Genomic DNA, 104326 nt, shown 5'->3' on the forward strand with positions numbered 1-104326 from the left:
CCTCAACCAGCCCCACAAAAGGGAAGGCACGCACCTCTGCCACATCACACAGAAACACAAAACTGATCTAAAAAAACTGGGCACATTTCAGCTGTTTGTATCTGATCTCTCTATTTCAATTCGTCAATATTCGTACATTATACCTAAAACCAAAAAAATATTTTGGAACCAAAGAATAATGTGTGGAGTTTGTGTGTTCTGTGTTTGCAAGTTCTGCCTGATGCTTGCATAGGTTCCCTTCAGGTACTCCACATTCTTCACAATTTGTAAAAGCACGAATGTTAGGTTCATTTCCACGAATCTAAATGTATCCAAGGTGTGAATGGTAAGAAACAGATTGATAATAACAGGGACATCAGGATAAAAGTAATCAAAAGTAGTTAGTTTCAATTTAGCCTCAATTCAAAAATTACTCTACCGCTTGCAGGGTGCTGTTTTTGAAGCAGCAAAATTTTCTCACATTTATCTTCAAACAGTGTTTTTAAAAACTGGTGTGAATTTTCAAGAGACATTTTTCTGTACATTTAGAACAATCTTTGTCGAATTGAAGTCAAAAATATAATCTAAATCTAAAGCTTAAACAGCGTCAGCCACAGCTCGTGACCATAGGTGAGGGTAGGAACATAGATCGACCGGTAAATTGAGAGCGTCACCTTTCAGCTTAGCTCCTTCTTTACCACAACGGACCGATACAAAGTCCGCATCACTGCAGACGCTGCACGGATCTGCCTGTAGAGTGTTTTAGGGTGTAGAGCTAGTAGATTTTCCATGAGTTTTCAAAGTCAATAAGGCTCCACTGAAAGGTAAGAAAATTGGCATTAATCCAGCAACCATTAAGAGGCAGAAAATGTGGTAGCAACATGGACCTTTACCTCTGCCAATGTTGTGAATGTGTGCAAATACCAAAAAAAAAAAAAAAACATTTCCACACGAGTCAGGTCAAGGAAAGAATCCATTAGGGTGTGGATCTGAACAAACATTCTGAACCAGGATTTGTTTCACTCTATTGTGAATTGTTTGTCATTGGTAGGGGTTTGGCTGTAGGTTGACCTCGTCTATGTAAGATGAGTATCCATTTGTGACTGCAGAAGCACTTGTAAAGAAGATAAAACGCACAGACGGAGCGAGATGAGGGGCTTGCCAAAGAGTGGGACGGACTCAACCTGAGGTGGGCGGGGGTACTTTTTGTTCTGTATGATCCCTCGCTCTCTTTCCATCTCCCTCTCACTCTCTTGCTCTCTCTGTCTCGCTCTCTGTTTTTGATACACACACACACATACACAAACACACCTACACGCACACAAACACACCCACCGTCTGCCTGTTAAAGCACATCTGAGCAGTGCAACAATAAAACAGCTGTGTTTGTGTTGGCCTGTTGATTATTTCATTGTAAATCATACACACATGCACAGACACACACAAACACACACACACACACAAACACAAATGCACACGCACGCGCACACACACACACAGTGTCAACTGAGATGGCATCATGCGTTGTGGGTACTCTGGTATGGAGTAGGGGCATTTAAAGAAGGTCACTTGTATTGAAGACTTCACAATGGATTTGAATGGATTTGCCAACAATCACTCACAAACACTAAACACCCAAAACAGAAAAAGAATTAAAAAAAAGTGAAAGTCCAACAAACAAGTGACGCAAACTGGACCGCTGGTTTGTCGAACATACTGCAATCAGCCAGCACTGCAGGTTTATTTGCTTCAATCCTCAAAGACGACACCCAGGTGCATCAGTTGTTGTTTCTAACAGCTGTTTTCACTCCCAAAACACTCAGCAGCACCCCCTACCCCATCCTTTCTCTTCATTGCTACCTCAAGCCATCCTGCTGGTCTTCCTTCCATCATCCACGCATCCTTCCTCCCGCTATTATTGCATAAGTTACCCCACATCCTTTCTGCGTTCCTTCAGTACAGTATTCCCTTCCTATATTGTGGTTCACCTATTACAGTCCTACTGATATCTCATATTTTATTTTCATAAATATACACTACGATACTGTCAAAAGTATTTGCTCACCTGCCTTGACTCACATCTGAATTGAAGTGACATCCCATTCTGCAACTATTTGACGCTGGTCCACCCTTTCAGTCATACCAGCTTTATCGCTTCTGGGAAGGCTTTCCACAAGGTTTACGAGTGTTTATTAGAGTTACGAACAAGTTCGTGGTGAATCGAATTGACTCACGAGTCCGCCTGAAAATCAGAATTTTAGCATACAAATCATCCATCCATCCAGCCTATCCCAGCTGTCATCGGGCAGGAGGCGGGGTACACCCTGAACTGGTTGCCAGCCAATCGCAGGGCACATACAAACAAACAACCATTCGCACTCACAGTCACGCCTGTGGGCAATTTAGAGTCTCCAATTAATGCATGTTTTTGGGATGTGGGAGGAAACCGGAGTGCCCGGAGAAAACCCACGCAGGCACAGGGAGAACATGCAAACACCACACAGGCAGGGCCGGGGATTGAACCCAGGTCCTCAGAACTGTGAGGCTGACGCTCTAACCATTCGGCCACCGTGCCGCCCATACAAATCAAAACGGATTAAATAACATACTACTTAATTTATTCTGACAACAAACTTCCTTTGTTTACAGCTGACGCCATTTTGATTTACTGTGCATACGCATATGTGCACTTAAACAATACCTTCTGCAATTGATAACATGGATCACAGAGCCGGCGGCACGGTGGCCGACTGGTTAGAGCGTCAGCCTCACAGTTCTGAGGACCCGGGTTCAATCCCTGGCCCCGCCTGTGTGGAGTTTGCATGTTCTCCCCGTGCCTGCGTGGGTTTTCTCCGGGCACTCCGGTTTCCTCCCACATCCCAAAAACATGCATTAATTGGAGACTCTAAAATTGCCCGTAGGTGTGACTGTGAGTGCGAATGGTTGTTTGTTTCTATGTGCCCTGCGATTGGCTGGCAACCAGTTCAGGGTGTACCCCGCCTCCTGCCCGATGACAGCTGGGATAGGCTCCAGCATGCACGCGACCCTAGTGAGGAGAAGCGGCTCAGAAAATGGATGGATGGATGGATCACAGAGCCGTCTCCCCAAGATAATCATCTCCACACATCCGATGGCCATGCCCGAGGAGCCACATGGATGTTCATGGCAGACTATGACTGCGGAGGTTGAATTGGATAAAGTTCTGCAAGATTCATTCAACACATTGATTGATGAGAGATAGCCAGCTACAGATAACTAGCAGCTAACTAAATAGCTAGTAGAAGCAGATGTTCCAAGACAGCCAGCATGGATTCACGCATTTTAAGGCACCGATACCGAAGCAAAACAGTATCTCAAGGCACCACTGTAGATCTACCTTGTAGAGGCAATGGATTGTGACAAAAAACATACGTTGAAAGCATACTGGCCTGATTACACAACAGCAACGTGTCTCCAAAGATCCAAAAGGCAGCAAAGGAGATGAAGAAGGAAACTTTAAATGCCTGTTGGAAAAGTAGAAGGCAGTCAAGCAGACTAAATTACTAGAAGGCTTCAATGACATGACTCACTTTGATGTTAATGACCTTATCAAAGCAAAAACATGTTTAAATTAGTTTCAATGTGATTGGAGTGTTCAGACTTCAATTATAAAACTACTGTTTTTCTTTTGTATCCCACTTTTATTAAATAGTGTGCATACAGTTTTTATTTCATATGTTCAGTATTTTTTATATAATTTAACCGTGCAAATTTTTTTGTTAGGTTAAATATGTTGGCAATGTGTTTAAAAAGTGTCTTAATAAGTTTAAATGTGTTTAAAGCATGTAGGAGGTGTATTTTAAGGCTCCAAACCATTTTATTTTTACAAACACCAATTGTCTAAACATTATTTAAAACGTAACTCTCCCATGCAAAGCGAAAGCCATACACAGTATCAACAACACCCAGAAACGCTGCCAGCTTCACTGGGCCAAACTTCATCTGAGATGGACTTACGCAAAGTGGAAAAGTGTGCTGTGGTCTGACGAGTCCACATTTCAAATATTTTTTGGAAATCATGGACGTTCCAAAGAGGAAAAAGGCTATGCAGATTGTTATCAGCGCATCAAGGTCAAAAGCCAGTATCTGGGATGGTATGGTGGGTGTTAGTGCCCATAGCATGAGTAACTTTGAAGGTACCATTAATGCTGAAAGATACATACAGGTTTTGGAATATATGCTGCCCTCCAAACAACATCTTTTTCAGGGACGTCCCTGCTTATTTATATATATATTATATGCAATACAATGCCAAGCCACGTTCTACATGTGTTACAACAGCGAGGCTTAGTAGTGAAAGAGTGTGACTACTCGACGAGCCTGCCAGCAGTCCAGACCTGTCTCCCATTGAAAATGTGTGGTGTATTATGAAGCCCAACAGCAACATACAACAGCATAGACCCCGGACTGTTGAGGAATTAAAGTTGTACATTAACCAAGAATGGGAAAGAATTTCACTACAAAGCTTCAACAAATCATTTCTCAAAGGCTCATTGAGTGTTGTTAAAAGGAACTTAACCCTAACACAGTGGTAAACATGCCTCTGTCCCAGCTATTTTAAAATGTGTTGCAGGCATGAAATTCAAAATGAGTGAATATTTGAAAAAAAAAAAAAACACACACACACACAAAGTTTATCAGTTTGGACATTAAATAGTTTGTTTTCTAGTGTATTCAATTCAATATAGGTTGAAAAATATTTGTAAATAATTTTATTCTGTTTTTATTTACATGTTACACAATGTCCAAACTTGAAAATAGCGTTTATAATTATATGGTCTCTATGTAGCAGATTTTCACCTATTGTAAGTGGGCCTGGAGTTTAACTCCCACGATAAAGTGGGGATCATTGCACTAACAATTTTACTCCCTACTCCGACAACCTTGCCCCATCTTTCCTTCCCTCTCCGCAGCCTTCCTCCATCAATCCTCGTCTTCAGCCATGCATCTTTCTTTTATCGTCACGGCATCTCCTCCCATCCCTTCCTTCAATCCTCTTTGCATCCCACTTCCTTCTTTCCTTCAACATCCCTCCTTCCTGCCCTTTCGCCCCCTGCATCTTTCGCCATCCACCCCCCTCCTCCCTGCATCCTTCCTCTGCACAACCATCCTCCCTCTCTCTTCTCATTCAATCAGCAGTCTGCTCGCTAATCAAACACCATCTGCCCTTCCATCCCCAACCTGTCGGGAACAGCTGCCAGCCACTCTCTTAACAACACTTTTAACAACCCTATCGAATCTTCCACCGCCCGCAGCCGGGCGGATGTTGCAGATGAGGGCCACCCCCTCTCGGATGGGGGGTGAGCAGCGTGGTTCTATAAGAAAACATGTTTAGAGGTAAACTAAAAAGATGAACTCCAACGAAATCTCATTGGAGCAAACAACTATTATGAACTATAGGCAAAGAAATTACCCTACTTCAATCAAGGGGGGGAAAAGAGAAAGCAGAAGGTACAAACAAAGCGATAAAACAATGGTGCTCCATAAACGAGAGGATGCCTAAATAGTAATCGAGGGAAGAATCAGCCGCCTGCTCAAAAACAGGATTTGAAGCTAATGGTGGGAAGTAAAAGCTCCCAGCACACGCACGCATGCACGGACACACACAAACACACACACAATCATTTCTTACACACTCATAATTGTCCATCAATGGCCATTGTCAAATTGCAGACGTCGTCATGCACAAACACACAAATACTCACACAATTTCATAACATGCCAAGACATTTTCAATTGTTATATTCAGAGGTATTTTCCAGCCAATCATGACAGCATATAGCGCCAGATGTTCACCAGCGCACGCACAAGTGCACGCACACACACACGCACACGCACGCAAAGCCGCACAGGTTGATTTGTTTGCTTCCCTTTGCTTTACATTCTCACAAAACTGGGTTCATCTTGATATCAAAGACAGAACGTTGTGTGAAAAAAAACTGCGCCGAACACATACAATTCATAGAATTCGATTGAAGTATCCCAGGCGACTGGGGACATGTGTTACATCTCCTCCCAAAAAATTACACATTGAATCAATTAAAAAAAGAAAACATTTTTAGACGTAAAAATCAAAGCTTAATATGAGTCAAAGAATGAAATGCCGATGGTGACGATCAGGTACCTTGGAATGGTAAAATTTGTCCAACTGCGGGAGGATTTAAAAATCAATATTACCTCATGCAGTGCAGATAGAGAGGGCTTGCACTCTCTTAATGCACATTTAAACGTGTGTGCGCACACACACTAACACACACGGCTTGAACACACTGAGGGAGCATGTCAGCCACGTGCCACATGTCCAATTAGGGCGTACAGTCCATCAATAAGAGCCTTTCAGGGATACCAGGGGTTCCATCAGCTTGTGCAAATACACACAAACGCACACACACAAACCCACGCACACATCAGTGCACACGGTAACCACACAAGGCAGTACCATTTTAATCTAACCCCTCCTGACATCTTTCTGCTTTGTCCGTCATTCTGTCTCTTTCCCTCCGAGCAAGTTAGTTGAGTGATGATTAGAGCGGACATTGATTATTCAATCAATAAATAACGCTGTCTCTGCTGATTTTCAGGTTTCAATTTTGTCGGTGCAGTACAGTGAGAGTTATAGCCATCATGAAACCCGTACAGTTGCCTATGCAAAACAAGAAATTGTGAAGCTGAGCGAAGATGGGAAAATTAATCAGAGCCACTCCGCAAACATTGGACACTGCTAATACAACCATTTGGATTGACCTGAAGAAGAAAAACACTGGTGTAATAAGTAACATACAGTATGTAGGTAGATCAGGAAGACAACAGCAGTTGATGACAGAAACATTGTGTGAGAGCTGTAAAGAAGATTCCTAAAACAATTGTTAGTGACAACAGCTAACATCCTCCATAGGACATAAGTGAAGGTGATGGACATTACCAGAAGTACAGATGCTATACTTGAAGATGCGAACCACTTATTGGCAGGAAGAGTAGGAAGGCCAAGTAATGATTCGAAAATTTCAAAGACAATGCCTCACACATTCTGGAACATAGTTTTTTGGACTAATGCGGAAAAAATAATACCTGTTACAAAAGACATGGTTTTGAAAACCCCAAACATACAAGCTAATTATGTGAAAACCAGTGGATAAAATGTCATGGCTTAGGCTGAATGATTGCTTCTTCTCATTAATGTTCACGGTAGATCGGAACAGTAGAATGGTAGAACATAACATACTGCTGAATAGGTTGGAAATGTGGGTAGGACTAAACGGAACAGTCCTTAAATGGTTCAGGTCCAACCTGGAAGAAAGGAGTTATTTTGTAACCCTTTGTGTGTTCAATCTCATCGAATGGCAATGACCTATGGGGTCCCTCAAGGGTCAGTTCTTGGACCCCTCCTGTTCAGCATGCATATGCTACCCTTGGGTCAAATTCTTCAGAACTTTAATTTCGACTCTCATAGCTATGCAGATGACATACAGTTATATCTAGTAATGTCTCCAGATGACTACAGTTCAATTGAGATATTGTGTCACTGTCTAAAACAGATAACTGGATGTGCCAAAATTTTCTTCAATTAAACCACAACTTATATAACAATAGATTTTAAAGCTCTGATACTGGTCTATAAATCAGTAAATGGTTTAGGTCCTGAATACAGAAATGCTAATGGAATATAAACCCAGTAGGGCTCTGAGATTTACAGACTCCTGATACTCCGGTTTCCTCCCACACACCCCAAAGAAAACATGCATGCTAGGTTAATTGAAGACTCTAAATTGCCCATACGTGTGAATGTGAGTGTGAATGGTTGTTTGTTTATATGTGCCCTACGATTGGCTGGCGACCTGTTCAGGGTGTACCCAGCCTCTCGCCCGAAGATAGCTGGGATAGGCTCCAGCACGCCCGTGACCCTAGTGAGGATAAGCGGTAAAGAAAATGGATGGATGCATGTATGGATGATGTATGGACTTATTTGCATACAACCAATTAAAAAGTAAAATTCCATTATTACGTCCCCTTTTAAGAAAGATGTCACCAAACTGATTTGGAGAGCTTTCATCATGCAGCAAGATAATGATGCAAAAATCACTGCAAAAAAAAAAAAAAATGAGTTCAACAGGGGATGCATTTTACCTCCTCAATAAAACTGAAGGGGAAAACTCCCCAAAACAGACATTAACTGCAAAAGGCTGTGGTGAAAGCCAAGACAAGAAAAATGAAAGAAAGGTTCGGTGATGTGAGTTGGTCACTGGCTTGATGCAGTTACTATAAGTAAAGGATATGCAACAAAATAGGAAGTCTTATTCACTTTAATCTAATGTAAGAGTCTCTTTTCCAATACCTTTGGAACGCAGAATGATGATGACAATGTCTGACATTTGATAATCTCTGAACAACAAAACTATTGACATTACAACTGGAGATTTTTTTTTTCAAGGGCCACACTAAAAATGTAAATCGATCCATCCATCCATTTTCTGCACCGCTTATCCTCACTAGGGTCGCGGGCATGCTGCAGCCTATCCCAGCTATCTTCCTTCGGGCAAGAGGCGGGGTACACCCTGAACTGGTCTCCAGCCAATCGCAGGGCACATATAAATAAACAACCATACGCACTCACATTCACACCGACGGGCAATTTAGAGTATTCAATTAACCTACCGTGCATGTTTTAGGATGTGGGAGGAAACCGGAGTACCCAGAGAAAACCCACATCGGCACGGGGAGAACATGCAAACTCTACACGAGTGAGGCCGGGATTTGCACCCCGGTCCTCAGAACTGTGAGGCAGATGTGTTTACCAATAACTACCGTGCCACGAAATGAAAATGTACTGTGTAAATGTTTGTGTCTGTTCAATCTAAGAAGCACACGGACACGGTTAAGTAAGCGTGTTGGGTCATCAACCAGTAATGTTAAGAGTTAAAAGGCAATGCCTGATACAATACCATCCTGGTTTTGAGAGAAAGCCAGTTACTTCTTGGCTCAGACGGAAGCATGGGTATTCGAATGATTCATGAACAGGTTTTTTACTCCTCTAAAAATACATTTGTATGTAATTTTCATAAAAATACAACTTCATTCTCATAGTATTTGTTTTTCTTTTCAGTGTGGCCCGAAAGTCAAATACTTAGTCAATTAAATAAATACACTGTAGAATTATTATATTGTCGATTAATTCATTAAAACATGAACTACATTCTGAAATTGTATTGAACCTATTTCTTAACCAATTTACTTTTTTTAATTTACTGATTTGCTTTTTTCTTTGTCTTTTTGCAGCTCTGCAGTTTCCAAATAGTTTTGCTGAGCATTACCTGGTGTTTCAGTGTCATGCCCATCAGAAATTAGCGCCAGTAGCCATGGATGAGTGAGCACAATTCTTGGTTTTTGTTAAGCCATCATTTAGCACTGTTACTGGCTTTATATTGGTAAGTTTAGTACATGTTGTTGTGGTTCCCATTACTGCTGGCTAGATAAACCAGAGCCGATATTGATGAGCTTTTGTGAGCAATGGATTTGGATATTCTGTGCCTGGCATCATTGGTCTCCCATCTGTTGGTTATTGGTGTTAGTTTAAAAAGGAGCTGTTAGTGAATATGTAGACTGCTATGTTAGCTGACTGCTAATTGCTAGCTAGCTAGCTGCAAACATGCTGACACAGTATATCGTTGCCACTGTAATCAAAAGGTAGACTGTTAGATGTGCTTGGTGTTTAACATTTTACATTACATTAGTGGTTGATTTGATTTTACAAGGGACAGTTTAACCTAAGTGTAAAAATCCTTCGCCACAGCTCCGCCTAAGCGGGCCAACTGCCCTGTGTCAACCATCAAGACCAAGGTCCTGTGAATTACAATCTCTCAGGACCTGAAGTGGGAGACCAACATCAACTCCATCCTCAAAAAGGCCCAGCAGAGGATGTACTTCCTGCAGCTCCTCCCACAGGAGCTGTTGAGGCAGTTCTACACAGCAGTCATCGAATCAGTCCTGTTTTCATCCATTGCACTCTGGTTTGGTGCTCCCACAAAAAAGGACAAACTCAAACTGTAACGGACAATCAGGACTGCCAGAAAATTCGTCGGTACCCTCCCTACCCACCCTTGAGAACTTGCACGCTGCCGGAACCCAGACAAGAACATGCAAAATCCTCTTGGACCCTTCACATCCTGGTCACCACCTCTTCCAGCTCCTTTCCTCAGGTAGCCGCTATTGATCAACGCAAACTAAAACCAGCAGATAAAAACAACTTCTTCCCTCTTGCCATTAACCCCTCAAGCATCCATCCATTTTCAACACCGCTTATCTGGTTAGGGTCGTGGGGCACCGGATCCTATCTCACCTGACTTCCGGGCGAAAGGCGGACTACACCCAGTCTCAGGGCACATATAGACACGGACAACCATTCACACTCACATTCACACCATCACTGAGTGGGAACTGAACCCATGCTGCACCCTGAACTGGTCGCCAGTCAGTCGCAGGACACGCATAGACACGGACAACCATTCGCACTCACATTCACACCGTCACTGAGTGGGAACTAAACCAACGCTGTCCGCACCAAAGTCAGGCGAGTGTTACCACTACACCATCAGTGACACCCCTCAAACATTTGACTTACAAATCCATTGTAACATGCTGTGACTTTTGCACATCTCTGCTGAGAAAACTACTACATTATTCATGCACTCTGGTAGTCTCGTCACTCTGCACTATTTACATATCTGTTGTTGACCAATACTGACCATGCGTGTGCTTGACAACGATCTGCACAATTTGATTTTTCAAATAGATTGTATTTTACTTTTTTTATTTTTATTTTTATTTTTTTATTTATTTTTTTTATTTTTATTTACACAGTCAATAGAATTATTTAAGATTGTTTTCAACATTTTGTTTAATGGCCATATAACAAATTGTATCACATTTTAATCAATTAGTTCACGTCATTATTTATTTCATTTGCCCCCAAAACACTGCATAATTATTACTTTGTCTTATTCTTTTGATCCTGTCAATTTAAAAAATAAAAATAATTCTGTTGAATGACATATTACTGGAAATAACACTTTTATCGGCGGCACGGTAAAAGACTGGTTAGAGAATCTGCCTCACAGTTCTGAGGACCGGGGTTCAATCCCGCGGCCCCGGATCTGTGAAATTTGCATGTTCTCCCTGTGCCTGTGTGGGTTTTCTCCGAGCACTCCGGTTTCCTCCCACATTCAAAAAACATGCATGGTAGGTTAAATGAAGACTCTAAATTGCCCGGTGTGAATGTGAGTGCGAATGGTTGTTTGTTTGTGTGTGCCCTGCGATTGGCTGGCAACCAGTTCAGGGTGTACCCCGCCTCCTGCCCGATGATGGCTGAGATAGGCTCCAGCACTCCCGTGACCCTTGTGAAGATCAGCGGCTCAGAAAATGGATGGATGGATAACACTTTTCTCTAGGAATGTGCATCCTCTAGTGACAGGAAGTTGACAAGCACAGCAGCTGCGTGCCTTGGAAAAATCTTTTAAATCTCTAGGTGTTCCCACTGTTGAGAGCCCCGAGCAAGCATAAGAATTTAATTCATCAAGAAACAGATAGCCTTGTCACAAAGACACGTGCTATAAATAAGTGTGTGACACACTGACAGCGGTGTCAGCTCACTCAGAGGCTAATAACGCACACCTACTTGTTGATCTGAATGTAAATAAAGTTACACGCACAGCACACACATCTCTGCAGTTTCCTTTAAACATGCATAGTCAAGGTTCACTGGCAAGTCAGCTGGAGGAATGGAACATGGAAAAGACACCCACACACATACCTGTCAACTGTCAGGAGTCAGGTCCAAACCATGGGGTTGAAGGGGAAAAGCAAGAAGTTTTATTGGGGTTAAAAGAAGGGTAAGCGCTCCTGTTGGAAAGTACTGCTGCTCTAAATCAATTCAGGATTTACAGTCGCACTTGAGTAGCATCACAATGTGGTGCTGTACAGTGTAATGGAAGTATGGCTGGACTTCCTCTAGTAATACCCAGATTTCACAAACCCTCTTCCTGACACACACTTGCAGAGTTCCTTGGTGATATCAGATTCAGCAGGACACCCAGACAACAACAAATTAAGTTGGTCTGGACAAGCTGCACTTCAGAAACCTAGAAACAAACAAACAAGATTGCAACGAGAGCTCTTCTTATCTGAATGGCCTGAGTAAAGTTGTTAGGGGCAAAGCAAGCTGATATTTAGTGATTGGATGCAGACACACACACACACACACACACACACTGTCTCTCGGTCTCTCCCTTTTTCATTATAACGCAGCTTCTTCATGCCGACTAAATCTTCTTGTTATACTGTTTGTGCTTGAGCTCATATTTTCGTTCTCTTCTTCTTTCATTCAAAATGACAATATGGACAACATAATCCATCATGGATTTAAAAATTCCCCCATCCGCTCCATGGACCCCCAGCAGTGAAACAACCCAAATAATTTAGGACTTACAGTAAGTGTGATGTTGATGGAGAAAACACATTTATTCTAATGGAAAAGGAAAGCAAATGTGATGACATGACAAGATGACAGAGCCACGTAAACCACATCTTGCTCAAGAGGAAGAATGTTGTAGTATTTGCAAATTGATCTCCCACAACTACCCCAACCCCCGTCCATCCACCCCACACACCCGTGTTTTTTCTTAGTAGTGTTAAAATATGAAAACAAAAATCTTTACAGTGGAACATTTTAATTGCTGTGGTCGCACATGGATCGTGTGGACGAGCAAGGCCAAATCTTCATCTCAGGCAGAATGGGAAGCAGTTGAGGAGTTAGAGATGAAAATTAAATGGGGTCTATGAAGAGGGCTGGGTCACACATTCCCAGAGGTGGGTAGAGTAGCCATATATTGTACTCAAGTAAGAGTACTGTTACTTTTGAATAATATGACTCAAGTAAAAGTAAATAGTAGTCATCCAAATATTGACTTGAGTAAGAGTAAGAAAGTACTCAATGAAAAAAAAAATACCCAAGTAAAGATTAACTTCTGAGTAACTTCTGATTTATTTTTTATTTTTTTAATCAGAGCATGAACATCAAATAAAATACAATGATAATAATATATGGGAGTTGACACACATCCATCCATCCATCCATTTTCTGAGCCGCTTCTCCTCACTAGGGTCGCGGGCGTGCTGGAGCCTATCCCAGCTGTCATCGGGCAGGAGGCGGGGTACACCCTGAACTGGTTGCCAGCCAATCACAGGGCACATAGGAACAAACAACCATTCACAGTCATGCCTACGGGCAATTTAGAGTGTCCAATTCATGCATGTTTTTGGGATGTGGGAGGAAACCGGAGTGCCCGGAGAAAACCCACGCAGGCACGGGGAGAACATGCAAACTCCACACAGGCGGGGCCGGGGATTGAACCCAGGTCCTCAGAACTGTGAGGCTGACGCTCTAACCAGTCGGCCACCGTGCCGCGAGTTGACACACACCTGCCCCCATTTCAATGTGTAACTCACCAAAAACCAACGACATGCATTGGGCACTACAGAAACATTATTTGCTTTATTCACTTGAATGATTTCACGAAGAAGTTGTTTGCTGACCAGACTTAGTGATTGTGTGTGCGTGTGGGACACCATAGGGATAGGGTTAATGTTGCCATATCCACCGCCAAAATAACAATAGAAAATCTGCAACTTACTGCAAGGTGTTTTCTCAAGTTAGAAGTGGTCTGAAATATCCAAGTTTGGGCAGTCACAATTTAAGAGCTGCATGATAAAGCTGTTGTTTTTCAGAGTCTGGAAAGTAAACACACTTGCGCGGCTCTTTTTTTTTCTTCACAAAATGAGTCATTTTGGTTGGCTCGCGGAGGTACGTGCGCGGTCATGCCTTGTGTCTTTTATTTTGATTGTGTCGTTTGATTGGTGGACTTGAGTCTAGCGTCACTGTGGTAACGTTGGATTGGCGCAACGGGCGCCCTATCCAGAAGTCGAAGATGGAGTCTAAAAATAAACGCGTACACAGGCAAGACTGGATAAATGAATGTCGATCATTGTAACGGAGTAAAGGTATTGATACTTCTTCACATAAATACTCAAGTAAAAGTAAAAAGTACAGTGCATTTAAAGTACTCTGACAAGTACAGTTTATCGAAAATGTTACTTGAGTGAATGTAACGGAGTAAATGTAGCGCGTTACTGCCCACTTCTGCACATTCCAAATGAGCTGGGGTGAGAGGTTTTTTTGTATAAGTGATTTTCTCTCTCTATCCCATCCCACAACTATCAAATTAAGATACAACAGACCAAACCAGGCTAGATACAGGTACATCATGGTTGCCAAACTATGTTGAACGTCAACATGTCAGATACAGTATGTTGACCTTTATTTTGGGTCAGGAGCATGGACTTCACATACACACATCTGCGGGATTGCAAAAATAATACAATCACTATTCACTTTACACCCAGATTAAGATTAAGAAAAATGTAATATAAAAACAATCCTCTTTCATATCCACTTTTTATCTAATATTTTACATCAGAAAAGGTGCCCTTGAGGTTTGAGTAGTCTTTCTCAAATTATGTCAAGCAATTCAATGAATTACTTCTATCTATATGATTTCAAAAATACAACAATAAACCACTTTCAGATACAGTATGTATAAGAAGAAATTGTTTACTATAGATATGCTCCTTTTTTTTTTTTTTTTTTTTTTTTTAAATCTTAATTCAAAGAACTATATGCATGCACCACGGTGAGATGTGTTTTACCTGCCGGCCTAACAGTCAAATAGGATCTTGGCTTGGGCCTCTCTGTGTTGAGTTTGCATATTCACCATGGGTGCTTGCGGGTGTTTGTTTTTCTATCTATGCCCTCATGTGATTGACTGGCGACCAGTCCAGGAAGCAGCACGCGTCTTGCACAAACTGAGATGGGATCGGCTCCTGCTTACCCGATCAGTGGCAGAAAATGGATGGCTAGATCTTAACAGTATTGTGGTCACGAAAATGACCCCCTCTCTCGCCTGGCACTGATATTATTGAAAAACTTTCTTTAAAAAGACAACACCACCCTCTTGAGGTAAAAAGGAAAAATGCAAGTGTTAAGAGCAGTTGAAAGATTTGATGACTGTATACTGCACTTACACCCAAATTGGTTCCTGACACCAAAGTTCCCATGGCCCATTGTTGTTATTGCATTCTCACAGCAGCCGAGGTCAGTATAAAGAACGCTACAATTAAGGAATTAATAAAACAATATGATTTTTGAGAATAAAGTTATCCTGTTATGTAGCGCGAAGGAAGTACAACTTGTACAAATAACTATAAACTTCCACATCGCCGACCATTCAATGCCATTATCACATAATTATTTTTTAAACAAGACTTAGTAATGTTTAGTAAGTAATGTCCCGCAAAAGGTAACATTACAGTACACATGTTATCGTTTATACAGCCGTCAAAAAAAATAAGAGACGAAATACAAGATTAACAATTAAACAGAAGAAAAATAAGAGGACTTCAAAGTTAAGGATGGACTTTGGGGCCACTGATATTTGCTGTGCTTGTGTCACAAGCATATAGACCTTTGCAGAAATTGACAAACACTTTAGTTTCATTGCATCTCAAAGATTTGTTGGCATGTCATTTGTTGACATAAACAGATAATTTTGCAGTGCTGTCTTAATTTTTTTTCCAGAGCTACATTATTATAGAAATTGAAAACTCACATGCCCCGCAGCACAAACGTGGCTCTCTCCCTCCATCTTTCCTTTGACGTTCCTTACACTTTACATAGAAACACTCCACAATAAATACCATAGCGTAGTGTGATATGAACTGGCATATTTCTGACTGGAAATACTGTTATTTTGTGGTATACACAATTATTGATATTAATGTTTGTGAGCTCTTCTGTTTTTGCGTGTACCAAGTCGCTAAATCTAATCACCGACATGAACATGATCATTTATTTAAATAGCAAACTCTGGTTTCAATTCACAAGATTACAACTAGTGGTGTCACGATACCAAAAGTCTAACTTCGATATTATACCCGCATAAAGTACCTCGATACCGGTAGGGAAACGATACAGAGGAAAAAATCTAAAACATCATTAAAAGCAGTGGAATAAAAACTGACAAAACAACTTCAACTACTTTCATATTTTTATTAATTCAAAACATTATGATAAACTTGAAAAATTATGTATTAATGGAATGAGCCTATTCTCAACATTAGTCATTTTTCAATTTGGATCAATGCCTGCATTATCATATATTTTATCTGATGAATATGTGTGTTTGTATGTAAATAAAATTGTACATCTACATACAATATATGTATGATATATACAGTAATGAAATAAATATTAGACCACCTGTGTTTCTTCAATTTCTTGTTCATTATACCTGGTACCACTAAAGGCATTAAATATAATTTTAATTATCAAGAAAACTATGGAAAATGGCTAGAGCTAGATATCAGCTCTTATATTAACTATAAGCTATTTTCGTTGTCATCATTATGTTTGTCCAAACAAAGGTACATTTAGTTGCAACTGGCATTAAAAATGAACAAGAAACTAAAGAAATTAGAGGTCTAATATTTATTCCATGACTATACAGTCATCAATTATTTCTATTTCTATATGTATACGTACTTTACTCATACTTAACACTGTGTATTTCAGGCTTTCAAGCTTTTTATTCAAGCTTGTAGTGTGCTGTATTCTTGTATTTGTCATGGTCTGTGTTTTGGTTTGGGTTGTGTTTAGTTTTGTTCCATGTTTTCCTGTGTTCCATGTTTGTCGTGTGCTCATTAGGTTGTTGTGTCCACCTGTTCTCGTCTACTTTGTGTCGACCAATCAGCTCTCTCCAGCCACTCGTGTCTTGTCCAGGTGTTCTTCGTTGTCTCGTCAATTTGTTTGTATTTAGTTCCGTGGTTTCTTTCAGTTGTTGTCGGTTCATTGTCGTTGTCACATGTCTTTGCCACATCATAGTCGTCAGTTGTCTTTATCTGTCACGTACGTGGTTAGGGCGAAGGCGAGTAACGCAAGGCAAGAACATGGTGGACCCAATTGCAGGGAAGCAGGGGGGACAAGACACGAGTGGCTGGAGAGAGCTGATTGGTCGACACAAAGTAGACGAGAACAGGTGGACACAACAACCTAATGTGCACACGACAAACATGGAACACAGGAAAACATGGAACAAAACTAAACACAACCCAAACCAAAACACAGACCATGACAGTATTTGACTACATTTGATTTCGTGCACCCATTTAGTGCAGTGCTGTTTTTCATTGCGTACAGAGCCCCGACACTCAAAAACTGGACCCTTTGGGGCCACTTGGATATTAAGTCATTTTCCTGCCCCTAAAAGGTTTACAAGTTCTTATATTAACAGGTTAAACTGTAAAGATACCACAAACTATGACACCAAAACACCACCACTTAGCAGGGCAAAAACACAAATGTGGTGAAGACTCCGTAACTTCCATTAACAACTCCGACTAAATTGAGCTCCTTCCATGTTTCATACTAAGATCTTATTTGTTCAGTCTAGACTTCAACATACTCTTAACACGAATTATTACTGTACAGGGTTGTGTGGCTTCAGTGTAGTGCCACGTTGTGCCACGACATGCCAGGCAGCACAAAGGTCTACCGAGAGAAGAAGAGGCAGGGAAATCCCCCACGGAGCGCCACTTTTTGCTTTCTCTGCATTCGCCACTCCAACAGCCTTTCCTGTAATTGATTGGCGACCAGTCCAGGGTGTTTCCGCCTCTCGCCCAAAATCCGCTGGGATAGGCACAATGAAGTTACCGGTACGATGAGCACAATCGGAAGAGAAAATGAATGGATCGACAGTTCCTAAAGCCTTCACCAGGTGTAACCAGAGACCAGATTCTTTTCTGACTGCCCTACAAAGTGGCCTATTGAATCTGACAACGTGACACTTTTTGTGACACAATGCAAAGTGCCACCATGTAATCTACTACTATGTAATAATATAATATTTTTACAATTAGTGAACAATACGTTGCACTTTCCAAATTGTGCATCTTCTGTAGATCCTGGCAGTACAACTAGAAAGAGGATTAAAAATATGAGCCACCAGGGGCCCTCGGTGATCAATGTTGCTGCCAGCGAAGAGCTCAGTCTGTGAATCACAATCAGCTGCTGTGAGCCTTAGCCCATGCAAAAACTACTGTATGTTCTGTGTTTTGTCACGCAATTCCGGAAGCTATGTTTAGCAGTGTCTGTTTGGATTTGCAGTGAAGCTGTTTTAAAAGCATCCAGCTGCTGGCTGAAGGATGCATGGCTGTTGATTCCTCCAGGAATGCAAACTAAATATTGAGAAATTGCATAAAATACTAACCCGCATCACAGTCAACTTGGATCAATTCATCTTTTTCTTATGGAAAAGAGAAAAAGCAAGTTGGAGAAAATAGGCTTTTGGAAGTCACAGTTGAGCAGCTTAGATGAGGTTCCAGTATGATGGAGCTCTGCTTATGTAATCGCTGCACAATGCTTCCTAAAGTGACACACACAAGTGAGATGACATGCTGAAGTTAAAATAGGGCCAGGGATCTCTGGGAGCATTGAGTACAAGTTTTTGGGGGGGCTCTGCATTGTAGTTAACAGATAGAGATTGTTACTTCTGTTGCACTTTGTGCTCGGCAAAGGAGTCAGTGGATGAGGTTGTCCATCCATCCATTTTCTTTACCGCTTATTCTTGCTCGGGTCACGGGCCATGGAGCCTATCTTCGGGCAGCAGGCGGGGTACACCGTGAACCGGTCACCAGCAAATCGTAGGGTACATAGAAACAAATAACCATTCACACTCACATTAACACCAACAGACAATTAACCAACCATGCATGTTTTGGGGATGTGGGAGGAAACCGGAGTGCCCGGAGAAAATCCATGCAGGCACAGGGAGAGCATGCAAACTCCACACAGGTGAGGCCGGGATTTAAATTACGGTCCCCAGTACTGTTAGGCAGATGTGCTAACCAGTTGGCTACCGTGCCGACCAGATGAGGTTGTTTTTAACCATATTTCTACATACAGTATGTAGGCCTACAGTACAGTGAAATTCAGAATCTCTATTGTTTTAAAGACCTTCCTCACAGACTCTTTTAAAAGTAAAGAATAAAATGTCAAATGTTTGTCTGTTTGTCTATATGTGCCCTGCGATTGGCTGGCAACTAGTCCAGGGTGAACGCTCTCTCACCCAAAGACAGCTCGATAGGCTCCAGCACACCTGCCTAATAAAGATAAGCCGTATAGAAAATAGATGGATGGATGGAGAATCAAATAGTCAAAAATGTGCATTTGTTAGTTGTAATAATGCTTCTTGATTGGACTGCATGTCTCAGGTGGTAGAGTGGTTGTCTCCTAGCCCAAAGTAGTGAGTGCACTCCTGTGCCCATTTGACCATGGAGAAGTGTCCTCTAGCAAAATAATGAACCCCCAGTTTCTCCTGATTCTGCGTCATCGGTAGGTGAATGAGGAGAAGGTGCTTTGAATATCTTGAAGGGAGAAAAGCACTACAAGAGTGGAAGCCCATCTTGTCAATAAAATGTGTACTGTTGGCAAGCCTGTTTATTTCCATTTTAAATGATGCCCCAACACAACTGAGTAGGTGGGTGCACTGCGCCCTTTTAAAATTGAACATGTCAAATCTTCACTGCCTATGCCAATCAGCATATTCCTCTGTGTATTCTGACTCAACCGATGCAAAAGAAGTGAGGATCACCAGTTAGTTTACACCACAAATGCAGTGTTCCACATTTTCATTTTTCACTGTATTTCACATTAAGGCATTGATGGAGTCGTCCACTTACATTGACATTCAGTGACATTTTAGTTATATGGTCATTACAGAATTGCTTCAAGAAAAAGTCGAATTTGGTGGCCTCAGACTTTTGCGCTGGACTGGGTACTTGTTGCAAGCCAGATTAAAAAATACTCAACTAAAATCCACAAAACCTTCCAGAGGAATTCCAAAATGTACATAATTCACCAGCAACCTTTTTGAAAACTACAAGCAACTAAAGACGGTGGTCACTGCTGCTGGACTTTGTGGAGGTCTGCACTCAATTGTGCTTACACCGCATCATAATATGCCAACGTTTTCTTAATGCAGAACAAAAGCTAAAAGTTTATGAGTACAGCTAAATTTATGTAAAACTTAACAATCATTGTCAACTATTTCAACAGTAAAATGCAGTTATTTCAATTCTAAAAGTCACAAATGCATAACCTCATCGAATGGTAGGTTTCAATATAACCACAAACACTGCATACACTCACATTCTTATCCCTGTTTCCTGTAGATACTGTACATATATATCATTGTTGCCCCTTTGGATCAGAGAGAAGATGGTGCTCACTTGCCACCCCAACAACATCCCATTGGCCGTGGCTCATTGCAGAAACCAAACACATTAGAAATAATATAGCTAGATAGATAGCGAGAAAGCTAGAAAGCTAGCTAGATAGATACTTCATACAAACATTGGGGGAAATTAGATAATCAGTCAATCAGCATATGCTGAATGAGGTTTGGGTCTTTTGGGCCTTTTGTGATCAGGACTTGAGACAACTGTCCCCACAGCACGGGGATAATTCCCGCTGTGCTGGCTTTCAGATTGATTACACTTTGCTCTGTGATAATCTTTTAAACAATTCCTTCCCAGCAGGGTGTGCAAACACAAACCCAGATTAATGGATCATTAGAAATGTGCAATTTATTTATCCTTCAAGAGGCTTAATGCTCCCTTCGTGTTTGTCATGCACAGACAGTGAGAGGACAAGGAATGCGACAAGAAAAGATGTATTGAACTCAGCGTTGCATAACACGATTAGACAGCAGGAATCTGGAAAAAGAGGGTCTATTGTTTGCAGACGTGAGGTACAGGGAGAGAACTAGTCAGAACCATGTGACGTGAATCATCAGAATGCACAGGAGACTCAAAATGCAGGAGGACATGTGTGGCACCTTAATTTATTTTAGATACGATTTACTTTATTTTGTCAAGAGCTGCAACTGCTGCCACACCGCATTTACTTAAAAAAAATACAAAATATGTCACCATTTTTAGCCTTTGTTTATGGTCGTTGCCATTTGGACTTCCTGCGCATAGTTTCTGCGCATGTACGCAGTTGTAGCTATTGCCCTGAGCTTCCACCAAGATCTCCACGGAAGGAGGTATCCAATAGCCTAGCTCGTGGGGCTGCACGGATATTTGGCAACGCCACAACTGAAGCCGAAAAGGAGCCATCGCAGAAGAGGACGGCGACCGAGGCAGAATGAATGGGAGAAATTTTGATACAACACAGCATGGCAGATAGCCAGCCGGCTAGGTAGCCCTGGTTAGGTAACGGGCCGGCTAGCCGGTTAGCTTGAAAGCAGGCAGCAGGTCCAAGATCTGAGGTTTTATGGCACCGACAGCCGTAAAACCAACCCAGGTTATACTTTTGGCCATGGTACGGCGAGGGACCCTCGTTAAAGTAAGCCACTTTAAACTAAAAAGAAAAACTTTTCCAGATGGAGAAGCAGCAGACAAAATGCACCAGCGTAGTCTCTTTCCAGTTCAATAGATAGTTTTAAGTAATCAAATTGGATTGGATTAGTACATCTGCCTCACAGTTCTGAGGACCCGGGTTCAAATTCGGCCTCCCCTGTGTGGAGTTTGCATGCGCTCCCCGTGCCTGCGTGGGTTTTGTCCGGGTCCGCCGGTTTCCTCCCACATCCCAAGAACATGCATGGTAAGTTAATTGAAGACCCTAAAGTTCCCGTAGGTGTGAATGTGAGTGCAAATGATATTTTTTTTATATATATGTGCCCTGCAATTGGTTGGCGACCAGTTCAGGGTGTACCCCGCCTCTCGCCCAGAGTTAGCTGAGATAGGTGCCAGCACGCACGCGACCCTAGTGAAGATAAGCGGTGTGGAAAATGGATGGATGGATGGATGGATTTAGAGGGTATCTCCGAGCCTTCATATACAGGGCCTTGAAAAAGTACTTGAAACGTTCTCAAATTCTTATTTTTTCGCAAAGTTTCCCCCACTTTAACGTTTAAGATTAGAGGCAAAGGTAAATATCAGACAAAGATAACCCAAGTAAACGTAAAATTCATTTTTTAAATTATTTTATTTATTAAGAGAAAAAAAAGCCACCTGGCCCTGAGTGGAAAAAGTAATAGCCGCCTAAACCTAATAATTGGTTGGGCCGCCCAAAGCAGCATTTACATAAATCAAGTGTTTTCTATAACTGGCAATGAGTCTTTCACATCTCTGTGGAGATATTTTGGCCCACCATTCCTTGCAGAATTGTTTTAATTAAGCAACACTGGAGTGTTTTCAAGCAGGAATGGACTTTGACATTTCAGACTTTGACTAGGCCACTCTAAAACCTTCATTTTGTATTTTTTAAGCCATTCTGAAGTTGAATTGCTGTTGTGTTTTGGATCGTTGTACTGCTGCAGAACCCACGTGCACGTAAGCTTGAGGTCACAAACTGATGGCTGAACATTCTCCTCCAAGATTTTCTGGTAAATAGAAAAATTAAATGTTACATCAATCACAGCAAGTTGTCCAGGTCCGGAACGAGCAAAGCAGCTTCAGACTGTTACATTACCACCGTGTTTGACTGCTGGTATGTCGTTATTTTTCTTAAATGCTGTGTTACATTTACACAGATATAATGAAACACACACCTTCCAAAAAGTTCCAATTTTGTTTTGTCAGTACATAGAATATTTTCTTAAAATTCTTGGGAATCATTCAGATGTTTTTTTTTTGTTTTGCAAAAGTAAGATGAGCCTTTATGTTCTTTTTGGTAAGCAGTGGTTTTTGCCTTTGATGCCATTTTTAGCCAGTCTCTTCCTTATTGTTGACTCATGAACACATGCCTTAACTGAGGCAAGGGAGACCTGCAGTTTTTCAGATGTTGTCCTGGGTTCCATTAGGATGTCCTGGATGAGTCATCGCTGTGCTCTTGGGGTAAATTTTTGTTGGCCGGCCACTTCTGGGAAGGTTCACCACTGTTCTGTGTTTTCTCCGTTTGTAGTCAATGACACGCACGTGGTTCGCTGCAGTCCTAAAGCTTTCGAAATGGCTTTGTAAACCTTTCCAGACTGATAGATGTCAATTACTTTTTTTCTCATCTGCTCTTGAATTTCTTTGGATCGTGGCATTTTGATGCAGCATTATGAAATCTGTCTGACTACAATTTGTCAGACAGGTTGTGTTTAGTGATTTCTTGATTGAACAGGTCAGGAGATAATCAGGCTTAGATGTGGTCAATGAAAATGAACTCAGCTTTCCAAAATTTTTTTATTTGTCGCAGTTAATTCATTATTTAACAAGGGGGGCAATTTCTTTTTCACAGAGGGCGAGGTACGTAGCTTTGAATAGTTTTTTTTCCCCCCCTTATTAAATAAAATTACCATTTGAAAAATTGAATTTTATATTTAATTGTGTTATCTTTGTCTGATATTTACATCTGTTGGATGATCTTAAACATTAAAAGGGGGAAACTATGAAGGGCGCAAATCTTTTTTCACAGCACTGTAAGCAAGCTGTCAATCGGAAGCAGAGCGGAGCTGAGTCTCGAGTACAGTATATTTGTATTTCTGTCTTATACTGCCCCTAGGTGGCCAAGACGTGCACACCAAAAGGAGAAGCAATATTTGCATTGCAGGAGAAAGTGTGACAAAAAATGTTTAATTATTTTTAAATTCTATTGAATTATGTCATTAGTGTATGCTTTTTAAAGTATAGTATTAGAGGGCTATTGTTCTCAATAAAAACACATTACAATTTTTTAGTTATTGTTTTTTCAGAGGCTGGAACGGATTAATGCATGTCCATTCATTCAATAGGAGAAAGATTACTTGATATATCAGTGATTTTGGTTACTAGCAGTGGTCATCCATCCATCCATTTTCTGTACCGCTTCTCCTCACTAGGGTGACGGGCATGCTGGAGCCTATCCCAGCTATCTTCGGGTGAGAGGCGGGGTACACCCTGAACTGGTCGCCAACCAATCACAGGGCACATATAAACAAACAACCATTCGCACACACATTCACACCTACGGGCAATTTAGAGTCTTCAATTAACCCACCTTGCATGTTTTTGGGATGTGGGAGGAAACAGGAGTGCCCGGAGAAAACCCACACAGGCACGGGGAGAACATGCAAACTCCACACAGGCGGGGCCGGGATTTGAACCCTGGTCATCAGAAGTATGAGGCAGATGTGCTAACCAGTCGTTCACCGTGCCGCCTAGCAGTGGTTAAGGAAATAATTAAACTCTTATCTGTAGGGACTACAGTATATATATTTTTCTTTCTTTCTGTTTCTCAAACAGACCAGAAAGAGACATTCCAGTATTTTCGTGCAATTTCACAATTTCAGATGATCAGATTATTTTTCACTGTGCTTATCCTCTGTGTTACAGCGGTAGAGTAGTAGCTACACTCTTTTACTGCAGTAATAAGGCAGACAGGACGAGGCCAAACATTAATCTGCTCCACAGCACCAACTGCTAGGACCTGAATTTCAGAATGAAAAATCAATCACAAAAAGATTTTCTTCCCAGGTTGTTCAAGTGTGAGTTGCCAGAGGTGGACTGTTGTACTCATTACATTGTTCTGAGATTCATATCCCAAAATTGAACCAGAACTAAAGGCGTGTACTTCAGATTAAAATAAAAAGAACTAAAGCTTCCAGAAGACTACCCAACCGCCCCCCACACACACAAACATATACATGCATGCACTCAGACACTGCCACACAACAGACTTTTCTTTATTGTTATAAACCACTTCTTTCCTCACGATGTGATCTGTAATTCTTTAGCACTTTTAAGTTAATCATTCCTACTTCTTCACTCAAGTTGTCATACTGAAAACCCCTCAATTTCTCATAACTTCCTTCACCACATCACAGCTTCCCCTCTACCTCACCTTTTTTGTCCCCTTTTAAATCATCATTTCTTCCATACCTTCTTTCTCAATGTCATCCCTCCTTTGTAACCTCCTTCTTCATTTTGTCACCCCTCTTTTGTTACCCAAACTGTTAACATGTCAATTTTGTCATCCCTATTTCCCCCACATCACTCGGCATGCTCGATCCTCTCAAGGTAATAGCCATCGGTGTAGTGGACACACCCACACAGTCAAAAGAAGACCTTGCAGTGAGTTAGAGCAGTGGTTCTTAAACTTTTTACATCAAGAAGCGGCTCAAAGAAATTGTTTGTCCTCCAAGTGCCACCAAAATGACTCACGTTAAAATATAGTAGCACAGGCCCACGTGTTCATCAAAAATGAGCAAGAGGTTTTATTCCCCAAAAATATATATATTCAATATTGTAAACCACTGTAAAAATAGGTACAGTTTGAACATTAAAAATACTTTACTTAAATTATTCCATTAAAATGTAAAACCTGTGATTGGCAGTTCATGGTGTACTCCATCTCTCGCCCAAAGTCAGCTGGGATAGGCGGCAGCACACCCACGACCTTAGTGAGGATAAGCGGTTCAGAGAATGGGGATAAAAAGTAAAATGCATGAAAGTTAAATTGCCCCTGTTTGTAAAACAAACAGTTCTAAAAGGTATTGTACTTAAAAGTTAAATGCAACTGAACTCCACATTCCTGATTAGAAAAACGATTAAACCACTGTAACATCCAAAGTTGGAACATTAAATTCAGCGATTCTTTTGTATACCACTAGAGGGAGCCCGTACCACAATTGGAGAATCACTGATCATCGATCGTGTTTCCAAAATAAGAGACGATTTAGGAGAAGGATGACAGAACCAAATAGGAACTTAAATCAGCACTGAGCTGTTATCAGAAGAAACACAATCAGTTGAAGAGCTCATTCTGTTGAACGCTGCTGCTGTTTCAAGGAGCAGCCGCTGCTGGTTGTTTCACTGCTTCCCGCTGAAGCTGCACTCCTCCTTTGCTTCTTCTCTGCTTTCATAGAATTTAGCACAAATACGTAAACTACAATAAATTCAATGTTAATCAATAGTGAGGAAAAGTGCTGTCACAGTGGTGTCCTGGAAATGTCTCCGCTGAACAATCAACTAAACACATGGTTTGGTTATGAAAAATGCAACGCAAATGAAAAGGGTTTAGTTTCCATCCATCCATTTTCTGAGCCGCTTCTCCTCACTAGGGTTGCGGGCGTGCTGGAGCCTATCCCAGCTGTCATCGGGCAGGAGGCGGGGTACACCCTGAACTGGTTGCCAGCCAATCGCAGGGCACATAGAAACAAACAACCATTCGCACTCACAGTCATGCCTACGGGCAATTTAGAGTCTCCAATTAATGCATGTTTTTGGGATGTGGGAGGAAACCGGAGTGCCCGGAGAAAACCCACGCAGGCACGGGGAGAACATGCAAACTCCACACAGGCGGGGCCGTGGATTGAACCCGAGTCCTCAGAACTGTGAGGCTGACGCTCTAACCAGTCGCCCAACGTGCCAGGTTTAGTTTTTTTTTTCCAATTTCCTTAAAAAAATATAAATTAATCCAGCGGAACCTGTGGGTGAGGCAGGTAAATCAAGTGGATGATGTAAATTGTAGAGAAGATCACAAGACAGCCTTGTGGTTTATTAGCCACTTCTAAAAAGGAACCAAACCACCATCGTCAGGTTCGCTGAAGGCATTTTCTCACAGGTATATATAAAATGTTTGGCTGGATTGAGTAATTTAGCAAAACATAATGGCTAGCCTGCTGGTAGACTATAGCTATCTATTCCACAGCCAAGAGAGTATGTCTGTGCCGTTAATCTGAGCGACAGAAAACTCAAGCTCATGATCATAGCCTCCTTAGTTAGATAGCAGGGTCAAACAGCATAAATCACCAAAATAATCACTCACTGGTAGGCTAGGCACATTTACAAATGACGTTAGTATGGTAGCCTGTAGGCTACTCTACCATGATCGAGGTTAAATTGCTATCCATCCATCCATTGTCCGTAGCGTTTTATCCACACAAGGGTCGCGGGGGTGCTGGAGCCTATCCCAGCCATCTTCGGACAAGAGGCGGGGTACACCCTGAACTGGTCACCAGCCAATCGCAGGGCGCATATAAACAAACAACTATTCGCGCACACATTCACACCTAAGGGCATTTAGAGTCTTCAATCAACCTGCCATGCATGTTTTTGGGATGTGGGAGGAAACCGGAATGCTTGGAGAAAACCCACGCAGGCACGGGGAGAACATGCAAACTCCACAAAGGCGGCCCGGGATTTGAACCCCGGTCCTCAGAACTGTGAGGCCGATGTACTAACCAGAATTATTATTTCTATTTTTATTTTGTGGTGTGAGCGTGTGCTAAGTGAGTGATTAAGAGGCATGGCTCCTGCAGGTCAGGCCCATCAGGCCGGACAACCACCGATGAAGAGGGCTATGTCCTGAATTAATCAGCGGTTACTGATGGTGTAGTGGTACATTCCTTTGACTTTGATACAAGCGGCATGGGTTTAGTTTAGTTTAGTTTGAATGTGATGGAATGGTCCTCTGTCTACACGCTCTGTGACTGACCGGCGACTAGTCCAGGGTGTTTTGCCTGAAGTCAGTTGAGACAGACTCCACCCCATCCATGACTCTGAACAGGGTAAGCGGTATAGAAAATGAACGAATTAATTTGCTAGTCCCTCAATGATCATGTAAACTATTTGTCTACATTTCAACCACATTTATTTTTTACTCAACTTACCTGTTGGAATCTAAATTACTGACGATGTTCCGTCTCCCTTTGTTGCAATTCACCTCATGTAACATCTTTTTGACTGAAACTTTCTGCATTCAAACTATGGCAGTTGAGAAGAGTACTGAAATCCCCATTGAAGCCATTTACTCTGTTTTCTCAATTGCTCTCCCTTTGTCAAATGACATGTAAGGGTTTGTTCGAAGAAAGTGTGACGTCATGGTGAGATGTCCTATTAGCACTACTAACACACGCACACACACACACTCTTAGTACCTTTGGGGTGCACACCCAGGATCAACTTTGCTCACGTAGACAAGTTTAAAAAATAATAGTGAGTGTGGATATCTGTTTGTGTTTTATCTCCTCGCAAGTTAGCTCACTAACCAGATGGTGCATGTTTGTTTGTACCTGTGTGCGTGTGTTTGTGTGTTTGTGCGTGTGTGTGTTTGTGTGTGTGTGTGAGAGAGAGAAAGAGAGAGAGAGAGCGAGAGAGAGAGAGCGTGAGACTCAGCTGCAGCCTTCACTCCCCATTAGCTTCTCATACATCTCTAATACAACCCACATGCAGGATGTCTCCGCTGGAGGGTGGGACACCGCCCTCTGTTGCAAGTGTAAGATGGAGAAGCTGTAATACAACATGCAGAAATGCACACCATTTTTAATAACATCATCATGTGGATTGTTACTAAATTTACATGGGAATATGCTTGGAATATCCATCCATACATTTTCTTTACCGCTTATCCTCACTAGGGTCTGGGATAGGCTGCTGGAGCCTATCCCAGCTATCTTCGGGCGGCAGGCGGGGCACACCCTGAACCGGTCACCAGCCAATCACAGGGCACATGTAAACAAACAACCATTCACACACACTTTCACACCTACGGGCAATTTAGAGTCTTCAATTAACCCACCATGCATGTTTTTGGGATGTGTGAGGAAACCGGAGTGCCCGGAGAAAACCCACACAGGCACAGGGAGAACATGCAAACTCCACACAGGCGGGGCCGGGATTTGAACCCCGGTCCCCAGAACTGTGAGGCAGATGTGCTGACCAGTCGTCCACCGTGCCGGCCATGTTTGGAATAATTAAACAAACTGGTGAAAAAATGACCCTCTTGGCAGAGGTAATTAGGAAAAATAACTGTATCACACTGGATGTCATCTGATCGTGTCTTTTTGATACACGGTCAATTTGGTGTGCTTAACAGTTTTGTTTTCTGCACACACACAAATCCCTAAGAATGTGAAACCCATGCAGCTCATAAATCAAACAAACTGTCTTTCAGGGACTGATAAGGCACAAAGATGCTCTTATTTCCTCCCCAAATTGAGACACGAAAAAATGACATGAATTCGCTGGCGCATCAAAATCACGAAAGTGGACAAATTAAATAAGATTCTTTGGTTGGTTAGATAAGCTGCTCTGACTTTGGTTATCAAGAGGGAGCTGCAATTGTAATGAGGTTAAAGACTGAAAACTGCTAGTGTGCAATCACAGTGTAATTTGAAGAATGTGACACAATATTATTTAGTGAGTGTTCCACTTGTGCAGCAAGAGGATTCTGAAACAAGATGAGGATGAGGATGGCAAGATTATCTCTGTCGCCTGGGAAGATGAAAAGGATGCAAATCGAGCGTGTCTCAATAAGGAGCTGTTCTCGGTTTGTTTCTGTCCATTCAGAGTCACCGGAGAATTAATTAACACCAGACTCAAACTATTTCACGTGTCTTCAAAGCGGTGGACAAGGGGCAGGAGTGTTTGTGTATTTCTGGTATCCTTTTCTGCCTTTTTTGTCTGAATTGCTGTTAGGCACTGTTACATACTTATTATCGCATACAGTAGATACTGCAAATGCAGTGGAGTCTCTCAAGTCAAACACAATTGGGGTTGTACAATTTGACCAACATCTTCAGGGAAAATACATCACACTATACACTAAATTGCACAAATATCTGTGACTTCAGATTAGGAGTGGAAAACCTAGCCTCAGAATTATATCATACTATAGATATTTTTTAGAACATATCCTAATTTCTGATAATATTGTAAAATGATTCCATGATGTTAGGTTGCAGCAGCATTTGTTTAGTCATTGTTTCTTTCAATATATTATGGGCCCCCATAGAGCAATTGTGAGGGGGTGGGGGCTGTCAGTGTTTTTCTTCAAGATATTATTGTTTAGGGGTTCAGCCAGAGGTGCCCAAATGCTCAGGGGCCTGAGACAGTTGTCCCCTTTTTAACCCCTGATCAATTCCCCTGATCTATCCATCCATTTTCTGCACCACTTATCCTCACTAGGGTCACGAGAGTGCTGGAGCCTATCCCAGCCATCATCGGGCTGGAGGCGGGGTACACCCTGAACTGGTTGCAAACCAATCGCAGGGCACACATAAACAAACAACCATTCGCACTCACATTCACACCTATGGGCAATTTAAAGTCTTCATTTAACCTACCATGCATTTGTTTTGAATGTGGGAGGAAACCGGAGTGCCCGGAGAAAACCTACACAGCGTATCCCAGCTATCTTCAGGCGAGAGGCGGGGTACACCCTGAACTGGTCACCAGCCAATCGCAGGCCCCTGATATAATATTAAAAAATGGAAACTAGGCCGGCGGCACGGTGGCCAACTGGTTAGAGCGTCAGCCTCACAGTTCTGAGGTGCGGGGTTCAATCCCCGTCCCCGCCTGTGTGGAGTTTGCATGTTCTCCCCGTGCCTGCGTGGGTTTTCTCCGGGCACTCCGGTTTCCTCCCACATCCCAAAAACATGCATTAATTGGAGACTCTAAATTGCCCGTAGGCATGACTGTGAGTGCGAATGGTTGTTTGTTTCGATGTGCCCTGCGATTGGCTGGCAACCAGTTCAGGGTGTACCCCGCCTCCTGCCCGATGACAGCTGGGATAGGCTCCAGCACGCCCGGGACCCTAGTGAGGAGAAGCGGCTCAGAAAATGGATGGATGGATGGATGGAAACTAGGCCAACATGTTTTGTAACAATATGTAGTATCACACATCACAATGTAAACAATATGTGCAATAAAGGCCAGGTTGTGGAGAAAAAAAAGAAAAAAAAAGATACAAACGTGTCTTGTCAAAAACGTGAACGTAGCTCGCAAGAACTGTCCGTGTCCTTGCTCTTTGTCTTATTTTTCTTCGTAGGTCCCAAAAGAAGGCTCAGCCTCAGCAAGGGATGCTAAGAGAAGAATGTGAGAAGAGAAGAAAAAACACCAGAAGTTACATGACATAAGAGGAGACATATTTAAAACAGTAAGACTCCAGCGTTACCATACGTTTTGTTTTCAAGCTTCACTGTTAAAAGTGATGAACGGCTTTTTATACGTGTGACTGTTAAGAATGTTAAAAAGTGAGCTATCTGAGGCATATCTGCAATGTGACTGGCCTTTGCATTACACATTTGTCGTACAGTATTTGAGTGTTGTATTTTTAATTTCTAACATTAACGGTGGTGAAAATGCAACTATAAAACTGTAAAGATTTTTTTTTATTGCTACATTTTGGGCCCTGAAATAGACTGTCTACATTGGTACCTTGACTCACAAGTGCCCCAACCGAGGAATTTTTCAAGTTACTAGTCATTGCGAGCTTCAAATATGACGCCGTTCAAGTAAAGTTAAAGAAAATAGAGCAATTAAGGTACCGCAATGCCACCGCATGAGTGCAAGGAGAACCACACACGTCAATGCAATTTCAGCCATTTAATGAATGGATCAAACAGTCAAACACAAAAATAAAAAAATGACAACATTGGCAAGGAGTTGCTGTAGGCCACAACAAATGGAACTCGACTCCAGCTCCTCACGTCACTCAGAAGGTACAAACGAATACTACAGTAAGTATACTTTTTCAAACCAGTTCTTTTTCCTTACATTCTCCTTTTTATGTTATTATGTTTTTACACAGTGCTTTTTTTTCTTTATTTACAACAGGCAATGAAAAGATGGTGGCGCTTTTCGGGGCGCAGGAACGGATTAATGGCATTTCAATTCATTTCAGTGGAGAAAATTAATTTGATACACGAGTAAATTTAATTACGAGCTTGGCCACAGAACTAATTAAACTCGGAAGTTAAGGTACCATTGTATTTTCATGATTTCTTATATGGAGCAGCTGCTCTTAAGCAGCCAAAATGTATTTGTCTTCATCTACTGTATGTCTTGTACTCTCATGTTCCTCCTTCTCTGCCCAGCTAGTTTTTGAAACCACTGCAGCTGCTACCTCTATATCCAATATAGTCCAACTTTATATAGTGTCCCTAACACCTGAAATGCAAAGATCACTCTTCCAAACTCTCTGGACTGCCTCATTCTCCCTCGCATATGCTGTTTTCGTCACCATCTTTCCAAATCTATTATTCATGAATGTGGCTCGAAGGGGGGAAATAAAGAGGCATCTGCAGCTTTCTTCTCATCGTCACTGTTGCTGTGACTTCTATGGCAACGCTCACACAGTGGTACAGTGGATTTTAGAAAAATACAGCACTCCGTTCTGAGTGTTAAGCAGAACACCAATGTGATTAAATTAAATGTTGTTTCCTGTTTCTGACACAGGAAAAGGACAATTATTTGACAGTCTAGTTCACAAGAATGCATCGAAACGAAAACTAATACAGTTTGTTCAAATTACATGACATCAGCAGAATTAAACACAGATTTAAATGTGATAATGTTGTTGTCAGGTTGTATCAACATTCTCCATGCTCAAACGTAGTTATTCAGAACACCTGCTACATCACCCTTCAATAATCTTACCTACTGAGGCTCTTTGGATCCATTATTCCATCCATCCATTTCCTATACAGTACCACTTATCCTCATTAGGGTGGCATGTGAGCTGAATGCCTATCCCAGCTGTCTTCGGTGGGTGGAAGGCAGGGTACACCCTGGATTGATTTTATAGGCATTGAATAAAAATCAACTAATAAAGTTCAGTTAACCTATCAATCTCAGTATGAATGTTTTTATTTATTTATTTATTTATTTTCTCCCCAACAGGTCAGGAAAGGTAATATTCATCCAAGGATGTTCCCAAATGTACAGTATATCAAAATGTATTTAAAAAATTAAAGCCTTTTGCAATGTAGAAAGAAAGAAAGACATTTCCATTAACGATCAAATTTGTTTACATGCCACGTGTAGCTATGACACGATAAGGATTTTTTAACATGTTTGGAGCATATCTAAAACAACTCGCTTCATCCTGTTAGCTGCCAATGCTATTGTTAGTGCATCACACGATACAGGGAGGAGCCCGCTATAGAACTGCTTCGGGTAAAAGTGAACCTGGTCTATACAGCCCATAGAGGGGAAAAAAGCAAAATAAGTGACATATAATGCATTGAAACACTGCAACCAACTGACTCTTTATTTGAGGTTTTTCCTATGCACGAAATACAGAATTGAAAATTCAGCATGTTGAATCGGCTGAGCTTGGAGCTGCCATTCCACTGTTTACAATTTGAGCCATGAGTTATGGGAGGAGCACAAATGGGAGCTCTGCACCATGAGGAAGCAGGGCTGTGTCTACTGGGACTCCTCTTAGTTCCTTGTAAAAACTAAGAGCTAATGTAGGTGATATCAAATAGTTGCTGCGCCACACATACTGTACATTTGCGCAACAAACACAGGTAGACACACACCGACAATTTTGTTAAATCCTGAATCTCATTACAGTGCTTGATCATTCAACTAGAGGAGAGTCACTATTGTACCTGAGGCCTCCCCTATCTCATCACCCACCAAGTCTTTTATCTGCCGTCCATCAAATTTAGCCATTGGATGGCATTCAATTTATTATGTATCCTAATTAAGGTATAATAATGTGTCTTCAACAATCTCCTCTTCTCTCTTAATGAAGCGCCGACATATCAAAACAAACTGTCTCGAGAGTGTAGTGAGATGCTGTTGACAAATAAGACATTCAATCCATCCATTGACTGCTTATTTGAGGGACAGAATGGGCGACAGAGATGGATAACACACTGGACTGATCACCTGTGAATCACAGGACTGACACATAGACACAGACATTTACATTAAATAAGTAAAAGAATAGATAAAAATAAGAAGGATCAAATGAAAGAAGTATTTGGGCTTGGGAGGTCCATGGAAAAAGGGTGTTGAAGGTTCAGAAGATTTATAAAACGTGTGTGCTGGAAGACTGGAAGAGATCAGTTGGGGTGTGATGTTGGAGGACAGGTAGATCATGGGGAGAAAGTAATTGTGGACTTTGTGAGGGCAGAAGTCAATATTACACTAGAATGCACATTTTACTATTTCAAATTACAAAACTGCAATCGCCAACTTCATCATCACTTGTCCTGTGTGCTTTTTTTCTGTTCTTTTGTTCTGTTCTTCTTTACTTCCATCATCTTCCCAGTTTCGGCCTGTTTCCAGATTTTGATGGCTTATCTGCTTTGGCCGTGGGGGCTGACAGCGAAAAATTACACCCAAATCTTATTTCGAAGTGGGTCGACCGGGCCATTAAATCTAATTTTTCCAACCCTGGTGGCCTCTAACCAATTTCACACAATTCTCCCACAATCAAGAACAGAAATGGTCTGCCTGCAGACAACTGGTCAACAGTATCATGCATGCTTTCACTATATCAGTATTATGCTGAAATACTGTTTGGTCCAACTTTAGCACATTGCTACTCATATAAAGGTAAATATTTAATGTCATCCTTGCTAAGTGATTGATTACCAGCACAGTTGATGCGCTTCTCTTGTGGACTTAACCCCTCTACAGAAATGTCAAAGTTCCTGGACAGACACAACAGACTTTCCATATGACAGTTGGCGCCATAAAGAATGTCAATAGACTAAAAGCGCTCCAAGCTATCGTTGGACAACTGCAACAGCTTATAGCTTATACTGTACACATTACTTTGTATACTGCAAACAGCACAATGGTTAAGTGATTGGTCATTGCTATGGCTTCAGGAAGTTCCATTTTTAAATGTTTGTCAACTTAGAACCTTCTTTGTGGAGTAACGTCCTTCTCCCGTAGTCCAACAACAATGTACTACGATGTTTGGGTCATTGGTTGTGGCAATCCTGTGAATATGTCCCACCTCTTACCTTAGGTCAGATAGGCTACAAAGAAAAATAAAAAATAAAAAAATCACACGGGGGTGGGTCGCCTGCTAAAACTTTACAGTGCCTCGCTCCTTTTAACAGCATGGTTTGACTAAGTGAAAGGCTTCTCTAAGCAGCTGCTGCGAACACACAGTGACCTCAGCTTGGGGGCCCGCCTGCTGCTACTTGCGACATAAGATGGAGAGCACCGAGCACCAACAAATATGCCACTCATCTTAACTTTCAGGACAGTGTCCAGAGCAATGTATAAATTATCTCTCTGTCACTTGCTCACACGCACGCACGCACACATACACATGCTCACACGTGCACACGTACACACTCACACACACACACACACACGCACACAGACAGAAACACAAAAACACACAAACACTCAAACACTATATTACTGTATATACAACAGCATGGATTCCTTTGCTCTTGGACAAATGTTCTGGTTCATTCAGTCCTCTTAGAAGCGACGAGTAGCATCTGTTATAAGGGTCTGCCTGTAGCAAGAATGGTAACGAGAGCCATAAACGCACAAAAGTCTACTTATCGTGTAATTTCTGCTTGTATACGCTTCATGTACTGTAGCCTCCAACACACTTAGATCCTCAACGCAAACACAGGACCACAGGCACGTCACAAGTGATTCACAAAGCTGCTATAAACATACATGTGGGCTCCTCTGCAATAACACTGCATTGCAGAAAACAGTGAAGTCAAAAATGTTAAATGTATGACGAGGACTGTCATTCACAGTCAGGACCCACAGCAGGGTTATTGTTTTTCCGCTAAAATCGGGGGGCCCAACAGTCCCCAATTTTATTTATTTATTTATTTATTTATTTATTAAAGAAGGACCATGTGTAGCGGAATCTCTATAATCAAACCCCCCTAAAACAAAATCAAAATCCTTTTTATTTGCCAAGTATGTCAAAAGGACACAAGGAATTTGTGTCTGGTAGTTGGAGTCACTCTAGTACGACAATAGACAGCTATTTTGACAAAAAATACTTTTGAGACAAAAAAAGATAACACACTACGGAGAGTCAAAGAGCCTCTAGCAATTTAATGGCAATAGGGAAGAAGCTGTTGGAATGTCTTCTTGTTTTAGTTTCCACAGTCGACTGTCAGCTTTGGGAACAACAGCAACTCACCCACGTAAACTGGCGGAGCGGGGTCAGCAGATGCTGAGGCGCACAATGCGAAGAGGTCGTAACCTTCCTGCCAAGTCAATCACTACAGACCTCCAAACTTCATGTGGCCTTTAGATTAGCTCAAGAACAGTGAGCAGAGAGCTTCATGGAATTGTTTTCCATGGCCGAGCAGCTGCATCCAAGCCATACATCACCACATACAATGCAAAGTGTGAGATGCGGTTGTGTAAAGCACGCCGCCACTGGACTCTAGAGCAGTGGAGGCACCTTCTCTGGAGTGACAAATCACACTTCTCCATCTTGCAATCTGATGGACGAGTCTGGGTATGGCGGTTGCCAGGAGAATGGTACTTGTCTGACTGCATGATGCAAAATGTAAAGTTTGGTGGAGGGGGATTATGGTGTGGGGTTGTTTTTCAGGAGCGGGACTTGGACCCTTAGTTACAGTGAAAGGAACTCTGAATGCTTCAGCATACCAAGAGATTTTGGACAATTCCATACTCCTAACTTTGTGGCAACAGTTTGGAGATGGCCCCTTTCTATTTCAACATGACTGCGTACCAGTGCACAAAGCAAGGTCCACAAAGACATGGATGACACAGTCTGAACGTGACTGGCCAGCACAGAGTCCTGCCCTCAACCCAACAGAACACCTTTGGGATGAACTAGAGCACAGATTGAGAGCCAGGCCTTCTTGTCCAACATTAGTGGGTGACCTCACAAATGAGCTTTTGGAGAAATGGTAAAACTAAATCCATAAACACTCTTCTGTAGTGGGTAAGGACAGTATTCAGACCCACTTACATTTTTCACTCTTTGTTATATTGCAGCCATTTGCTAAAATCATTTAAGTTCATTTTTTTCCTCATTAATGTACACACAGCAACCCATATTGACAGAAAAAAACGGAATTGTTAAAATGTTTGTAGATGTATTAAAAAAAATATATATATCACACACCATAAGTATTCAGACCCTTTGCTCAGTATTTAGGAGAGGCACCCTTTTGAGCTAATACAGCCATGAGTCTTTCTGGGAATGATGCACACCTGGATTTGGGAATCCGCTGCCATTCCTCCTTGCAGATCCACTCCAGTTATGTCAAGTCGGATGGTGAACGTTGGTGGACAGCCATTTTCAGGTCGCTCCAGAGATGATCACTTGGGTTTAAGTCAGGGCTCTGGCTGGGCCTTTCAAGAACAGTCACGGAGTTGTTCTGAAGCCACTCCGTTATTTCATGTGCTTAGGGTCATTGTCTCAGTCTGAGGTCCTGAGGACTCTGGAGAAGGTTTTCGTCCAGGATATCCCTGTACTTGGCCGCATTCATCTTTACTTCCATTGTAACCAGTCGTCCTGTCCCTGCAGTTGAAAAACCCTCCCGCAGCATGATGCTGCCACCACCATGCTTCACTGTTGGGACTGTATTGGACAGGTGATGAGCAGTGCCTGGTTTTCTCCACACATACCGCTTAGAATTAAGGCCGAAAAGTTCTATCTTGGTTTCATCAGACCAGAGAATCTTGTTTTTCACCATTTAAGAGTCCTTCAGGTGTTTTTTAGCAAACTCCATGCGGGCTTTCATGTGTCTTGCACTGAGGAGAGACTTCCGTCAGGCCACTCTGCCATAAAGACCCGACTGGTGGAGGGCTGCAGTGATGTTTGACTTGCTAGAACTTTCTCCCATCTCCCGACTGCATCTCTGGAGCTCAGCCACAGTGATCTTTGGGTTCTTCTTTACCTCTCTCACCAAAGCTCTTCTCCCCCAACTGCTCAGTTTGGCCAGCTCTAGGAAGGGTTCTGGTCATCCCAAACATCTTCCATTCAAGGATTAGGGAGGCCACTGTGCTCTTAGGAACCTTACCAAGCAAATTTTGACAGTTGTCTCTCATCCCAGGGAAACATCCTCATTTGGCTTGAACTCGAATGGCCCGGGTGCTCATTAGAAGGATGTATTTGATGTGTCGCATGTCGCAGTGTCCCATGCTCCCTGGAGCTCAGTCCATCTTAGATGAGCTCAGGCCCAGAGAAGCCGGCGGCGTTTCTGGGTGTTGTTGATAAATGGCTTTTGCTTTGCATAGTAGAGTTTTAAGTTGCACTTACGGCTGTACCGCCGAAGTGTATTTACTGACACTGGTTTTCTGAAATGTTCCTGAGCCCACGTGGTGATATCCTTTACACATTGATGTCGGTTTTTGATGTAGTGTCGCCTGAGGTATCGAAGGTCACGGGCATTCAATGTTGGTTTTTGGCCTTGCCGCTTACATGCAGTGATTTCTGCAGATTCTCTGAACCTTTTGAGGATATTATGGACCGTAGATGATGAAATCCCTAAATTCCTTGCAATTGTACATTGAGGAACATTGTCTTTAAACTGTTTGACTATTTTCTCACGCACTTGTTCACAAAGAGGTGAACCTCGTCCCATCTTTGCTTGTGAATGACTGAGCAATTCAGGGAAACTCCTTTTATACCCAACCATGCCACCCACCTGTTCCCAATTAGCCTGTTCACCTGTGGGATGTTCCAAACAGGTGTTTGATGAGCATTCCTCAACTTTCTCAGTTTTTTTTGCCACCTGTTCCAGCTTTTTTGGAATGTGTTGCAGCCATAAAATTCTAAGTTAATGATTATTTGCTAAAAACAATAACGTTTATCAGTTTGAACATTAAATATCTTGTCGTAGTGTATTCAATTAAATATAGGTTGAACATGATTTGCAAATCATTGTTTTCTGTTTTTACTTATGTTTAACACAACGTCCCAACTTCATTGGAATTGGGGTTGTATATAAATTTGTAACTTTAGACATAACATACCATATTTGAATGACAGTACACCATTTTCAGAATCCTTAGGTACCTAGATATACGTTTGTTTTGCTTATACCTATGTGTACTGCTCTCTACCGACTTTTGACTAATTATTTGGGAAAGGAATGTGAATTATACACAAGAAATTATGGTTTCTTATCACAGTCTGCTTTGTTTTTTTATCATATTTCAGTTGGTTTACCTGAAAACACAATGTCAGTCATGATAACTTAAAACTGGGATGTGTCTTGCTTCCCAGTTGTCTTGAACAGAGCAGGCTCCTCTTCTTCTTTTGTGATTGACCTCAATGTGACGCTGACATGAAATTTTAAGGCATTATCAACATTTGTCACCTTATCTTTCAGTCAACCTACATCTAATTAATGAAATAGAAATACTCACAACCTAACACGCAGGGCTGCTTGAACACTCATCATGTGATGAATGGGTAAGGGGAATATTCGTGCCCGACTCCACAAGCGCTGCAGCTGATTGCAGCCACTTTGAAGAATTAATTTGATTCTCTAGCAGACGTTTCAGCTGTGGCCCAGAACACGACTCAATTTAAGAAATATTCTCTGACATCCACTCAATGTTGAAGGACCACAGAAACTTGAGCTCAGCTGGGATCTGCATCCTTTAAAAGGGATTGGTACATGTGAGCAAAAATATTGAATACAAATGTTTTTTCTTTCTGACGGGAAGGACACAGCAGGTCAGGCTGGGGGAGGCCACCTCATCCACACGCAGCATCAGCGCTGGGGCGCCCCAAGGTTGTGTCCTCTCTGTGCTGCTCTTCTCTCTCTACACGAACGACTGAACCTCAGCGCACCCGACTGTCAAACTCCTGAAGTTGGCAGATGACACCGCAGTCATCGGCCTCATCAAGGACGGTGACGAGTCTGCATATCGACAGGAAGCGGAGCGGCTGGAGCTGTGGTGCGGCCGACACAACCTGGAGCTGAACACGCTCAAGACTGTAGAGATGATCGTGGACTTCAGGAGGCATCCTTCGCCACAGCTGCCCCTCACGTTGTCCAGTTGCCTTGTGTCAACCGTCGAGACGTTCAAGTTCCTGGGAATTACAGTCTCTCGGGACCTGAAGTGGGTGACCAACATCAACTCTGTCCTCAAAAAGGCCCAGCAGAGGATGTACGGCCTGCCACCGCAGCTGCTGAGACAGTTCTACACAGCGGTCATCGAATCAGTGTGTTCTTCCATCACAGTCTGGTTTGGTGCTGCTCCAAAAAAGGACAAACTCCGACTGCAACAGACAAGGATTAGGTAGGCGCTACCGATCAATGCAAACTAGAACTAGCAGACATTACAACACATTTCTGTGGGGCCAATTATACATTACTCGTGCACTCACTGTAGTTGTCTCGCCATGCTGCACTATTTGCATATACTGTCCACTCATGTCAGAGTAGCATCTGCTCCATTTGCACACTGATTGAGGAGTATCTGCAACATTTGCACAACCAACATTGTCCCAGATTATCGCACTACTCGTCACTTTAAACCGCATACACTCCTTGAAGTCTCGCCGCCCTTTGCACAATGGTCATTGCACCGGACTATTGCAATATTAGTCATTCGAATTGCTCCAAGTGCTAGAGGACTCTGCATCTTTTTGCACAATTGTAAAAAAAAATAAAAAATGTACCGGCATTACAAGATAACTAGCAACCCTTTACTGCTCAGTGACTGTTTTTTTTTTGTCAATGTCTTTCTGTCTCCAAAGTGTTCTCTGTCAATTGACTGTCTGTTGTCGTACTAGAGCGGCTCCAACTACCGGAGACAAATTCCTTGTGTGTTTTTGGACATACTTGGCAAATAAAGATGATTCTGATTCTGATTCTGATGTAGTTGGACAGGACAAGAGATGTCATAAAAAGGTAGAGTACACACATACTGTACACTACATAGTGATTATTCTGGTAGTATATTTGTCAAGTGTCTCTACCGGTTGATTCCCATTAGAGGTGCAACAATTCAAAAATCAATTATCAAATTAATGGACAACTAATTTGACAATTAATTTATCTTTCAGGCGGCATGGTGGGCGACTGGTTAGAGCGTCAGCCTAACAGTTCTGAGGACCGTAGTTCAATCCCCGGCCTTGCCTCTGTGGAGTTTGCATGTTCTCCCCGTGTCTGCGTGGGTTTTCTCCAGGCACTCCGGTTTCCTCCCACATCCCAAAAACATGCATTAATTGGAGACTCTAAATTGCCCATAGGCGTGACTGTGAGTGCGAATGGTTGTTTGTTTGTATGTGCCCTGCGATTGGCTGGCAACCAGTTCAGGGTGTACCCCGCCTCCTGCCCGATGTTAGCTGGGATAAGCTCCAGCACGCCCGCGACCCTAGTGAGGAGAAGCGGCTCAGAAAATGGATGGATGGATGGATTTATCTTTCAGACACATTGTTTGATTTAAAATTGTTCAATTTCTTGTAAATTATGCCTCAGCAGTAAATATTCTCAGATTTCTGTACTACATGCAAGCAGACTGATTGTCCTTGTGTTTAATCAAAATAAGACATTTGCAGGTGAAGCGTTGCATGACTGGTTCGCACATCTGCTTCGCAGTTCTGAGAACCCGGGTTCAAATCTGGCCTCGCCTGTGTGGAGTTTGTATGTTCTGCCCGTTCTGACGTGGGTTTTCTCCGGGTACTCCAGTTTCCACCCACATCCGAAAAACAAAACTCTGCCTCTCACCCAAAAAGATAGCTGGGATAGGCTCCCGCACGCCTGCAACCCTAGTGAGGATAAGTGGTACGGAAAATAAATGAATGAATTTACTTTTACTTTTGAAAAGAATGATCAAAATGTTTGTTTATTTTCTGACATGTTATTGACCAAACCAGTAACTTAATCATAATCAGTTTATCTTTGTGCATTTTCTGCACTCTCAATTTGAAACAATGTCCTGTTTATTAATCAAGGAATGGAAATTCAAAACATTTTTTATCCGATTAATTTAAAAAAACCCGACAGATTAATCAATTATTAAGATCATCGTGAGTTGCTGTCCTAGTTGCCGTATGTCTTAAATGAGAATATATGTATCTACAGGGTACCTCAATTCAACTGTCAACTGGCATACGGCATGTCTTCCTCTTCACGTGGCACAAGACAGCACCTGCAGTTAGTGCCATACTTAGCGTATTTCATTTTGGTTGTTATATATTCATCACCATTTTTTAATATATACACAGTATATATATATATATATATGTGTGTGTGTGTGTGTGTGTGTGTGTGTGTGTGTGTGTGTGTGTGTGTGTGTGTGTGTGTGTAATTAATAAATATATGACTTTACGGCATTAGTGTTGGACTACAGCAGGTTCCAACTTGCATACAAATTGTGGTTTCTTCACCGCCGTAGAAACAGAACTTTGTCATAAACCGAGGATCCCCCGGATTGTTAAAATAGCTGTCTCTGCATATCTGGCCTCATAACACCAGGACTGAAGAGGAACCTATTGCCTGGCACATTATGATTTCCATCCATCCATCCATTTTCTTCCACTTATCCGAGGTCAGGTCGCCGGGGCACTGGTTTTAGCAAGGAAGCCAGACTTCCCTCTCCCCAGCCAGTTCATCCAGCTCTTCCGGGTGGATCCTGAGGCGTTCCCAGGCCAGCAGGGAGACATAGTCTCTCCAGCATGTCCTGGGTCGTCTCCTCCCAGTGGGACGTGCCCAGAACACCTCACCAGGGAGGCGCCCAGGAGGCATCCTAATCAGATGCCCTAGCCACCTCACCTGGCTCCTCTCAATGCGGAGGAGCAGCGGCTCTACTCTGATGGATGACCGAGCTTCTCACCCTATCTCTAAGCGAAAGACTGGTCACCCTGCGGCGGGAACTAATTTCGGCCACTTGTATCCGGGATCTTGTTCTTTCGGTCATGAGCCACAGCTTGTGACCATAGATGAGGGTAGGAACGTAGATCGACCGGTAAATTGTGAGCTTTGCCTTTCGGCTGAGCTACTTCTTCACCACAACGGACCAATACAAAGTCTGTATCACTGCAGACGCATCACCGATCCACCTGTCGATCTCCCGTTCCATTCTTCCCTCACTTGTTAACAAGACCCCAAGATAATTGAACTCCTCCACTTGAGGGAGCGGCTTGATGAAGCCAACAGAACCACATCGTCTGCAAAAAGCAGAGATGCAATACGGAGGTCACAAAACCAGGCCCCCTCTACGCCTCGGCTGCGCTTAGAAATTCTGTCCATAAAAGTTATGAACAGAATCGGTGACAAAGGGCAGCCATGGCGGAGTCCAACCCTCACCGGAAAAAAAATCCGACTTACTGCCGGCAATGCGGACCGAACTCTGACACCAGTCGTATTGGGATCGAACAGCCCCTATCAGTGGGTTTGGTACCCCATATTCCCGAAGCACTCACCACAGGACTCCCCGAGGGACACGGTCGAACACCTTCTCCAATTCCACAAAACACATGTAGACTGATTGGGAGAACTCCCATGCACCATCGAGGACCATGCCGAGGGTGTAAAGATGGTCGACTGTTCCACGGCCAGGACGAAAACCACACTGCTCCTCCTGAATCTGAGATTCGACTTCCCGATGGACCCTCCTCTCCAGCACCCCTGAATAGACCTTACCAGGGAGGCTGAGGAGTGTGATCCCCCTGTAGTTGGAACACACCCTCCGGTTCCCTTTCTTAAAAAGGGGGACCACCACCCCAATCTGCCAATCCCGAGGCACTGTCCCCAATGTCCACACGATGTTGCAGAGGCGTGTCAACCAGGACAGCCCCACAACATCCAGAGCCTTTAGGAACTCCGGGCGAATCTCATCCAGCCCCCGGGCCTTGCCACTGAGGAGCTTTTTAACCACCTCGGTGACCTCAACCCCAAAGATAGGAGACGCCAGGGACCCCAGACTCTGCTTCCTCATGGGAAGGTGTGTCGGTGGAATTGAGGAGGTCTTCGAAGTATTCTCCCCACCGACTCACAACGTCCTGAGTCGAGGTCAGCAGCGCCCCATCCCCACTATACACAGTGTTGATGGTGCACTGCTTCCCTCTCCTGAGACAGCGGACGGTGGACCAGAATTTCCTCAATGCCTTTAGGAAGAGTTTTTGCTTCAGCGACCACCATAGCTGCATTCCGATTGGCTAGCCGGTACCCATCAGCTGTCTCAGGAGTCCCACAGGCCAAAAACGCCCGATACGACTCCTTCTTCAGCTTAACGGCATCTCTCACCGCTGGTGGCCACCATCGGATTGAGGGGTTTCCGCTACAACCGGAGGCACCGACAGCCTCAGCAATGGAGGCGCGGAACATGGTCCACTCGGACTCAATGTTCCCCACCTGCCCCGGAAAGTGGGTGAAGTTCTGCCGGAGGTGGGAGTTGAAACTCCTTCTGACAGGGGATTCTGACAGAATTCTGAACATGGTATTAATTATGTACAGTCCGTGATGAGCACAGAAGACCAATAAGAAAACACCACTCGGGTTCTGATCGGGGGGTTCCTCCCAATTATGCCATTCCAGGTCTCACTGTCATTGCCCACATGAGCATTGAACTCCCCCAGCAGAACGATGCAGTCCCCAGCGGGAACGCTCTCTAGCACCACCTCCAAGGACTCCAAAAATGGTGGGTACTCTGAACTGCTGTTTGGTGCATAGCCACAAACAACAGTCAGGACCCGTACCCCCTCCTGAAGGCAGAGGGAGGCTACCCTCTCATCCACCGGGGTGCACCCCGATGTACAGGCGCCGAGCCGGGGGCCAATAACTATACCCACACCTGCTCAGCGCCTCTCACTGTGGGGAACTCAAGAGTGGAAGAGAGTCCATCCCCTCTCGAGAGGACTGGTACCAAACTGTGTGTGGAGGCGAGCCCGACTATATCTAGTCAAAACTTCTCGACCTTGCATACCAGCTCGGCTCCTTCCCTGCCAGAGAAGTGACATTCCACATCCCTAGAGCCAGTTCCTGTAGCCAGGGATCGGATCGCCAAGGTCCCTGCCTTTAGTCACCGCCCAGCTCATAATGCACCCGACCCCTATGGCCTCTCCCACAGATGGTGACCCCATGGGAAGGGGGACCCACGTTACCCTTTCAGGCTTTGCCCAGCTGGGCCCCATGGGTGCAGGCCCAGGCCACCAGGCGCTCACCTTCGAGCCCCACCTCCAGCCCTGGGTCCAGAGGGGGACCCCGGTGACCCGCGTCCGGGTAAGGGAAAACTGAGTCCATTTTTTGTCGTCATCATAACGGGTCTTTGAGCCGTGCTTTGTCGGGTCCCTCACCTAGGACCTGTTTGTCATGGGTGATCCTGCCAGGGGCATAAAGCCCCAGACAACTTAGCTCCTAGGATCATTGGGACACATAAACCCCTCCATCATTATAAGGTGACGGCTGAAGGAGGGGACATTATGATTTTTCAGTGAAAAAGTCAGAAAGACCTGTTTAAGATTAATCACCCTCGCTAGAAGTCTGTAGTCTACTGACAGGCTTTGTTGTTGTCTCGGAAAAGGCGCAATTTCGATACAGTTATTCTATTGGATGATGTTACAGTTTGTAGATTGTGCACAAAATGTGTAAGCAGTTTGAAGACTCCCTCAACTACGATATATATTCAAATTGTTTTGGTTGATTTTGATCATTTAAAAGGAATTAATTAAAACAAAGGCAACACATCAGAGGATACTACCTTGATCAAAACGTCAAGCCCAGCTGCATCATCATTCACACTCTCTGCAGAAAACATCTTGTTCTTAAAATTGACAAATGTGCACATAGTATTGTAGTTGTTAAATAGTGAGTTTATATGCACACAATACAGAGGACCATGCAAATGTTTTTAGACATACTGTACCTTTAACAGATATATATGTCTGCTGTAAGGCGTTTCCTGACCAGCTTATATGACATCTGTCACAACAAAATAAGCCTCTCCACACAGATCGAGGCCTCATAGGCAAGCCAGAGACACTGGGGCCTGAGACAACACGAAAGCATAGAATCCACAGGTCACAGAGGAGCCTGCGATATTTTGACAGCAATGAAATGTTTCCTGGCATACAAACGCCAACTGCAAACGCTCACAGGCTTTGAATAGAATAGAATAATTATTTATTGTCCACCAAGGTAGAAAATTGTCTTTGGCTCACCAGCAAAGAAGACAGAAAGCACTCAAACACAAATATTGACACACATTAAAAACAAAGCAAACCTGTGGGACACCGTGTATACATTATACTGTGTGAAACATAAACATGGTGTACAACTTTGCAAAAAATTAAGAGACCACTGCAAAATTATTATTTTATCTATGCTATTTATATGAATATCCATCTATCCATTTCCTGTACCGCTAATCCTCACGAGGGTTACGGGTGTGCTGGAGCCTATCCCAGCTATCTTCGGGTGAGAGGCGGGGTACACCCTGAACTGGTCACCACCATGCATGTTTTTGGGATGTGGGAGGAAAGCGGAGCACCTGGAGAAAACCAACTCAGGCACGGGGAGAACATGGAAACTCCACACAGGCGGGGCTGGGATTTGAACCCGAGTCCTCAGAACTGTGAGGCAGATGTGCTAACCAGTCGCCCACCATGCCACCTTATTTGAATATGTTTCGGTGAAATTAATATTTTTTATTTAATGAGGTGTGTCAGGTTCCAGGACGGGTCACAAATGATGTATTTCAAATTTTAACTATAAACTACAAGCGTTCCCTTTCAAAGGAATCCCCCCAGAGTCTCACGCACTTTCCCAACTTTGTCTGCCACACCTTCAAGCACACCGAGAGGAATTGTAACTGGATACTCCACAGTGCCACTGTCACTGCCATCTTGATATCATCCATGTCTTCAAAACGGCATTTTCATGACCCCACTAAACTTGAGAAAGCGGGGGGGAAATCAGATGGAGCCAGGTCAGGTGAGATGGGAGGTCACTCCAGCACACGGATGTTCTTCTTAGCAAGGAACTCTCACCTCTTCTCTCAGTCTGAACGAAACAAACGCAGCAGGATCTTTTTGTAGAGTTGCTGGTTGATCGTCTTGTCATTTGTAGTTTGGGTTTGAAATATATCATTTGTGACACCACTTCTGGAAATTTTCTGACACAGCTTGTATTTTATAAATTACTAAGAACATACCTCCAAAAGTACAATACTAATATTGTCATTAAGACAATTTTAATTGCAAAAACGAAAAATTGTCTAAATACCAAAAAAGTGTTACCTTTTGGTTTTTTTTCCAGAGTTGTACATCTGCTGCCAAAGGAGAATTAAGTGTGTAATAAACAGTATATTAAGGCATATATCTGTTAAAAGTAAACAGAATTGTATGTTTAGGAAACATAATCTTTGAAGGAGCCTGGCAGACTGCGACATGCGACACATCAAATACATCCTTCTAATGAGCTCCCGGGCCACTCAAGTTCAAGCCAAATGAGAATGTTTCTCTGGGATGCGAGACAGCTGTCAACATTCGCATGTTGGCCAATTATAGTTTATTTTGAGTCCACTCAAAGTTGAGTGCTACACACCTGACTCCATCGCGTTAAACCCTTTTACATTTACAAGCTTCAACAACAATGCATGAGCAGTGCTACTAAGTGCTTAATGATTAACTCACCTCTTGAAATCATTTTGGGAATCAGTGTCTTACTCGGAAGCTGGACAAACAGGTAATTGCCAGAAAAATTATAGAATGATGATACAAGAGCTGTCCCCTAAATTCTGACTTGAAAATACCGGTAATCATAAAGTGGTTTTTGATTGACATTAATATTGTCACTCTCTGAGATATCCATCCATCCATCCATTTTCTGTGCCGTTTATCCTCACAAGGGTCGCGGGCATCCTGAGGCCTATCCCAGCTATCTTCGGGCAGGAGACGGGGTACACCCTGAACTGGTCACCAGCCAATCAAAGGGCACATATAAACAAACAATCATTCACACTCACATTCACACCTACGGGCAATTAAGAGTCTTCAATCAACCTACCACGCATGTTTTTGGGATGTGGGAGGAAACCGGAGTACCCGGAGAAAACCCACACAGGCACGGGAAGAACATGCAAACTCCACACAGGCGGGCCGGGATTGAACCGCGGTCCTCAGAACTGTGAGGCAGATGTGCTGACCAGTCGTCCACCATTCCGCCTCTCTTATATATAGTAACTTAAAATATGTTGATCAATGTGGTCGTAGTCTGCAATGGTGTGGAACTGCGCTTCATCATACTGATGGCGGCTTCTAATAGTGTGACCCTTCTCATGCCTACTACTGTAGGCATGAACTGTAACACTATACAATACTATATCCATCCATCCATCCATCCATCCATTTTCAACACCGCTTATCCTGGTTAGGGTCACGGGACGCTGGAGCCTATCTCATCTGACTTCGGGCGAAAGGCGGACTACACCCAGTCGCAGGGCACATATAGACACGGACAACCATTCGCACTCACATTCACACCATCACTGAGTGGGAACTGAACCGATGCTGCCTGCACCAAAGTCAGGCGAGTGTACCACTACACCATCAGTGACTATACAATACTATACTGCATTAAAATAGCTTCCAGTGTAATTTGTTCAACACCACTGCAAAGTACAACCACAATACTGTATTAGTGAATAAATATATATATACAGTGGGTACGGAAAGTATTCAGACCCCCTTAATTTTTTTCACTCTTTGTTATATTGCAGCCATTTGCTAAAATCGTTGAATTTCATTTTCTTCCTCATTAATGTACACACAGCACCCCATATTGACAGAAGAAAAAACATAATTTTTTATATTTTTGCAGATTAATTAAAAAAGAAAAACTCCATTCCTCCTTGAAAATCCTCTCCAGTTCTCTCAGGTTGGATGGTGAACGTTGGTGGGCAGCCATTTTCAGGTCTCTCCAGAGATGCTCAATTGGGTTTATTCGTTATTTTAGCTGTGTGCTTAGGGTCATTGTCTTGTTGGAAGATGAACCTTCAGCCCAGTCTGAGGTTCTGAGCATTCTGGAGAAAGCTTTCGTCCAGGATATCCCTGTACTTGGCCGCATTCATCTGTCCTTCGATTGCAACCAGTCGTCCTGACCCTGCAGCTGAAAAACACCCCCACAGTATGATGCTACCACCACCATGCTTCACTGTTGAGACTGTATCGGACAGGTGATGAGCAGCGCCAGGTTTTTATACCGATTAGAATTAAGGCCAAAAGGTTCTATCTTGGTCCCATCAGACCAGAGAATCTTATTTCTCACCATCTTGGAGTCCTTCAGGTGTTTTTCTTTTAGCAAACTCCAAGCAGGCTTTCATGTGTCTTGCACTAAGGAGAGGCTTCCGTCGAGCCACTCTGCCATAAAGCCCCGACTGGTGGAGGGCTGCAGTGATGGTTGACTTTCTAGAACTTTCTCCCATCTCACGACTGCATCTCTAGAGCTCAGCCACAGTGATCGTTGGGTTCTTCTTTACTTCTCTCACCAAGGTTCTTCTCCCCCGATTGCTCAGTTTGGCCAGATAGCCAGCTCTAGGAAGGGTTCTGGTCATCCCAAATGTCTTCTATTTAAGGATTATGGAGGCCACTGTGCTCTTAGGAACCTAAAGTGCAGCAGAATTCTTTTTGGAACCTTGGTGAGATCTGTGCCTTGCCACAATTCTGTCTCAGAGCTCTTCAGGATGTTCGTTTGACCTCATGACACTGTGAGCTGTACGTTCTTATATAGACAGGTGTGTGGCTTTCCTAATCAAGTCCAATCAGTATAATCAAACACAGCCGGACTCCAACGAAGGTGTAGAACCATCTCAAGGATGATCAGTAGAAATGGACAGCACCCGGGTTAAATATATGAGTATCACAGCAAAGGGTCTCAATACTTATGACTGTGTGATATTACAGTTTTTCTTTTTTAATAAAGCTGCAAAAAGTTCAACAATTCCGTTCTTTTCCTGTCAATATGGGTTGCTCTGTGTACATAATAACTTAATGAGGAACAAAATGAACTTAAATGATTTCAGCAAATGGCTGCAATATAGCGAAGAGTAAAAAATTTAAGGGGGTCTGAATACTTTCCGAGAGCAACATATATATATATACACACACAACCCCATTTCCAATGAAGTTGGGACGTTGTGTTAAACATAAATAAAAACAGAATACAATGATTTGTTCAACCTATATTTAATTCAATACACTACAAGGACATGATATTTAATTTTCAAACTGATAAACTTTGTTGTTTTTAGCAAATAATCATTAACTTAGAATTTTATAGCTGCAACACATTCCAAAAAAGCTGGGACAGGTGGCAAAAAAGACTGAGAAAGTTGAGGAATGCTCATCAAACACCTGTTTGGAACATCCCACAGGTGAACAGGCTAATTGGGAACAGGTGGGTGCCATGATTGGGTATAAAAGGACCTTCCCTGAATTGCTCAGTCATTCACAAGCAAAGAAGGGGCGAGGTTCACCCGTTTGTGAACAAGTGCATGAGAAAATAGTCGAACAATTTAAGGACAGTGTTCTTCAACGTACAATTGCAAGGAATTTAGGGATTTCATCATCTATGGTCCATAATATCATCAAAAGGTTCAGAGAATCTGCAGAAATCACTGCATGTAAGCGGCAAGGCCAAAAACCAACATTGAATGCCCGTGACCTTCGATCCCTCAGGCGGCACTGCATCAAAAACCGACAATGTGTAAAGGATATCCCCACATGGGCTCAGGAACATTTCAGAAAACCAATGTCAGTAAATACACTTCGGCGGTACAGAAAGTGCAACTTGAAACTTTACTGTGCAAAGCAAAAGCCATTTATCAACAACACCGAGAAACGCCGTCGGCTTCTCTGGGCCCGAGCTCATCTAAGATGGACTGATGTTAAGAGGAAAAGTGTTCTGTGGTCCGACGAGTCCACATTTCAAATTGTTTTGAAAGAGGAAAAGAACCATTCGGACTGTTATGGACGCAAAGTTCAAAAGCCAGTATCTGTGATGGTATGAGGCTGTGTTAGTGCCAATGGCATGGGTAACTTACACATCTGTGAAGGCACCATTAATGCTGAAAGGTACATACAGGTTTTGGAGAAACATATGCTGCCATCCAACCAACGTCTTTTTCATGGACGCCCCTGCTTATTTCAGCAAGACAATGCCAAACCAAGTTCTGCATGTGTTACAACAGCGTGGCTTCGTTGTAAAAGAGTGTGGGTACTAGACTGGCCTGCCTGCAGTTCAGACCTGTCGCCCATTGAAAATGTGTGGCGCACAACAACGGAGACCCCGGACTGCTGAACAGCTTAAGCTGTACATCAAGTAAGAATGGGAAAGAATTCCACCTACGAATCTTCAACAATTAGTGTCCTCAGTTCCCAAACATTTATTGAATGTTGTTAAAAGAAAAGGTCTGTCATGAACATGGTTAGGGCGACGGCGAGGAACGCAAGGCAAGAACATGGTGGACCCAATTGCAGGGAAGCAGGGAGGCAAGGCAGGAGCGCGGGAATCTCAAAATAATAATATTTAATCACAATGATAAAACAACTGGCGACTATGACAAAAACAACTGGCGACTATGACATGGCAAGACATGTGACAACGACAATGAACCGACAAGGACTGAAAGAACCCAGGGAACTAAATACAAACAAATTGACGAGACAACGAGGAACACCTGGACAAGACACGAGTGGCTGGAGAGAGCTGATTGGTCGACACAAAATAGACGAGAACAGGTGGACACAACAACCTAATGAGCACACGACAAACATGGAACACAGGAAAACATGGAACAAAACTAAACACAACCCAAACCAAAACACAGACCATGACAAGGTCATGTAACACAGTGGTAAACATGACCCTGTCCCAGCTTTTTTGGAACGTGTTGCAGCCATAAAATTCTAAGTTAATGATAATTTGCTAAAAACAATCATGTTTATCAGTTTGAACATTAAATATCTTGTCTTTGTAGTGTATTCAATTCAATATAGGTTGAACATGATTTGCAAATCATTGTATTCTGTTTTTATTTATGTTCTTCCATCACAGTCTGGTTTGGTGCTGCTACAAAAAAGGACAAACTCCGACTGCAACGGACAATCAAAACTGCTGAAAGGATTGTCGGTACCCCCCTACCCACCATTGAGGACTTGCACGCTGCCAGAACTAAGACAAGGGCGTGCAAAATCCTCTCGGACCCTCCGCACCCCGGTCACCAGCTCTTCCAGCTCCTTCCCTCAGGTAGGCGCTACCGATCAATGCAAACTAGAACTTGTAGACATTCCAACAGCTTCTTCCCTCTTGCGATCAACTTCTTAAACACCTAACCTATAATTCCATTACAACAAGCTGGCAATTTTTTGACTTGAGTTTGTTGTCACATTTCTGTGGTGCCAATTATGTATTACTCGTGCACTCACTGTAGTTGTCTCGCCATACTCTATATTGCCAAAAGTATTCGCTCACCTGCCTTGACTCACATATGAATTTAAGTGATATCCCAAATATTAGCCTCATTTATCAAAGAGTGCATAGAAAAGGTTCATTCGTAGGACTGAAATTTAGAAGGTGTACAAAAAAAATTCTGTATCTATCAAACGTGTGGACACCTGTCATACCAGTAAGTAATGTGTTGATAAATCCCACCTGTTCTAAACTTCTATGGTAGTGCACATTTGCCATCATTTGCATTGAGAAACACCTCCAATTGACCATATATGTCAGCAGCAATCCCTTTAAGAATGCACAAATGTACTATACTTACCTCTCCGAGACCGACATTGAGGAACTTGCCTGAGAAGTGGAAACAAACCATAAAATACTGTTTGGATCCATTCATGCAGGAGTGGGAGAACTCAATTGTTGATTCTGTTGGATCAGAGTGAAAAGAGCAATCTCAAAAATAAACAAACACAATGCCAAAAACTATGTGATGGCCCAAAGATGACAATTATCTTTAATTGTCTGGAGGAGGACAAGCAAGTTGTATGCACATATGCATATATATTGCAAGTATTATTTGGGACACGTCAATAGAGTGTCCCAGGAGGATGGCTGGATGCACGCATACCGTCTCTTAATGTCTGAAAATTGCCATCAAATGTCATCAAAATGTATGTGGACATCTCTATTTATGCCCACTTCAACTCTCTGTAAATATCACAACTATTGCCCCAGTAATTTGAATTTTATGGACGTTGAGCGTTTTCCTCTCCATAGGCGCTCACTATACACAAAATGTTGCTTAATGAGGAAAACGCTTAATGAATGTGTTATAGTTGTATTTTCACTGTTCTACTGCAAGGTTTTATATAAGCATGGTCAGAGATTTGCGTAAATTTACGCAGGTCCCCACACACAAGTCTAACTTGATAAATTCCATCCTTTGCGTGGGAATGTTCATATGCAGGCTTTACGCGCACTTCTGTGAGTATGCATGCTTAATAAATGAGGTCCCAGGCCGTTAACACAGTGGCCAGCACCCTCTTGAAGTCACAGAGAAGTGAGGTTTTACTAATGTGTATTCGCACAGCGCGAGCTTTCATCCGTTACATTTGCAGGGAATCATATCAGACTGAGATTAGGGCTTTGATTTGACTTTATGATACATGCCAACTATCAAAATGATGTAAATTGTTGATCTGAAATGGCTCGACCACGGAGTCAGACACCTCCCAATCGGTGGTTTTCACCCATGACCATAATGTTTGTTACCGGAAATTTGTAAGAAATTGTCTACCTCAACAGCATGCAACAGTTTCACTCAATCGACATGACTTGTTTGTTGAAGATCAGATCAGCTCTGCGGCCACGACCAGCATCATAGTGTACATCGAAGCACCTGCCTCTGTGCGCGCTATGGGTGATGCGTTGAAGAGCTGCTCGGAAATGCATATAACATGTTAAATAGGAATTTGTTTTAAAGGCTGTAAAACTGTGTATGAATGTGTATGTGAGAAAAAAATAGAAGGGAGGGGTATAGAGTATATTTGGGCTTTCAGACAGGATGCAAAAAAAAAAAAAGACAAAAGGGCACCTTGGGCATCAAGGGGGAAAGGGGCAGATGCTCAGGGACCCATAGCACCACGCCACCCCTGCCCCCCCCCCCCCCCCCCCCCCCCACACAGACACACATCTCTGTTCTATATATACATACATCTTTATCGCTTTGTAAAAAAAATCTGAATACGAGCTGAGCCTGAAAATACTTATCACACAAAAATTACACAGAATCAATAAGAACCAGAAACATGTTGGACCTGACTCAAGCGCATTTTATTGAACATTTATAACTGTTAAAAACATGTATAAAATTGGTCCTGTTTCAGAAACAAGGCACGCATAGTCAAAGTCAATGTTCAGCGTTCATGTCATTATTAGCATTTATCATATATCATCAGCACATTCCATCTCAGTATAATAGTCTAATAGTAGTATCAAGCATTCGCTAATATAAAAACACGTTCCAATGGGGGGTTTTTTTCCCCCACAGATGTTAAAATTTTATTCTGAGCAGCAAGACAATATTCATGCAACGATGGGAGAAGAGGAAAAGATGGGAGCTGACAGGTCTTCAATAGTAAGTTTCTTGTTCCACCCAACCTGGAAACACAGGAGGAGGTATTATACAAACGAACCGGGCAGCAATGTTGTGTCTTTTCTTGTTTACTGAAGAGGAAGTTTTAAGCTCAAGCAAACATTTTCTTTAACTTAAGAGCTTTAATGGAAAAGGAAAGGAGGAAAGCAGAAGATGTTTGAACAGGTGACAATAAAAGCATGATTAATGAGTTCACCTCCTGGGCTGCGTCTGATGATCAGCTTGCGGATTTCATCATAGATAAAGATGACCAGGGAGTATGGGAAGGCGCATAACCACCAGTTGGCCCTGGAAAAACACATACACATATATACAAGAAAATTAGATCTTGCGCTGCAAGTCAGAGCAGTTGTGTAATTCTGGCATCCCACTCACCTGAGAGGGTACATTCTTAGGGCGACGTCCATGCCAGGGCAGTAGGAAAGGAAGGCAGCCAGGGCAGTCTCCTCAAACAGCCCAAAGATCAAGATCTTGTTCCTGTACAATTAAAATAGCATTAAAGTTATAAAAGAAGAGAGATGTTCACAGGTACATCCATTTGTAATGCTCTTGACACAGAGCCCAGTCACTGATCTATTTATATCAGAGTATTTTACACTTGAGACTATGTGAGTCCCGGGATGCACGTCATGGAAAACATGAGTCCCAGCAATTTATCATCACGGAACACAGATACAGTAATCCTCCGCTATATCGCGGTTCTTGTTTCACGGTCCGCTATATTGCATATTTTCATTGCAGTTGTTAGTTACCCTTTTATACTGCTCTTAGAATATTTTTGTTTTTCATTGCTCTTGCTCGCTTTCAATATATATGTTTAGGCCTACCAAGATAATACACTTTTTAAATGTTTCTGGATAAATGAGAGTATTGTTGTTGCTGTTGTTGTTGTTTAATTATGCCACTGATATAATGATATCAGTAAATAATAAAGACTTGGCCTTTCGCCCGAAGATTGCTGGGATTGGCTCCACCCTAGTTGAGAATAAGCGGAACGGAAGATGAATGAATGCATGAATAAAGAAGTAGAGCTGCATTTCACAATAAGAGCAAGTAAATAAAAATAAAGTTTTAGGTCTTCAAATAAAGTCCATCCATCCAGCAATCCATTTTCTGTACCGCTTATCCTCACTAGGGTCGCGGGCTGCTGGAGCCTATCCCAGCTATCTTCGGGCAAGAGGCGTGGTACACCTTGAACCTGTCGCCAGCCAATGGCAGGGCACATAGAAACAAACAATCATTCGCAATCACATTCACACCTACGGGCAATTTAGAGTCTTCAATCAACGTACCATGCATGTTTTTGGGATGTGGAAGGAAACCGGAGTGCCCGGAGAAAACCCACCCAGGCACGGGGAGAACATGCAAACTCCACACAGGCGGGGCCGGGATTTGAACCCCGGTCCATGGAACTGTGAGGCGGATGTGCTAACCAGTCGTTCACCGTGCCACGATGTTAATCATAAGGAGCCCAATTCTAATTCTATTTCAAATATGTTAACGTCCACGTATCCGCTTGCATTGCTGTTTTTAGAATAGAGTAGATGTAGAATAAACAATAGAAACAAAGGACAACAATAGAAACAAAGTACAATGTTTCTCTACAATTGGCTGACGACCAGTTCAGGGTGTACCCTGCCTCTCGCCCAGACAGCTGAGACAGGCGCCAGCATGCCCGCGACCCTAGCGAGGACAAGCGGTTCAGAAAATGGATGGATGGATACAACATTTATGCCTGAATATAGCCTAGTGCTTTGAATACAATAGGTAGGTAACACAAGTGAAATTATAAGCAGCATCCCTGGGAAAAAAAAGAAAACATCCATCTTTTTAAAATTGATTTTCCACTTACCTCATGCCCTGCTGGAAGACAGAGTTCCTCCTGGTCTTGCAGATAATCAGATCAGCCCACTGTACAATGACAATGCTGGCAAAGAAGGCCGTGTGGCAGGTAAATTCAACGATCTTCCTCTGTTCATAAGTCTGCACACACATATAGGCAGCAAAATGAAGACCTGCATTGTTGAAAGACACCACGTGAGCGGGATTGTACTAACCCACTGCTGCCCATAACTGTCTTCCAGATCGTTGCAATACTTGTTATCCCAGGCCACGCGGATGCCCAACAATGTGCGGGGCAGAAAGCCGTTCTCAGCCAGGATCACAAAGTAGGTAAAGAAGCCTGCTAGGGCCTGGATCATGCCTGCAAGCAGCGAAATGATTAGATAACAAATACATCACCACATTGGCAGAAGGAAAAGAGTTTAGAAACTTCTGGTGACAACTGATCTTGAGACCAAATTCCAGATCAATACGTAATTCTATTAATCAATTAGTCATCTAGTCCTTTGGAAAAAAAAAAGAAAAAAAAAAAGAAAATGACTAAGTCAATAAATCATTGATCATTTTAGATTTAAAACATTCAATATAAAAAAGGATGAGACAACTGTGAGATGAATAACAGTGGAGTTAAGCTATTGTTTTAAATACATCTTCTTTTCCTTCCGGCTTATCCCTATAGGGGTCGCCACAGCGAGTCATCCTTTTCCATGTAAGCCTATCTCCTGCATCCTCCTCTCGAACACCAACTGCCCTCATATTCTTCCCTCACGACATCCATCAACTTCTCTTTGGTCTGTCTGTCTAACCATGCAGTCCCACCTCCACCTCCATCTGTCACACCTACAGCACACCTCACCACTGTTCTGCTGCCCTCGTACATGTCCTGTATTATTGTAACATACTTCTCTGCCACTCCAGACTTCCGCATGCAGTACCACAGGTCCTCTCTGGGTACTCTGTCATAGGCTTTCTCTAGATCTACAAAGACACAATGTAGCACCTTCTGACCTTCTCTGTATTTTTCCATCAACATCCTCAAGGCAAATAATGCATCTGTGGTACTCTTTCTAGGCATGAAACCATACTGTTGCTCCCAAATACTCACTTCTGTCCTCTGTCCTGAGTCTAGACTCAACTACTCTTTCCCATAACTTCATTGTGTGGCTCATCAACTTTATTCCTCTATAGTTCCCCCAGCTCTGCACATCACCCTTGTTCTTAAAAATGGGCACCAGCACACCTTTCTTCCATTCCTCAGGCATCTTCTCACACGCTAGAATTCTATGCAACAAGCTGGTCAAAAACTCCACAGCCACCTCTCCTAGATGCTTCCATACCTCCACAGGAATGTCAACAGGACCAACTGCCTTTCCATTTTTCATCCTCTAATGCCTTTCTAACTTCCCCCTTACTAATCATTGCCACTTCCTGGTCCACCACACTTGGATCTTCTACTCTCCCTTCTCTCTCATTTTCCTCATTCATCAACTCCTCGAAGTATTCTTTCCATCTATCTAGCACACTACTGGCACCAGTCAACATATTTCCATCTCTATCCGTAATCACCCTAACCTGCTGCACATCCTTCCCATCGCTATCCCTCTGTCTGGCCAGCCTGTATTGATCCTTTTCTCCTTCTTTAGGGTCCAACCTGGCATACATGTCATCATGTGCCTCTTGTTTGTTCTTTGCCACCTCTACATTTGCCCTGTGTCGCATCTCAATGTATTCCTTTCGCCTCTCCTCGGTCCTCTCAGTGTCCCACTTCTTCTTAGCTAACCTTTTTCCTTGTATGATTTCCTGTACTGTGAGGTTCCACCACCAAGTCGCCTTGTCTCCTTTCCTGCCAGAAGATACACCAAGTACTCTCCTGCCTGCCTCTCTGATCAACTTGGCTGCAGTGGTCCAGTCTTCTGGAAGCTCCTCCTGTCCATCGAGAGCCTGTCTCACCTCTTCCCGAGATTTTCCTGTCATAGTCCCAACATTCAAAGTCCCCACATTCAGTTCTGTGCTTTCCTCTTCTCTTTCTGCTGAAGTACCCGCTTTCCACCTCTTCTTCTTCCTCGACTTCGATCCACAGTAGCTGAATTTCCACCGGCACCCTGCAGGTTGACGGCGCCGGTGGCGGACATTGTTAACCCGGGCCACGACCGATCCGGTATGGAATTCTTTGGATGAACGCTGATATTTGTTTGGCAAAGTTTTAAGCCGGATGCCCTTCCTGACGCAGCCCTCTGCATTTATCCGGGCTTGGGACTGGCCTACAGCTTGCACTGGCTTGTGCCCCCATAGGGTTGCATTTTGTTTTAAATATATAATTGCACTTTAATTATTTTCATAAATAATGGGATAATGAATCAAATGATGCAATCTGTGTATGCTTATTGAATGTATTTTGTTCTTATATGGCATAGTTTAGGCCACTACAGCAAGTCGAACCTATTCCTGGCCTCATTACCTAAGAGGCACTGGCCTCCTCATCACTCAAACAAAAGGTTCTCTACGAGTGTGGGCGTATTTCTGGTATATGTTGCTCTTCTATTTATTTTAGAGGACCTAGATTCCTAGCCACCAGAAAAATCAAGCAAGAACCTTGGTTCAGAATGATAAAGTAGGTTTAAAATTTACCAATCTGTCCATAAGCAATGCTGATGAGCCTCTCGTTCACCAGTTTGTCCGTTTTGGGATTTCTGGGCTGCCTCTTCATGATGTCGCTCTCAGCGGCTTCATAAGCCAGTGAGATGGCAGGAACCTGGATGACACCATATGACTGCCTATTCAGCTATGCACAGACACAACTCAAACATATAACAGCAACTTGAGAAGATGTCATATACCCACCATGTCAGTTCCCAGATCGATACAAAGGATGGTGACGGTACCCAGAGGGAGGGGGACGCTGGCAATAATGAAGAGGAGGAAGGGGGTGATCTCAGGAATGTTACTGGTCAGAGTGTAAGCGATGGACTTCTTCAAGTTGTCAAAGATCAAACGCCCTAATTAGTAGGATAAGCACACATAAATTGTGGTAATAAATAAATATGTTCTGGTCAGACAGCTCAGAGGCACCACATTACCTTCTTCAACTCCTGTAACAATGGAAGCAAAGTTGTCATCTAGCAGGATCATGTCAGCCGCCTGCTTGGAGACATCAGATCCGGCAATCCCCATGGCGACACCAATGTCGGCCTTCTTCAGGGCTGGAGAGTCGTTGACACCATCACCAGTCACAGCAACAATGGCTCCCTGCAGAGTAAGGAAATCTCAAAGTGTTGAGGGAAAATTACCAAGAACGATTTTGGACAATTTGTGCTGCCAAAAACTAAAAAGGAGTTAATGTTGCACAAAGTACTGGAATTTACACCTGTCGCTGGCAGCCCTCCACAATTATCAATTTCTGCTGTGGGGAGGTTCTGGCAAAGACAATCTCTGTGTGGTACTTCAGGATGTCATCAAGCTGCTCTGAGCTCAAATCCTTTAAGTCTCCACCGTGGACAACACAGGCTTTAGCATCCCTGCAGCAAAGTTTAGGTCACTTTAACTTCCAGTGTACATGCACTCAAACAGGGTTTGCACAGAACTAAAATAGAAGCTAAAATAAAGCTAATATGGTTGAAAGAACGGTACGAGGCCCTTTTGGCCCTGTAACCAATCAAATATATCCTACAGCTGCATTTCCTCATTGAGTACCTTGGGTTGACTTCATTGATTGGGATGTTGAGACGTGCAGCAATGTCCTCAACAGTCTCATTGCCTTCCGAGATGATTCCAACACCCTTAGCGATGGCCTTAGCTGTGATTGGATGATCCCCTGTCACCATGATTACCTGGGGGGAAAAATTTGAATTTCACTTTGAATTTTACCAAATCTCCTGAAACAACAAAGTTTTATTCACTAACAGTAATCGAGTTGTAAAAGCATACATACCTTGATTCCAGCGCTCCTGCATTTGCCGACAGCATCAGGCACGGCTGCTCGAGGAGGGTCGATCATGGACATTAGGCCAATGAAGCACAGGTTCTCAGTGGGGAAGTTCAACTCTTCAGTGTCGAAAACAAAGCCTTCTGGGAACTGGTCGTCAGGCAGATTGAAATGACAGAACCCTAAAAGAACAAAACTGCTCATGAGTCTTTCAACTGCATTACCAGTGGCGCTGCTGACCAAGATTCTTCTATTTCTCACCGAGCACTCTCTCTCCTAACCCTCCCAATTCGAGGTAGGCATTCTGGAAGGCATCCTTCATCTCGTCATCAAGAGGCTGCTCTTTGCCCTGGATCATGATTGAAGAGCAACGGTCCAGAATTCTCTCAGGGGCACCTTTCATAACCAGCAGATGGTTGGACTCCCTTTCAGTCGAGGAATTCTTGTGGATAGAAAGCTGGGAAACAAAGGTTTCCCCATTTAGGCTCCTGTTAATTCTAAAATGTTGTCCTTTTCTGGCCGCCAGACACCCGACAATACCTGATACTTATTGGTAGAGTTGAAAGGGATCTCTGCAATTTTGGAGCTTTTATCCCTCATCTCTTGGACTGATCCACAGCACAGCTCAATACATTTCAGAAGGGCAGACTCTGAGGCATCACCAGCCACATCTCTCTGGAGGAGAAAATATTGACCACCTGCTATTAGCCCAAAGCGCAAGCATTTTAGTTTGGCTTCAGAAAGAGTGAACTAACTAGTATGCATCATCTATGTCCCCAAACTAAGGACATTGACAATACATAGAGAAGCTTATTTCTTTCCTGCCATAGATACACCAAGGAGAAAAAAGGAGCTATAAAAAAACTAAATTGTTGGAATAATAGTGGTGGATATCTGCTAGAAGAGAGAAGTCAAGCCAAAAAACATTGGCAAGAACATTGTTCACTTTTATACCACTCAGCATTTCTCAGTCATTAACATTTAATTGGGACCAAAATAAAATATACAAATCTATGAATATCTCATACCTTCTAACTTTTGAAACTAGAAAAACCTTGTAACCTGGGTCAGGACAAAGTCTTGGCAAGGAGTTCAGGGGGCCGAAGCCCCACGTCAAAAAATAAACAATATTTTATCATTTAGACATCTTAAAATGTGGCTAAAAACCTCATATTTCTGCCATAATCATAGGGTGACTTTCACCAAAAATAATACTGCAAAAATTAAAAAAGTGAAGGAAATTTCATTAGCTAACTTTACTAACAAGTATATTCATGTTGACCAATAGCATAACTTCTCCAATATTTCCGCAGTTATGTTGTGATCAACCCTTCAAAAGACCAACTAATTTGCATTCAAAATAATAATGCTTGCAATACTGAAAATTGGGGTGATCCTTAACTCCATTGTCCAGTATAGAAACAATAAGCAACTATAAGCTACTGTCTTGTTCCATTACTGAAATTGGTTATGATGTACGGTGGCCTGGAAGTGCAAAACAATATAACAAATTGTGAAACACTTTTAGATTTCAGGAAACAAATTAACAAAAGTCAAAACACTTTTACATTTCAGAAAAAAATAAATAATAATAACAAAAGCCAAAACACTTTTACGTTTCAGGAAACTAAATTTTAAAAAGCCAAAACACTTATACATTTCAGGAAACAAATTAACAAAAACCAAAACACTTTTACAAAAGACGAAACAAATTACAAAAGATGAAACACAGAGGGAAGTCCCAGTTCACAGACATTCTTAGAAATCCCACGCCCTTTCTCGGCAAGACCCGCCCCGCTTCGCAAACCCAGAAATGTATCATCACCGTAGGGGAAAGCTTCTGTGCATTTTAATTGAACGTAAACTGGGACGTGAAGACGCCGTGCAACGGAAATTATAATTTGGAATCGCGTCAAAACCAGTAGCCGACCGATCGTGAAGGAAACAGTTGCTTAACCATGCACACTGCGCCATAGTTCAGTCGGGTGGTTACCTTGAGCGGCCGATCCATCTGCGTAGCCTACCCTTCCGGCGATGCAGGAGCCAATCATGTTGAAGCGGGGCGGTTCTTGCCAAGAAAGGGTGTGGGATTTCTGGGATTTCTAAGAATGTCTGTGAACTAGGATGTTCCCTTTCCGGTGTTTCATCTTTTGTAAAAGTGTTTCGCCTTTTGTTAATTTGTTTCCTGAAATGTAAAAGTGTTTCGGTTTTTGTTAATTTGTTTCCTGAAATATAAAAGTATTTTGGCATTTGTTAATTGGTTTCCTGAACTGTAAAAGTGTTTTGGCTTTTGTTATATTGCTTTGCACTTCCAGGCCACCGTAATGATGTGACAGAAGGAATGGGTAGTTTTAAACCCTACTCATTACGGAGAAACCGGAGTAGTTGGCAAATATGATATCTGTAGCATATGCCAATTATGTCCCAGATGAATATGCACCATTCATACGTAGCCACTTTGAACGAGGAAACGATTAAATCTTACCTTTAGTATGGGAAGGTTGCTCTGTTCTGCCAGGAAGACTGCACGATTACAGAGTCCAGCAATTCTGGCCAGGGAAGCCCAGGTGGCAGAGCTCTTGTCAAAGGATGTCCCACTCTGGTTCTCAGTGGTGTCCGCCTCATGAATCTGGTTGTCGAACCACATGTGGGCCACAGTCATCCTGTTTTGGGTCAAGGTGCCGGTCTTGTCTGAGCAGATGGTGGACGTGGAGCCAAGGGTCTCAACAGCTTCCAGATTTTTTACCAAGCAGTTCTTCTTGGCCATACGTTTGGCTGTCAGAGTCAGACATACCTGGACACGAGAGGCCTATTAGATGCTGAGAACTCACTTAAGTTGAGCAAAGGCTTAGGACTCACAGTGACAGTAGCCAAGAGACCCTCCGGCACGTTGGCAACTATGATGCCAATAAGGAAGATGACAGCTTCCAACCAGGAGTACCCAAGAATGAGAGATAGGACAAAGAAGGACACACCCAGGAAGACTGCTACACCAGTGATAATATGGATGAAGTGCTCAATCTCGATGGAGATGGGAGTGCGCCCAACTTCAAGGCCTGAGGCAAGCGTGGCAATGCGACCCATGACGGTCCGGTCACCAGTGCTGATAACAATGCCTCGAGCAGTTCCTTTTGGGGAAGAAAAACAAACAAACAAAAGGAAAAAAAAATCAAGGTTCTTAAAGTTCACACTTGGTTTGGGGCTAATATTGGAACACCCATGTCCCGTGTTTCTTGACATAACCTTCCTTCATACCTTCAACACAGTTGGTGGAGAAGAAAGCAATGTTCCTGGTCTCCAACGGGTTCTCATTGGAGAAATCGGGAGTACGTGTCTGTGGCTCAGATTCACCCGTCAGTGAGGAGTTGTCCACCTGAAAATTTCCACATTGACTGTGAATGAGGAGATAGGTCCAGATTTCTGTTGTGCTCTCTTCTCTCTTCGTACCTTACAGCCATGGGCAGAAATGATTCGCAGGTCAGCAGGGATCCGGTCACCACCTTTCACCTCTACTAAATCCCCAACTACCACCTCCTCAGCATTGATACTCTTCTTTTCACCGTCACGGACAACCAGCGCTTGCTATGAGACAGACATAATGGATGCAGACACTTTTGTGAAATTTAACAGAGCATGTGATAAAAAAATAAAAAAAAGACATGGAAAATTACATTAAAATGAAATAAAACAACAAAACGATGGAAAAATGAGAGGGCACCTGTGGGACCAGGTTTTTGAAAGAGTCCATGATCTTTGAACTTTTGGCCTCTTGATAGTAGGAGAAGCAACCAGTGATGATGACAACAGCAGAGAGCACAACACCCAAGTACAACTGCAAAATGAACTTGACATTAAGACCTCGCAATTTCTAACAACAATATAAATGCTTTAATATGTTTGAGGAACAATAGTCTTACGTTATCATTGGCAGGTTCATCCTCCATGACAGACTGTATAGCGTAGGCCAGGAAACAGAGGATGGCCCCAGTCCACAGGAGCATGGAGAAACCTCCAAACATCTGCATGAAGCCAAATAGTAATAAAAAAAAAATGTATGTGCATTTCGTAAATAAAACCAGGAAGTAAAATACAAGAGTTCAGAGCAAGCTGTTACCTGTTTGCAGAACTTTACCCACTCTGGGGTGGTGGGAGGAGGGGTGAGGGCATTGGGCCCATCTCGAGCCAGATTCTCAGCTGCCTTGGCATTAGTCAAACCCTAACATGGTAGGAAGACGAGTCACATTAAAGTAGGGTTTAGGCACCATTTGAATTTGAGCGATTCCGGTTCCAAACAATTCTTAGCAGCCTGCAGCATGAACTAAAATGAAAATTTGACTCGGTGTTCTTTATAAACAGCATCAATATCAAACCTATGAACTAAAAGGCAATGTGTGTGGAACTAACCCAATTGACTTAATATTCGTTATTGTTTTAGCTAAAAGTTAAATACAGCATTGTCAAAATATCACGTCAAGTGGTTTACATGTACGCACCGGAACTCAGCGTTTTGGCATGAAAAGTAACTTCACACGACACGGGTGAATTTTGACAACGAAAGTAATGGAACCACAACGAAAATAATGGAACCAAACGCTATAAAACGTTGATTCCTTTACCTACCTACCAATGACACACAAGGTTAGTGTTTGTGATACTGTGAGACAACGTTTTTGTGAATTTTGTCCCAATTCATTGTGATGTAAAGTTGCGAGTTTGAACTTTGGTGAAGTTTTAGCTCAATGTCAAGCTTGTAATGAGACTGTTTCTACTTTCTTTCCAGTATAGTAAAGTAACGTATTTTATTTTTGTTTCTGTCATCAACTCTTACGTTGATTTGAAGATTAAAATGAAGGCTAAAAACCATCAGTGGAAGAATGCAACCCAGCATTTAACTTGTTAGCTGCCTCAATGTTGGCATAGACCAAGGGTGGGCAAACATTTTGGCTCAGGGGCCACATTGACTTTTAAAATTTGACTGGTGGGCCAAGCCAGGAACAGATGCTTACATATAAAAAATAAACAAAAGAAAAAAGGCATTGTCGTGTTAATACTTAGATTTACTTTTAATGGGAACAGTGTTGCTTTGTTGATCACCTTTTTTTTTTTGCCAGTGCATCAAAAGTGTTAGTTTTGTTGTGGCAATTCTCATAACACATCTGAGGTGTTCATCACTCAGCTGGGATCTGTAGGATGTTTTGTTGGTATTCATCACACTAAAAGTCTGTTCACACACTTACAGTATGTAGAGCCAAACACCACCAGCATCCTCTGTGCCATCTTCTGGATTTTTAGAAATTTGTCTGCGCTTCATGAAGCATATAACTCATCCAGTTTGAGAGTTTAACTTCTTTTTTAAGACAGTGTCACAATGGAGATCAATCAGTTCCATCTGCAGCTCCCGCGGCGCTGTTTCAGGGTCTTGTGTGACTGAGTCTTAGATGGCAATTGGCAGTCAGATAAAGATGTTTTGCTCAGCCTGCAAGATTGATTTTAACCGCTGAGCCGTAGCCATGAGTTCCTGCGTTGATTGGCTCTTAGCATAATCAGCATGCTCGGTAGAAAAGTGACGGCTGATGTTATATTCCTCTAAAACCGCAATGGTTTCTTAACACATTAGACATACAGCCTTTGACCGGACTTCAGTTCATTTAGTCTGTCGACTTTTCTTTTCTTTGGCCCACTCATGGTTGAAGAAAAGTGCAGAGCAGTAGCAGAGTAAAAACAGAGCAGCCAAAGTGAAGTCAATGTATCAGTGTACCTACTGCGCTACCTGGTGGAACCACTGGGCATTACGGGATAACCTGGTGGAACCATTGAGCATTACAGCACAACCTGGTGGAACCACTGGGCATTACAGGACAAGGTCAAACGAACGTAGTCATGATTTTGATATGATTTGGGCGATTCTGTACCAATCTTTGGTGGGCCGGATTAAATGATCAACGGACTGGATGTGGCCCGCGGGCCGTAGCGTGCCCACCCCTGGCATAGACCTATTTTATAGTTTCTCTCACCCAAATGACTTGACTGAAGTTGCGCGCGGTGTAGGCTGAGGCTCCTTGGAACGGGAGGGAACGCGTCAGATTTCTACACATCGTGAAAGCCTCCTTTGTACAATATAATCGTAATCCAAGTGTTGTACTGAGGTGACTGTACTTATTTTAACATAGTTAACACCTTTGTTCACCGCTGCCATCAGGTACAAGCACAGCTTCGTGCGCGGTCATCTTCATTGTTTTTCGCCATTTTTTCGTTGGTTTTGCTGCACTCCACCCCCTCAGATAAACAACCAAAAAGAACTCAGAGCTACAACTGTTCTCCGGCTCATTGTGAACACATCCATGCACTGGGACATATTCATGTCCAGGGAGAACAAAGGTGCTACCATTGACTTCGCAACAGAAAAAGCGTCATGCCCTTCATCAGCACAGAGGATGTGGCAGGAGAAGATAGTGTTGTCGTAAAATCAGGACCGTGGGGGTTTCTGGGGCTAATCAATTATTCATTATTACAGCACACACATGCAGTGCTCGAAGAGCCTACATTTATGGCACTAATTAACTATTCTGCTTGATCTTCACTGCATGACCGGGAGCACATTTGCCTGAGCAAAGGCTTCAGCTGGAGTGCGCACAATTTGACAGACTGGTGGTCAAGATGCACAAAAGCAAATGGTCCAAACTGAAAATCTATTTTTTTATTAAAAATGTATAATAAGTATTCATTTTATGTTAGACACATGTAAACTTGGTGTCAACACAAAAGATGCAACACTATTATTTAGCTTTAAAGGTGTGGAACCCTTCACCAATTTTTAAAAAGTCCTCCTTTAACCTTTCTTAATTTGTTTCCTTCGCACAGCTACCCCTTAACCTTAGTTTTAATGAGTTTGACCTGCTGTCATTGAGCCGAATCCTTTGCATCACCTTTATGGTACATATTAATTTCGTTGAAGCAGATTGCAAACAAATGGTGTATATATAAAAAGGGGGAATGTGGCATATCTCACATTGTTCAAATCTGTTCCATATTTGCGATTCAGCTCATCCAGAGTCAGCTTGTGATCATCCTGCAAAGATACACAGACAAATTCAGGTGTAAGTGCCAGATACGTGTGACACATTACAACGCGATATTATCCACTGGCCTTTTGCATATAAATGGCAGCTAGACCAACATCAAAAGGAAAAGTGGAACAGTGCAGACAACAGGAGATCTTGACCGAAGAGAGGAAAGTGAGGATGGAGTCTCCATAGAAACTGTCCCTTGGACAATCACACACTCACCATGTCCACTTCCTTCTTTAGTTCATCCATGTCTTTATCCTTCTTCTTCCCTTTTCCCTTCTTTTTGCCTCCCTGCTCAGAGGTGGCCGCCAGCTCATACTGCTCTCGTCCTTCCTGGAAATATACAGTGGCGGTGGAAAGAAACAAAGAACATGTAAATAAACCAATGTGCAAAAATGCAGTAAATATGGAGTAAAAACTGACATTATTTTGCCAAGACCGTAGAAGTGAACCTGGTGAGGCAGTCAAGAGCATGTTATACATGCCTGCAGTGTTATCAAGTTTAGAAATCCAACTCACGGATGCTTGTTTCTTTTTCCAGTAGTTACAGTAGTATCAACGCCAACGTCAATTAGTATTTAAGACTCATCTATAATAACTCAATGCTGCATAGGGATGTGAGGTGTTAACTACAACCCCAATTCCAATGAAGTTGGGACGTTGTGTTAAACATCAATAAAAACAGAATACAATGATTTGCAAACCATGTTCAACCTATATTTAATTGAATACACTACAAAGACAAGTATTTAATGTTCAAACTGATAAACTTGATTGTTTTTAGCAAATAATCATTAACTTGGAATTTTATGGCTGCAACACGTTCCAAAAAAGCTGGGACAGGTGGCAAAAAAAGACAGAAAGTTGAGGAATGCTCATCAAACACCTGTTTGGAACATTCCACAGGTGAACAGTCTAATTGGGAACAGGTGGGTGCCATGATTGGGTATAAAATGAACCTTCCCTGAATTGCTCAGTCATTCACAAGCAAAGATGGGGTGAGGTTCACCTCTTTGTGAACAAGTGCGTGAGAAAATAGTCGAACAGTTTAAAGACAATGTTCCTCAATGTACAATTGCAAGGAATTTAGGGATTTCATCATCTCACAGTCCATAATATCATCAAAAGGTTCAGAGAATCTGGAGAAATTACTGCATGTAAGCGGTAAGGCCAAAAACCAACACTGAATGCCCGTGACCTTCGATCCCTCAGGCGGCACTGCATCAAAAACCGACATCAATGTGCAAAAGATATCAACACCTGTCTTCCATTGAAAATGTGTGGCGCATTCTGAAGCGTAAAATACGACAACGGAGACCCCGGACTGTTGAACACCTGAAGCTGTCCATCAAGCAAGAATGGGAAAGAATTCCACCTACAAAGCTTCAACAATTAGTGTCCTCAGTTCCCAAACGTTTATTGAATATTGTTCAAAGAAAAGGTGATGTAACACAGTGGTAACCATGACCCTGTCCCAGCATTTTTGGAATATATTGCAGCCATAAAATTCTAAATGAATGATTATTTGCTAAAACCAATAAAGTTTATCAGTTTGAACATTAAATAGCTTGTCTTTGAGGTGTATTCAATTAAATATAGGTTGAGCATGATTTGCAAATCATTGTATTCTGTTTTTATTTATGTTTAACACAACGTCCCAACTTCATTGGAATTGGGGTTGCACTAATGAGCCATTTATCCACGGGCTGCCATACATAATGAAGCAGTCATCTTGGTTGCGACCTTATCCAAGTGCAGCATGTTCACACCAAATCCTGTACACGTCCTTGATCATGGAAATATGCAAACTAATAATGTTTCTAAAAGTTTCCCAGGGAGTTGTTGGAACAGAGTGTGTGATCCCAGAACATGTTATTGTTGCATGAACCCCCCGGTCAGCTAAGCTGGGAAAACACTAGTTCTGCATCACTACAGCCAAATCTTAGCCTCTGGACACCCAAGGGCCCCCGGGGGCCATCTGGCTTTGGACAAATAATTCCACAGCAATTCAGAGACTGAAGCTTTCAAACCAGTTGATTCTTAACAGATTCAAAAATTATTATTATTATTGGTATTACTACATTAAAACCGGAATGGTTATACTACTGGTTATTCTGAAACACTTCCCCTAAGGGGTGTGAAAGTCATTTTCGTCACAGGCCACATCAAAGCTATGGTTTGCCTCATCGGGCCTTTATGACTGTGACGATCATATGAATGTGCAATCACCTTATCATATTATTATTTATACACAATTGTCCCTGCATTTCAATGTAATTATACATGTTTAACAACATATTGAAAACATACTGAAATCAGATGTCATAGAATACAAATACTATTGTTCAATTATATTATGGGATTTGGAGAAAAAAAGATATTGTAATGTCTGTAAAAGTGCACATAAATTGCATTGTAGTACAGATTTTCTGACTAAGTGAAAATAAGTCAGAAATGTGTGTGGGCCACAAAAAAATGTGGCAGGCCTGCTATGGCCTCTTTGCCATGTGTTTGACACCTGTGCTCTTGGTGGATGAATGCCGTGAAATACCCTTGTGCCTTATGATGAAATGTTTATTTAAAAAATTAAATCAGAAAAATGCTACGGGGATTCGCAACATTGAATGAAATGTCCAGGCAGGGATTAAAATGGCTCATTTAGCAAAATCAGGCTTTATTTAAAGTTTTAGGTTCAACTAAGAGATGAACTTCTGAAAAAAGAAAAGTGCCATCAGTCATGTAGTAACATATATTAATGCATTTTTCACAGACAGAATTCCTATGAACGGACCTGGCCTCAGATACCCAAGCTGCTCATTCAGCTGTGCCGAACAATGCGCGCAAGCACACACAAACACACGCACACACTCCTGGGACTTTGCCCGGTTGCTACCGGCGACCAAAGCCACGCCTCAGGAGATATGTGAATGGACAGTCGGTGAAATGTTTTAACCCCCCCCCACTTTCATTTCCCCTCAGTCACCAAGTTTCAATGGGGAAAGGACAAGTGTATTGGGTTTTAACACTCGCCTCACGTCCCGTGCAACTTTCAGTCCTCTGCATTCAGGACAAAAGATGCCAGATGAATCAATGGCCCTTATTGTTGTAAGGGCAGCTATCTTGATGGAAATGGGATTTACACAGCTGAGCCTTCAAACCAGCGACAATGTGAAAAACATTTGGAGGAATGACGGAGGAGCTACCACATGGACCTTGGAAACGAGGCTCATCCCAAAATCTGCTTGCGGTCAGCCAGCATTTCATCTACTAAAACAATTCAGTGAGAGGAGAAGCCACCTTTAGTAGAAATTAAGCAAGTAAATAACAGTCCCTTTTTCCACATCCTCTTTCTAATGGTTGCAGTTCCTTTTCACCAAGTGACTGAGGTGGTGAAACCAGAGGGGGAAAACAATGCCTGAGAGAGAAGGAAGTGAGAGCGGGGCAGCACGTAGGACACCGTGGAAGGGGCCAGGGAGTGTGTGGACAGTCACAGATGAGGGGCAGCATGTAACAAAAAAAGTTGTGGTTAACTTACAATGACTGAAATGCGGAAGGAATGTAAACCCCTGGGGAGAGATGTGTGTGTGTGTGTGTTGTGAGGGGAGGATCAGATAGAAAAAGAATGGTTCGTGTCAAGAAAAGATACACACATAAAGTCAGGGTGCCCCTTCGGGCGAGAATACAACAAGTGTGGCCCTTAAATGGAGGATAATGTCTTCAGATTTAATCAAAACAGGCCCCTTTCCGCCCAACATCATCAAAATATCTTGCCTCAAAGATGTGGCATAAGGATAGAAGAACCAGAATCAATGTGTGAAATACTTGGATTAATTTAGCTGTAGACCCTTACACCAACCTGATGTGTAAAAGGATGTACTTGTGGAGTTGGTCCTAACATTGCACCAAACTTCTTCCTCTTGCGGGAAGACTTTCTGCATTGTTTCTGAGGCAATTTGTACCTAATCATCCAGAAAAAACACGTGAAAGGTCAGAGGTCGCTGAGGTTGACACATAAACTCTCTCGTTGTCGACGGGCTGCCACAGAATAGTCATTCGGCCCCGACTTTGGAGATCTTGCTTTTCCCGAACTTTTTCCACAGTGCTGGACGCATAGAACAGTCCGATGAAGAATTCAGATTCAGAGGAAACAAAAGGGGCTCAACAATCCTCAAATGATTCATTAGAAGGCTCTTGTCCACATACTCCGTTTTGTTAATGTGTGATGTGCCATGACATGTCCACAAAAGAACAACAACAAAGCATCACAACTCAAAGGCACTTGTCATGACAAAACACCAGCTCGTCTGGACAATCAGTTGACAGAGGATGACATGGGAGCATCCTGTAATTGCAGCTTGTTGCAGCAGAGGGAGTTGATGTAATAAATCCCTGTAAAGAGTGACATTTTTAGAGGGAGTTTGTGATTTAAAAAAAATAAAACTTGAAAATTTAAAAAACTGCTACCCTGTTGCCCCAGGAAGCCTTTATTCGTTCCTATCACATGAAATTGTTTGTTTGAATTTTTTGTTTTTGCGAGGCCGCGGAGGTGTGCCCACGATGAATGTGACCACATGTCCGCCACAAATAATTGACCACTCGTAAGTCGCACATGTGGTCTCTGATTGGTCGTTTGTCCTCCAATGCAGTGGTTTCTTGTATGTCAAATTCGATGCGCAAAATGGGGTAAGAGAGTGCCAATTTTTTCACAGATCGTATTTATCACACACTACTGCCAAGTCATAATGACCCCGTGTTTTAACAAATATGACGATATATATATATAACCGCCAAGTCCACCTTCAATATTGGACTTCTCCTAAACAGTTGGTAATTAATCCAGTTCGACTGCTGTGAGGAAATCCCTATGCTGCTCTCAGAGGTATGGGCATATTTGCATCCAATCTGGAACATGGCATGATACGCTGTGATGTAGTAACCACATACAGTTCTCGGCATTTTTTAGATACCATTTGTTCCTTGTTACAAGACAAACTTATCTACTTATCTCTGGTGTTGTTGCATCCAAAACCAGCTACTGAGCTTAAGTAATGTCACATGATGACATACATTTTTACAGTGTGCAATTCAAGGTAGAGGAGCCCTCCTGCTGGATCAGCGGCGGCAATGCGGCAACTGGTTGTCTCCTTACGTCGCCCCCGCCCCATCCCCATCAACTCCTCAGCTCCCTTGTTTGGCCAACTTGAGGCAGATGTGGGAAGCATAAGAAAATGCCAAGGCGAGTATCATCTTCAACAGCAAGAAAGGGCCTAGAAACAACAACCTTCTCGCTCTGACCACCCACCTCCTCACGCTTGGAGAGCTGTGTGGCAACTATCATCTCTTCCACGTGTGGCTATTTGCGAGAAGCGAGCAGGAGATGCTTTGGAGGGACGAGGATGGGGGCAGGGCATGCCTTTCACCAGCTATGCGAGGAAAGGGAAATAGCAGCAGCTATTGGCCGAGATGCAAAGCGACCAGAGATTTGCAGGAGCATCATGGAGCGACCAAAAGGAAGAAAAGGGGTGGTGGGGGCCTTAAAGAAGACAATATGGTCTACATCTCCCCTCCTTTTTCTCCCCTCAAGTAGCTCTCCATCCCCGGGGCTGTAGGCTGAATCCATAATGAGTGTTAGTGGTGCGCAGCATGGTGGGGTGTGGCAGCCCCTGACACTTCACACACCAACTTTATCAAATGCAATTCAAGTGTTGGTATAAGTATACACTGTCCGTGCTCCCCTCTCACTGAAAATGAAGCCTATAACATGACAAATGGGAATACATGAAATTGAAAGAGAAGTCTAAATGCTCACTTTACATCCCAGAAAGAATTTAAAACGACCGAAAACATTCCACATTTGTTAGAGCCCGAAGTCATTATGTGATGATTGATGTGCACTTGAAAGTATCCCTCCAAAATGTGTGCAAGTGGGACTACCAATAAAGTTAGGCAATGAAAGAGTTGGACCCCTGCATTAACACATCCCTCCCACCAGAATCACAGCTGCACTGGGATTGCCCAAATGTGAAGAACCCAACTAACAGGCGTTTTAAAGAATAGGATTACTTCTGGCACTATGTGAACTAAACACATAGAGCCAAACTTTAGCAGCATCAGCATTCAGACACATCGCGTTATGCTACATGACCGCTTTCTGATGCAAACTTATTTTAAACGCTGTGAGGCGATGAATACAACACGGAAGTGTTTTGACACAAAAATCAACAGGGTCGTCGCTCATGGCAACATCAGCATGGATTCATCAAACACTTGTTTGAATGCCTTTTTTGGACTAGGGGTGGCGGGGGGGGGGGAGGATGCGCAGTACTCACTCCTCTTCCCATGGCTGATGAGACGACTCCTTTCTTTTTAGAAAATTCACACGCAGAAATCCACCTTCAAATAATCCACCTTCAAACAATCAAACACATTAAAATAAAATTTTAAAAAACAGGGTGTGCCGCGATCCTTTTATTGTTATTATTTGATTTTGTGTTTCCCAAACGTTGTCCCTGCGAGCTCATAAGCAGCCGCGCTGAGTCCCCCATACTTATAGACGGCGTTCCTTCTACTGTGACGTCACACTACTTGCCATGACAACCCCACGGATGAGGGCGGGGCGTCCTCATTTATTGGGCGTTTTTCTTGGTCTAATCTCTGTCCATGTCCTTTTTTTCGGCTCGCCTTGAAACAGAATCGACTTCATTCAACATGGATGGGGAAGACAATACACTGAAGTGGCATTTTTTAAATTTTTTTTTTGGTATGGGTTTGAACACAAGGTTTGTATGTAAATATGTTTATAGTCATCGTGTGTAAATCGACCACACACACACGTAAACACACACACACACACGTACTGATTCATCCACACCTCACGCGGTTTGACAGCTGGTGTGCATGGGGCTTTGCGTGCAGCCAACTTGCTTGTTTCCAAATTCTCACTCACACATTGATGAGCAATTTTTTCTTTTGTGGTGAAAAAAAACAACAAAAAAAGTGGTATCAAGTGGAATTTGTCACACACAAACAGACCCCTTTTGGCTGTGGGGCCCACTTGGCATATCGGTGCCTCTCCTCCCCTGACAAGTGGAGCCCTTGCTCATTGTTTCTTCAAACATATTTCTCTGGCTCACTGCTGCCGCTGGGAGTATTGTGCTGGCTCCAGGATTATGAGAGAACCCCGATACCCTTGCAGAGATGCAAGATTGGAGGTCGAAACACATCGCAGTCAAGCAGAGCCTTGGGGCCATTTCTTGCTGCCTTGTGTCTAACTGCACACAGTAGGCCAAGTGTCAACTGTCAACTCCCCCAAGTGGCTTTTTATGAAAGGGAGTGTGTTTCTGAAAAGTTGACCCTCCTGCTCGCTGTGTATGCAAATAGATCTTATCACATGTGCTCAAGGGATTCTCATCCCTTTTCTCTAAATGCATCGGAATCACCAAACAAAAGCCCAGGTGGACTTAATGCACAAATGGGTGCACAGCAGCAGCCCTCTGCACAAGCGCGTGCATGTATGTGTGTTTGTGAGCTGTATTTTCGTTTTGCATTCACATCCCCGCATGTGCGATGAGTGCCGCTTGTGTGTTGCCAATGTTGCTCTATAAATAGCAATTTTTTTATTTAGATGTTGGGGAGAGAGAGATCGTGAAGGGGGCTCTCAATTGAGTTGCCATAGTAACAGGCACGTTCTGGTGCTTGTGAACGGAGGATGAAGGCATGATAATGTCGACCTCCTTCTCTCTCTCTCTCCCTCCACCTTCCCACGGCGGACTTTTTTACTGGCTTGAGGATTTATCAGAAATATTTGTTGCAAAGCATCAACAAAAATACATTCACAGCCAAAATAAGGCCATTATTTTCTTTCGTCCTTTTTGCTTTTGTTGCTAAAAATGTTGCCTCAGTAGGTTGTCTGGCACAACTAGGCATCAATGCAGACATCTACGTCTCTTCAGTTATTCACGATCATCCCAATTGTAACCTCCGACTGTAGCCAGCACATATGATTTAGTGAAGTGGGGGTAAGACTCAGTCCATATGCTATATGTCAGCAAGAGGTTATGGGTTGGGTTTAAATGGCAGACCTGGGCCAAAGAATATGTAAATAGTATGGAGTCAACTGTTCCAACATTTTAACCGATATTATACAGCTCTGGAACATTTTGCGCTATGTGTTTGGAATTTAGGAGTAATGTTGTCAGTATTTTAGAGATGACAATTTAATTGTTAATTCTAATTAAAAATACCTTGCAATAGCAAAATAATAGAACCAGATATATTTGTAGAGGTCTCTTGTTTTTTTCCAGAGCTATATATGTATGTATAATATAGTCTGTGTGTGCGTGCGTGCATGCATGTGTGGATGTGTGTGTGAACCTAGACATCACACACACACAAACAAGAAGAGTGAAGGGGCCTTAATGATGACCAAGGTAAACACAGAGAAGATAGCATGAGAGCCATTTCAGTTCATTTTCATTGAGGACCTCGTTGCATCAATGCTCAACAGTGTGACCCATTGCAAACACTGGCCCTTAAGATAATGGAGACACATACATATGCACACACACTTTTAGGCCACGCTTGCTCTTTCTGCTGGTTGTAGATAACATTGACATGATTAGCAGATGGGATGATTTGTATACTAACAGAATCTCACTAAGTTAATGTTTTTTTCTGTTTGTTTAGTTGAACTCTCCTTGTTTTCTGAGCTTTCACTCTGCATAGAACTTGAGGACCCAACTTTTTAAATCAGCTGAGGCAGAAAATCCTTTTGCTTGTTAACCAGACGTGATTCACTGGTGCATAACCGCTGACCCTTAAAAACCCCTCCTATCCTCCAAGTGCAGTTTCCACCGCTCCACATGTCCAATAAAGCAAAAATAAAAGCATGTCGATAGAAATAAGTCACAAGCAGCCTTGTTTTACATAATAGTTGAGTCAGGTTTTATTGACATCTAAATCAAGAAATTAACTTATTGATGGAATTTGTGTGATGCCTCAAACTAGTATGTAACATGGCAGTAAATTATGTCCAACTGTGGCTCAGTAGTAGGTCTCCTGCTCCACCCAACCTGGAAATCAAAGGAGACACAATTAGCGACTTTGCCAAAGGGCCGCTCATAGAGTATTCTTAAAGTACAGCCTGCCTATGTCAGCGTCATCCTATTGTGAGTGAGACCACTGTTGCTGTTGCAGTTATTAAAATATTCGTCCCGTTGCGATCTGGAGGATGTTGCATTTATCGCATGAAACCATGACCTAATGGCATCATCGTTGAGGTCATAAAATAAAACCAAATTTTTCTGAGCCACTCACGAAACCATATGTTGTTAACTTGTATGAATGTTAAGTTGCGCTAATAATGTTTTTAGTCATAATGTTGGGTTTTAGTTGTAATTGTGATACTGTTACATTGTTCACCATGGATGGGCAGCAATCTCCCATGTGTGCTGCAAGGCTCAAATGTACAGTAGCACACACACATACTGTGTCTAGAAACGCAGTTGCATCATCGTAAGCCTGCATACAGGTTCCGCTTTTTTCGCTCAGCGCAGTGCGTAGGATCAAGCATTTACAATGGCTGAGTTGAGAGTTCAAATCCCACAAGGACCCACCATCTGCCACAGCTCGCTGATCCACATTGAGGCATTGAGTGACATTGTATAAATGCATGCATATATTGGATCAGTCCAACAGCTGCCTTGCTATAAATACTGGAATGCTGATGTCGTACCAGTAAGGGACAAAAAGCACCTCCACAACCTCCTGATTCTTGTGGCGCATGATGCAAACTACCATATACAGGTACTTCGCTACCAAGAAAAGATTGTAAACTATGAGCTCACTTCCGTGCTACACGTGTATGTCAGCAAACTGTACATATTGGTAGAGGAAAAACAGACCACATTTACCAATCGTTCTCCAACCATCTGATAGAAGAGGAAAAAAAATCTTACCGCCTGGGTTGCGTCTGAGGATGTATCTTCTTGCCTCATCATAGAGGAAGATAAGCAACGAATAGGGGAAGGCACAGAACCACCAGCATGGCCTAAGGTGACAGAAAGGTAGAGGAGTTATACATGACACATGATGAGGAGGTGAGACTGGTGGAATTCTGACATGCCGCAAACATTTTCTATTTTTCTCTCTCTCTAGTTCTGTCTGATTTGGACACATGACTACCAGACTGAGGAAAATTCTGCATTCTGTGCCACATTCTTAGAGGACAGAAATACATGATTGCACCTTTCGGGGAATACCGCCATGACCCTGGAGTGGTAACCTCTACGACACAGGTGTCAAACTGGTGGCCCAGAGGCCAGATCCGGCCCACCAGATAATTTTATGTGGCCGTGAAAGCAAATCACATGCGTCCACTTCATGTTTCTTATGAAAATAACAAAATTGCAAATTGTGTTGTAATAACTTTGAGCTTTTGCGAGCATTTTTGGTTACCAATACCCCTTTAAAAAAGAAATTTAATAGTTGAAAAACAGGCTGCTGATTTCAAAACTAATTATCCATCAATTTGTTGTGTATATATAATTATATGAGGCGATAACTCATTTATATGGGTTCACAGTCATAACGGCCCTCCAAAGAAAATCATAACTACGATGTGGCCCATGAAAAAAATGAGCTTGACATCCCTGCTCTACGACTCTAATAATTTTGTAACCATCAAACTTGGCTTTTACAACATGGGAAATTACCTCTGCCTTTTTGCCCCACGGTTCAATAATTTATCTTGGAGCAATTATACTATGACATTGGGATTACTATTATTAGTACAGACAGAAATGTCTGTCAATGTCTTGTGTGAAACTGTGAAACAATATGAGTGAGGAATTAAACCAGTTTAAAAGGTATATTGTATGTGTATAGGTTCCTGGGGCCCTGAAAAGGATGAGTGATATCGAAAATGGATGGATGTGTGTACTAGGTATTCTTTGGTTTTATACATCCTTCCATCCATCCATCCATCCATTTTCTGAGCCGCTTCTCCTCACTAGGGTCGCGGGCGTGCTGGAGCCTATCCCAGCTAACATCGGGCAGGAGGCGGGGTACACCGTGAACTGGTTGCCAGCCAATCGCAGGGCACACATAAACAAACAACCATTCACACTCACATTCACACCTACGGGCAATTTAGAGTCTTCATTTAACCTACCATGCATGTTTTTTTAATGTGGGAGAAAACCGGAGTGCCCGGAGAAAACCCACACAGGCACGGGGAGAACATGCAAACTCCACACATCCGGGGCCAGGGATTGAATCCCGGTCCTCAGAACTGTGAGGCAGATTCTCTAACCACATACAAACAAACAACCATTCGCACTCACATTCACACCTACGGGCAATTTAGAGTCTCCAATTAATGCATGTTTTTGGGATGTGGGAGGAAACCGGAGTACCCGGAGAAAACCCACGCAGCCACGGGGAGAACATGCAAACTCCACACAGGCGGGGCCGGGGATTGAACCCCGGTCCTCAGAACTGTGAGGCTGACGCTCTAACCAGTCGTGCACCGTGCCGCCTTGGTTTTATACAGTGTGTGGAAATAACACATACTGTAAACTATCTTCAAGTATTATGTATTTAACTTCTTTATGGATAATTTATCTTAGGTAATGGTGATGTGGTAGGATTTTAAAAAAAAAAATTGGTTTTTCCTACTCCTTTTCTGACCGTCAATACACAATGTTTCAATACATCCATCCAGCCATTTTCCATACCGCTAATTCTCACTAAGGTTGCGAGTATGCTGGAGCCTATCCCAGCTAACTGTGGGCGAGAGGCGGGGTACACCGTGAACTGGTCGCCAGCCAATTGCAGGGCACATATAAACAAACAACCATTTGTACTCACATTCACACCTACGGGCAATTTAGAGTCTTCAATTATGGTAACCTACCATGCATGTTTTTGGAATGTGGAAACTGGAGTATCCGGAGAAAAACCACAGAAACACAAGGAGAACATGCAAACTCCACACAGTCGAGGCCGGATTCAAACCCGGATCCTCAGAACTGTGAGACGGATGTGCTAATCAGTCGTCCACCATACCGCTGTTTTAATAAAGTGTGTTTATATTGTAGTTTGGTCTTTTATTATTATTTTTATATCTATTGGATGTTCAAAATAAAAAGCTCAATCAACTTTCACCTTATAACAAGTCTCCATACATCCACCCACCCACCCGGGAAATAACAGAGACAGCATTCCTTGTCCCGATCCACCTCTTTTAAATTCCACCAGAGGAACACAGAGGCATTGCCAGGGCAGCTATTTGCGATAGTGGCTGTGTCCAAAATCACTCACTAACCACTATATAGTGCACTATATAGTCGTTACGCCATTTTGTAGCGGTGTCCGAATGCTTAGTGATCAAATTTAGTCCCCTGTCTGATTCTGATTCCGATATAGTGCACTCAAAATTTCCCACAAAGCACAGCAAAAAGTAGTGACCAACCGATGGTCGCTCACCGAGTCGTGATATACCATAAAGCATTACGTCTTCAGAGAAGAAGAAGTAAAAGAATGGCGGGACTAGATGCATCACAGATGGAGGGAGTGAATTTTTCATATACATGTAAATAACTTTTCAACAAAGACAAAAAAAACATGGCACATTTGTTTACAAAATCCTCTCGTTTTAATAATGTGCAGCAATTATTATTATTATTTTTTTAATTACCGACCGCAACAACCTACTTTGTTATTGTGCGACAGCTGTGACAACATTTACAGAGCGCCGTGTAGTGTCCGAAAGCATTATGAATGAACTCAATATATAGTCCACTATATAGTGCAACCCTACATGGGGAGTAGTGAGTGAGTGAACGATTTTGGACACAGCATGTATCTTCAGTGAGCCTGAGGTCTGCCCCAGTCAAAGCCTCCCACTTGGATGAGCCCAGAACCCGTCGCCCGAGAGGGATTCCAGAAGCATCCAAAGCAGTGACTGTTCTCTCAGTCCCACCCAGTTAAGAAAGGGTGGGCTTTGCCTTATGGCTCATTGCCCGTCACCGCAACAGACCAGTACAGAAACATTGAATCTGTTAATCTTGCCACCACCAGTGAAAAAAAATCCTTACAAAAGGTGTTGCGAAGTGAACTTTGGCAATAAGTGTGCGTATTTACTCACTTGAGAGGGTACATTCTCAGGGCAATGTCCATGCCAGGACAGTATGACAGGAAAGCAGCCAGAGCGGTCTCTTCAAACAGTCCGAAAATAAGAATACGGTTCCTGGGAGTGAAAACATTTATCACAGTTAGTTCTGATGTTACTATTTAACACTGGAAAAAAAGTTCTTTGAATTGACTGAATTTGAACATGTACATTATATGCACATGATTAAAATGTGGGAAACTGATGTACATCATTTCATTATTTTTTTGGGGAAAAGAGAGGAAAATGATCAGTTTACCACATTTTAATCATTTGCAACCAAAGTGCAATTGCCCGATCCACAAGTAAATAAATATTGGCATTAAGTATGAACAGTATGTTCAACAGAAACATCTCTGTTCCATCGTACAAACATAAACATACTTCATGCCCTGCTGCAGGATGGAGTTCCTCCTGGTCTTGCAGATTATCAGATCAGCCCACTGCACGATGACGATACTTGCAAAAAAGGATGTGTGGCAGGTGAACTCAACAATCTTCCTGCGCTCGTATGTCTGGATTTAAAAAAAAAATAAAAAATTGCATAATGGTCTTTAGCCTCTTGTTGATCACATTCACAATTTTAGGCTCTGAAGTCATTGCTTGCCATGAGAATCACTGACCCATTGCTGCCCATAGCTGTCCTCCAAGTCATTTACATGTTTGTCATCCCAGAGCATTCGAATTCCCAGTAAATCCATGGGCAGAAAGCCGTTCTCTGCCAGAATCACAAAGTATGTGAAGAAGCCTGCTGTGGCCTGCATCATACCTAGTAGAGGATCAAAACACTGAGCTTTAGAACTGAGGCAAAAAAACAATACAGACAAGCTTTCTGTCTGTAAGGGACAATCTGGTTATTTATTTGCTGGTACAAGAGCAATACAGGTACCAATCTGTCCGTAGGCGATGCTGATAAGCCTCTCGTTCACCAGTTTGTCGGTTTTGGGGTTTCTAGGCTGTCTCTTCATGATATCGCTTTCAGCTGCTTCATAAGCCAATGAGATGGCAGGAACCTGTGGGGTCATAAAAAAGGCTACTTATCTGTGCAGAGATGCCGAGGCATAAAATTGCAAACAAAGTTAAAAAAAAAAGATATCAGACACCTACCATGTCAGTTCCCAAGTCGATACAGAGGATAGTGACTGTTCCCAGAGGCAGGGGGATATTAGCAATGATAAAGAGGAGGAAGGGAGAAATCTCAGGAATGTTGCTGGTTAGTGTGTAAGCAATGGACTTCTTCAAGTTGTCAAAGATCAGACGGCCTGACCAATGGGATACAAGCACATATATCAACACATATATTACACATCAAGAGACGAGCCAAATTGAATGTGCTGGCAGATGTCAACTTAAAAACACCGTATTACCTTCTTCTACTCCTGTAACAATGGAGGCAAAGTTGTCATCGAGCAGGATCATGTCAGCTGCCTGCTTGGAGACGTCAGATCCGGCAATCCCCATGGCGACACCAATGTCGGCCTTCTTCAGAGCTGGAGAGTCATTGACGCCATCACCAGTCACAGCAACAATGGCTCCCTGTATGATGAAGAGTGACCGACTTGTTTAGGGAGCTGTCAGCGAATGCGTGAAAATAGTTGTTGTGCATAGGACTGAATTTCTGACCTGTCGCTGGCAGCCCTCCACAATGATTAGTTTCTGTTGAGGGGAGGTTCTGGCAAAGACAATCTCAGTGTGGTACTTCAGGATGTCATCAAGCTGTTCTGTGGTCATCTCCTTCAGCTCCCCGCCATGGACAACACAGGCCTTAGCATCCCTGAAGAGGAAATCATAGCAGCATTCGCGGGCATCCTGGTTTGGTTCAGTAAAATATAGAACAGCTTTTTCTGCATTTCGATTTTATAGGGTTTTAACATATATGACCCGTATCACTCCACTTATCAGCATGCTTTCACTAGTTGACAATATTGTTACTTCTGTGATGTCAAAAGAATGTATGAGTGGACTAGAAAGAAAACAAAACACACCGTTTTTAAAATACCATCGCTTATGATGGAAAGAGATATGGCTGTATCAGTATGCAGCGCTACTTTATGCCAAGGTTATTTTCTTTATTTAATTCACTGTTGAGTTACACCCTGCTGTGGTGTCACATGAACTATATCCTGCCAACACATTTTGCAGTTGAAACACAAGGCGGATCAGCATTTACCGTTTTAAATCATACCATAATAAACTGAGTTTAACTGTACAGCCCAGACACCATAAAAAGAACAAAAACTTTGGGAGCAACCTCATAAATGCAGACAAATTAATCACTTTATACACTTCAGTGGCAGTTGTAGTGCTTTAATCTCACTCACATAAGCCTCTCTCACACAAACCATCTAAGTCGGCATTTGGACATCTTTTTCCCAGATATCCTCTGTGTAAAACACTGATTTGGGATGCGGGGTTGAAGTCAACACAGATATTTGCCGGCTGCAGACATAGTAACAGATGTGGAACAAAGGTGGAAAGACACCAAGTTTGAAGTTATGTGTCAAACATTGGGGAATTCTGTCTGAAAGGGACATGCAAATCAATGCTGACTCTCATGTTACGCCTCTGATGAGCCAATTTACCAAAAATGCAAGGTGAAAACAGCTAATGTGTAAGATAATCAAATACTGTACTGGTGGTGCAGCAGAGTGATAAATGTGTTTGTGAATGTCTAGATTTATTTGTCTGCAATGACTCAGGGGTAAAAGCATTTTAGCTGAGTACATTGCAGAAAGTGATTTAAAGATCGCCTTAAGAAGGACGGTATATTCTAATGCAATGAGTATTTGGAGATACCAACACTCAGCCACAAAGTTTGATGTGGGTACAAACCTGGGATTGACCTCTGACACTGGAACATTCAAGCGAGCTGCAATGTCTTCAATGGTCTCATTGCCCTCAGAGATGATGCCCACGCCCTTTGCGATGGCCTTGGCTGTGATTGGATGGTCACCTGTTACCATAATAACCTTTGGAAGTAGCGTAAGGTAAAAATGTTGATAGAACGACAGACAATTGACACAATTAGCAAGCAAGCAAACGTACAATCTCAGGTCTAATTTTACCTTGATTCCAGCACTCCTGCATTTGCCAACAGCATCTGGCACAGCAGCACGAGGAGGATCGATCATGGACATGAGGCCAATAAAGCACAACTTCTCAGTGGGAAAGTTTACCTCCTCAGTGTCAAATGCAAAGCCCTCTGGGAACTGGTCATCAGCCAAATTGAAATGGCAGAAACCTAAAAATGTTTTAATTCCTTTAGACATCAATTTTCTATCCATATCAATAGTCAATCACTGGAATCACAGTCACAGGCAATGTAGATCCTCAAAGAATATGAACACGACATACTGTAGCCTACATGTTGTTGGACTGCTGGAAAAATCCAGACTGCCCACAGACAGAACATGCAACAACTATATTGTCACAGTCAATTCCTGACGTAAAGCAAGGACTTACCAAGCACTCTCTCTCCAAGTCCTCCCAATTCAACGTAGGCATTCTGGAAAGCGTCTTTCATTTCCTCATCTAGTGGCTGTTCTTTGCCCTGTACCATGATTGTGGAGCAGCGATCCAAAATCCTCTCTGGGGCACCTTTCATGACCAACAGATGTTTGGTCTCTCCTGGGGTTGAGTTCTTATGGATGGAGAGCTGCACAACAAGTCAGATAAACCCTCATTTTGATCACAAGCAGGAAGTTCACAAAGTTTTGAGACATAAGTTTTCAGTGTTTCTAAATGTTAAGTAGGCCAATGTTCCATTGTCCTTTTGATAGACAATATCAGTCCAGATTGTTAATAGTTTGTCAAAAATGGCTACATAAAGTTATGATCAATCCATCCAGCAGGGGACGTAGGTGAGCAGTTTCTGTGCACTTTTTTGCTATTTACCTGGTACTTGTTAGTGGAGTTGAAGGGGATCTCAGCAATCTTTTGGTATTTGCCTCGCATGTCTTTGACAGATCCACAACACAACTCAATGCATTTGAGCAGGGCAGCCTCAGAGGCATCTCCGGCTACATCCCTCTGTCAAATAAAGTAATAAGATCAGTGGTCACACTCATAACCACCACAGTGTTCTTCTGATCTGATCTGAAGCTAATATATGGAAACATCTAATTATATGGAACCCTTTTCCTAAAGATTTGTAGTGCAGTTGTTTTGTGGTGGCTTTTTTTCACATTCATACTGCTGAGAAACTCACTCTTGATTTCATCATTTGTTTTAATGAAAAGGTCATAAGCCTAAACCAATTAATTAAAAATGGCATTATAATATATAGATACTTTGCCTGTGGTCACACACTTTTGTTACAGTTGAAGAGGTGCATTATACCAAAACATTCAGTGCCTGATGAACTGAAGATATTAAAACAAGTTAATACCTTGAGGATGGGAATGTTGCTCTGCTCTGCCAAGAAGACAGCACGGTTACATAGTCCAGCAATTCTAGCCAGGGCAGCCCAGGAGTCAGAGCTCCTGTCAAAGCATGTCCCACTCTGGTTCTCAGTGGTGTCTGCCTCATGAATCTGGTTGTCGAACCACATGTGGGCAACTGTCATCCTGTTTTGGGTCAAGGTACCAGTCTTGTCTGAACAGATGGTGGAGGTGGAGCCCAGGGTCTCGACGGCTTCCAAATTCTTCACCAAGCAGTTCTTCTTAGCCATACGCTTGGCAGTCAGAGTCAGACATACCTGGAGACACCGAATGTTATGGTGGCATTCAAACACAAGCATTAGAAAGAAGATATGACCCACAGAGAAACTCACAGTGACAGTTGCTAGGAGACCCTCCGGCACGTTGGCAACAATAATCCCAATGAGGAAGATGACAGCTTCCAGCCACCCGTACCCAAGAATGAGGGAGAGGATAAAGAAGGACACACCCAGGAAGACAGCTACACCAGTAATGATGTGGATGAAATGCTCGATCTCAATGGCAATGGGAGTTTTGCCACCTTCCAGACTTGACGCCAGGGTAGCGATGCGACCCATGACAGTGCGATCTCCTGTGTTTATGACGATTCCTCTGGCTGTGCCTGTAGAAAGGTATTTAAAAGTCATTAAATATTCTAGATATTAATGATTGATTGATGTTTTTTCATAAGCAAGACCTTCAACGCAGTTGGTGGAGAAGAAAGCGATGTTCCTTGTCTCTAGTGGGTTGTCGTTGGAGAAGTCTGGAGTACGAGTCTGTGGCTCAGATTCACCAGTCAAAGAGGAGTTGTCCACCTGAAGGGTGGAAACCATGGTGTAACAAACAAAAATACATTGAATGGCTGTTCAAAACCAGCATGCCAAACATGTTTTATGGGATGAATAATGACCTTGCAACCATGGGCAGAGACGATTCGCAGATCAGCGGGAATTCTGTCGCCACCTTTTACCTCCACCAGGTCTCCTGCCACCACATCCTCAGCATTTATGTTATTCTTCTCACCGTCACGAATAACCAAGGCTTGCTATAGAATAAGCGGTGACATACAGTTTATATTTAGAGGCACGTCAGCCTTTGGGACTCTTGTGATAATATGATGGAGTTTAGCTGAAGCTCACCTGTGGGACCAGATTTTTGAAGGATTCCATAATCTTGGAGCTCTTGGCCTCTTGGTAGTAGGAGAAGCAACCGGTGATGATCACAACAGCAGAGAGCACAACGCCAAGGTACAACTATAAGAGCAAAAAAGATTAAATGGGTTGAACAAACATGCACATTACACACTCACAAAGATTGCTTTACATTGTCATTAGCAGGTTCATCTTCAGAAGCAGCCTGGATCCCGTAAGCAAGGAAGCAAAGGATGGCACCGATCCAGAGAAGCATAGAAAAACCTCCAAAAAGCTGGAGAGGAGAGATTTGGGATGCACAATGAACATGGTAGTGAAATTGTGACTATTGAATTAACTCCTGCAAATCCATTTTACCTGTCTACAGAACTTCACCCACTCAGGTGTGGTGGGTGGTGGCGTGAGGGCGTTCGGGCCATCCCGGAGCAGAATCTCCTGTGCTTTGGAGGAGGACAGACCCTAAATAGGAATGAAATACAGTACACTGGTAAGAACTGAATTGAATGAGTGTATACAGTATGTACAAGCAGGGAAGGTGGAGGATTCAAGTTTCGTTAAATCAAAAAATAAAATAAAATAATCCAGAAGTCGCTGTGTCCAAAATAGAATGTGTGATAATGGAAATGAGAGAGGTTGTGTTATTCCAGAACTGCATGTACTCAGACTCTAAGTCAAGGTCATGTTAGTAAGTAAAGGAGGGGGAAAATGTGGGAGTTGACAGAGTCACTGAGAATGAATACTTTGTTTAGAGGTGAACTGAGACAGATAAAGTTTCAGTCAATTATCAATATCAGTCAAGTGCTCGGTCTATGTGAGGCTGTATTGTGCGTTGTAACTACACCCCATGTGTCGTCTGCCAGGTTGCCCTCATGCTGAAATTTTCTTTGGCAAAACTTATCAAGAAATTGCTCAATTGAATGCAGCCATGTATATGAAGAACTGAGAAAATATGAATTACTTCTCCGGAGAAGAAATTGAAATATATTCATCTGTCAATCAATTTTCTACCACTATATTAATATCATAGATGTGGATGTATGTACATGTTGCTAATGAATGTATTTTGCCATTAGTTTGTACTTAGTACATGCATTTCTTTTGTTCTGCCCTGTGTGGGGATGAGCACAACCACAACACAATTTCTAAACTTACCCTGGCCAGGTCAGTTCCATATTTCCTATGAAGCTCATCCAAGGTGAGCTTGTGATCATCCTGTAGATAAAAAGACAAAGAGATTTTCAATCACTTTTAGGAGAAAAATGTCCCGTCATGTCTTTCAGATAGAACTCCATGATGACTCGTGCAAAATCGTGTTGTGTGTTGTGTATTCTGGATATACAGTATATGGTACAATTTGAAGATTAGTCCAAGCAGACGTTTGAATAAAAGTGTCTCCTGGCAGATTGAAAAGTCCAATGTGTGGGCGAAGCTGCAAGAAACCAGAGAATAGTTTGCTGCTAACAGTCCACCCAAACGAACCCAACGAATGTCTGCTGCACTGGAAGTTTGCTTATGTGCTTGGCATTTAACAATAGTCGTGTCAACATGGTTTCTGTACGGCTTCATGTATTTACTGAGTAAAACTGATATAACCAAGAGAGATATGAGTGAGGGATAGGAACAAGAGCCTCTGACGTGCATGCAAGCGCCTACACGGCGTTTGTGTTTGAACGCCCACATGGAAAAAGCAAAATTTAATTTGGATGATATCTAACTCCATACCCAACTTAGGCTGCACTGTTAGGCATTTATTTATTATTTCAAACATTACTAACGATCAAACTTCAGCCTGCATTCATGAGATGATATAGTACCATTAAGGTAAATATACAAGCATAACCATTTGTGACTCACTGTGTCCATTTGTCAATCATTAACAGCTTTATTATTGTTTCACTAATGCTGCCATTGTTTCTTTGCTTCTACAAACAATGCCAAACTTTAATGAAAAAGCTTTTTAAAAGATTAGTGATGATAAGAAGGATTCAAGATGATGCCACACTGCTGATATTGTTGTTATGGTGCTGCTATGTCCTTCAGTGGTGCGAGGACTTTAAGTTCAAGTTCAGACATACTGAGGCTCACAATTATTAATATTTCACTGAAAGGGGAATTTTAGTACCTTTTATATTATTAAGCTACCATTAGAATATTCTTTGCGCTTTAAATTCAGTAGCAATGGGCAGATGCTTTCCTGGTACTCTTTCAATAATGAGGCCAGTAACAATAAGACATACATACATACATACTTAGTAAGCTGATCTTAACCAGCACTGATCTGTGTGACCTTGTCAAAGTCAGTAGAGGCAATTGGTTAAATATCATTCAATTAAAAAAAAAATCTTATATTTTCACAGTATGTATGAGGTGGTTGGACTCTTAAAAAAGGTATATTAATTGGTTAGTCTGTGCTCACAACTGACGACATCATGACCTGACCTAGTGAAGGACACTGTTGTATCTGAAGAAGGTCACGCTGACCTTTATTTTACCCTTTAAGAACACTTACAACGTTTGTAACGCTCCTCCTACCGAGTGGCAAATATTGAGGCTGCAGTTGGGAAACATAACTTCCCCGTGTATTCACAGAAAACATTTTTTTTTTCTTGAGAGGGAATTTGAAACTCTCGTGACCTTGACAAAATGAAAACTCATATTCATGCTGAAAAAGGCTGCACCGGCAGGCGGTCATGCATTCCTTTCAACACAGAATACTTCAAATCAAATATTATTTTGCGCAACACTGAGCACTTACATTTGAGCAACTCCATTCATACTAAAAAAGAAAAGTTTGTTCTGTGCTAATATATATATATATATATGATAAAAAGATTTAACAACTTACACTTCAAAATGACTAACGTGATGGTGCTTGTATTCGTTTAGAAAGGAGCTCTTGTGAAACTGAAGGCACACAGCTTCCTTTCATGTGACTACGGCATGAGCCGAGTGTTTGTCCAGTCCATGACGGTGACCAATGAAAGCCAACGGTGGCGTGACAGAACCTAAGATGGGTCATGCCTACATGATGGTGGTTGTCGGGTTGAGGAAGGTCACTACATTTCATGCCTTTTCCGACCATTTACACGGAGAACTCACCAAATCTACTTCTTTCTTCAGGTCATCCATATTCTTTTTGTCTTTCGCCTTCTTGCTTTTCTTGTCCCCGCCATCAGAGGTTGCTGCCAGTTTGTACTCATCCTTCCCTCTCTGGTTCAAAAAGATAAGAGGAACAAAATGAACCTTTGGATAAGAGAGGGCGCATGCCAGAAAAAGAATGCCTCTTTGTTAGGCAAACATTCAGACAGACGTGCTAATTATTTGTTGAAAGTCACTCAGGAAACACTTTGAAAAGACCGTCACAAGCCTGAACAACAAAGTAAAACTTAGCCAGAACATGAGCTCAAGTTGAACCACAGGACTTGACGAAACTAGGCCAAAGCATGTGAGCAACAAGTTCCAATACTTACTCCCAGCCCCATGCTTGCAGTGTAAGTCCGAGAACAGCCAATCCAATTGTCTTTAACTTCAACTTTCCTACTCCGCCTCTCTCTCTCTCTCTCTCTCTCGCTCTCTCTCTCTCTCTCTCTCTCTACCTCTCTCTCGCTCTCTCTAAGCACTAGTATTCCCTGTTGCCCAAGCAGAGAAGATAGGCTGCTTCACATTAACATACTTTTATACCTACCTGCCAAGAAGAAGGGGGGTTGAAGGAGGGGTTTGGGGGGGAGGGGAGGCTGGTTGGTTTTGTGTGGGTGGTTGAAACAACACAGGTGAGTAGTAGTAGTGCCGTGTAAGGCAGGAGGTGGGGTCTTTATGGAAGAGTGCGGAAGAGAAATTTGCCCTTCATTCGCTCCTTACTCTTTGGCCCTATTTAGGCCTCCTTTCACTCATGGTTAGCAGAAGATAATAGTCCGGTGAACTATAAAAGGGACAAAAGGGGAGAAGGTCACTTTCCCTGTCTGAGCGCAGGAGTCAGAGGTCGGAACGAAGCGTCACTCACAAGCTAAGATAACGTGGAATGCTGAGCTTATGTGGTTTACGTATGTGGCCAATGTACCAGATTGTGGCCTTCTGTTTCAGGGAAAGTCAAATGTCTGTTTCAAACTATTGAGTTTAGTGGTCATAGTTGGGTTTTATTTTAATTCTTTTTTTTTTTTTTTAAGAGTTCTTACTGGTACACTGGAGCGAGATACCAGGTTTGTGTTTGTGAATAAAGCTGAGCTGCTGCTAAAGCAGGAAATGTGTACAGGAAGTGGAGGGTTTGTTTCGTTTGCAGGAAGCCATAAAGCTGAAAAGAGCATGCTTTGATGAATGACTGAACCACGCTGTGCCCCTGAAACGTCCTTGAAAGTCTTTCCGCATACAAAAAGGTGAATGTTGAATGTTATGACATGCAAACTTGCTGTATGACCCACAGCGATCTTAGCAACCAAATAGACGCAGTGTTTCCAATTCAGCGCTACATTTAGATGCTACATTTAGCGACTTTTCTTACCCCTGACGTAAGTTGTGGCAAAACAAGCCACTTTTGACTACCCCTGTTGTCATTTCTCCTCGCGATTTTAGGATGGTCAATAGCAACGTCCTAACTGAGGATTTGGCAACAGTGGGTAGAAGTGACCCCTGAGTCCATTATGAAACCAATAAGTTGTGTTACTGTTCAGTGAAACCGGCAAGGAGGAAAGGTTGTCCTTGTTGGTTGCTGGTGGAGGGGGAAGGGGAAGTGTTTGTAGTAAACCTCCAACTGTTTACAGATACAAGGCTATGCAGGGAAGAGGGACAGGTCAATTTTTCTTGGTTGGGGGGGAGGGGGGGAATCCATTTGATTTTGCTGTGTAACCTGTTTGAGGCTACAGGGTGGTTTTTCCTGTTTATACTCGTATAATGACAAAGACCCACCAAAAAGGATACTAAGTAAGTAATACAGGGTAAAGATCTTTGGGGTAAAACCCGGTTAAAACAATTTATAAAAAAATTATTTCAAACCCAAAGCTGCAGAATAATAGAACCCTGTGCAAATAGAGGTGTGTGGTATGGTTTCGGAAAACTGGATTACTTTGGGATGCCAACGTGTGCTTACCAGCGCATCAAGTCACACATGTGAAACCCTCATCTTCCCTCTGACAAAACTGCACACACTCTTTGAAAACATGTAAGATTAGTTTTGTGGGCTTTTCAATATCATTAATTTTTGGACAATTTTCCTCTCACTTGATGGCCAAAACCCCAACTATATTTTTTCCCCGGGCTGATGATGTGAGGAGCAGTTGTGGCTCTTGTTTAACCTTAAGTAAAGACTTCCACGCAGAGGTAGCATGTAAGCTAGCAATGTGCCCTTTCCAAGCTCACTGCTGTGAATGAGTGATGAGAAGCTTTTCAAGTTTACCTGACAATGTGCTGTAAAAATGTTTCATCCTCCACCAGAACTGCCATGTTCTGGACTTTGAACCATGAGAGGCATATAGACCTTTAAAATGTTTAATGATCAAACCAAAGTTATTCCGTTTTACAGCTATGTGATAGAGGCTGGACACTGATTGACTATAAGCGGCTTCAACTCCAGATTTGTCCCAATGAACCTCGGGTACACGTCATACAAATGAATGACAATAAAAAAAAAGTCTGTTCGACATCTTGCCGATATATTTCAAATCCATTTGTCCAAGTCTAAAACTTTCAATATAGCGGAAAACATTCACATGACATTCTTCCTCCTCCTCTGGCAAACATTTATAACATTTTTGCATAGTAAAGTTATGAGTCTCATTTATAATCAGGATGTTTTTCTCCATTAATGCATGAAGTTCACAAACAGCCTTTGCGATTGTTTTGAAAACACAGGAGCATTCATTGTGCTACTATTACTTGCATTATCTGGGGGAGAGGGCAATAAGAGGAGTGTGCTTCTCAGCCTCTTGTGCTAAAATGGCAAGCGAATGTCAAGTATATTTTTAGAAATTAAACAAAAAGATGTTCAACCCTGAAAGAGTGACTTGTACGTGAACCTGTCTGTTTGAAACACTGTCTGTTTGAAACAATCCGAGAATCTCCCTACATCTTGACAGCGGAAACCATTTAAATAATACTCTTACTCCTTGATTATTATTGTGTGCACCATGCTCTCTCCCCTCCAAAAGAGACTTTTGCATGCCTGGTCTAAATTCTCAGCCTGGGTGTTTGCGTCAGGCTGTGAAATGGAATGTGTCTTATTTGACCAAAGGCTGCATGGAGAGTTCAAAATATTATGGTATGGCAGATGAATGGATGAAAGTGGTACAAGGAGCAGGGGAGATTTTGCCTTTAAAAAAAAAGAGGCAACCAGACACGAAAACCATCACAAAGTCCAAATTCCACTTGATGGATAATCAGAAAACTGGGAAAATTTGCATTGGGCAATAAGAATGATTACCCCCAAAAAAGTCTGGAAACATACGGAACTAAACAAATGGAAATAATTATTTGGGATCCTCACCAAGCTTATGGATATACTAAGCATCCTCCAAGTCACTCTTCATCCCTTCTGACTGTAAACAAATACTTGGCACATTTTGGTAATAAGTACGTGGGATTGCATTGATTGATATACCTACAATCACTGTTGTACCAGAACGAGTTCAATGAACGAAAGTTCATAAACTACTTCATATTTTGGACGGATGAGAACTGAACTTGCCGGCACGGTGGACAACTGGTTAGCACATCTGCCTCACAGTTCTGGGGACCGGGGTTCAATCCCCGGCCCCGCCTGTGTGGAGTTTGCATGTTCTCCCTGTGCCTGCGTGGGTTTTCTCCAGGAACTCCGGTTTCCTCCCACATCCCAAAAACATGCATGGTAGGTTGATTGAAGACTCTTAATTGCCCGTAGGCGTGAATGTGAGTGCGAATGGTTGTTTGTTTATGTGTGCCCTGTGATTGGCTGGCAACCAGTTCAGGGTGTACCCCGCCTCCTGCCCGATGATAGCTGGGATAGGCTCCAGCACTCCTGCGACCCTTGTAAGGATAAGTGGCTCAGAAAATGGATGGACATAGGGCCTCATTCACATTCTGTACATAAAAATGTTGTTACATTTATTCTTAGATAGGTTTGTAAAATCTGAAATTTTTCAATTTAGAGATAAAAATGTGTCATCATGACACTGAAAAGTATGTATGTTTGTTTGTGGATTGTAATTGAGCAAACATACATTGGCGAAAACGGTACCAATTTTTTATTCCAAGTGCCTAACTTGGATTTAAGAATAAATTTGTTCTTAAGAATGCCTTGTAAATGGAGCTCATTGTTATTTTAGTCATTGGTTTTCAAGGTTACTGCATTTGGGAGTGTGAATACACAGGCAGTTGAAAAGGGGTCTCAGAGAGAAATTTCTTCCTAACAAGACCATTATTTCTATTTACATGCTGAAAACAGCCATCTGTTAAAAATGTCTACATGCGTCCATTATCTAAGCATATGCCAACTAGTAAATTGTCACATACTGTATACTGTATACCACGTTTCAGTCATTTGTGCAGGTTCATGGGAACAGGTATTATAGTTTTTACAGGAAGTTTGTACAATGTTGCTGTTGTGTAAACATACCTTAAATCCAGCATCACACATTTGGCTTCCGCATCATATTCCTCATCTGAGCATCAAAGGAAGTATACATGGGATTTGGATTGTTGGGCGGATTCAAACAATGCAATGAATGGAAAGGAATTTGAATCTGTCATTTAGACCACACACAGGCAGACACAGCCCCCTAATCTGATCTGGGATTATATAACTGCAATTTGAGGAACAATTTTAAATTTGAGCAGCACGGTGTGGTAGTGGTTAGCAGGTCTGTCAAATTCAAATCTCAGCTCAGGCCAGTGTCTCCGGGTACTCCGACTTCAGTCCACATTGCAAAAACATGCATGGTAGGTCGATTGAGGACTCTACTGAGAATGTGACTTTATATGGCTGTGCATTGCGATTTGCTGGCAACCACTCCAGGGTGTACCCTGGAGTGGCTGGGATAGGCCTCCGCTCACCTGCAATCTTAATGAGGACACGCAGTATAGAAAATGAATAATTAGATTTTAAGTTTGGACAACATTAATTAAGTTTTTTTTAAAGTAATTGATAGTAGTTACACCATCATTGTTACCTGTATTTCTTGTGTCAATATTAACCTTGAAGATCATCCTGAACAAACAGGTAAGTCTGACAAACGTAATTATGACACAACAATATTTGTCTTTCTGCCAATGTAGAGTTGTACACAATGCTGGTTGTTGTGTGCTTGTGGTTAAGCAGGGCCTTGAAATTACAGTAGATTTTCTGTGGAGCCGGGGCCACCAGCCACCAATGCTAACAAAGAGCCACTGTCTGAGCTCACTTTGCTTTTCAGACACCGGTGCATGCACATGTGTGAAGAGATGAGCATTACAGGTGCGTTTGCTTCATGAAATCTCATCAAGGAGTTGACTTTCCCTCCAGTTTCTCTTGCTAAGTGGGGTGGCTTTCAAAATAAAAGCCCTGCCTTTCAAACCAAAGCTGTCCAGTACTTCTGTGAGAGATAGCAGAGAGGCAAGACCAACTCACTTGAATTGGGTCAAAGGCCATATTTTCTTTCCAGAGAGGAATTAAGAGGAATGTGTTTTTGAAAGGGAGCCAATGTACCACAAATATTTTAAAAATCTATGTATTCCAATACAGTATCTCACAAAAGTGTGCACACCCCTGACATTTTTTAAAATATTTATTATATATTCTCATGGGACAACACTGAAGGAATGACACTTTATTAAAATGTAAATTAATCAGTGTACAGCTTGTATAACAGTGTAAATGTTCCCCACAGAAACTGGGTCGCAGGGCTGTATTTCAACATTTTAACTACCCCAAACATACCTCCAAGATGACCACTGCCTTGCAGAAGCAGCTAACGGTAAAGGTGATGGATTGGCCAAGCATGTCTCCAGACTTAAACCCTATTGAGCAACTGAGAGGCATCTTCAAATTGAAGGTGGAGGAGCACAAGCTTTCTAACATCCACCAGCTCTGTGATGTCATCAGGGAGGAATGGAAGAGGATTCCCATGGTGACTTTTGACGCTTTGGTCAACTCCACACCCAAGAGGTTGCTGGAGAATAATGGTGGTCAAACAAAATATCGACACTTCTGCCCCATGTTTGGAAATTTTCACTAAGGGGTCTACTGACTTTTGTTTCCAGCATTAAGACATTAATGGCTGTGTGTTGTGTTATTCTGAGGGGAAAGTACATTTATACTGTTATACAAGTTGGACACTGACTACTTGTTGTAGCAGTGTCATTTCTACTGATGTCCCATGAAAATATATAAAAGTTAGTAATATACAGTACTTTTTCAATAATGTGAGCGGTGTCCTCACTTTTGTGAAATATTGTACATCAATGCATTTATTGGGGCGAAATTACATTAAACATACAACATGCCTTCTTGTCTCGCTGTCATGCAACATCTCTCTGTACAGTGTGCTTTGCGGTCTGTGTCTTAAATCTTAGGATCTTATCCCTCTCTGTCATGTGTCCTCATTTGATTATGTGTGCTCCTCTCTCTTTGTCCTGTGTCCTGCGTCTTCATCTTTCTGTCCTGTGCGGTCATCTCCCAGTCCGTTCTCATCTATATCACTTTTGGCCCATGTTCTCATCTCTCTGTCCTGAGTTCACTGGTCTCTGTGTTGGTTTGGAGTTCCGTATTTTTTATTTGTTTTATTTTATTTATCACTTTTGGGCTTCACAAATTGGACGTACCAATTTTAATGGGGTCGGGGGGGGGATCATCGTCACTTACTTAAGGCACCCCTGGGCCTTCGTCGTGAGTTATACAGTACTTTTTTCCATCACTGCCCAATGTCAGCAAAAGAAACATGTGACTCCGTGGGCTATTGAGCAATACCATGTTATTTCCTGTACACACACACTCACGCAAAGGCCCCCTTCATGCGTTGGAGTTTTCCGCTCTGCTGCTTAAGCACACTTCCCATATTCTTGCTTCGTCTTCATTTTAATAGTAACACTATTCCATGAGCACACACACACACACACACACACACACACACACACACACACACACACGAGTTGAGAATTCCTTTGACAACTCCTCCCCTTCATATGAGACTTTCCCCCTGGGCCCTCACAAGCTTCCCTCATGGAAAACTACCAGCACGCACATGCACACAGACACACTCATTCGTGTATTAAACACAAACACTATGAGTTGTGTATTTTGGGAAGTGATAGACAGAGATAAACTGAAAGGAGGGAGACCGTCTGATCTGCTGCTGCTGCTTACACACTCAGCCGCGTGCGCGCACACACAGAAACGCACACACACGTGCACACACAAACATATGAGAGACAGCAGCTGTCAGTGACAGTTAACTCACATAAACTATCTCTTTTTTAACACTGGGGCCACTGCCAGAAGCATGTTTTCAATCCAAAGCCACCCCACCCCCTCACTCACCGTGTCGGGAAGCTTACTTTGGAAATGTAGTTGGTTACAGTAACAAATGATCATGTTCAAAATGTAACAGTAGTGTAACCAGGCCTTGACGTTAAGCAGTGGCGGGTAACACCGACGCGCCCACTAGCCACTTTGGCAGGTTGATTATACACATACACATAGATCATTTTACACTTCAGACTATGTGAATCCTGGGATGCACATGTCATGGAAACAATGAGTCCCAGCCCTGGCAAAATGAGTCCTGCACTTTATCATCACATAATACAGAAACTGTAATCCTCCATTACATCATGGTTCTTGCTTCACGGTCTACTATATTGGAGATTTTTTTTACTGCATTTGTTAATCTTTTTTATACTGTGTGTATAATATTTTTGTTATCCATTGCTCTTGGTCTCTCTCAATATATGTGTTTAGGCCTGCCACGATAGCACATTTTTTATAACAATATATTTTCCCCAAAACTTTCACGATAGATGATAGAATTGTTGATAGTTTTTTTCTTGCCACTGATGTAATGATATTAGAAAATAATAAAGAATCGTACACATCTTACAAATTCTGCCCCGGTAATCAAACATATGAGCACAACTGTATAATGTTCTCTAATTTACTAAATAAAAGTAAGGCTGCATTTCACAATAAGAGCACGTAAATAAAAAGAGAAAGTTACACGTGTTCAAATAAAGTGCTTCAGAAAAATATAAAAGTTAGAACTTCCCCTTTTCTCTTTGGCATCTTGACACAACACCCGTCGGTGGGGGGAGGGCAGTGTTGGGCTGGGGAGGACATTCGGCAAGGTGTTCCGGCACTTCGACCTGTTCTCTGGCCCGCCATGGCCGAGTCTTCCTGTTTTATGTTGCGCCTGCTTACCCTTAGACTAGGAGGCCATAACATAAATTGGGGGCTCATTCGTCCTTTGTTTCTGTGCTCACCAAACTGGTTGGTAGTTTTTTGTGTATTTCTTTGTCTTTCGCAATATCATGACCACACCATTTGACATGAATGAGTTTGAACAGACCAGAATTTCCTCGAAGCCGTCCGGAAGTCTTTCTCCATGGCCTCACCGAACTCCTCCCACCATCCGACGTCTCAGGAGAGGAAAGCAGTGCACCACCAACACTGTGTATAGTGGGGATGGGGCGCTGCTGACCTCGACTCGGGACGTTGTGAGTCGGTGGGGAGAATACTTCGAAGACCTCCTCAATTCCACCGACACGCCTTCCCATGGGGAAGCAGAGTGTGGGTTCTCTGAGGCGGGCTCTCCTATCTCTGGGTTTGAGGTCACCGAGGTAGTTAAAAAGCTCCTCGGTGGCAGGGCCCCGGGGGTGGATGAGATTCGCCCGGAGTTCCTAAAGGCTCTGGATGTTGTGGGGCTGTCCTGGTTGACACGCCTCTGCAACATCGCGTGGACATCGGGGACAGTGCCTCTGGATTCGCAGACTGGGGTGGTGGTTCCCCTTTTTAAGAAGGGGGACCGGAGGGTGTGTTCCAACTACAGGGGGATCACACTGCTCAGCCTCCCTGGTAAGGTCTATTCAGGGGTGCTGGAGAGGAGGGTCCGTCGGGAAGTCGAATCTCAGATTCAGGAGGAGCAGTGTGGTTTTCGTCCTGGCCGTGGAACAGTGGACCAGCTCTACACCCTCGGCAGGGTCCTCGAGGGTGCATGGGAGTTCGCCCAACCAGTCTACATGTGTTTTGTGGACTTGGAGAAGGCGTTCGACCGTGTCCCTCGGGGAGTCCTGTGGAGAGTGCTTCGGGAGTATGGGGTACCGAACCCCCTGATACGGGCTGTTCGGTCCCTGTACGACCGGAGTCAGAGTTTGGTCCGCATATCCGGCAGTAAGTCGAACTCGTTCCCGGTGAGGGTTGGACTCCGCCAAGGCTGCCCTTTGTCGCCGATTCTGTTCATAACTTTTATGGACAGAATTTCTAGGCGCAGCCGAGGCGTAGAGGGGGTCCGGTTTGGTGGCCTCAGTATTGCATCTCTGCTTTTTGCAGATGATGTGGTTCTGTTGGCTTCATCAAGCCGTGACCTCCAACTCTCATTGGAGCAGTTCGCAGCCGAGTGTGAAGCGGCTGGGATGAGAATCAGCACCTCCAAATCTGAGACCATGGTCCTCAGTCGGGAAAGGGTGGCATGCCATCTCCAGGTCGGGGATGAGATCCTGCCCCAAGTGGAGGAATTTAAGTATCTTGGGGTCTTGTTCACGAGTGAGGGAAGAATGGAACGGGAGATCGACAGGCGGATCGGTGCAGCGTCTGCAGTGATGCGGACTTTGTATCGGTCCGTTGTGGTAAAGAAAGAGCTAAGCCGAAAGGCGAAGCTCTCAATTTACCGGTCGATCTTCGTTCCTACCCTCACCTATGGTCATGAGCTGTGGGTCGTGACCGAAAGAACAAGATCCCGGATACAAGCGGCCGAAATGAGTTTCCTCCGCAGGGTGTCCGGGCTCTCCCTTAGAGATAGGGTGAGAAGCTCGGTCATCCGGGAGGATCTCAGAGTAGAGCCGCTACTCCTCCGCATTGAGAGGAGCCAGATGAGGTGGCTGGGGCATCTGATTCGGATGCCTCCCGGACGCCTCCCTGGTGAGGTGTTCCGGGCATGTCCCACCGGGAGGAGACCCCGGGGACGACCCAGGACGCGCTGGAGAGACTACATCCTTCGGCTGGCCTGGGAACGCCTCGGGATCCCCCCGGAAGAGCTGGATGAAGTGGCTGGGGAGAGGGTAGTCTGGGCGTCCCTGCTGAAGCTACTGCCCCCGCGACCCGACCCGGATAAGCGGTAGAGAATGGATGGATGGATGGATGGAGTTTGAACAGTGCCCAAAACTTCAAAAGTTGGATCGCAGCACAAAATCTGATTTATTGTTAGTAGAAAATTTATTTACTATCTCTGCCCCTTGGCACGCACACAAAATGGAAAATAAATCATGCTTGTTAGCGCGGTTGTTGGAAATTTATGTAGTTGCCAAGCCAAAGCCTGTTGACACTGACAATGTTGCTCCGGGGAGGTCACAGTCACAAGTAGAAGATGCGATTTCTGCTACCGCTCAACCACCAAGGGGTAAACCCGGCAGCGCTGATCCAGGCTGGGTTGCTACGGACAAGCTGGCGCGCCGCGGAAGGTTGAACTACAAACTAAAACCGGTGAGGTTGACCTTATGCATTTCCGCATAAGGGCTATGGAGATGGAAAGAATTTCTGAACCATCTACCTCTACCCCCATTGCTACGCACATCCCCATAGTGTAACCACCTGGTCAGTTTGAGGGGATTTGATCAGGTACGAAGAACAATACTACGTGATACAGGTGAAAATTGATTGCTTTTGTTAAACAATGTTCTGCCCTTCTCGAGCAGTTCTTCCTTTGGTTCGGATGCACTAGTCCATCCATCCATCCATTTTCCTCCGCTTATCCGAGGTTGAGTCGTGGGGGCAGTGGCTTTAGCAGGGAAGCCCACACTTCCCTCTCGCCAGTCACTTCATAGTCTCTCAGGCGTGTCCTGGGTCGTCACCGGGGTCTTCTTCCAGTGGGACGTGCCCAAAACACCTCACCACGGAGGCGCCCAGGAGGCATCCTAATCAGATGCCCGAGCCACCTCATCTGGCTCGTCTCAATGCGGAGGAGTAGCGGCTCTGTTCTCAGCCCCTCCCGGATGACTGAGATTCTCACCCTATCTCTAAGGGAGAGTCCAGACACCCTACGGAGAAAACTCATTTCGGCCGCTTGTATCCGGGATCGTTTTCTTAGGTGAAGGTAGGAACGTAGATTGGCCGGTAGATCGAGAGCTTCCCCTTTCGGCTTAGCTTCTTTTTCACCACAACAGACCGATACAAAGTCCGTATCACTGCAGACACTGCACAGATCCACCTGCCGATCTCTCGTTCCATTCTTCCCTCACTTGTGAACAAGACCCCAAGTTACTTGAACTCCTCCACATGGGGCAGGATCTCATCCCCGACCTGGAGAGGGCACGCCACCCTTTTCTGACTGAGGACCATGGTCTCAGATTTGGAGGTGCTGATTCTCATCCCAGCCGCTTCACACTCGGCTGCGAACTGCTCCAGTGAGTTGGAGATCACAGCTTGATGAAGCCAACAGAACCACATCATCTACAATAAGCAGAGATACAATACTGAGGCCACTGAACCGGACCCCCTCTACGCCTCAGCAGCGCCCAGAAATTTTGTCCATAAAAGTAATGAACAGAATCGGTGACAAAGGGCAGCCTTGGCAGAGTCCAACCCTCACCAGAAACGAGTCCGTGTCATGAACGGAACAGAGGATAGGACCCAAAAATGCACGACTCCAAAACAAATGGACAGTTTCCAAAAAGAGAGGTTTAATAGACGGGCATAGGTCGGTACACAGGCAGGCAATCCAAGAAAGGCAACAGTATCCAAAAACATGAGGCAAAGAGGCAAGGTCGATAATCGGAACAGGGTCAAATCTGTCTGTGACGGGGAAACGTGGAAATGCTGGAACGCGACGACAAGGTACAACGAACTGGCAACGAGAGGGAATGAGACACGAGGTTAAATACAATAGGTGATTAGGGTGAACGAGGCACAGGTGGTGAAGATGATCACAGGAGCAGGTGTGTGTGAAACAGGGGTAAGACAAAACCCGGAATACACACCCATGACAGTCCGACTTATTGCCGGCAATGAAAACCAAACTCTGACACTGGTCGTACAGGGACCGAACAGGGGGTTCGGTACCCCATACTCCCGAAGCACCCCCCACAGGACTCCCCGAGGGACACGGTCGAACGCCTTCTCCAAGTCCACAAAACACATGTAGACTGGTTGGGCGAACTCCCATGCACCCTCGAGGACCCTTCCGAGGGTGTAGAGCTGCTCCACTGTTCCATGGCATGGACGAAAACCACACTGCTCCTCCTGAATCTGAGATTCAACTTCCCGGCGGACCCTCCTCTCCAGCACCCCTGAATAGACCTTACCAGGGAGGCTGAGGAGTGTGATCCCCCTGTAGTTGGAACGCAGCTTCCGGTCTCCTTTCTTTAAAAGGGGGACCCCCACCCTAATCTACTAATTCAGAGGCACTGTCCCCGATGTGCACGCAATGTTGCAGAGGCGTGTCAACCAGGACAGCCCTACAACATCCACCGTCTTTAGGAATTCCAGGCAAATCTTATCCACCCTCGGGGCCTTGCCACCAAGGAGCTTTTTAACCACCTCGATGACCTCAACCACAGAGATAGGAGAAACAGCCTCAGAAACCCCAGTCTCTGCTTCCTCATGGGAAGGGGTGTCGGTGGAATTGAGGAGGTATTCGAACTATTCTCCCACCGACTCACAACACCCGGAGTCGAGGTCAGCAGCGCCCCATCCCCACTATACACAGTGTTGATGGTGCACTGCTTCCCCCTCCCGAGACGCCGGATGGCAGACCAGAATTTCCTCGAAGCCATCCAGAAGTCTTTCTCCATGGCCTCACCGAACCCCTCCCACGCGCAAGTTTTTGCTTCAGCGACCACCAAAGATGCATTCCGCTTGGCCAGCCGATATGCATCAGGAGTCCCAAAGGCCAAAAAGGCCAGATAGGACTCCTTCTTCAGCTTGACGGCATCCCTCACCATTGGTGTCCACCAACGGGTTCGGGAATTGCTGCCACGACAGGCACCTTACGGCCACAGCTCCGGTCGGCCGCCTCAGCAATGGAGGAGCGGAACATGGTCCGCTCTGACTCAATTTCCCCCGCCTCCCCTGGAACATGAGCAAAGTTCTGTTGGATGTGGGAGTTGAAACTCCTTCTGACAGGGGATTCTGTCAGACCCTCACAATACGTTTGGGTCTGCCTGGTAGGACCGGGGGATGCAGCGCCCCATCCCCATCTAGTGTGTGTGTGTGTGTGTGTGTGTGCATGTGTGTGAGGGGGGTTAAAATGATTCCTCGTAAATGGTCCTGTGATGATTAGAGTTAGACATCATCTTCTTGTGAGGATCTGTGTGTAAGTGTTTTTTGTGTGTGCCTTTAATACCCCCCTGCAGGTGATTGATGATAGAAATTACGCTTCCACAACACTGCATACACTTTTGTTTGATACATCCCATTACAGATACACATCAAGATATCCTTATAAACATATAATTGCATTACACTTAGTCGCACCGATACAACAAACGCACAACATATCAACATAGGGTGCATTGGGAAGTTCACTCCGGGCGCGCTTTCCGCTTCCCGGAACCTTCGGTAACTCAAGAGCGTTGGTAGTGTGTGTGCCACTCGATACAAGTAAAACTGAGACATTCAATATGGCGGATGAACTGACGCATCCCTAGCAATCGCCAACACGTTCATTAGTAAAGTTATAGAAAGTGGAGCACACTCTGTCTCTGGGTGCCGCGGTCTTGGGGAGCATGGGAGCATCGGAACGTTTCCGAACGGACCCCAAACACTAAGGCGAAGACAAGATTGGGCCGAAAATGCATGATGTCACGACAGGTAGCAGTTTTGGCCACAAAACAAGCGGACAAGAACTTGTGCGGTCTCTTCACAACCCACGCTGTTCTGAGCCAGGTGTGGGAGAGCCCAGCGCTGAACCTTTTCCAACATTATTGTTTGGCTTTGTATTTTCGAATAAATTGTTAAACTTTCCATCCGGCCTAATCATTGAAGTTTTATCTCGACCAGAATAAAAGAACCAGGCAATATAGGTTTGTACGGACGGCAGGTTATACCCGGGCCTCAACTTTTCTTTGTTCTCTTTTCCTAACCTCTGACATTGGCTAATTACCTCCCTAATACAGGCCCTACTGATTGGCTGTTACTAGGTTGTTGGCCGTTTGGCCTCTGCTCATTGGCTGCTGTGAGGAGACACACATCTTCCTGCTGCTGTCAGCGTAATCAGAAGCCCCATTCGCCAGCAGTCGCGTCGCTCCTCGTTGCTGTCATTTTGTGTGGTTTTCGCTACTGTGTACCCTTGTTAATAAGATTAGTTGAGAGTTTTGTTTAAGTTAGTATTAAGAGTATTTCCTCCCATTTTGGTGAGCGTTTTCTGTTTTTCCTGTTTTTTGTTAACCACCTGTATATAGAGCAATAAGGGTAAGCTGCCCTTTCTGTTGAAGTGTTTTCTCCTGTGTTTGTTTAGTTTAGGAAGTTAGGTTAAGCCAATGTATTTTGGTTTCCTTTTAATTTTACGTAGGGATTAGATAGTAGATTGGTTAAAGTTAAATCCGTTTTGGTTGTTATTTTGGCCTTGGCGTACCCTGAAAGAGCACTTCATTTTTCTTGTCTAAAATTGTGACATTGTATTGTTCATTTTGTGTAATAAAACATTTTTTTGTTAATCACATTTCCTTGTGTCTTGCCATTCTATGTCGCGCCTGCCTACCGCTTGACTAGGTCATAACTTCTTCTGGTGCATGTAACGTGGGCACAGCTGGGCAGTATCATGTACAGAGACATTCAGACACAAACAAAGAAGAGCCTCGCCTCCAACTTGAGCACTCCCTCTTTGACACTGTAAAGCCAGGTGTCTCAATCTTTTGCGATGTCCTCCCAGTTGTTGGTATTTATCTGCGCATACCTCATGTCCATGGGCAAGCCACCAGATACGTCTTTGCATGAGAAATGCAGGGACACTTGCCAACACTGTACGCTCAAGAATCAGGGTGTTGGGGGCTCTGTCCTGCTATTTGATATGTACAAGACTCTGAAGGCGTAGGCAGCCCAGACCTCACTGCTGTAAAGAAGTGTGGACAGGATGCAAACTTGATCGATTGTTAGTTTGCTCCTTTTACGCAACAGATTGTTGTTCCACACTCATTGAGCTTTGCAATGACAACAGCTGTCTTGGCAATTCTGCAGCTGATCTTGCTGTCCA

At 43.1% G+C, this 104326-nt stretch overlaps 2 protein-coding genes across 4 annotated transcripts; both read right to left on the reverse strand.

The window, feature by feature from the left end:
* Window positions 1-54076: 54076 nt before the first annotated feature.
* Window positions 54077-73805, reverse strand: LOC133479848 (sodium/potassium-transporting ATPase subunit alpha-1). Of its 2 annotated transcripts, XM_061777342.1 has the most exons (23): window positions 73581-73805; window positions 67471-67584; window positions 67194-67253; window positions 64299-64400; window positions 64102-64203; window positions 63903-64016; window positions 63632-63766; window positions 63440-63557; window positions 63044-63312; window positions 62670-62978; window positions 60725-60859; window positions 60446-60641; window positions 60191-60366; window positions 59953-60089; window positions 59627-59777; window positions 59340-59508; window positions 59104-59258; window positions 58891-59014; window positions 56478-56623; window positions 56273-56403; window positions 54796-54897; window positions 54617-54708; window positions 54077-54425 (listed from the first exon to the last, which is right to left on the reverse strand). In XM_061777342.1, exons 1-23 carry the CDS (start codon window positions 73590-73592, stop codon window positions 54397-54399), a joined length of 3078 nt encoding a protein of 1025 aa, XP_061633326.1. In that variant the 5' UTR covers window positions 73593-73805; the 3' UTR covers window positions 54077-54396. The 2 variants fall into 2 exon arrangements, with proteins under 2 accessions (XP_061633326.1, XP_061633335.1); XM_061777351.1 differs by lacking the exons at window positions 63440-63557; window positions 63632-63766; window positions 63903-64016; ... (3 more) ...; window positions 67471-67584; window positions 73581-73805 and having other exon boundaries at window positions 63160-63298.
* A 2362-nt stretch (window positions 73806-76167) lies between these two features.
* LOC133479861 (sodium/potassium-transporting ATPase subunit alpha-1) lies at window positions 76168-89615 on the reverse strand. Of its 2 annotated transcripts, XM_061777361.1 has the most exons (23): window positions 89462-89615; window positions 89091-89201; window positions 87144-87203; window positions 86349-86450; window positions 86164-86265; window positions 85980-86093; window positions 85751-85885; window positions 85538-85655; window positions 85194-85462; window positions 84810-85118; window positions 84317-84451; window positions 83885-84077; window positions 83488-83663; window positions 83255-83391; window positions 82046-82196; window positions 81790-81958; window positions 81530-81684; window positions 81312-81435; window positions 81046-81191; window positions 80807-80937; window positions 80399-80500; window positions 77208-77299; window positions 76168-76322 (listed from the first exon to the last, which is right to left on the reverse strand). In XM_061777361.1, exons 1-23 carry the CDS (start codon window positions 89471-89473, stop codon window positions 76294-76296), a joined length of 3072 nt encoding a protein of 1023 aa, XP_061633345.1. In that variant the 5' UTR covers window positions 89474-89615; the 3' UTR covers window positions 76168-76293. The 2 variants fall into 2 exon arrangements, with proteins under 2 accessions (XP_061633345.1, XP_061633354.1); XM_061777370.1 differs by lacking the exon at window positions 86164-86265.
* Between the last annotated feature and the right edge of the window lie 14711 nt (window positions 89616-104326).

The sequence above is a fragment of the Phyllopteryx taeniolatus genome, chromosome 1 (genome assembly GCF_024500385.1).
Source record: "Phyllopteryx taeniolatus isolate TA_2022b chromosome 1, UOR_Ptae_1.2, whole genome shotgun sequence".
Classification (NCBI taxonomy): Eukaryota; Metazoa; Chordata; class Actinopteri; order Syngnathiformes; family Syngnathidae; genus Phyllopteryx; species Phyllopteryx taeniolatus.

Coding starts and splice junctions, on each gene's coding strand:
- LOC133479848 (XM_061777342.1), bottom strand. Junction 64,401..67,193: donor ATGGAACAGATTTGAACAAT/GTGAGATATGCC, acceptor CTACCATGTTAG/GGTTTGACTAATGCCAAGGC. Junction 64,017..64,101: donor ATGAACCTGCCAATGATAAC/GTAAGACTATTG, acceptor TTCATTTTGCAG/TTGTACTTGGGTGTTGTGCT.
- LOC133479861 (XM_061777361.1), bottom strand. Junction 85,463..85,537: donor CTCCACCAACTGCGTTGAAG/GTCTTGCTTATG, acceptor ACCTTTCTACAG/GCACAGCCAGAGGAATCGTC. Junction 81,192..81,311: donor CATCGCCTACGGACAGATTG/GTACCTGTATTG, acceptor ATCCTCTACTAG/GTATGATGCAGGCCACAGCA.